Below are 144,179 nucleotides of genomic sequence, written 5' to 3' on the forward strand. Positions count from 1 at the left end.
CACCTCCCTGGACTCCACCGGGTGCATAGTTTTCAGAAATGTCTGTGTTTGGTAGGTTTCCCTAGATGCCCGTCAAGCCAGGCACCAAAAACGTTGATGATTCCCTTGCAAAATCAGGTTGTTTCTGTATAAAAAATTGTGTGTCTCCACAATCAGTTTTGGGCCATTTCCTGTTGCAGGCACTAGGCCTACCCACATAAGGGAGATATCTTTTTTATCGGCAGACTTGGGAGAATGCTGGGTGTGTGGAAGTTTGTGGCTCTCCGCAGATTCCAGAACTTTCCATCACAGAAATGTGAGGAAAATGTGTTTTTTGGGACAAAGTTTGAGGTTTGCAAGACATTCTGGTAACAGAACCTGGTGAGAGTCACACAAGCCACCCCATCCTTGATTCCCCTGGGTGTCTAGTTTTCAAAAATGTACAGTCTTGCTAGGTTTCTCTGGATGCCGGCTGAGCCACGGCCCAAAAAATACAGCTATGCCTTTGCAAAAAGGGGTCAGTTTTCACTGGAAAAATGTGGTGTCCCTATTGCACTGTGGGCTGTTTCCTGTCATGGGCACTTAGCCTATCCACACAAGTGAGATACCACTTTTATCGGAAGATTTGGGGGAATGCTGCGTGTGTAGAGGTTTGCGTCCCCCTGCAGATTCCAGAACTTTCCATCACAGAAATATGAGGAAAATAGTTTTTGGGGACAAAGTTTGAGGTTTGCAAGTGATTTTGGGAAACAGAACCTGGTCAAAGCCACACAAGTCACCCCATCCTGGATTACCCTGGGTGTCTAGTTTTTAAAAATGTGCAGGTTTGCTAGGTTTCCATAGGTGCCAGCTGAGCTAGGTCCCAAAATCCACAGCTAGGCACATTGCAAAAACAAGGGGCAGATTTCACTGAAAAAAGGTGATGAGTCCACGTTGTGTTTTGGGCCGTTTTCTGTCACGGGCACTAAGCCTACCCACACAAGTGAAGTACTATTTTTATCGGGAGATTTGGGAGAGTGCTGGGGACTTAGGGAAACACAGAATAGTATAACAAGTGGTATTACTATTTGCCTTTCTATGCATTTCTGCCCATGGCGGTCACTGCATTTGTCGCCCACAGCAGCTGCGTGAAAGAGCTGGGGATGCTTTCGGTTTCTGTGCTGGCGGACGCATGAAAGAGTGGGTTTTGGAGGCCGCCACCCCCAAAACTCATGACACCTGGTGCGAACCGCCCCCCTTGCCTCCCCCCATACTACGCCACTGATTTCTGCCTTCCAAATGTAAGACCGCTTGTAAAAAATAAGTCATTTTGAACAATAGCCTCTAATTTACATGGTAGTATGGGAACCCACACATTCAGGGATGCAAAAATAACCACTGCTTCTAAACTCCATATCTTGATTCAAATTCAGAAATACATAGTTTTCCTTGATACCAATTTTTCTCTCTTTATATTTTACCAAATGAATTAATGTATACCCGTATACAATGAAAAAACATTGCAAGGTACAACTCAGTTATTGGCTCTGGGTACCTTGGGTTCTTAGCGAACCTACAGGCTTCATATAACCCCACAACCAGAAGGACGGATGTATAGTTATATAGCTTTCAAAAATCTACTATAGTTAGAAGAAGTTACAGGTAAAAATGTATGCACAAATGGCTGTTTTTTTTTCAACTAAATTTCAATATTCTTTTATTTCTACTGTCACATTCCATATGAAAAGCTTAAAGGATCTACACAAATGACCCCTTGATGAATTCAGAGTTTTGTCTGCTTTTCGGAAATGTATAGCTTTCTCGGACCCATTATTGGTTTTACACCCATTTCCACCACTAACTGGAAGGATGTTGAAAGCACAAAATATAGGAAACATAGGCTATGTCCCAGTAAAATGCCACAACTGGGTAGAACATTTTGGTTTTCTAAAAAATTTATGACTGTTCCTGAAAGCTGGGAAGATGGTGATTTTAGCACCATAAACAATTCATTTATATCATTTGCAGGGTAGAAATCAGGCATTTCCCCCCAAAAAAACGAATTTAGCTATATTTTCCCTAATTTCTCACTCCCCTCTGGAGGAATCCACAAACCCCTGATACCTTTAGAATTCTCAGAATGTTGGAAGAAAATGACGTAAATTTGGAGTGGACACCTTATGTGGACAAAAGGTTATGGAGGTCTAAGTGCAAACTACTACAAATAGTCAAAAGATGGTATGGCACGGGGGGCCCTGGCAGCAAAGGGGTTAATTGATCCTAGTCCACTATGGCTATGAATAATCCTCACCCTGAATGAATTTGTGTGCATATATCAATATCAAGGACCAGTCCTATTCCTGCACTCAATCACCTGTCTAAAAATGTCAGATTGGTTGCAATCTAAGGGCCTGATTCAAAAAGGTAAACTCACACTTTTTTGCACGTTTGCAATGTTTTTGATTTTGACGAACTGCTAGTTAATAGTATGTGTAAGACATCGGAGACTCTGCAGTTGGGGCAGAGAATTCTGCACATATAAATATAGGAAAGGCCTATCCGTAAGCAATATTATTTATCCAGACCACCCGACTAGTTCTATTGCAAGTGTTTCAGACATTTGACATTTATTCATATTCGGCTCAGGCTCTTGTAAGGATATATGTGCCCCAAGCTCCTGTAAGGATGTAATGCATTTGCGAAGCTACTATCTCTGTTCAACAGAAGAGTTGCAAAGATCTGATCTAAGAGATAATTTGATGTTCCCTAATGAGATTCTGGCTGAGGGTTTGGCTTTAACTAAGGGACATATTTACAAGGGCCTTATCTCCGCTTTTTTGGCTTTTAAAGCCAAAAAAGCGGAGATAAAAATATCGCCCTATTTACAAGAGGGTGATAACATGCATTAGCGCATGTTAGCACCCTTTTACCTGACGCCTCCCTTTGCATCTCTAATGAGATGCAAAGTGGGCGTCACTGGGCAGTACAACCTTGTAAATACCGCTGATGTACACATCGCGATATTTACAAGACTGCCCACGCATTTTAGCAGACGTTAGTTTTTGGAGAAAACAGCTGTTTTCTCCAAAAACTAACGCCTGCTAAAATGCAGGCTTAGCTATACTTACCATTGGGGGTGGATTATGCTGATACGACCACAGGGTCGTATCAGCAAGGTTATTGCCGTTTTCCATGGAACATCGCTGGAAAACCAGCGATGTTCCATGGAAACAACGCTATCGCTGGGAAATTATCGCCATTGTGCTATGCGTTGTTAATACAACGCTAGCATGGCGATAATTTCCTGCGATAGCCAGCGATAACATTTTTCTCGCTAAGAGCGGCCAGCGATAATTATGCCCCTAATATCTTGTGATAACGGTTAAAATTGCCTAGGTATATAAAGCTATTGTGGCATCCTCCATTTGCTAAATCTTTAACCCCTTTGCTGCGGCGGGAATTCCGCCGCAGCGCTGGGGGGTGCGGGGGGGCAGCGCGGTGGCGCTGTGCTCATGACGGAGCCACTCCGTCATGAGCCACGGTTGAGCTGTGCTCATGACGGAGCGGTTCCGTCATGACTCCGCCCAGTTGCGTTGTCCCCCCGCACAGGCGGGGAAACAGCGCCGCGTAGGCGGAGCGGCCGCCAACGGCCGTGACATGATGGAACCGCTCCGTCATGAGCACACGGCAACCGTGGCTCATGACGAAGCGGCTCCGTCATGAGCGGGGAAGGGGTTAAGTTCAGATCAGACTCAATTGGCTTTGTTCGTCAATGCTGTTTTGGATTCTAGTAACTGTTACTTCATTCTTTGCCCCAGCTCTTCAGTACAATAGGCAATAGCTCCTACGTCACCAGCGATTGAGTTTATAATTTTCTGAGTCTTCGCATGGTCGAGTTTAACCTCAATATATTTAGACTGTATTTTTCTCTATGAGTTTGCATTAGATGGTTCATTTCTGAAACAGTGGGCTCTTAATTCACTGTTGCAGGCACCGCATGTTGATTTGATGCAAGAGCACAAGTCGAAGAAATCCAATTCCCAAGGGTGTGTGCAATCACGTCATTAGGCTTAGATGTTATGTTCTTGTTAGGGGGGATTACTGTTGAAGAAGACTCATTCTGATTGTATTAACCTACATTATTCAGTGGTAATTAGTTTGCACCCTCAACTGAATCAGTTGACTGCAGGTCTCAGTGGCAGGGCACAGAATTCTAACATTTTATACATCACAGGCCCAAAGCTTCTTTCTTTCTGCCTGCTTTAGCGCATGTTGATTGTCTAACCTGAGTCAGGTAGGACAAGGGAGCCTGAGTTTGACTTCAGGTTACTCTCAAACTTAGGTCTTTTGAAGTTAATGTTTCCATGAAACCTACTTGTTTCATCACCACTAGGATTCAAGCCATGCCATTTGGAAATTATTTTACTGAGATTAGCACCACTGCTACAGGGCATAAAGGCTGTCTCAGCTAAGCATGTAGGCTGTTCGCGTAGAAATGCTTCATTGCCATGGGTTTTAGTCTTATGCGTCGAGTTTGCTTCACTAATATTTGAGGCTGTTTTGTTTGTGCTCACTCTGCTCGCTGTCAGGCAATAATCGCTTGTAACACCTACACCTACCCCGCTGCGAAGATCTGGAACTCCCCACCTCAGGCAGTCCCAATCGCTGCCGCTATTCAAGTAGGGCCTCAAGACCAGGCTCTTTGACTGAACCACAGATTCACTGCCGCCACCCCCCTCAGTGCCTTGAGACCCTCACGGTAGGGTAGCCGCTCTTTATTAGATTACTCATTGAAGGATTGAACTGTAGCAATTGTTTCTGTCTTTACTATATCTGTGGTGTCTGTCTCTGAAGTTTCAATAATCTGGCAACAAACATTATTAGTCCATCTTGCTATAATAGCCAACTTATTTGGAGTCAAATACTATATTACTTTAGCGTTTAGTACAAAGTCTCTCATGCTAACCCTGTTTGATGTATAGTTTGATGTACTGTGGGCACTTACTGCACCACACTTGGATGGGAAAACACACCTTGCCGGTTCAAGAGCAGAAGAGGAGCTGTCTCTCCCATGGTGGAGGAGCCGGGGTCAGATTGCCGGGAGAGCTTATTATCGAGCTCTTCTCACTCGATGGGGAGTCCGCGACTACCTCTGAATGCATTTCTCTGCTTGTCGCTAGCAGCCCAGACCACCGATCCAGAGTCGATCATCGCTGTCAAGGAATCAACTTCCATCACCTGTCGCTGCGTGGCCTCCGCTGGCCATCTAGCGAGGTATGCCAATCCTGTTGTAAGCAGTCCAACAGCCATTTAAAACCAGCTTATTGATGAGGAGAAAAGAGACAGGAAGCTATGATCAGACTAACCCCAACAGCAGCTAGTGTTTGGCCACCATCTTGTTCCCCATTATCCGCTTCCCATCCCTAAACTTCAAAGGGGACTCTATCTGCCTACTTCATTACACAGAATACTGATCCAGTTCAAAGGACCTCAGGGATATTGCTTCAATCCATGTCTATGTCTGGCAGGCCCATCTTCCATCTTGTGTAGCATTAATGCACAGGGGATGCAAAATGGATCCCTGTCCCCATACAGTAGAATACTAAAGATACACTCCATACTCGCCATAAAACACAGACAAAATACAGTATGTGCAGTGCAAACTCTTCATACACGTCCCCAGTTCCAGCCTGGATTCCCTATTATTGCTGTCCGTTTCCATATGTTTCTTATTTTAAAAGGCAGGTACTACAAGTTGCAGCTAATAATCCAATTAGAAACAATGTACATCATGAGTGACTCAATTAGAGTGACTTACCATATAGAAAAAGTCAAAATATCAGTGGTGAGAAAGGGAAAAACTGGGAGTTTTCATCTGTTAGAACACCATTCCCTAACGTTCTCATTTCCTTTGGATTTATAGATATGTAGGTTTGGAGTCTTTCGGAAACACTAATCAGTGAGAAACTTTGAAGCATTTATTGTATCATGGCATGAGTAGAAATAAACTCACTACATTTTTGAATGAATGAATGAATGAATAATTTTATTTGCATAAATTAACTAAAACCATTGCATTACAAAGAAATAAAAAACATTTTTGTGCAATATATAAGGGTAAAAAGTTAGCAAAATGCCATTATTAGGTGCCATTGTCTTGGGTCTTGTTTACAAGATTGTGTTTGACCGTTGCACTATAGCCAATCCCGCAAAATCCAGGACTACTTTTAGTACCATTCCTCTCCTTTAGAGCTGTTTCTTATGTAAAGTGCAACTACGTTGCTAATTATGAGCTGGTGTGCTAGATTTGTATCACCACCCAGGATGTTTGGTGTTCCAGGACTACTTTTGTTACTATTCCTCTCATTCAGAGCTGTTTCTCATGTAAGGTGCTAGTGCTTTGCTAATTCATGAGATGGTATGACAGATCTGTATTACAACACTTGCAACTGTTGTGTGCCGTCTGAGGACACAGGGCATAATCTAGTAGTTTCTTTTGTCCGATGGCTGCGACCGGTCCCTGGAGGGGGACGCCCATCTCATTCTTCAATTAGTCACTACACGTATTCCCCAAAGCATGGAGATCTGAGGTGTAATTTCTCATGTGGGTGTAATTTTAGTGATCCTTGCATTTACTTTGGCAGTACTTATCCGGTGTGGTAGCGCTGGCCGCAGTACGTAAGATCACTGTGTCACCTGTAATAGGCGAGCTAGGTCAGAATCAGTCCTATATAGTGTCTAGCATTCTAAAGGGCAATATACTTGCAGCAGAGTTAGTCGCAGACAAGGACATCTCGTGCACCCTCTTGTATCTGAATGCGCACCGGCACCACTATATAACCAGATTAAAACTAAGTCAACAGAATAATACAGGCATATTTGTAGACAACACACTCATTCCAAGGGTTTGTCACTCTTGACAAATAATACATGTTTCTTGTCACCCAATTATATGGAAATTATTTCTCAAACATTGGATGATGTAAGGTACAGCTGATTCATTGGCATATGAACATTTGACCAAGAGGTCAAAACACAACCATGCAATAGATATGTTCTTTTGTTACTCCACTGAGCTACCACATCTGGATTAATGCAATCATTTTGACAAATTTAAGCACAAATAACTCTTCTTAAATATATATTTAACACTTACTTTAAGTAAACAAGGTTGACTTGAATGGACTGGGTGGATGGGGGGCCTGGTGGGTCAACTAGATCAGAGTTTGCAAAGTTGACCCTTCGTACAGAAGTGTCAATGCTTCATGGCTACACTGACTACACCTACCAGCCCTGTGACACTGTGTTGGGGCACACGTGCCATGGCTCGTCTCCATGGAGCCTTAAGCTACATGATGATGATGTTACCTGTCCAGGTCACTATGATCACACCATGTAGATTTCCCTTGGTCCTAAGGCAGACACTGGTATACCAGCTCACCATTCAGAGAAGAGGCAGGTAATGTCCCGTTAGAAGGTTCACGTGTGGAACTAATAGGAATGTACTTGCCAGAGACAAAGAAAGCAGGCTCCCTTCACCCTTCCCCCTACTGATCCCAAACGGAAAATCTGAAGCATTATATTAGAAGACTGAAAGATTTGATATCATAAGAGGTGCACAGTATATGTTGCATACCTGAGGCTGAAGTGAAATCCCCAGGAGCAGCCTGCAAGGAAACATTTATATTTCTGAGAAGCCAGTGTGTTCTGTAGCCTTTACAGAAAGTCTACAAGCATCCCGGAAGTAGAAATATTCATCTTTCCCGAACGTGCTGCAAACACTGCTTTTACATTGATTCTCAAAACTACTGTAAAAAAATATGCTTATAATTTGTGATGTAATGTGAGCAGTGCTTAATTTGTACATAATTAAGTACCTGGAGCCTTCTCTGGAAGCCACTGCAGCCTGCACCACCCAGAGCCCCTGCCAACTCTGCCAATGACAGTACCAACATAACACCTGAACATCCCACTCCTACAAATGTGACAATTCAGACTATTTCAGACAACACAAAGGTATAATGGCGCGAGAGGCTGGTATTATTAATTATTTTCAATGTGAATTGATATAATAAACGTTATTCTGCTCCTTTCCAAGTTAAACAGACAGCGCCACCATGTGGTGGACTGTCACTAATGCGAGTGCTGATAATCAAGTGCCGGTGCTGAGCACCAGAAACCACCGACTCAGATTAAGCACTGTGAGTAAAAACTCCGACTGCTCTAAAACAGCAGGACTTCGATGTGAAAGAAAAGTGAAGTACTTAAATGAAAGTAGGAGCACAACGGGACAACAGCAACAAACCATTCCTGAATCCCTGACCTCAGCCTCGTCACCGATCCTGGAAAGGTCCAGATGAACATCCTGCCAGAGTGCACAACAAAACAGAAGACATAACAAAAACGGATGAGAACTTTTTCACCATTTTGTAGATAAAAAGCATTGTATGAAAACTGATTATGAATTTAAAACATATAACAATCATAAGTGCAAAGAAACAGGCATGATTGAAAAAAACATGTAAGGCTCTTATGTCCTAAAGGAATGATGGGTAGGCGCAGGATATGATATTAGAGCAATCAATACAGAATACACAACAGTGAGCCATCAAGCTGCAGGGACTTATTTGCCTGGAAACCCACAGCTGGTATTAGCTCCTCAGTATTTGCAGGGAAACACTTCTGCCACCAGCACAAGTGCAGCAGACATTGCACCCTCACAACCTGCAGCCAGACACTCTACATCAAGATGAGAAGTGCAGGTATGCAGGTCTGTCGAACAATTGTGTAGGGCATGGGGGAATACTGACACCAACACTACCTCATTTTCTGTTTTATAAATCTTTGCTGGCTTTGCAATACTGTGAAGCTAGTAAAAGTATGACAAATTGATGAAGTTGTCAAGCGCATGGTTTAGCAACTTCACATATTGCCAACATGACAGTAGCATTCTGCAAAGATACAGTGAAAGCTATCATATTGATTACTAAGAACAATCAATGATGAATTAAGATGGACTTTGTGGTTGGTGGGTTAAGATGGCAGCTGGGAGCTAAAAAAAGCTCCTTTCCTGACAGCGTTAATCCTTTGAAATCCTGGCCCTCCGTGAAGCCGAGCCTCGGCTCAAAGATTGTGCGCGTTGCCGCAAGATCACCGGGGACCCAAATCCTGCCATAAATGGATACGGGCAGGGCTTTAAGTGGGGCGGGTCCTGTCGGTGCTCAGCACTGGCAGGTCTAAAAAGCAGGTGCCTAGACGGGTCCCTATCGGGCTCTCCATTTCTGCCCTCACCTTCAGGATGAACAAAATACATCTTAACTCTGCAGCAGTGCCACCCTTCACTGCCTTTGTTGTAATTTCAACGAGACTCGTCATGGTTCTCTCTCAGTCTCATCAATTCAGAACTGAAGCATTTTCAATATGCTATACTATGAAGCCATGGTTGTTGCTTTTTTATCTTATGCAACTAACACCCATTGACAAAGGCAATAGTGCTGGCGTGTTGTAAGTGTAATGTTGCTTGCTGTATTATATATCTGGATCTAATGACAGAAGTAGCAAATAACCAGTCGGGCGGCACACTAAGCTGAGCAAAGACTTACAGCTGAGACCTAGCCATTTTGACTGATGCCCTGTGGAGCTACCTCCGCGAGCTAAAGGGAAGATGGGCTATGGATTCCCTCCTTGACCATCACCTACCCAGCCAGTCTTTGGGCAAACTCTCCTGCGTCTCTCCTGACCTTATCTCCCTCCTCCCCCTTCACCCTAGCCCCTACCCCTCTCCGCTCTACTCTTTCCTCTTTCCTGCTATTGACCTTTGCCCTCACCCATCCTTGCTCATAGTTCCCACCCATTTTACCCACTGGACTTTCTTCTGTGAACTTTCCCTCGTCAGTTGAGACCTAGCTATTTGACTAATGCCCTATGGAGCTACCTTGTTTAGCTATAGGGGAGACAGGCTGTGGATTCCCTCGTCGGACATTACCTACCCAGTCGGTCTTTGGGCAGACTTCCTTTCATCTCTCCTGCTGTCTTTTCCCTCATCCTCCCTCTTCACACTTTGCCCTTCCTCCCCTCCGCTCTATTTGTCTCACCTTTCTTTCCTCTCTCAATGTGTTGCTTATTTCTGATGTAATGTGTAATTGTTATCATTTTCTGTAACATTGTGTAACCTAATGTAAAGCGCTCTGATACCTACGGGTCTAGCCAGCGCTATATAAAACTCATTAAATAAAAATAAAAATCAATAAAAAAATACAGCTAAGGTTCTTTTAAGCCATGCCGTTAATTACATTGGTCACGCCCCTTTGAGTGACCCTCAGTTTTTTCATCCCACTTAAAGCCGTGGGTACAGGAGACGTCATTTACAACGCATGTGTTACAACGCGTGTCATTACGACACAATTTTGACAACAAAAAATCCATTACAACGCATGTCTTTACAACGCATGCTATTACAATGCATTCCCCAAAGTAACGCCCCGCCAGAGTTAGAATAGTAATTTGCGTTGTAATGGATTATGCTTTGTAATGGCTTGTGTTGTAATGACATGCGTTGTAATGGATTATGCGTTGTAAAAAATGTGTTGCAATGGCACATGTTGTAAATGTGTGCATTGTAAAGTGTCCTATTCCCTGGGTACACGTTTAATTGTTAGCGAGGACCAGATCCAAGGCTCGAGCATGGCACCCTGATGATGCGACCCACCCAATGGGCAAAGACACGCTCTCATGACTGAGCGGACTGAATAGCAGAATAGTGGAGCCTCCACACTCACTCTCCATGACCCGGCTGCAGAGTGTGACTGCCGCTGCCGCTCTGCTCTTAGGTTGCCAGCCCATGGCTGTGGTGCGGGGAGACACTCATCCACAGGCTTCGGGCTGGATTTGGTGGCAGCTCCCTGTTCGCGCCTTCTCTTACAAGCTGGTAGACTTCAGCTGGCCTTCCGGGAGATGAGTGTGTCCCTGTTGTGGCAGTGGATGTAGGGGAGAATGGAGTGGCTAGACAGGGGTGTTTGTGTGTACCAAAAGACTGAATACTGTTCTCCTAAGGGGACTGTGGTTCCTCTCCCGATGACTTATCCTAGAAGTGGGGGGGTTCTTTTTTCTTTTTCATCTCTGGGTGCTGATCTTCAAGAAATGTGGGAATACCATAACTACATCAGAAGGGGGGCAGCCCTGACTCCTCGTTGAGACCATGAATGGGGGTCGCATGATGAGCTACTGTGGCCATCACAATGCCTCTCACGAACCTTGGCACTGTGTTTGATACAGGGTACTGGCCACTCCGAAACATTTAATCTGGAGGGGCCGGTCCCGGAGGTCATGGTGGTGCTTTTTGGCTGTAGTCATGAAAGCAATGGTGGTTTTTAGATATTCGAGACAACACTCAGTGCCTCCTTGGTAAATCAGGACCGCCAATTCCTTCCTTTCACTCATTAAGCACTGCTACTCAAGCATTTCAATGTTTAAAGACAACACTTTGGGCCCTGGACAACAGGATTGGATTGACAATGCACCGACAATGCACCTCCCTAACAAAGGTGGAATACCAGAACGAGCCCTTGAAGGGTTCACAGGTATCTGCTTTGGATTCTGTATCTCAAGAAATGATCCTGAAGGTAATTCAAACACCCAAAAGACTTAGAGGACACAATTGGTGGGGTTGGCACAGAGGTCTGCCGATTATCCAACCAAAGAGGCAGCGAATTGGATGCCAGCAGCTGAGGACAAGCCCCGAACACTCACCACAAATTTCAAGAAACGAAAAGCCATTACACTGCAGCTTGACTGCAATGTGGCAGATGCAGAAGCTAGGCAACTGAAGGTGTTTCCTGCAGTTGGTGAGGATTCAAGGGGGATTTGAAGGGCTTCCTTTTGGACTGGCTGATATCTTGGAGCTCAGAAAAGGATCTCTCTCAATGTTTTATCCTCGATCGGGCTCATAGGGCGCTGGTACCCAGGCATGACCCAGGGAATAGGCCTCCAGCTAGTGTTCCACTCAATGAATGATAGTCAATAATACATGACCCAACTAAGGGATTCATAACTACCACTGAATATACTGCAAAGACCTTTGCCTATTATAGAAAATTATATCAAAGATTACCTATTTCTAAAGCCAGCAATGAACATCCAAGAATCTTCCAGTAGCTACACTTAAGATGGCAGACACAAAAGACTTAGACTGTCAGATATCTGAAGATGAAATATTGGAAGCAATAAAAACCAATGCCATCTGAGAAAAACCATGGCACAAATGGCTGTCCTTCAGAATTCTGTAAAAGATAAGCTAGTACAGTTTCAGGCACTAGAAGCTATGTTTAATGAAGCCCTGCATTACTATGAATGGACCTATGCTGTACCATTATAGAGGGAATTCTCAAACCTGGTGAAGCAATAAGTGGGTGTGCCTTTTATAGGCCGTGATCTTTGATCAAAACTGAGGACAAGGGTATGGATACATTTGTGGCCACCAGACTGTCAAAAGCAATATGGTCTTTAGTAGGACTTGACCAAAACGGCTTTAATCGCGGTAACAAGCACTGTCTGCAGTGATTACAGGTTGCCCTAGCAAATCTCAACAAACTAAAACAGTCTACCATGTTGATTTCTGTAGATTTCAAAAAGGCCTTTGACTTGATCTCATGGTCATTTCTCCACAATGTACTGTGTAAAATTAGCTACTTACGTGTATTTACTCTACTCCTCTCCCGCATTAATAGACTACTAGCTAGGCTATTCCCAATAGTACGGGGGACTAGGCTTGGAGATATATGGTCGTCTACACATGTGAAATCTTAAACAGACCTAAGTGTTGAATATGACTACGCAAGTCACAATTGTTTCACTTTTCACAACTACAATACGAACTTGCGGGCTCTAAAGATGTACTGAATCCTATCCCTGATTTTAATACGATTGAATCTCGGCTAGTCATTGATAAAATAGATAAAATGGGAATCGCTAGGCTATATCGTGCACAAATTGTCAGTACACCATACTCTTTAAAACCCTTAGGGACAGATGGACCATAGATTTAGGGGGTACTGAATGACTGGCTGGAAGCCAAGATGGCCTCAAACATGTCGGTCATTTTGGTTAAATGGTATTCCATTCAGATAAAAGATTTTCGGATGGTGTATTACCCTTCTGACAAACTGCATACAATGAAAAGATGTACTAACCCCTTGTGCGCAATGTGTCATATGATGTGGGAAAATGTCTACTCCTGATACGGGATAGCCCTGTGATTCAGACATGCTGGTCTCAGATGCATTCTACACAGCAGAAGGTGATTGGTATCTCGTTGGGTCATAGCTCCAAATGTGCCATCTTTGGTGTACAATCTTACTTGGATGGATCTCGATGGGATAAAATATTATTGACAATTGGCTATCTATGGCAAAGAGTTATGTCGCCCGACATTGGTGGGGGACTAGCTCCCCCAAGCAGTGCCAGAATGGCTTTGAGGTATGGATCAATGTGCCCTCGCAGAAGAATCAGTTTATTACAGCCAGGATGGCCCATGGAAACATGAGAAAATATAGGGGAATGTTGGGAAGACTTCCAATCTATATTACCCACTTGAAGTTTTATTTGTACTTTTTTGTGGAAGCGTAAAAAGGTGAGCTGATGGAGTTATTCAACAAGGTGATGCATAAAACTGCGAAATTATACGTGTCACTGAACTATGCTTGCTCAGCAAAGTTCTGATGGTTTTTCTATAAAATCAATAACAAGTTTGAAAAAAAAAAAAATGACATGCCTATGTCGGTGTCTCCTCCATGCCCGGCTATAGCACCAGGTTTTCCCTTCGATAGTCAGTGGTCATCATAAATGTTGGGGGAAAAACTCATTAGTACTGAACTCGTACATGTAGAAAAGGTTAAATCAGTTACCCTTGCTCATAAAAAACTTCAGACCATACAGTACCCTATCTAGTAAGTAACCTAGCTCCTATTTATTCAACCAATTAATCCTTGGTCTACAAATATTACTCCCTACTCCCCTTCTTCAAACATTTACACCTTCAAACAAGGAGTTCACAAATGTCATGAAAGTTACCCCTTCACAAGCAAGGTCAAAGTTCCTGACTAGTACACCTGAGACAATAGTTTGCCAGCTGCACACTGCAAAGCTAGCAAGCATTACAAAAATAGGTTAAGTTGTAAATCACATCTTAACAAGTTCATACACAGACGTTATCAATTTTAAATTATTGAGGATTATAAGTGACTCAACATCTCACTCCTGAACCTCCCGGGCTTCTTGATGCTGGAGGTACTCCTTCCAGTCAACTATGTCAGCCAAACGATGAACGGCTTGCCAGAAGGAGATGCACCTCAGGTTTGACGATGCCACATGCAGTGGTGAACACTCTCCCAAGATGTAGCATTTCCTGGCCAGCTACCTACTGCTAAAATGTAAGAGAGGTTCTGTGGTAAGCTGGTTGAAATGACAGGGTGGAATGCTGTCTGGCTGGCTGGTAGAGGATTTCAGGTGGAATGGAATGATGGTTAGAATTATGGGAGCGTGCCCCATGCAAATGAAGGAGTCCCTTTGCCTCTGCGCCCATGCCGTATTATAGACACGGGTGCAAAGGTAAAGAAGCTGTCAGGAGGTGCTCTGACAGTGCGTCACCTAAAAAGTGGCACATTGTCAGTGTGCCTCCTGAGAGCAGCACTCTGGAGAGGGGAGAGGGGGTCCCATGGATCCCCCAGACGTCCCCTTGCAGGCAGATGAAGTCACTCACTGCACCCACCTGCAAGGGGATCTCTAATCCCCTTTAAAAGTGCAGGTGGGTTGCCTCCTGCACTGTGAAAAATGAAGTGGCCATATTAAATCTGCTCCGTATTTCACTTGAATGAGGTGTCCCCTGGGCAGCACCAGTTCATGGTTGCTCTTGGGGCAGAATATTCCATGTAATAGGGCACACTTTCCCTGTTTGAGCCCCCGGCGCACCTGTTTTAAGGTGCGCTGGGCGCAAACAGGGAAAGAGCGCCCTATACATAATACATAATAGGGCCCCAGGGGGCATAAATGTGTTTTTGTATACCACAATACAAATGGAGATATGGGAAGGAAAGAAATTCAATTCTGTCATGGAAAAGTCTACATTTTATTCGCAAAGAAGTGTGATGATGAATCCACAGAATGTTCTGCCTCGGCTTTGAGGTCACTTGCAGAAACGTTTGGTGCATATATTAACTACATGCAAGTACTACATGGCCAAATTCTCATGAGGATGAATACTAAGAAGGTACAAGATTGATTGTAGGTTTGTGAAGATTTATCTTTGAGGGAAGAAAATAATATTGCTAAAGTGATCAAACAATCCGAGTGAGATATAAGGGAGACCAGGGGTGAGTCTAAGTATGAAATCAATGTGGTATTTATGAAGTGATCCAGGTCTTGGCGAATCCTCTTACCATTGTTATTCGGTGGACCTTTTCTCACCGACAGAGAGGTAAAGGGAGTTACCATTATCTCAATCAAATTTAATTACCAGTGTAACCCATTTGGATACACAATAAGGACCAGGAATCAGTGACTATAGTTAAGAAGGCTTATTACAAGTTAGCAGTTAGGTTAAAATAAGCAAATCTTAGTACCATACTGTAAAGATATAGAATAACAACAAGGTTACCCAAACTTCTTAAGAAGTGTAGGCATACCAATATAAGGCAGATAAGAAGTTCAGTCACAGCAGTACAAAAGATCAATAACAAATTTGATGCTCAGAGAAGAGTTTCTTATTCTGTCTCCTATACATGAGTGAAGTCTAAAATTATCTAAATTAAAGTCGGACTAAGGAGAATGGTTTGATAACCTAAAAGGATCACAAAAATCAGGGAAATGCAGAAAAATAGAAACATTTAGGGAAGTGCAGGAAAATGCGAGAAGGTGTCAGCATTTCAGAAGCTCGGACAAGAGTCTTCTTGGGACAGGGAAATGAGCGTTAACCTCAGATTGTGTGAACAACAGTAATTTCCACCAGAATCTCCAAAGTAACACCCCTCTGTTCACCTCATCAGGGGCTCCATTGTCCTTTCCATTCTCATGTTGTGAGCTAAACATTTACAAATTCTCCAAGGACAGACCTGAGAACGACATCGTCCTTGGTCAACTGTGATTCTCTGCAACAGTGCTGAATGGAACCCTTCAGTTAATGCTCTGGCTCTCCATGTTCCTTTCAAGGTCCCTTTCTCAGGCTTTCTCTGCCTATCACTAGTACAGTGTTGTATCTATTCTCAAACCAACAAACCATGTGAATGTCCATGCAAGAAAAAGACATGCAAGCAGAAAGTGGAAGACAGAGTTTCATACAGAAAGAAATATAGGCCTAGTCAAGACAAGTTAGCGTAGTAAATCAAAGCACATTTAATATACGTGTGCACATTCATCTTACAAATATAGGTAAAACTTCACTACATGAGATTCATGTTATGCATTGCATACAGATCGAATAATCTTGAGTACATTGTGTAATTGTGACAAAGAAGTACATTTAAATGCAAATATGAAACATTAGTGCATACATTACATAAGTCATTTCCATTTCTAAAGTAAATACAATTTAATAGTGTAAGTATGGTTTATTCAATCACCTAAACAGTAAATGTTGTTTCATGATCTATAATATAACCACAATAGGGTAACCCTGTGTCCCTCAGAACCTGGGTACGTACAAAAGAAGCTACAATGATTCTGTCAGGAAGAATCAATTTATTTACAAGTAATAGATAAATCAAGGTATAGCATCAATTGTTTTACAAGTAATGAATAAATCAAAAATTAGCACACATATTCAATGCTGTTGGAACACAAAGACAATGGCAAGCGAATACTTGCAAAAGTATTATTTTATATAAGTAAGAGCGTTCATGTATATTTACAAATGTTTAAAAGGCTCTCAATATAAGCAAAATCAAGACGTGACATGTATTAAAGTGACATTGAGTGCTCAGTGATTGTGGTGCAGTACATATATTACAAGGTGAAGTCAAGGAAATTAAAGATAAAGTTGGTCAGAACAAAAAGGAAAAACAATATATCTTGTAAACAGCACAATTGTTTATTTGTTTTGGACCAAGAGACTTGATTGATAAAGCTGAGCCATTTATTATCGTCGACGTTGCGACCCTCACAGGAGCGTTATTGGACTTATGTCATGGCGGGTCTTCTTCAGGACAAGGGGGAGGAGTAACAGGCCAGAATGGAGGTAAATTCCTTGGGCGTCCCTCGTTGAGTGAAGGCTGCCAGTGATCTGCACGTGTCAGTAAGGCTCTAGAATGCGGATGCGCTTTATGTAGTGTAGTCTTAGAAATCTAATTAAATGAAGTCGTAAGTGGGCTGTTAGAACAGTAGTCAGCCGGTGGTGGAGGTAAAATCAATTCCCAGAGGTTAGACAGTCATAAATCCTAGCCATACCCGTCCGATCCGCAACAGTCTGACTGGGATTTATGACTGGCTAACCTCTGTGAATTGAATATTTACAGCTTGCGTAATTACAAATACAAAGTTTCTAAAAGTTGCATTTTCAGAAGTGTGACATAAAATCCGACTTTACCTTTAAAGAGGGTTTTAAATTGCGAGTCCATAGACACCAATCTCGACATTCCTATCTACTCCCAAGTGAAAGCTCCCACTTATTAAATGTAATAAGGGAACCCACTGTTATTCTATGGTATAGGTAGGCCTTACAGTAGTGAAAAACAAATGTAAAGGTTTTTCACTACCAGGACATGTATAACTAAAAGAGGCATGTCCAACCTTTCACATACATTACACCCTGTCCGATGGGCTGTGTAGGAGCTATCCACGAGGTGAAAATGTATTAAAAGGGTGGTGTGGAATGTATGACGTTACAACGCATACATTTACATCGCGGTACATTACATCGCGGTTTTTACAACGCAAGTCGTTACAACGACTTGCGTTGGAGGGCGCTGGACTTAGGAGTAGTATAATTTACTATTCCAAGTCCAGTCTACGTACAGTAGGGAAGGTGTTGGATAGTAAATTATACTATTCCTTGTCGTAGAGCGCCATCTAGCGCAAGTCGTTGTAACGACTTGCGTTGTAAAAACCGCAATGTAATGGCATCGCGATGTAATCCCCGCGTTGTAAACGATGTTTCCCGTGTGGAACTGGCAAGTAGTTTAAATTGCCAGTTCAAAATGGCAATCTAAAACTGCATACACAGGCTGCAATGGCAGACCGGTGAGCTGTGACATGTTTAAAGGGCTACTTAAGTGGGCGGCAAAATAAGTGCAGCTGGTCCACTAGCAGTATTTAATTTACAGGCCCTGTGTACATGTAGTACCAGTTTATCACACTCCCCTCCAAAATCCACTGCAATCTATCAAGCTCCTCTCTAATCTACCCAACTCCACTCCAACCTACCCCAGTCCACCTCAATCTACCTCACTCCAATCTACAACAATCTACTCCACTCCACTCCACTCAAATCTACCACACTCTACTTCCATCTACCCCACTCTTACCCAACCTACCCCACTCCATTACAATATACCCCAATCTACTCCACTATGATCCAATCTACCCCACTCAACTACCATCTACCCCACTCCAATCTACCCCTCTCTACTCTATCCAATCTACCCCACTCTACTCCAGTCTACTCCACTCCACCCTAATCTAATTCACTCCACTTACATCTACCCCACTCTGCTCCACTCCACTCCAGTCCACTTTGATTTACACCTTTCCAATGTACCTTAATGTAACCCACTCCAATCCACTCCAGTCCACTCTACTCTGCTCCACTCCAATGTACCCAAGGCCAATTTACACTACTCCAATTCAATCTAACCCACTCCATACAATCTAACCCACTCAAACCTACTCCACTCCAACTACCCCACTCCAATCATCCTGTTTCAATCTACACCACTTGAATATACCCCACTCCATTCCAATCTATCCTACTCTAATCCATCCAATCTTCCCCACTCCCCTCCACCCTAATCTACCCCATTTAACTCCAATCTTGCCCACTTCACTCTTCCCTAGTTTCTCACTCTAATCTCGACTCCACTCCAATCTATCCAACTCCTCTTCACGCTAATCTACCCCACTCCACTCTACCTCACTTCAATCTACCCATTCCAATACACCCAATCTACCCCACTCCACTCTACCCCAATTTACTACATTCCATTCCACTCTAACCAATCGACCCCACTCCACTTCACTGCAATTTACCACATGCCACCCAAATCTACTCCACTCCAGTCCAATCTAACCCACTCCACCCTAAACCAACCCACTCAATCCCACTGTATTCTACACCTGGCCCCTGCCAAACTACCCCATCCAATCCACCCCATTCCAATCTACCCTATTTACTCCACTACAATTTATCCCACTACAATCTATCCCACTGTAACACAATGTACACTACTCCAATTTACCCCCACCCCATCCCAATATAACCCACACCACTCTATCCAACTCCACTCCAATCTACCCCAAACCACTCCAATCTACCCCACTCCAATTTACCCCAATCCACTCCAATGTATTCCTCTCCACTCCTATCTACCAAACTCCACTACAATATACCCCTCTCTAATCTACCCCATTCCACTCCAATCTACCCCAATCCAATACACTCCACTCTTCTCCCAACCTACTCCACTCCACCTAATCTACCCCACTCCACTCCAATCTATCCCACTCCACTCTACCACACTACACTGAACCCAAATCTACCTCACTCTACTTCACTCCAATCTACCCCACTCCAATCTACCACACTCCACTCAAAACTATCCCACTCCACTCCAATATAACCCACTCCATCCCAATTCAGCCCACTCCATCTACCCCACCCTACTCCACCTCAATCTACCCTACTTCAATCCACCTCTCCCAAATCTACTTCTCCCCAATCTACCTCACCTGAATATAACCCACTCCATTCTAACCCTATCTACTCCACCTCAATTTAGTTCACTCCACCCCAATATACCCCACGCCACCCCACCCCACTGCAAGTTACCCCATCCCACTCTACCCCACTCCAACCTACCCCACTCCACCTGCCGCACTCCAATCATCCCTCTTCAATCTACTCCACTCCAATCTACCCTACTCCATTCCTATCTACCCATCTAAAATAACCCAATCTTCCACGCTCCCCTCCACCCTAATGTGCCACTTTCCACTCCGTTCCACTCCACTCCAATCTACCCTACTCTACTCTTCTGCAATATATCTCACTTCACTCCAATCTAAACTCTACTCTATCCAACTCTACTCCACCTCACTTCTCTTCAATCCACCCCACTCCACTCTACCCCAATCTACTCCACTTTAATTTACCCACTTCAATCCACCCAATTTACCACACCTCACTCTACCTCAATCTACCAAACTGCAGTCCACGCTACCCCACTCCACTTCACTCCAATCTACCACATGTCACCCAAATCTACCCCACTCCAGCCAAATTTAACCCACTCCACCCCAACCGTCTCACTCCATCCCACTCCAATCTACCCTGCCCCACTCTAATCTACCTCATCCAATCCAACCTACTCCAATCTACCTACTTCAATCCACCCAATCTACCCCAACCCACTCTACCTCAATCTGCCACAGTCCATTCCACCCTACTCCACTCCACTTCACTCCAATCTACCAAATGTCACCCAAATGTACCCCACTGCAGTCAAGATTAACCCACTCCACCCCAACTGTCCCACTCCCTTCTACTCCAATCTACCCCATCCAATCCAACCCATACCAATCTACCCTACTTCAATCTACCCTAACCTACTCCACTATAATCTATTCCACTCCAATGTACAACACCCTAACAGAATGTACCACACTCTCATCTACCCCACTCCAATTTTCCCCACCCCATTCCAATCTATCCCACACCACTCTATCCAACTCTACTCCAATCTATCCCAATCTACCCACTCCAATCTACCCCTCCAAACTACCCCACTCTTATCTATCTCACTCCAATCTACCCCACGCTGTCTAATCTACCCCACTCCACTCCAATCTACCCCACTCCAATGTAATCCTCTCCATTCCTATCTAACCCACTCTACTACAATCTACCTCACTACAATCTACCCTATTCCCCTCCAATCTACTTCAATACAATACACTCCACTCTTCCCCAATCTACATTACCCAACTCTAGTCTACCCATATATATCCCACTCCACTTTACCTTGACATACATCACTCCAATCTACCCCACTCCAATCTACTCCACTTCAATCTACCCCACTCCAATCTACCCCACTCCACTCCAATACACCACCCTCCACCCCAATCTACTCCACTTCATCTCAATCAACCCCAGTTCAATCGACCACACTCCAATCTATCCCAGTCAAATCTATACCACTGTACTCCACTCTAAGGTACCCCACTCTATTTCAAACTACCTCACTCCAACCTACCCCACTCCCCCAATATACCCACTCCACTCCACTCTACCCCAATCTACCACACTACATTCCATTCTACTCAAACTACCCCACTCCACTACACTCTTATCTACCACAAGCCACTCAAATCTACCTCACTCCAGCCCAATCTAACCCTCTCCACCCCAACCCATCCCACTCAACCCACTCCAATACACCCTACTCCACTCCACCCCAAACTACACTAGTCCAATCTACCCCATCTAATCCACCCCACTCCAATGATCCCCAATTTACTCCACTCCAATCTACTTCACTCCAATCTACCCCACAATAGCCCAATCTACCCCACTCAAATCTAACCAACCCCATACCAAGTTTACTCCACACCACTCTATGCAACTCCACTCCACCCCAATATACCCCACTCCAGTCCAATCTATGGTGCTCTACCCCACTCCAAACAATCCTTCTCCTATCTATCTCACTCCAATCCACCCCACTTCACTCCAATCTACGCCATTCCACTCCAATCTACTCTCCTTCACTCCTATGAACCCCACTCAACTCCAATATGCCACACTTCAATCTGCCCCACTCCATTCCAATCTAACCCAATCCACTGCACTCTACTCTTCCCCAAATTATCCCACTCCACTCCAGTTTACCCCAATTAATCCCACTCTACTCTACCCTGACCTACCCCAATTCAATCTACCTCACTCTCCCACTCCAATCTACCCCGATCTACTCCACGCTACTCCAATCCACTCCAATCTACCCCAATCTACCCCCACTCTACCCCTATCTACCCCACTCCATCCCACTCTTATCTACTCCACCCCATCCCAATCTACCCCACACCACTCTAATCTAGCCTACTGTCTAATAAACCCCCTCCAGTCCACTCTATCCCAATTTATCCCACTCCAAACACCCTCAAACTACCCCCACTCCATTCCATTCTACCCTACTATAATCCACCACAATCTATCCCACTCCAATCTACCACAATCTACCCCACTCCACTCCAATCTACCCCACTCCACTCAACTCAAATATACCCCACTCTACTTCACTCCAATCTACCTCACTCCAATCTACCACACTCCACCCCAAACTACCCCACTCTATTCCAATATAACCCATTCCACCTCACTCCACTTTACCCCATCCTACTCCACCTCAATCTATCCTAATTTAATCTACCCCTCCCCTATCTACCCCATCCCAATCTACCCCACTCCAAACTACCCTTATCATCTAACTCTAGTCTACCCCACTCCACTCCAATCTACCACCCTCCACCCCAATCAACTCCACTTCATCTCAATGAACCCCAATTCAATCTACTACACTCCAATCTATCCCAGTCAAATCTATTACTCTACTCCACTCCACTCCAATGTACCCCACTCTATCCCAATCTACTCCACTCCTCCCCACTCCAATGTACCCCACTCTCCCAATCTACCCACTCCACTCCACTCTACACCAATCTACCACACTGCATTCCATTCTACTCAATCTACCCCACTCCACTCCACTTTAATCTACCACATGCCACTCAAATCTACCCCACTCCAGTCCAATCTAACCCGCTCCACCCCAACACATTCCACTCAACCCACTCAAACATACCCTATTCCACTCTACCCTAAACTACCCTACTCCAATTTAGCCTGCTGTCTAATCAACCCCACTCCAGTCCAATCAATCCCAATTTACCCCACTCCAAACAACCCCAATCTACCCCAACTTCATTCCATTCTACCCTACTATAATACTCCCAATCCACCTCACTCCACCACAATCCACCCCTCTCCAATCTACCGTGATCTACCTCACTCCACTCCAATCTACCCCACTCTACTCAACCCAAATATACCCCACTCTGTTTCACTCCAATCTACCTCACTGCATTCCATCCCACTCCACTTTACCTCATCCTGCTCCACCTCAATCTATCCTACTTTAATCTACCCGTCCCCTATCTACCCCATGTCAATATACCCCACTCCAAACTACCCCTATCAACTTCACTCTAATCTACTCCACTCCACCCCACTGCAATCTATCCCACCCCACTCTACCCCACTCTATTCCAACCCACTTCAGTCCACCTCACTCAACTTCAATCTACCCAACTCTAAGCTACCCCACTCCAACCTATGCCACTCCAATTATCCCTCTTCAATATACCCCACTCTAATCTACCCCACTCCATTCCAATCTACCCTACTCTAATCCACCCAATCCCCCCCTCCCCTCCACCCTATTCTACCCTATTTCACTCCAATCCAATCTAACCCACTCCACTCTTCCCCAATCTATCTCACTCCACTTCAATCTTGACTCTGCTCCAATCTATTCAACTCCACTCCACCCACTCCACGCTAATCTCCACCCACTCCAGTCTTCTCACTTCAATCCACCCAATCTACCCCACTCCACTCTACCCCAATCTACCACACTCCTTTCCAGTCTACCCAATTTACCCCACTCCACTTCACTCCAATCTACTACATGGTACCCAAATTTACCCCACTCCAGTCCCCTCTAACCCACTCCACCCCAAACCATCCCACTCCAATCTACCCTGTCCCACCACCTACTCAAATCTGCCCATTCAATATACCTCACTTCAATCTACCCTAATCTACTCCAATCTAATCCCGCCCACCATAACCCAATGTACACCACTCTCATCTAACCCGCTCCAATTTACCCCATCCCATCCCAATCTACCCCACACCACTCTAGCCAACTCCAATCGACCCCACTCCAATCTACCCAGATCCAAACTTCCCCACTCCTATCCATCTTACTCCAATCTACCCCACTCAACTCCAGTTTACCCCACTCCACTCCAATCTACCCTACACCACGACAATCTATGCCACGCCAATCTACCCATTCCACTATGATTTACCCCACTCCAATCTACCCCATTCCATTTCAATCTACCCCAATCCATTGCACTCCACTCTTCCCTAACCTACTCCACTCAACTCCAGTCTACTCCAATATATTCCACTCCGCTGTACCCTGATATGCATAACTCCAATATTCTCCACCGCAATGTACCTCGCTCCAATCTGCTTAACTCCAATGTACCCCACTCCACTCCAGTCTACCCCACTCCACTCCATCCCAATCTACTGCACTTCACCCCAATCAACCCCAATTCAATCTACCCCACTCCCCCACTCCAATCTACCCCAATCTGCTCCACTCCATTCAAATCTACAACAATCTACCTCACTCTATCCCAATCTACCCCACTCCACCCCACTCCAATCTATCCCACCCCTTCTAAATTTACCACACACCACTCCAATCTATCCCACTCCCCCAATCTACCCCACTCCTCTCCACTCTGACCCACTTTACTACACTCCATACCACTCTACCCCACTCCATTGCACTCTCATCTTCCACATGCCACTCAAATCTATGCAACTCCAGTCCAATCTAACTCACTTCACCCCAATCCATCCAATTCCATCCCACTCTACCCAAACTACCCTACTCCACTCTACCCCATCTAATTGATCCCACTCCAATCGACCCCGATCTGCTCCACTCCAATCACCCCACCCTTACCCAATCTACACCACTTTAATCTACCTCACCCTATCCCAATTTACTCCACACCACTCTATCCAACTCTACTCTAATATAGCCCTCTCCACTCCAATCTACACCAATCTACCCCACTCAAAACTACCCCACTCCTATCTACCTCACTCCAATCTGCCCCACTCCACTCCAATCTACCCCACTCCACTCCAATCTACTCCTCTCCAATCCTATTTACCTAACTCCATCCCAGTCTACCTGACTCCAATTTGCCACACTCCACTCAGTCTGCCCCAAAATATCCCACTCTGCTCTACCCTGATCTACCCCACTCCACCCCACTCTACTCCACTCTAATCTACTTCACTCCAATCTACCTCCATCTACCCCACTGTACCTCAATCTACCCTACACCACCCCACTCCAATCTAGCCTACCCCATCCCAATCTACCACTCTGATATACCCTAATCACCACTCTGCCACACTCCATTCTACCCCAATACACCCCACTACAAACTACCCCACTCTATCTCACTCCATTCCATTCTACACTATTATGATCCACCAATCCACCCCGCTCCACTCTTCCTCAATCTTCCCCACTCCACTCCACTCCACTCCAATCTAACCCAATATGTCCTAATCCACTTTACCAAATATACCCAGATCTACCCTACTCGCATCTACCCCACTTCAAACTACCCCACTCTAATCTATCCCAACCTACTTTACTTCAGTCTACCGCACTCCACCCCAATTTACCTCACTCCATCCTAATCTACCCCACTTCAATCTACCATGCTAATCTACCCAGCTCCCCCACTCCAATCTACCCCACATCAATCTACCCCACTCCACTCTACCCTAATCTACCCCACTCTACCCCACTCCAATCTACCCCAATCTATACCAATACACCCCACTCCATTCTACCCCGCTCTACCCCCAATCCACTCTATGCCAATCTACCCCTCTAGACTCAACTCTACCCCACCTCAACCTACTCAACTCCAAGCCCCTAACTTTTAGCTATGCTGAACAGGAGCCATACTGCTGTGCATAATGACTAAAACACCTTGCCAAAGTCAAAGTCCAAGAACAGCTTTATTCGATTGTTGTACAATACAATCAGAAAAGCATTACAAAAACATAATTACAATAGACATCTCATAATTACAAATTTAGTTCATCATTAGGCCCATGCTTAAAATAAATTAATAATACCCATTAAAATTAAAAATTGGATAAAAACAGAATAAAATCGTAGCACATTGGGCGCATTTAAAATATGCCAAGAAGATGCTGCATAAATCAGTTGATTAACAATACATTTTCTGAAGCTAACCACTTTTTTAAAAAACATTGCTACTCTCCACATTACATGCACATTATCCAAAATGTGTAGAGCAATGAATACTGGGCGACACTGTCTAATCCCCATAGATTTCAAGATAGGGAGAATCCACACTTATGTGACAATAAAATCTACAGAAAAAAACGACATGGATGGTAGATTGTTTGGAGGAAGTGTCACAGGGACACGGAATCATTGTTCGTGACCAGTCATTCATAGTGCAAAAACTTACAATTCTATGCAATATTCCCAGCCTGAATCTTGTTAATAGAAATCTGTCATAACCTCCAAGTACAATTTCTAAACATGGTTGAATGCTAAAAACACTTAAAATAAGTTGATTTTCTTGTACAGTGGGTTTCAGAATCTCTGTAGTCAGCCGTGACAAATCCATCATCATTAGGCCTTCTGTTTTTAGATCTTTCCTACGTACCTCTCGCACAGTAGTTGGTTCAGTAAAATACTCTGGGTAGGCCTAGATTCTGCATAAAATCACGGACATATCTGACCCAAGGAATCATTAAAACCTTTTCCATCTTCAAAATATCAGTTAAAATATCCCTATTTAATTTAGTCTCCTCCTTGGTCCATACCCGCTGCCATAAGAGACCCGGCTCAAGTTTTATGAGATCTGACAAATGTGATAGGCCCAGTTCTGCATGGCAAAGAAATGATGAGGTACTTCTAGGTACTGATAAAATGTATCTCAAGAAATTGTTTTCCACGGTCTGAAGTGGTTAAGTATTAGCCAGACCCCACACCCCTCCTCCATACATTGCCGTAGGGATACTTTTGGCCTGATAAATCCGCAAAAGCTCCACAGGGGGTTTTGTCCCTAGTTTTTTCGAGAACTGGGCAAGCGCGGTAATGGTTCTTTGGAAGGCTAACTTTTTAGATAAGACGGCCTGGGTCCACAAGTCATCCTCATGGAATAATATTCCTAGATATGAAAATGTCTTAGTTGCCTCTATTTTTTGGCCATCCATGAACATATCACAACACTTTTGGCTCCCTCTGCCACATCTCATTATGATCATCTTAGAGGTATTCACCAGGAGTCCTAAATTACTCATGAAATCAGTAAAACAATTTAAACCTTCTGCAAACCTATTTGTGTCCGTGACATTAGCACCGCGTCATTGGCATAGAGAAGGGCCGGTATCGGGTGCCCATTTACCTGGGGGTAGTCGTTCTGTTCCTTAACCAATGCCACTTCCAGACCATTTATGTAAAGATTAAAAAGAAAGGGGGCCAAGACACAACCTTGCCTGACCCCCCTTCGAATTGGGATCGGAGCGGTACAACCACCGCTGATGCCAAATCGAACTCTCGTCTTAGCATTACAATAAAAACGTCTCAGAAAATGGATGATATGTGGATCTACGCCTATCTTATCTAAGATCTCCCAGAGTTTAGCTTGTCTAACTGAATCAAATGCAGCGGTGAGGTCTACAAAGGCTAAAAATAATCTTCCTTCTTTTACTTGGTGTATTTTCCAACCAATAGGGCTAAATTTAAGTCCTGTTCAGTGGTACCCACACCTTCTCGGAACCCAAATTGAAGATCTGAAAGAACATTATTGTCCTGTGCCCAAACATTTAAACGTGCTAAAATTATGCGACCCACTACTTTAGTCAGTGAATCCAACAGCGAAATTGGTCTATAGCAACCAGGATCCTGACGTTTACCCTTTTTAAAAATGGGGACAATAATTGACTCTACCCAGGTAGGCAAAAAAGATACAGAACAACTTGCATTAGCTACCTGTGTAACCACTGGTCCCCATAAATCCATATTTGATTTGAATAGATCTGCTGGAACACCGTCAGGTCCTGGGGCTTTTCCTCCTAATGTAACCGAAATGGCCCTTAGTAATCACCTCCTCCAATGTAAATTGAAGGTCGGAGTTTTGGGTATTATTGGCTGACAAAATTTCATCTAAGTTATTATTGGAGTTGCCTTCCCCATTAAAGACCTTAGTAAAGTGTTGTATCCACTGATCTTCTGTAATAGCAATCTCTAATGTCGGACCCCCTTCCGACTTTAGAAAAGGAGCTCTAACCGCTTTCTAAAAAGCACTGCTATCACGGTTTAAAGCAGCCATATGAAGCAAGTCCCACGCTTTGTTTCTCAGGATTATTTTCCTTTCCTTAATTGCTGATTTATACATTCCTCTAGCATGTCTTATAACATCCTGATTTTTAGGATTAGTGTAGAGGGCATTTTTTTAACTTTAAATAAGCTTTGGTAGACTTCGAGTTGAACCATCCAGATGAATTAACTTTACTTGATTTCTGTACATGCAATACCTCCCTCACCGATCTGGATATGAATGAAAAAGAATCCAGGATATTCGTGGGAGTTGATGTCTCACTCAAGCCGACTTTAAATGCATTTTTGCAGTTATCTACCACCTGTTTGATAACACATTCAGGATCAACCATGGACCATTTCAATGTGTAACCATTCTGCGTATCAAGAACAATTGAATCTAAAATCTGGTCACCTTTATTACTATTAATTGTGTGATTTAACCACAAAGTGACTATCAGACACAGTGGAAAATTATCATTCAAGGAAATATCATCAATGAGAAAAGAACGGATTCTCGAAGCATAATTATTTGACATAAGTATAAAATCTATAGTAGAGCACAAGCCCCAACCATTAAAAGTATAGCCCATGCAGCAGGATTTAGGCACATGTCATTTACAAAGCCTAAATCTAAAAGACATAACATCTCGTTAAATATCTCGCCCTGACTAGAATGACAAAAACGGGTACTACTAAACCCCTCTTCAGCTTCCACAGATATTACTTTCAGAATGCAAGCATAAAACACAATTAAAATCCCCGCCCAAAATAACAACTGTTTCTTTGACAGATTTTCCCCATAACGATTGTACATCACTCCATAACTTTTTAATAACATGATCAATGCTAAGTGCTGGAATATTATTGTAAAAGTAATTCAAAATCAAACGTTGCTTACTGTCTAGTTCAATCTTGATTAGCTGATAGTAGATGTCCTCTATATAAAGATCAGCCTGAACGTTTAAACTATTGGATATATAAGTACAGAGCCCACCTTTAGGTCTTCCTCTGTGTCCTTCAATTGCCGTAGTATGTAAGGTTTTAAACCCATTGATGTGAATCGCATCTCTAGCCCATGTCTCCTGGAGACAAAGGAGATCTTGATTTAATAGGAACTCACACCAAATGGGCTCACTCAACCTTGAGCGCAAGCCAGCAACATTCCAGGACACCAAATTACAAGGGACTTTCTTATTAGTAACGTTTGAACAATTGCACGCTGTGGATGTCATTTCCGGGATATCAGCAGTATCCGATACTTGTACTAAAATTAAGTTTGGAGTTTTCACTCTGGAGTCTTCCTGGTTCTTGATAGAGAATCTCATACAGTCTTTCTGTGGTGCTGGCGCGCTATTCGGCATTTCAGTGGTAGGATAAACTGGGATAACATTATCAGATAAGGACAACTTTGGGTCAAAAAGTCAATCGATATCTTCTAGGGAATTAAAGGATTTCATAACGATGGTTTATTGGTACCACATAGGCATTTCGCCTATTCTTTAGGGGTAACTTTCCTCCCTGATCGCAAAGTAAAATAGTGGCAGGTTGGTAAAAGAACCCCAGGGGTTAGATGTTAATACCAATTGGATCAACCTGCCAGTTCCCCGCCCTTTCAAAAATAAGCTGGACCAGTCTGGGAGACCCAAAAGTTAAAATCACGCAGTCCCCTTGTAGGTGCTTCATGAACCTTCCTATCCATGATACCCTACGGACCATTTTAAACTCTGAAAAGAGAATATTCTTTAGCCCAGTTCTAGAGCTCACTAAGTGGACTACTTTGTTACGTAGTGTAGACCAGTGTTAAGGATCATTTGAAACTAGAGGTGGAACATTCGCTAAAACAACAGTATATGGCGTAGCTTCTGGAGGGAGATTTAAACTCAAATTATTTGGAAGATCGTTAGCTACCCTTTGTTTCGCGCCCTGCACATGTGACTCTCCAGTGTTCCTTATCGCAGCCCCATATCTAGGACTTGGCCTATGATTTGTTGAAGATGGATACTGAATGTGTGATGTAGGACGAGGTCTCCCTTCCAAATGTAGGGAGCTGGTATATACTGAATCAATTGTAGTGAAAGGGGCAGGTTGAATATTAGGGCAAGGTTCATTAATTGTGAGACCGTCCCTTACGTTACTCAAAGTCCTCATCTGCGGAGGCATAGGCCCGGTGGCTGCGCCCCCGCAATTACATGTATCGGGATTCACTGACCGTACTTCAGAGCCAATTTTCAGTTACTTATTCATCCTGTCTTCTATTTGACACAATTTCTGCAGTAATGGGTCTAGTAGAGTAGATATCATTAATTCTAATATTTTACATATATCATCCTCACTTGACCATTGCGTGCTCGTATTAATATTGGTGGTAGTATCCGTGGGCAATGATATACTACTGGGTATGTCACAACTGCCGGGAGTACTAACATTGCCTTCTGGTTTACGACTTAGTCGTTTTGATTTCTGAGCCTGTGTTTTTTTCTTCCTGGTGACAGGGATTTGCCCTTTAATTAAACTTGCCTTCTGCCCTCTCGTGCTTACTCCATGCCTACATACTGTAAGCGGATGGTCATTAGTAGTCTTCACTATGGGGTTAGTTTAATCAATTTGCAAATCGTTAGGCATTACACCTGAGGCATTTAAGGCCCAATTTTCTACATCAATGACTGTGCCGGGGTGCTGTAAGAGCTGGGATTAAGGTTCCAGAGACAACCAACGTTCCGTGAGCTCTGCCTCATGTATAAGGGCAGATTCTGCTCGAACAAGAAAAGCATCAAGAGTCCCTACCACCCTGGTGCCCACCCCTGACTTACGCCTACTCATATCCAATTAATTATAAAACAACAAATAAAGGAACAAATATCTAATCACACAATACCTCCTAGCCCACACGTACAGGTGGACAGGTCAAACAGTTCGAAACCAGTCCAGAGATGTCCACAGTCTGCAGATGTCAATAACTTGGCCCAGCCCGGCCTCCTTCGGGCATTGACGGGCACGGACAGGCCCGTCCTTGGCCCGGGCTTCGCCCCCGGACACGGCCCGCGCCGCAGTGGTGACTAGCGCTTTTACCGCGCTCAAGCAGTCAAAGCTCCTCCCTCCAAGGAGGGCGCAGAAAGGCACAGGATTCTGGGACAGGTAGTCCCCAGCAGCCACAACAAACAAAGCATCCCGCGCTGCGGTGGTGACTAGCGCTTTTTAGCGTGCTCAAGCAGGCAAATCTCCTCCCTCCAGGGAGGACACAGAAAGGCACAGGATTCTGGGACAGGTAGTCCCCAGCAGCCACAACAAACAAAGCATTCCGCGCCGTGGTGGTGACTAGTGCTTTTTAGCGCGCTCAAGCAGGCAAAGCTCCTCCCTCCAGGGAGGGCACAGAAAGGCACAGGATTCTGGGACTGGTAGTCCCCAGCAGCCACAAAAAACAAAGCGTCCCGTGCCGCGGGGGTGACCAGCGCTTTTTAGCGCGCTCAAGCAGCCAAAGCTCCTCCCTCCAGGGAGGGCACAGAAAGGCACAGGATTCTGGGACAGGTAGTCTGCAGCAGCCACAACAAACATAGCGTCCCACGCAGCGGTGGTGACTAGCGCTTTTTAGCGCGCTCAAACAGGCAAAGCTCCTCCCTCCAGGGAGGGCACAGAAAGGCACAGGATTCTGGGACAGGTAGTCCCCAGCAGCCACAACAAACAAGGCGAGACCTATTAGCTTTACCTGTTTCCCTTTTTTTACAGCATAAACCTGTCTGGTAGCTATCCAGCGCCTAACAACTAGATGCCAATAAAATGGAGAGAAACAAAGGCATGCCAGCTTTTTACCACTTCACAAGTATTTAAGAGAAACTATGACTTAGAGATTGTTTTTCTTTGTTCAACTCTTGTATTCAAGAGATATGCATGCATTGTAAGAATGACAGATCTATCTTTCTGTATGGAGTAATTACACAAATAACAATTTAAATAGAACATATTAATTTATTGTTTATTCAATTCTCTTAAGCGATACCCATCCCAATGTAGGGTGACAGAATACTTTATTCACACATATACAAACACAAATTATAGAGAGACTGTGAATCATGTAAGTGTGCAAATAAATATGCAGAACATGTTACGTAAGACACTGAGGGCTACATGGTGCAGGAGTCACATATCGTCCATACTGGTAGACTTGCATCTTAAGAGTGCATGGTTGGCGGAAACACAAAGTCAGCATTTTCAATACTACTACCCAAGGAACCCTTTTTAGCAATCTTAGAATATTAAAAGATTGAGAAAAAACAAGAAAACTTGTGCAGAGTTCGCATGCAGCTCCTTGATATTGGTTCATAGCTCACTGTGCTATATTAGTAGGACTGCAACTTAGGAGCTGCGAGTATCAAAAGGATCGCTGTGTCATTTACCCATCTACATAAAATAAAAATTTGTGATCTGAAAGCTACACAATGTGCTTTGCAGCAGGCACGTTAACAGTCTAAGCTGCTTTATGAGTCAAAAATATGACTAGAAAAACACTATCTCTCAATTTAGTGCATTCACCATCAGATAACTTTGCATTATGATAATAATACCATGAAAATCGCTGGGCTCACAAATCTCTCTTCAGTGGGTGCCTTAAACCAATAAGAAATATTAAAACGTGGCTTCTTTGTGATCAAGTAAGTACGCCAGAACCGATTTACTGTCACATTTGTCCTTGTTGAAAATTTATAAGATGACTGTCAGACTTTGATTTTCATAGCTCTGCCCCTCGAGACTCCACCCCCATTTAGCTGCAACAAAATGAGGCATGCCTCTCTTTGGGAACACAGACAGTGCCTGGTGCAGGAGGTCTGCGCGTGCAGCCTGATAGCACTGGTAGGAAGCAATGGCGGCACAGAGATGGCTGATGCAGGAGACCTGACCCCTCATCCTCGACCGTGGCTGCGCAGACAACACGAGTGAATGAAGCCCGAAACGTTGCCGTCTCCTCACATGCACTCACAAAGCTGGTGCAGAAGGCCTGACCCCTGCCGCCCCCTCCCTGTGCGCACAGGCTGCTGGTGAATGAGGCTTCGGTCGTCTGCTTGGCATGCCCGCGAGCTGTGACTGCCTTCAGACGGTTTAACGTCTCATCAGATTGTGAGACTGATAAATGAAAATAATCCTGGCAGAGACATTAAAGGATAATGTGTGTTTTCTTCCTCAGCAGATGTTCTGCAGGTGGGGCACCGGCTGCCTGGATGCAGAGAGCTCTGTGGATGAGCGGAGGCAAAGTCTGGGGCCCAGAGATATTCAAACAGAGACCTCGAGGCATTTAAGTGCAGCTCACACCTGCTTTTAATGAAAGCACCTGTGCGTCATCTCTGAGGGTCTGTTGATGCTCCCTTCCCAAAATGCTTTGCAGCCACATTGTACTACAGCAAGTGTTTTAGATTACCCTCAAACATACCTGTGTTGTATAAATGAATGCAGCAAAACCAAAGGGATGATGGACGGAGTGTTGACCATTGCAAGCACTCACCCCCAGTCAACTGATCTGGGTTTAATCCATTATCATTCTTCAGCTCACTCCGCCACCCCAGTTCAGACATGGCCATATTCAAATCAGTCTGACCATGTGCCTCATGCGAACAGTCCAGCCCGAACTGCCAAGCCATGTCTTCCCCGGAGAGGAAACAAACATCCTGGGACCGGTTTCTGGCTAATCAGCCGTCATTAGTCAGGCTAGCTTGTATCCAGTGGTAAAGTGAGCAAGGGATCCACGTCTGGGCATACCCTGCCAATTTAGGGCAAGCAAAGTAAAACCAAAGGGGATGATGGACGGAGTGTTGAACATAGCAAACACTCACCCCCAGTCAACTGATCTGGGTTTAATCCATCATCATTCTTTAGCTCACTCCGCCACCCCAGTTCAGACATGGCCTTATGCAAATCAGTCTAATCCTGTGCCTCATGGGAGCAGTCTAGCCCGAACTGCCAAGCCATGTCTTCCCTGGACCTGAAACAAGTATCCTGGGACCGGTTTCTGGCTAATCAGCCGTCATCAGCCAGGCTAACTTGAATCCAATGGCAAAGTGAGTAAGGGAGCCACATCTGGGAATACCCTGCCACAAAGGGGATGATGGACGGAGTGTTGAACATTGCCAGCACTCACCCCCAGTCAACTGATCTGGGTTTAATCCATCATCATTCTTTAGCTCACTCCCCCACACCAGTTTGGACATAGCCATATGCAAATCAGTCTGACCCTGTGCCTCATGGGAACAGTCCAGCCCAAACTGCCAAGCCATGTCTTCCCCGGACCGGAAACAAGCATCCTGGGACCGGTTTCTGGCTAATCAGCCGTCATCAGTCAGGCTAGCTTGAATCCAGTGGCAAAGTGAGCAAGGGACCCACATCTGGGCATACCCTGCCAACTTAGGGCGAACAAAGCAAAACCAAAGGGGATGATGGACGGAGTGTTGAACATTGCAAGCACTCACCCCCAGTCAATTGATCTGGGTTTAATCCATCATTAATCTTTAGCTCACTCAGCCACCCCAGTTCAGACATGGCCATATGCAGATCAGTCTGACCCTGTGCCTCATGGGAACAGTTCATGCCACTGGAATCAACCTATCCTGGCTGAAGAGGGGTGAAACCCCGAAACCGGTCCTAGGATGCCTGTTTCATGTCCATGGAGGACCTGGCTTGGCAGGTCGGGCTGAACTGTTCCCATTGGGCGCAGGGTCAAGACTGATTTGCATATGGCTGGGTTCAAACTGGAATGGCATGGTGAGCAAAAAAACGATGGATTTATGCCCAGATGTCTGTACTGGGGTGAATGTATGACATTGTTCTGCTTTCTGTCCATCAACTGTTGTTTTTGTATAAATGAATGCAGCAAAAACTCACGCATAGTGGAATATCTACAATTTCGATCACCCTATTTATTAAAGTAAACCATATCTCCGAGCAGAAAGACGAGCTGGATCGTGCCTTTCTAAAGAAGAAATGGGTGCCACTGAAGAAACACTAGAAAATTAGCCAACTTTTGACCTAAGTAACTGCGAGAATTACACCCATTTCAAGGAACAGAGCATTGCTAAAACAAATGTTTTATTTTTTTATTTTTTTATAATTCATTAGATAATGTACTTTTCAATATTGTGCTGCTTCTTATGATATATCATGAATTGTACTGGTTTTATAAAGCTTCAAATGATACCCACAGAATGTATATCAAAAGGCAACTTGGCCCAGCAGTTATTAAAGGGCAAATCTCAAGTATGAAAGAAAAGTTATGCCAGTCTCCTTTCGTCTGAAAAAATACCAATACCTCTTCATATGATTAGTACGATAAGAGCCTTCTGGGGTTTATCATTAATTACTTGTATTTCTGCCTCAGTGTTCAAGAAGAAGGAAGTGACAATCTTAGGCAAGACAAAACTGAGAGGGACTTCGGGTGTAGGTCAAACTTTCATTATAGGAGACTGCTTGTTTTTAAACACAGGGACTGGGGGGAGGAGGGAGAAATCCTCAATTGTGCAGAAAGGTTGTACCCCAAAACTACCAGAATTTGTCTAGTTCGCTGCTCGTGCACATCAGAGTTGGCTCCATAGTACTCACTGGTGACCAATGACAGCAGGTAGAAAAAAACAAGACAGAAAAAATTACAACGGGTAAGGTTGACAACACAAACAGCTTTTAACTTCTATCCCTGTAGCTTTGAAGCACTGGTCCACTCCATCTCAAAGGCAATGAAGCAAACCTTTGACTCACTCCTTTATACTCTTGGGATCCAACCGCATGTCACTAGGCACCCTCCCCCCATTTCAAAGACAACAACCTCAATCTCATCCTACCAGCATCACATTAAACTGCTATGGTGACTGTTAGAAATGGGATTTCTGGTTGGCTGGGGCATGCGCCTAAGTCAGGCAGAAACCACCACTACGGTCAGGGCAAAGGAGTTATACACTGAAGATAACCCCTGCTCAACCCCTTTGTAGCTTGGCAGAGCAGTCAGGTTTATCCGAGAGGCAATGTGTAAAGCATTTGTGCAACACAATCACACAGCAGCGACACACTAGGCACACCTCAAAAGAAACTCCACACAAGGTTATGAAAAATAGCCTTTGTATTATCCAGAAAACGCATTAGAACATAATCACATATGTACACTATGCCAACTGGCACTTGGCAGGACTTTACAGGGATTATATACACCACAGGGCAATTTGGGCCACTGTCACAACATCACAACTCACAGTTAGTGAAGAAAACCAGTAACTACTGGTAAGGGTACACTTAGCATGAACACATTAGGCATAAACAATCAGTAGCAGTACTTAGCATATTATGCATTCAATCATCAGTAATGCAGTGCATCATTTCCCCAACACATCATGCCCCTCTTAGGCTTAAACATAATGCACCATATGCAACAATAACTCTGAGAACCCATTGGCCCCCATTCGGCAGTCCCAGCGCCTCTGCGCTCACCACCTGGACGGCGCGGTAGTCCTGTGTGGTTCCTTCCCACTTAGGGACTACTAATACTACTCCTCTTCCTTAGTGAGGAGTGGGGGCCTCCGTCGAGGTTTACCCCGGATGCCCAAAATACCACAATGCCCCCGGTAGGTCCACACTCAGTGAGGGAGGCACCCGCATCACCCAAAAATGGCAGGAGCCCCCTCACCGCCAAAGCCTGGGCGGCGCACTCCCATGTCGGCAGGCAGACTCCCTTTTGTCTCCCGCCTGCAGCTTCACTCTGGAAATGTAGCCAGCCAACTAACGATAAGGTCGTTGCACCTGGCTCACCTTTGTGCAGCAGAGCTCCTCATGTTGGACCTCACACCCGGCGGTATGCAGACTAACACCGCTAACAGGCAGTCTCCGCTAGTTCCTGCATCACCTGTGTCACTCCGTTCACTTTCCCGCAGCCTCAGGAGTCCAGGCACATCTCTGGAGTTTCAAAAACAGAGAGAGAGGGACCCCAAACCAAGAGAGAGGGGTGCCAGGCAAGACCGTAGTCAAAAAGAAAGATCTCCCTTGGATCTATAAATATCAATCGTCATTCAAACATACAAATATCACATTAACAGGATGAGATATGGCATCAACGAAGCAAACCAATTACTTGATAGCAAATTTATTTCAAAATAGACAAAAAATGTTGTACACATACATAAAATAGGTAAGCACTTTCCCAAATATTAAAACAAAAGTTAAAACTTTCTTAAAATTGATACGCAAGAAGTGAAATGAATCACCATCAATATACATACACAGACATAAAATTGGGAAAAGAAAGAGAACAGGACAAATAATCCTACTCTGACATAGGAAATCGTTAACTAACAAACAAATCAGTTCTGACCACAATATAATTCAACCACAATATATATGGCACAAAACCATTGTAGTTACAAATTTAGAGCGATTTCCTTATATTAGAGCATCGACGCGTTTTGGTAGGCCACAGTTAACAGCCAACACCTTCCTCAGGATTAGTTGCAGATCCCAATTGTAATAGATTAAAATAGTTTCTTTAAAAAAATGTCAATGAATCACGATCCTTCTTGTCCAGACAGAGTCCACTACTCAGCACCTACGTTTCATCAGGGATCTTATATATTCTTTAAGTTTGTTTATCGTGGTCATTTACACGTATATTGTTTCACAGGTATCCCCATAGGAGTAGAGATCGTGCGAGTACGTTACCAAATACATATGCTTAGTACAGACGGATCTTATATCATTTTCCGCTGTGTGTGTCTCAGTTTAGGGACATTTATTTTTCCAGAAGATCTCCGATATATTGCAGAAGTCTGAATAAGTCACCGTTTTTCCTTCAGCAAGGTTCCTATAGGTAGCTTGAAGTCGGTAGAAGTAAGACTGTCCCAAATCTGGGATCAGGTAACTCCCTTATTCGGGTCGGGTAGTTTCCGCAAGCTGGTTTCCTTAGATTCAAATGAACGTTCATTTGAATCTAAGGAAACCAGCTTGCGCGCACGATCTCTACTCCTATGGGGATACCTGTGAAACAATATACGTGTAAATGACCACGATAAACAGACTTAAAGAATATGCTGAATATGCTGAGTAGTGGACTCTGTCTGGACAAGAAGGATCGTGATTCATTGACATTTTTTTAAAGAAACTATTTTAATCTATTACAATTGGGATCTGCAACTAATCCTGAGGAAGGTGTTGGCTGTTAACTGTGGCCTACCGAAACGCGTCGATGCTCTAATATAAGGAAATCGCTCTAAATTTGTAACTACAATGGTTTTGTGCCATATATATTGTGGTTGAATTATATTGTGGTCAGAACTGATTTGTTTGTTAGTTAACGATTTCCTATGTCAGAGTAGGATTATTTGTCCTGTTCTCTTTCTTTTCCCAATTTTATGTCTGTGTATGAATATTGATGGTGATTCATTTCACTTCTTGCGTATCAATTTTAAGAAAGTTTTAACTTTTGTTTTAATATTTGGGAAAGTGCTTACCTATTTTATGTATGTGTACAACATTTTTTGTTTATTTTGAAATAAATTTGCTATCAAGTAATTGGTTTGCTTCGTTGATGCCATATCTCATCCTGTTAATGTGATATTTGTATGTTTGAATGACGATTGATATTTATAGATCCAAGGGAGATCTTTCTTTTTGACTACCATCTCTGGAGTCCTCCATGCCGGGGTTGGTTTCGGCTGTGCACGCTGCAGCCTCCCCGACTTCTCCTCTGGCACTGGTCGTGCCTTTCTCTTCCGGCTCTGAGGCCGTTGCCGGGCAACACCTGGGGCTCTTTGGAGCGATTTCCCCTCTGCTTGGCTTTCCACTTCAGTGGGCCCCACCCACAACCAGGCTCGGGAAGCAAGCATGGCTTCCGGTTCACAATGCAGCTGCTTTTGGAGTTGGAGTCCACTTCTTGGACTCAAACAACAAGATTGGGAAACGCCCACCATTCGCTTCAGGTAGCAGGGTGAGCCTCAAAATAACACAGGGAAGAGCTGGGCCCAGGCAGGCAGGCCAGCTCACAGTGCCCTCCAACAGATGGAATATCCTTCGTGGCAGTTCCTCCTGGCGCCCAGCAGTCCTCCAGTAAGCAGCAGTTCAGTGAGTTCAGCAGCCATGGGGTTCACAGCCCCAATATTTAAAACACCAAGTGTCTTTGTTCTGCCCCCTGGCACAGGGATCTGTGCCCAGTCCAAACCAGTTCTGGGGGCCACATACACACATCGTTTCAAGTGCACACCCAACTCTATTGTTAGTGTATGCCCTGGCCCCAGACACACCACAGGGGGGCGGACCACCATTGTGGAAGGCAGGCACAACCCTATTCAGGTTCAGGTGCTACTCTTCCCACTACTCCATATGCAGATCAGGCCTATTCAGCCTAGCGCTGACTCACCCAGACCCTGTAGAGCCACTGCACCTCCCCAGCCCCTGTCACTCCAAGGCCAGACAGCCAATACACAACAGGCAGGCACAAAGGCACATAGCACACAGAAATGCCTACTTCTAAAAGTGGTATTTCTAAATTAGTGATGATAAATCTGCAAACACCAGTATGCAGCATTTCTCACCACTTTTCCAAACATACCAAACTTGATCACACCACTCCTCTCATGTCAGGAATTACATCTAAAACACATATCAGGGAATCCCCAATGCATTCCTATGAGAGGGCAGCCTCACAGCAGTGAGAAACCAAATAGGCTGTTTGTCACTACCAGGACATGCCAAATGCACATGTCCTACCTTGTACCTACATCGCACCCTGCCCATAGGGCTAGCTAGGGCCTACCTTAGGAGTGACTGATGTGTAGTAAAAGGGGAGTCAAGGACGTGGCAACCATATTATGTGCCACGTCACAGTGACAGTAAACTGCGCACGCAGGCCCTGCAATGGCAGAGGCCTGAGACAGGTTTAAAAGGCCACTTTGGTGGGTGGTGCAAGCAGCGCTGCAAGACCACCGGTAGCATTTAACTTACTGGCTCTGGGTATATGAGATACCACTTTACAAGGGACTGATAGGTAAATTAAATACACCAAACAGGTGTAGACCAGTCTTACCAGGTTTAACATAAAGAGCACATGCACTTTAACGCTGAACAGCAGTGATAATGTGCCCAGAGTCCTAAAACCACCAACAAAAGGTCAGAAAAAATACTGGAGGACGACAAATAGTTCTGGGATGACCCTGCAAAAAGGGCCAAGTCCAACAGTGACTAATAATTATTCAATAGACAGACCATTTAACTGTCCTTTCCCAATGCACACACCTTTCCGTCAGACTCATAACACGGTCAATTAAAGAAAGAAAATGCGCAATTTTCCCTTCAAATACCTACCTATGAATGTCCTACAAGAGTATTTAATCAAACTGTGAAAAACCATCCAGATCGCAATAAAAGGTACAGTGCCTGCAGGGAACAGGCATGTGGCCACATTTTTTTGTGCCCCAAGGGAACTGATGTATTACAGAATGGGCCACAGATGCTTGTGCAGCCTCTTCTACAGTACGGATAGCATCAGCACACATGTATACGAAAGAGTGATCCCTCATTTGCATAGGGGCTTGACCACATGCAAACAAGTAAAAACACTTTGCCTCTGCACCTGCGACATATTATGAACACAGTGAAGAGGCAAATAGGCTAAAGGAAGTGCACTGACTGTGTGCCACAGAAAGGTGGCACACATTAAGTGCATCCCCAAAGGGCAGCCCCCTGTACACCCAAGATACTGCACTGCAGGCAGGAGCAGTCACTTACTACACCTGCCTGCAGCGGGAACTCTTCCATTAAAGTGCAGGAGGCTGCTTCAAACTGCTGTTCCGTCTTTCACAATTGTACTGCCCCCAACTGCCAACTACCTCACGTCAAGGTGACCCAGGAACAGCATGCAGGCCCAAAATAACTAGGACAGGAAAATGTGAGATTTTCAAAATTGTAACTTGAAATCTAACTTTACCATTAAAGAGAGGTTTAAATTACAATTTTTAGACACCAAACATCAATGTTCTACCTGTTCCCATTCAAATGTTAACACTTATTAAATCTAAAAAAAGCAGCCCAATGTTATCCTATGGGAGAGGCAGAACTCACAGTAGAGAAAAACAAATTTGTGAGTTTTTCATTACCATGACCAACACAACTTGAAAGTACATGTCCAACATTTTAACTACAATGCACCCAGCCCTAAGGGCTACACAGGGCCTACCCTAGGGGTGTCTAACAAGTAATAAAGGGGGAGTTTAAGGCTTGGCAAGGGTATTATTGTGCCTAGTCAAATTGACAGTATAAAACGCCATTCAGGCTGTAATGGCAGACCTGGGACATGTAAGGGGCTACTTAAATGGGTGGCACATTGTGTGCTGCAGGTCCAGAAACATTTAATTTCCAGGCTGTGGGTATATGGTTACCAATTTACTAGAGAGTTATAAGTAAAGGAACTATGTCAATCAGGTGTAAGCAAACTAGACCATGTTTTAGGGAGTGAGCACAAGCAATTTAGCTCTGGTTAGCAGTGGTGACGTACACAGAATCCTAAGGACAGAAAAAATTAATTCACAATAATAGGAAGGTGAAGGCAAAATGTTTGGGGGAGTAGCAACCTACGGCTGACAGGTCTAACATCAGTGCAGTCTGTGTGTGAATTCAAGAGCAAATGGCAACTTGGGTTTCAGTTATGGTTTGTGTTTCTTAACCTAACTTGACATTTACAGTAGTATTTTTAGGTTTTGCGTTGTAACCATGTTATGACTTTTACTACTGTTTTTTAGGTTGTGTTCCTGTTTCTTGTTAACTTTAAGAGAGTTTGAAAATGTATAAGGACACTGCATTTGAAAAAACATGACTTTTTAAATTTCAGTAATAATCAAAAGACATTTTCTCTCTACTTGATATGAGCTAAGCCCCGTAGCTCCAATGGGAAGAGAGACAGAATCACGTAAAGTGAAATAGTGCTCCTGTATGTGTCTGAGGCACATGCTGCGTCACAAACACAACACACACACCTGAAAATAAATGCAATGAGGTGCCTTTTACTCTGACACAAATCAGACACTGTTGTGCATAAACCCCGAAAGCTAGAGAGACCTGCTGAGACGTTACAGGCACATGAATGACTCAATCACCAGATTTATGCTTACAGAGAACGCCCGCTCTCTGGAGGCCCCACTAGTAGTGTTCTGGTAGGGCCATGCTCAGGGCCAGACTGGGGACCATAAGCAGAAGCAGCAAAGAGGCTCAGGCCGTGCAGCCTTTTTCTCCTCTCCTTTTGTTCTTCTCTGATCTCTCTCTATACCTTTCTCCCCTTCCTGTCTGTCTCTCTCTCTTGAAGCCTCCCGTGCCTGCTGCTGATAATGTCTGGGAGCTGAGGAAAGGGGCAGAGGCACCAGGAGCGGTCCTGCGCTTTCAAACCCACCCTCCAAGTGCCCCAGCTAACCAGGGAAATGCCCGGTGGAACAAAAGGCCTATCCGGTCCTGGCCATACTAAGAAAAGTCCAAAGGCAGCGATCATTGCCTCGTGCCGCACAGTGGCTGCAAGCCGCGAGGCTACTGCTGCGAAGGCCTCCACGGAGTCTGCCTTCGATCTCGCAAGAGGAGGAGGGCGCGAGACTCAAGGCAAACAGGCGCATTTGAGTGTAAAGTAAATGTACATGCTGTTACGGCACCATGGGGAGGATTTTAATGCAGGTAAACTGAGTTCCAGTAAATCAGGGCAGGTTCAGCCCTGGGCGCCGAAGCCTTGATCAAGCCTGCGAGAGCTCGGCCATCGATTCCCAGTCAGCCATGTCTATAGGATTTCCCTCCGCTCCTGGAGCTCTTTTAACATCGATTCGATCCTTCCAGCTTTCTAAAATGGAGAAACAAGAAGGCTCCCGCGTTATTGACAGGCTCCCATGAAGCACCGGGCTTGGGAAACAGACGTGACGTGACGCAGCGAGGCTGTCCCGGTTCATCGCCAACGCTGGATAAGTAGTGTGGCGACTAGATGGATTGGGGAGAGGGCGGGGAGCTGCGGATACTGCAAATTACGTCAGAGCAGAAGAGCAGGGTTTGTATGCAGCACAATATTTGCAAAACCCTCCCCGGAGATCTCGAGCCAGCTTTTAAAAAGAGCGAGCTCTTGTCCTCCGGTACGTTCTGTCATTCTTGTAAAATACCAACAGGAGAGCGGAAACAGGTCGACGTTAACAATCTGCGTGAAAGGGAAAAGAGGAGACGGCAGGCCGGAATCTTCAAGAAGCAGGTTTTCAGATGCTTAAGAAAGCGAATCCATGCAGGTGTATCTAAAAGGTCACATATCAAAGGATTTCGTAACAAAGAGAGCTGAGCCGGCAGCGCCCGAGCATCCCGGAGATCTTTAATATTGTTGACGGAGGAGGCAGCACCCAAGAGAGGGTCGCGCGCTGAAATCAGCCACCTGCCTCTTTAATTAACATATTTGAAGAGTGAGATTAAATTGAGGATACACCGACCAATTAAAAGTGAGATAGGGAGGCCGGAAAATAATGGGGCATATTTACAAGCCCCTGTCGCCACAGGAATGGCACTTTTAGTGACGTTCCTGTGGTGATATGTGCTTCGCCTTATTTATAAGGCAGCGTTAACCCACAATGCCTTGTAGATAAGGCCCCCTTTCTTGCTACACTCAGAGTAAAAGGGGCGGGCAATTGGTGGCGGGCGTTCCACCGCAACACCCATTTATTTTGACGCTGCTCCATATTTACAAGGGCAGCGTAAATATGGGGCAGGGCCAAAATTAAGAGCAGGGGAAACCTGGTCTTAAACAGGCGCAACAAGGAGAAATGTTTAATTTCTCCATGGTTTTCTTGTTTCCATGTGTGCTGCATTCTGCAGCACACATAGAAACAGCACAACGCCATTGATTGTTTATGTGCAGGAAGGGACACTTTCTTGCACATAAACAATCATTCCCCTCAACGCAGGCGCCCTTGCACAATGCTGCAAGGGTGCCTCCATTGGTGCTAGGCAGCAGATATTAGCGCTAGCGCAGGGGGAATTGCGGGGCTGCACCGTATTGTTGTAAATACGGTGCAGCTCTGCATTTCTAAAGTGACGGAGCATGGAGTTTGCCTTCTTGGCTTAAAGCCATGCTTCGCCACTTTAGTAGTAAATATGCCCCAGTGTTTGTTAAAAGTCATGTTTTATTTTGTCAAGAGTAGTCTTAGTGAATTTCCGTGAATGCGGGATAGGGTGGAACGTTCCTTAGTGTGAGGAATTATGATTGCAACGACGATGAGCTTGAAATGTGAGCATTATTTTTCCATTTTTTTTGTCTTTCAATGAAAGTTTAAGGAAAAGTGGTGGCAAAACTGATAGGTCTCACCTAATTAACTGTTAAGTTTTCTCAGTATATTTTTTTTGCTGATGCTGTGCATCATCAGCATAAAGCAAAATGCTTTTTGTAGATGTCGTGTAGCATCGGCCAAAAAAAATTGATAAAAGCGGTGGGGCCGGGTGGAGAGGGGATTTCGATGGATGATGACTCTCGAAAATTAAATAAATAATGAATTTTCCCTCATCACAAGAAAAGGGCAGGAATGCGCTGTATCTATGAGATACAGCCCATTCCTGTCCTCTTACCCAGTGCTGGCGCACAGTTAGCTGCCATGCACTAATGCAGGTACCCTTGCACCATGGTTCAAGATTGTCTGCGTTGTGGGAATGATTGTTTTTGTCCAGGAAGGAGTACCTTCCTGCACAAAAATAATCAATGGAGGCGATTTCCTCCTTTTATGTGTGCTGCTGATAGAAAGAGGAGAAATAAAGTTACTTCTCCTCATTGTGCTGCCCCTACACCTCCTCTGGGGGGGACGTAGGCTTTGAACACATTCCCAGTTTCATAGAATGTTGTAAATCTGGGAATGTGTCAAATGCCATGTGTGTTACAGAACACCCACAATAATGCCCGTGGCATACCTCCCCTTCGCAGTGTGAGGCAAAGTAGCAACTTGTGCTGCATCACCTCACACCATATCTACAAGGCCAAGAAAAGCCATTCAGGGTGGCTTTACGTGGCCTTGTGGATATGGCAATGCACTGTGCACCACTGGAACATCAATAGAAGTGACGTTACAGCGGCGCACAGGGGCTTGTAAATGAGGACCTCAGTGCTTTGAATGTGATTGGTATAGTGATTTGGGCCATGAAGGTTATTGGTGTTAAAATGGAGAGTTGTTGGACATTCAAAACAATGAATTACAATTCAAAGTATACAAAAAATTACAATAATAAACTATTCTGCTTAACTAACGTCAATTGTGTCTTTTATTAATACAGTAGGGGGGAGGTGGAGGCTTCTTTACCTTGAAAGCTACTTCTGACAACTGCATCACCCAGATAAATGGATTGAACATTTATTTGAAAATGAGTTTTGGAACGCCTGCAGATATGTGGAGGAAAGGGAATGAGAGTAGGGGAGGGACCCAATGAATGGAAGTGATTTGTCACTAGGGGAGGCCGATAAATTCTGCTTCGCCAGCAGAGTTCGTGGAGTTTTGCCCACTCTGCGTTACCCATGTAATGCGGAGTTCTTTCAAAACTCCGCCAACCGCCACATGGCCGAGTTTTTTCTTGCATGCCGCTTGTCAACATTGGTGAGTGCGAGCGAGAATTTGCATCTCTTAGCACGCTTTTCGGTGCTAGAATGACAACCAGCGGTCTTGGGTGGTCACGACAGTTCAAGCTGAGAGAGCTGCCACTCGAGTAGAAAATCTACTCGAGCAGCAGCAAAGAAGAAGCACCCCCTGCATGCCATTAGTGCCATTCGCGATGATTTTGCAGTGTGGAACAAGCTTCTGGCGCTAAAAATCAGCAAGACCTGCACCAAGCACTGATTTCCGCCTGCTTGCGGGACAGAGTCAAATTCCGTAATTCTGCCCCCCCCCCCCTCTTCTATTTGTCACATCCATACCAATTGGTAGAATGTTGGTGCCATTGAACAGGCAACTGTTTGCTGAACCTGGAAAAGATGTCAAGACAGCACTTTGTCCTATTTGTGTGTGTTTGGGGAGGGGTGGTGAACCTGTTTTGAGGTTCATATGCAGCAGTATGAGGTACATGATCAAAAAGAGGGTAGACAATGATACACCTATGTGAAACAACTCTTGTGTCTTTGGAAGCTCCAAATTTGAATGGGTTAACATCGAAATTGCAGATAACTCGGTAATTCTGCAGATTCCTTGCCAATCCTGGCACATTTACCTATATTTTGCTTTTCCTCTCCTTCACCAATGCTGCTAGCCCATTTTCCTTCATTTGACACACTCCAAACTTTCTTTTCAGAATTTAAAACAAGGTTTATCGTGGGATCCTCTCAAGCATAGGCTAATTACAAGTGATGCCAGAATGTGGTGGTTCCATTGATCCATCTTCTCATTTTGGGCGTCACAGAAAAACAAGCTCAAATTCCTGTCTAAAAGATAAAACTATTCAACTGTGCAACTTAGATTAAAGGAACCACAAATTATCAGGGTGGGGACATTGTCATAGCAGACCCAAAGACCACACAACAAGCCAATGTGAGGGAACAGGCTCAGTGGGTCACAGGGCAATCAGGGGTTACTTGGTTCCAATTATGACAGTTAAGGGTATTATTCTTTAATGTCCTGGTGCCACTTTACTCTTAGACATAAACATGAGCACCAGCTATGCTTTTTTAGCACTTCATCTGAAAGGTAGCCAGGCAAAGTTATGCATGAGTTACTCATGGGGATGATGTGGGCTAGGCATTCAAAACTAAGTGCAAAACATTAGAATTTACCGATTGAATGTCAGGGCAATGATTTAAAAAAAAAAGAAAAAGTGCTTTATTCTACATCTAGCTAAATACTACATATAAGAAAGGATAATAGCATACGGGAAACAACAAGAGGCAACCATTGGAAAATTCCATCATTCTTGCCAATTGGCTTTGCTAATGGCTATGCTACTGGTTTTTGTCAATTTTATTTAGCATCAGCACAACCAAAGGGAAGAATGGTGTTCTTCATCACGGGCAACTTAAAAAAAAGTGTGCAGGTGTCTATGCCTATTTATCATGACATTGTAGTGCCCCCCAGCAGGAGGTATATATGTGCTCCTTCGTCACCAAACATGCACGCATACATCATGACACAGTAGCCATTTTAATGTATTTAATATACTTTTTCAAGATAGTGGAGTCGTCTTGGAGCAGTACATAAAAAAAAATACAAGGTGCACAAAATGGCAGTCACAAAAAGAAGCAGCTTAGTAGCAAACTGAAGCAGTCGAATGTTTCTATTAATGGAAAAAAATAAGTTAAAAAATGCTCGGTGCTAGGAATTTTGTGGATCCCTGCAGACACTTTAATGTTCCCTCATAGAAATGTGAGGAAAATGCATAATTTTTAGCCAAAGCTTGGCGTTTGCAAGGTACACTACTTAAGAAAACATAATGGGATCCACATTATCCTAGAATCTCCTGGGTGTCTAGGTTTCAGAGATGCCCAGAGTTGGTAGGGTTCCCTGGTTGCCATCTCACTCATAGATTGAATATTATGACCATTGAGTATGGCAAATGAGAATTTATTTTTATATGACCCATCTTTGCCCGCCTATATGTCAAAACTATGCCTAAAAGAATCCACATTTCCTCTTGATAATGTGAGTGTTCTAGGCCCCAGTGGCTTTAGGGGTAGGATTGCCTTCTGGCGTCTGAATGGGCCCATTTCACATGATTTTGTTCTACAGGAGACTGGTTCAAACATAAAGTGTCTGACAGGAACAGAAAATGACTCCAGGGAGTCATGTTTTCCTCAAGTCAGTCCCTTTGCCAGTATTTCACATTAATTTTGAGGGTGGCAATTTTCACACAAGATACCGCCAAGTTAATTTCATGAGATTTTGAAAAATTTTGAATAATTTTCATACATTTCAGAAAGAATTGTGTTTTCACACACCACAGTGATGTTATCCTGTGCAAATTTTAAACTAGGGTTGTTAATTAGCATACGGCCTACCACCGTGCCCCGATTGTGGAGGCCCTCCCAACACTGCTCCACTGACTAACCGCCCTTAATATTCAGAGATCCCTGCAGGCTTGACTGGGATTTTTTCACGTCTTGTAGCGAGTATCCTTTTTTTCGTAAAGAAAAAAATCTTTACAGGGAATCGGTGCTGTCCTGCAAAGCAAAAAATCTGTAATCTTGGTGTCCTAGGGTTTGGGGGTCATTAAGACACTTAAAGATTGTATCTATGAATTCACACATTCATTCAAATCCCGCCTCTCCTTCCTAGAAACCAGACAAGCCACCCTCCTCATTGTCTTGAGAATACATTAAATACTATATCAGTCCTTTCTAGTGGGAGTAAGCACACGTCACAAAGAGGGTAATCCAGCGATTTTCTGGAATCTAGAGAAGAAAGTGAAGAGGTGTGGCCAGGGCAGCGGAGCGCTGTGCTCACGATTTGATCCCCGGCTCAAGTGGCAGCTCTATAAACCAAAACTGGGTCCTGGCTCAAAAAACTCAGCTGGACTGAGCCCAATTAAGAAAAATGAGAAATAAACAATAAATGTTTTTCTGAGTAAAAGGCAATTCTTAAAGCCCTCCTTTCACGTTTTACCTCTCATGATAGGAGTTATAAAAGGGATTGTGTTTAGTGATTCTCAGTATGGACAATATGTTTCGTTGTTTTTGTCAAGTGGCAGCTCAGCACCATGTGACTCTGGGCAAAAGCTCACTTAATTTCCACAACAGCCCCCAGCGCCTTGAGACCCGTAAGGGTGAGTAGTTCGTGCTTTACAAATACGGATTTGCATTTTATTTACAGGAAAGCTGCACTCCACAGAGCTCTGTAAAACATCTTCCATCTTGAAACTGATGTGGAATGTCACGTAACAAGCAATTACTACAATAATTCATTGTACCATATTGAAGCACCACCGTCTGTAGTTATAAACTCGGAACTGTCTCCCACCCTGGTCTTTTGGCTACGCCCACATGGCCGGCATGTTTAGATCGGAGAGTTTAGTATCACACATATTCCTTACCACTAAAGGTTTGCTAATACTGCATGGTGGGATCTTGGGTTCCCTCTCCCTTTCTCTTTGGAAACTGAGGGCCTCATTTATGAGGTTTTGGCGTAGCGCAGCGCCACAAGGATTCTTGTTGTGTTGCCCTACATCAAAACAAAGGGCCAGGAATGCGCTGTATCCATGTGATACAATGCATTCCTGTCCTTTCCTCCAGAGCACAATGGGTTGCTGTGCGCCAACGCAGACACCCTTGCACCATGGTGCAAGGGTGTCTGCGTTGTGGGGCCGATTGATTTTGTGCACAAAATCAATCACAAGATGTCCATTTTCAGAATGCAGCACACATAGAAATGGAAGACAGAAAATGTAGCTGCGTTCATTATTTGATAGGGTTGGCAATGTGTGATCTGCTCTTGGAATCCCCGTTGCTTTTCCCTTTCCTGTCCCCTACCCCCTGCTTTTTCTTCTTTACACGTCTTTCAAGCTTTTTGCCATGCAGCAGACATCCCCTGGTCCATCACCGCTGCTAAACACCAGGTGTCAGATGTAAACTAGTCCTGGCTGGCACTCTCTATGCTCTGTGAGCAAAGTCCACTGTCAGACAGCTCTCCGAGGACACTTCCATCGAGCCTCCTGTGGAGAGGGAGGCAGCGACATGCTTGGCAGTGCCCCGACTGCTCCAGACTTCAGGTGTATGACCGCCTTCATATTGCCCATGTTTGATCCTCCTACCCCAGCAGAAGATGGACTGTCAGGCGCTGTAATACCAGCCGCGTGCAATTAACTGCTCAGCCAAGAATACCCCAGAGTGGAGGTGCTGTCAAGATATTACCTGGGCTTGAAAAGGTCAGGCTGCTGGGAAATTGTAAGAACATGCATGAAACCCTTTGCTTTCCTGTTCCGGCTGCTCACCCTGTCACTACTTAAATGGTTTCTACTGAAGAAGCGAGGTCTGGCTGTTGCTCTGTGCTTAGCAGGAGCACAATTCTTTCCCGAGCTATCCTCCCCATTACTTTAATCCCTCCTTACCCCCATCTCACCACCGTCTGAAATTAGTTGGTGTTCTTTTACTCTCAGTCTCAAAATGTTATCTGACTGCTCACCAGTGTTCTTGTGTTCCTGTGAGTTTTTTAGGTTTCACCAGTACAGCACTTGCACTGTGCTTGAGAAATCTATTGTTTTTGATATAAACTAAAAAGGGACTTCCATCGTGCCTCCTCTCATTCCTGGCTTCTCATTGGTTGCTGTGCGTGCCACTAACTATTCCTCCTTTTCTATTGGCTGTAGAATATTTTCCTGCATTTACCAATGTTTGTTGCTCGCCTGCTTCTCTTATCAGGGTCCCACCACCGAAATACTGTTAACATCCGCTTTGGTGGAACTATATTTTCATAATTTGTTTCCTTTTACTCTTGCAGCATATTTATATAACAATTTATTACCCGGAGAGATTAAGTGATTTGCCTAGAATCACAGGATGTTGTGCAGCACGGTCGAGACTCGAACAGTAGGATCCCCAGTCCTCGAGTCAGCAGCTCTGGCCACTGCTGCACATCCTCTTCACTCCAGTGGTATCTGCCATGGAGTTCTTTCCTTTTGCCGGACAATGATTGATGAAAGCAGCTCTTTATTCATTACATAGGTGAAACCGATGCATTACCAATGCTTGTTTTTTATCTCACCCATGGTCCTCATGAAAGCCTATTGCCTCTTGTTGTTCTATCTTGATGGCATTTGGCTTACTTGTGCCTGCAGACCTTCGGGTACACCTGCTCTCACTTGTAATGTTTGATCGGTAGCGCTGCCTGATTGGGTAGGAAAGGGGTGTGTTTTTGGACAGATGGTGACAAAATCACATATTTGTTTTTTGTTCTATAAAGTTTTATTGGCATTTAGAAAGATCGTACATTCAAATAGACAAATATTGCAGAGGCTGCACACCCCAAAAAACAGAAAGAAACCATAGAAAATTGGCAATGAAGAAATACGTACACGAGTACATTCGATCAATAGCAAACCATTGAACAATTAAGATACAGTAATACAAAAAATGGCAAATGATGTGAATGTAAACACTGGAAAGATGATAAGATAGGACTCAATGGGCTTGAAAGAGCTAGGGTATCATGAAAATTGTGTCTTATAATTGCTGAGTGTGTTAGAGCCCTAAGGTATGTCAGTATCTCTGAGCAACATGGAATATATACAAACTCACGTATGCTGATGTACCAGCAGGATACCTGTAAACCCAATTAGAGAGGGTGATCAGAGGCCAATATCCCCAGATTTTAGGCACTTCCTGTTATTTAATTCGATTTCAGTTCAAAGATCAAAGGGGCATATTAACAATGCGGCGATAAAAAATTATCGCCGTTTTGCAGCCTTTTTCAGCCGAAAAGCAGCGATAATTTTATCGCCTTATCAGCAAAGACACGCTATCACGTGTTTTGCTGATTTTGCTCCCGTTTCCAGCACGCCTAGCTTCGCCTCGCTAATGAGATGCAAAGTAGGCGTGTCTGTGGAAACAACATGGGTAAATATCGCGAAGGCAGCTTCGTGATATTTACAATGCGGGGAAGCGATTATTTTAATCGCGCCAAGTATGCCTTAATGCAGGAATTTAACGTCTGTTAAATTCCTGACTAAGGCATACCTAACATGAGAGGTGGATTCATGTGATACGACCACAGGGTCGTATCATTAAGCATATCGCCGTTTTACATGGAACATCGCTGGAAAACCAGCGATGTTCCATGGAAAAGGGCGCTATCGCTGGAATATACATCGCCATGGCGCTAAGCATTGTTAATACAATGCTAGCCTGGCGAAATATTCCAGCGATAGAAAAAAATGCGGTATTCAAGGTCAGCGATAATTGTCGCTGCCTGTTGCAAATATGCCCCCAACTCTTTATATTGAGGTTTTGCAAGTTACTGATGACCAAACAGCTCCAACAGGACGAAGATCAGTGGCCCTCTGCAGAAGCTAGTACAAATATTCATATTTTCTTAATCATAACCTGCCATGGGTAGTCAAGATGTGCAAGAAATGCGCTACATTTTTGGGCTTATTTTTATGCAATGAAATACTATACAAGGGAGATAAAGGCAAGCCGCAGAGGGGTGTCTGATCACAACAAAGACAATTCTGCATTTGACCAGTGTCAAAGCAGCTTTACTGTGCGCCTGTCTGTGCCTGCAGGAGTATGCCTCCAGCCTTTCTCTCTCGCTTAGCCTAACTCCTTTTCTCGAAGTAAAGCAATTTGTAAATATTTTATTACACTTTTCTTGTCATCTCTTGTTTTTAATGTGCTGACACCTTTTGTTTGATGCCCAGTTGTTCGTATGTTCTCATATCACAGAGGAGAGGGCTCTGCCTCCACTCCCCCATACACACACTAAGGCCTTGTAAGCACTCTGTAAAACCACAAAAACAAATACATGGCACATAAATAACATTTTCTGTATTTCGAAATCTAAACCTGGAGTGAAAGAGTAGAATGCTGATCATTGGTGAGAGAGGATTATAGATGGCAGGACTGACCGTAGTGGCAGAGCCGGACTGGCCGTAGCAGGCACCAGGCATTTCCCCGGTGGGCCGGATGGGTGGGGGCCGGTTTTGTGCCCGCGGGGAGCGCTTTTCTTACTGGGGGCCCATTTTGCAGCAGAGCTGCTATATCAGCCCCCTGTAGGAAAAGCGGGAGCGGGGCCTTTTACTAACACCCCTCCCCCTTCTCCCAGGGCCAGTCGAGCAGCAACCTGCTAGGGGTGGTTGCTGCGTAGCGAGGACCATGGTGTTTTTCCAGTGGACCAGACGGGTGGGGGCCAGTTTTGGTACTGGGTGCTGGTTTTGCAGCAGTGCTACAATATCGGACCCCTGTAACAGATGCAGGAGCAGTGATTCTCACTGGCCCCTCCCCCTGCTCCTGGGGCCGGTCGTGCACATTCCCAGGTCTGGTTGTTGTTCCCAGTCTGGTCAAGGCATTATTGAGGCACTGTTAATAGCTAATTACTGAAAAGATCAGAAAACAAAAGTCCTTATGGAAGTTGGGTTATACTATTTTGGTAACAGTGGGGCATGTAGGAGTTTTTGCTTCTGGTAAGGGAATTTGGAATGCGTCGTTTAGCATTTTAGAGGAATTTCTGGAAGGGGCAGCGGTAAATGCCAGAACATGGAAACACGAGTCAGGGAAAGGGTTTATGAACAAAACACATATATTTGTATTTAGGATACCAAATATTTTGAAAAACATGTATTGACAAAGACAAACAATGCACATTTATTTTTATTTTTTTATTACCTGGCTTTGCTGATGTGCATCTCTGAATATCCTGTCTATATAATTTGTATTTCTATTTCTCTCTGGTAACGTTTTCAGGATACTCAATACACCCAAAGCAAAGTTCCCACCTGCTGTATTTGCAAAACACCTACTTTGCAGTTCACAGTTATTTTCTTCCTAGCTATCACCGTGAATTTGTAAAGCTATGTTTTTGTGTTTAACCAGCACCTGCTGAGTGTGGAGCACTTGCCATAAATGCCAAAAATAAAGCAGCAGTTGCAGTCTCTGAAACTATCTCACCACTGATGCGCACTGCTGGGAAGTCTGGAACAGGGCCGGACTGGGAACCACAACCGGCCCTGGCAAAGTGCTCGAGGTGATGTAGAGAGAGAGATCGCCTTCCCAAGAAGGCACTTTAAGGATGGGGGCCGTGGACAATTACTTGCCCTGCCGGTGCCTTAAAACGTCTCTGGTCGGGGGGGGGCACCCCTGCACAAGTTACGCCCCTTGTTGGTAGGAGCTCTGATCCTATGACACCAGGAACCCTTTAAAGACCCTTATTTAAGGATGCTTGTAATTCCTTGACAGGATTATTCATCACTAATGTTCATCGAGCGGAAGCCGGAAAGCGGCGCGCGGGCACTGAAAGGAAGGAGTTCATGAACAGCTATTGATTAAAACAGATCGGTACCTGAGCTCTACCGGGCCGCGTTGGATATCTGAATTACTCCCTCACCCTTTTCACGTGTTTTCACCGAGCGATGCTGGTTTGAAGTTAGTCACTGTCAAATCGTAAGTAAGCATCATCTATCGCACCTGCATACACCATCAACCAGAGGCGAGACTAGAGCCAAATTATCGCCGCATTTCGCCCGAAAATGGACGCTAAAGCGGCAATAATTTTATAGCGGCCCCTTGATAATATGCCCCTTTGAATTTTATCACCCATTTTTTGTTAATTCAAGCTAGTATAATGCCACAAAATATTAAGTCATGCTAAATTTCGAAGAACTGGATCATACAAAAACACCTAATATAGTTAGCGAGGCTTTAAAATCCTTGGATGGGGGCCGTGGACAATTACTTGCCCTGCCGGTGCCTTAAAACGTCTCTGGTGGGGGGGGCACCCCTGCACAAGTTACGCCCCTTGTTGGTAGGAGCTCTGAAGTAGCTCTGATCCTACAACACCAGGAACCCTTTAAAGACCCTTATTTAAGGATGCTTGTAATTCCTAGACAGGATTATTCATCACTAATGTTCATCGAGCGGAAGCCGGAAAGCAGTGCGCAGGCACTGAAAGGAAGGAGTTCATGAACAGCTATTGATTAAAACAGATCGGTACCTGAGCTCTACCGGGCCGCGTTGGATATCTGAATTACTCGCTCACCCTTTTCACGCGTTTTCACCGAGCGATGCTGGTTTGAAGTTAGTCACTGTCAAATCATAAGTAAGCATCATCTATCGCACCTGCATACACCACCAGCCAGAGGCGCAACTAGAGCCAACTTTCGGGGGGGGGGCTAATTAAAATTTCGAGGGGTGGGGGCTAATTCTTCCAGCTACAGGCAGAGTGGAGATGCAGGGACTCCAAGAAGGGGTGAAAACACAACAAAGCCTCGTTAACACCAACTGAGTTAACTTAGAACATTTAAAAACTGGATGGGAAAGGCCCCATCCATGGCTCTGGAGAGCATGCATTCCATTGTGTTTTTGCTGCATTTTTATTTTTGCATAAGGCACAGATAACAGTCAAGCTTGCATGCGGAGGGCTCCCCTGTGAAGCATATTGTGACCCAGAGTGGGCTTCATTGGACTAGAGTGGAGAGGCACCCATACACATGCTCTCTTTTGTCAGTGTGACACCCGTCAGCTGGCCAGGCTGTGGAGGACTAACAGTGAAGGCAGCAGAACATTTTTAATGCAGGATAGGCCTATTTTTCTTATAGATGGGCAGGTAGTGTTTAATTTATGTCATTGCTTGTAGGTGGGACCCACAAGCACTCTTTTTAGGTTTCGCCAGAGAAATCTATTGTTTTTAATACAAATTTAATAGGGACGTACATCAAGCCTTCTTTCTTTCCTGGCTTCTCTTTGGTTCCTGTGCACGCCACTTACCTTTCCTCCATTTCTTTTGCCTGTGGTCTATTTTCCTGCACTTACCAATGCTTGCTCCTTGTCTGCTTCTCATATCAGTTTCCCACCGCCGAGATACTGTTATAATCTGCTTTGGTGGAACTATATTTTCATAAAGTTTTGCCTTTTACTCTTGCCTCACATTTATATAGCAATTTATCACCTAGAGAGATTATGTGATTTGCAGAGAATCACAGGATGTTTTGCACAGCGCCGCCGAGACTTGACCCAAGAAACCCAGCTCTCGAGTCAGCAGCTCTGGCTGCTGCGCCACATCCCCTCAGCTTCTGTGTTATCTGTCAGGAAGCTCTTTCCTTCTGCCGGACGGTGATGGATGAAAATAGCTCTTTATTCTTTACATAGGCAAAACCGATGTATTTGGGAACTGGGGCTTATTTTTCCATATTCAAACTTTGACCCGGAACAAAAGAGAGAAAGGCCAAAAAGAGTGAAAGAGGGAGAAAGACAATTATTTAAAAACAGTGACATAGGTAGAAAGCAGGGATGAGAAATTGCCTGTAAAAGTGAGATAAAAGGACAGGGAGTTCATGGTGGTGAACGAACGAGGCATGAGCTGGAATTAAGACTAGACAGCCTTGGTATTCCATAGCCCCAACATTTGGCAGCTCCGACCCATAGTTCTCAGAAAAGCATTGTGTCTTCAAACTTATTCTTTGACAAAGTAGACACAGGGTGCACAGAGAGTGTGTACTGGCCTTTCCTGTTCAAAGTGGCCTGCCAGTCCCCAGAAAACGCATTACTTCATTTAATCTGTGAGCCATATGGATGCCACTTGTCTGCATACATGATGTACATAAAGTAGGATGCATAAGAGGCATGTGTGGTACAGTAAGCAAACTGAAATTCATTTCCAGCATGGTAGTGGAACCTAAGATGGAGATTTGTAGGGAGCCTGCCATACAGCAGAAATAGATTGTAGGGCTTTCCCTTTGCATTCTACATGAAGCTTTCATAGTATACCACACTATGAGGAGTCGAGGTTTGGAGAAAGAGGGTTCACTTTAAAATATAGGGTAAGAACATGTTCTTTTTTTGAGGAGGAGCCTAGCGCGTGATCAAGATGGCCGCGTGAGCTCAGAGCTCCCGAGACCCTCGCTCCCTCCGGCAAATATCCTGTGAAGCATCCAGTTTTTAACACCTGGAATATTGGAGGCGAGCCGTTGCTGAGGTGATCGTCGCTGTCCGGACTGAAATCACTCACCGGAGGCCGAAGTTGTGCCACATGGAAGTTTGCGGCCTACTCCCCGGAAGATGCCCGGGGCTTGCGCTGGCACAGTGCTGAGCACTAATTGAACAACAGCGGCTGTGTGAGGGGCGAGCCATCGGGAGGACGGTGTCATCACTTTCGCTTTCGCTTTCGCTTTCCTGTTTTCATCGCGCCCTGGCCTGGGAGTGAGTCGCGCCGGTCACTTGTTGCATGGTCGTCTTCTCTGGAAGGGCAAGGGGATTGTTTCCGCAGCAGATCACAATGTCGGCCAAATCGGAAGCCGAAAAACAGAAGCCCAAGAATACCAGGCGGGGAGGATACACCCAAACCAACAACATGGATCGTTATGCCCAGCAGAAGGGGTCACCGGGCGGATCGGGACGGCCACTGGAAGCCTTGAAAGATGGTTTGCCCCCCGCCACGGAACCAACCCTGCAGGATATCATGGGGGCCATCGAGGGGATGCAGTCCTCTATCGGGCAGCAATTCGAGACCCTGGCACATAAAGTGGACACAATCTCGATCGACGTCAACTTGATTCGGGCAGACCTGGGGAAAACTAATGAGCGGGTTCAATCCTTGGACCTTAAAACCTCTGGCCTCATGGGAGATGTCTCGGATCTGCAGCTGGAAGTCCGTAACTTGAGGACCGCAAACGACCTCTTTGCCCGACGGCTGGAGGACTTTGAAGGCCGGGCACGGCGCAATAACGTGCGCATTATTGGGGTCCCGGAAAACTCGGAGGAACAGTCGGTGGACCTGTTCGTGGAGGACTTGGTGGTAAACCATCTGGCGCCCAAAGGCCTCAGTAAGTTCTTTACTGTTGAACGGGCCCACAGAGTCCCTGGTGGGAGGCCCAAGGTGGGGGCCCCTCCGAGACCGATTGTCGCCAGGATCTTTAATTTCAGGGACCGCGACGCCATTCTACAAGCATCACGAGTGTCCGGCCCGATGACTTTCCAGAACACCACAGTGAGTTTTTACCCGGACTTTACCCAGGTGGTGCAGAAGCAAAGGCAGAGCTTCCTGGCGGTTAAGAGAAGGCTAAGAGAGATGGGACTGAAGTACGCCATGCTCTTCCCGGCCAGGTTGCGTGTGGTGTATGAAGAGCGGACTTTCTTTTTTGAATCACCGGACATGGTCGGAGACTGGCTGGACACATTGCCCCAACGACGGACTAGCGGGGAACATGCCGGTGGAGCAGAAGGTGGCCGTGATGAACAAGAGTGAGGACTCGGGTGCTAGATCATTTTGATTTTGCCCAGGACAGTGACTCACAGTTTTCGGTTCCTCCGGGAGGGTGGTAGCCCGGGGGGCGGCGGGGGTATGAAGGGAGCTTTTTCCTCCTCTGGGGTTCTTTTTGTAGATTAGTCTTTGAATAGGGCGACAGGCACACTGCAAGTTGGGGGGGCTTTTTAAGCTTACGCAGGGGTGCAGGGTGGGGGGTGGAATGGGGTTGTTGAAGTGGTTGTTGTTGGTTTTTTGTTTTGCAAGGCGTAGTGATGCAAGCTTCTGTAGCTCGAGTGCGGTTCTACGGGGGGGGTGGAGGTCTCCTTACATTTCGAGATGGGGGTAGGGGCTTAAAGATACTCAGTTGGAATGTTAACGGCTTAGGGGATCGTATTAAGCGAGGGATTGTCCTGCAATTTCTGAAGCGATGCTCCCCTTACATAGTTTTATTGCAAGAGACGCACTTGATAGGTAACACGTGCTACGCAATCAACAGGAAGGGCTACAAATTCGTTGCACACTCGGGGTTTTCCTCGGGCTCTAGAGGGGCTGGAATACTTGTCAGGGCCTCGCTGCCGTTTGAAGTTGACTCCACCACTGTTGATGATAGGGGGCAATTTGCGGCTGTGGCGGGGAGGTGGGAGGGCAGGACGCTGGTCCTGGTTTCGGTTTATGTCCCTACTGCGCTGCAGCCCTCCACATTTGCGGACCTGGGGAGGGCTCTGTTGGATCTCCCAGAGGGAATGTTGGTGGTGGGTGGTGACTTTAATGCGGTTGGCTCCGGATTGCTTGATAGACACCCGCCAAGAAGCTCTGGGGGGGCGCAGAAATGGCTTTCAGACTTTGTGGATACCCTTGGTCTGGTTGACTGTTGGAGACTGCTGCATCCCACTAAGCGGCAGTACACTTTCCACTCCGGGGCGCATGGCAGTCTCTCTAGAATTGATTATGTGCTTACCTTGGCTGCACAAGCCTCCTTTGTGTCCGAGGCTAGGCACATGGCTAGGGGTATTTCTGACCATTCGCCGGTGTGGATCTGTATGGATGTTGGTAGAGGAGTGGGGGGCAGGGTGGCTCCGATTAACCCCTGGTATCTCCGTGACCCTAGGACTCGTAGCGCGGTGCTGAAGGCGGTCGATCTCTACTTCCAGGAAAATCTAGGCTCGGTCACGTCTGCGGTGTCTTTGTGGGAAGCGTTTAAAACTGTGCTGAGAGGAGAGGCCCTTTCCTTGATAGCGGCAGCCAAACGTCGGAGGGATGCGGAGGTCGCTCAGATCGAGGCGGAGATAGCGGCTCTAGAGTTGGTTTTGGAGGAGGAGGTTACGGCAGCAACGCTGCATAAATTGAGCCTTAAGCAATCGGAGTACAAGGCCCTGGTGACGAATGCGGCCAAAGCCCTGAGTAGGGAGCAGCAGGGGCGACTGTACGATGTTGGGGACAAGGCCGGGAAATTAATAGCGTGGCTGGATAAAAAAGAGCGGGTCAATCGTGTGGTGCCGGAACTAGTAACAGAGGGTGGCGTTATTGTCACTGAGCCGGATGGCATAGTCCAGTGCTTCGCAGATTATTTCCGCATGGTCTATACCTCTGTGTCGGACAGGCCGGTGGAGGACTCGTGTGAACTTCTGCGCGATCTGGCTCTACCTTGCCTCTCTGACATAGACAGGGAAGATCTAGACGGTGACATCACAGCTGATGAAGTCGCGGGTGCTATCCGTTCACTGCGCCCGGGCAAGGCCTCGGGCCCGAATGGCCTGCCAATTGAGTTCTATAAACTCCGGCCGGACAAGATCGCTCCACATCTGCGAGCTATGTTTGTAGAGGCGCGGGAGACGGGATGCCTTCCATTCGACCAACGCCTGGCGAAAAATGTGGTCATACACAAAGATGGCAAGCCCAGGAATAAATGCAGCTCATATAGGCTGATTTCGCTACTTAATGCTGAGCCGAAAATCCTCGCTAAAATACTGGCCAACCGTTTGATCAGGGTGATCGGGGACCTGATCCACCCGGACCAATCCGGTTTCATCCCGCACCGTAACACTGCGTTGAACCTTAGGCGCATCCACGGCGTGCTCGCAAGGACGGGGACGCTGCGGGAGTCGACCATTGGGGCTGCACTTGACGCCACGATGGCTTTTGACACGGTAGAGTGGGCATATCTGTGGGCTGCACTTGCAAAATTCGGCTTTGGACCTGGCTTTGTTGGCTGGGTGAGACTACTGTATGAAGGACCCTTGGCTAAAGTCGCGGTCAATGGTGGGGCGTCCTGTACGTTCGAGCTGGGGAGGGGCACCAGGCAGGGTTGTCCCCTGTCGCCGTTGTTGTTTGCTCTCGCTCTTGAACCGCTGGCGGCATGGATACGATGGCACCCGGACATAAGGGGGATCCGATGGTCACTAGATCATGAGGACCGCATTTCTCTTTATGCCGACGACATTTTGCTATACCTCACTTCACCCAGGAAGTCTCTCATAGTAGTCTGTGACATTTTGACTTCTTTTGGTAGGAACTCGGGTCTCACCATTAACTGGGGGAAGTCGTATCTGTATGCCCTGAGTGGAGACGTCCCTGTTCTCCCGCGGAATTGCTCGATCCAGATCGCCCGGGAGGGCTTTTTGTATCTAGGGATCTATATCTCCACCGATCCAATTGTTCGATATGAGAGAAACCTGCTCCCTCCATTGACGCGCCTGCGGCGGGATGTGGCGGGCTGGCGGCGGTTGCCGCTTTCCCTCCTTGGCCGTGCCGCGTTGTTCAAAATGATGTCTCTTCCCCGTTTTCTCTATGCCCTGCAGAATACCCTGGAGCTGGTCCCGGCCAGCTATTTTCGGGAGGTCGAGAGCCTCCAGCGCTCGTTGCTGTGGGATGGCCGACCGCGTATAGCTATCGCAAAGCTGACCCTTCCGTGGTACGATGGGGGTATCGTGCTTCCTGACATTAGAAGATACTATTGGGCCTCTCAGTTGAGTGCGATCAACCATGGAGTCTACGGTCCGGCGCTGAGCCCCGGCTTCGCTATGGACCGGTGGTTGCTGCACGGGGGTAATTACTTTAGAGCACTCTACTCCAGGTCAACGGATGGGTCCCTCACGGGGCCAACCAAGGTGGCGGTGCACGTGTGGAAGGCTGTTACGAACTCGCTGGGTTGGAAGGATAGGCTTACCCTCGCTACTCCGCTGTTTGACTCCGATATGTTGGAGAAACTTTGGCACACGAAGGGATTCGAGAAATGGGACCTGATCGGGATATCCAGGGTGGGGGACCTGCTGGTTAAGGGACGAGTTAAATCGTTTGACGAGCTACGGACGGAGTACGATCTGGAGGGTACGGAATATTTCCGGTATGCACAGGTACGCCATGCTCTGCGGTCCGTCCACGTCGAGGGGGAGACTGTGCCTGAGTCCTCTCCCTTGGAGGATCGGATCCTGGATGGCCATATGCCGGAGAGTACAATCTCCTTAATTTACAAGAAGCTTGTTAATGTCCGGACTGACCTCCTCCTAGGGGTGCGTGATCAGTGGACTATGGACGGCCTTGAACTGGATGATGAGGACTGGCAGTATGCCATCTCCTCTCCTAAGGAGGTCGCGATTCCGGCACGACTAAGGCTGGTCCAGCTTAAGATACTTCATAGAGTCTATGTCACAGGGCCCCGACTGATTCATATGGGTTTCTCCGAGGATGGCTTATGTAAGAGGGGCTGTGGGATGGTGGGCACCTTCCTACATATCATATGGGAATGTGGTGTGATCGCGGAGTTCTGGAAGCAAATTCATGTTGTGATGCAGGAGGTCATGGGTATTGCACTGCTGCCAGAGGCACGGCGCTGTCTTTTGAATGTCTGGGGTCCTACTGACTATGATGCGGCGCAGACTCAATGGGTGACCCTAGGAAATATGGTGGCGAAGCGTAATATTGCGCGACTGTGGGGTTCTCAGAGACCTCCCGCTATGGAAGCATGGATGGAAAATATGGACTGGAGCATGTTTAGGGAGAAAACGGTGTATAGTGCCCGGGGGCGGCCTAAGAAATGGCATAAGATATGGGGACGATGGAACCAGTATAGGGGTGATATATGTCTGCCCCCGGCCACTGAACCGTTAGAGGAGCAACTTTCCCCCTAGCTTCACTTCCAACTTGGGATTTTCATGATGACTATATGCTAGAATGTTAGCGCCTCTGCTTCTCCCTCATCCACCCGACCGGTGGCTTTGTTCTGATTTTGGGAATGGGGCCGCGCCCCCATCGGGAACTGGCACGAGTTTATTGTGTATACTGCCTTGCTTGTGTTATTTACTTTAGGTTGTTTTAAAAAAAAGGAACCTTTGTTTTTTGTTCCTGTACCAGAGCTATGGACACTTCCATGTGTTGTACTTAATTGGCTGCCGAACCTCCGGGATGTCGGCTGAATAGCTGTGTTCCAGACTGACATAAATAAAGGTTTTTATTAAAAAAAAATAAAAATAAAAAAAAGAACATGTTCTTTCCTACTCTGTTGTTTCCTTAAAATGCTTCCCACCCAGGTTAACAGGTCACTAAGTAGTGAGATAACCTTCCACTTATTTGTGCCCTTGTTTAGGGTTTGCCTAACAGGAAACTACCCAAGACCACCACTCTTCCTACTAACAGCAGACAAAAACTCTGGCTGGACCAGTTTGGAAAATTAAGCAAAACGCAAGAAAAGCCTTAAACGGGTCCCAGAGCTGGTCCTTTTGTACATACCAACTCTGTAGTAGTGAAATAAGTGGATGGCAGAAACTACCAGTCTGTGCACAAGTCTTCTGTATACCACAATCCAGGGTCCCACATAAGTGGCTGACGTGGCTATGTACTTCCTTTATCCATCTCTGGGAACAGACACCTGGAAGTTCATCAACCTTCCAAGAGAAGAACTGTCTTGGGCCTGCTTTGAGGGAAGGAGCTTATTAACTGCTGGGGAGTGGTTCTGGAGGTCCCCTCCCATGAGGAAGATGCTACCTAGAAAAAGATGAGGACTGTGGGAAGTTGAGGCAGGAAAGAACAGAAAGCTTCCCATTTCAAGCCCAATAAAAGACTTACACTGCCAGGCCATGTGGTAAGGCTCTGAATCCCTGGTGCCTATGATACATGTTCAAGGAACCAGAGCATCTGAAATGACTAGGTGCTTATGAGGACTGCAATCACATCCCACAGACTCCCTGCAAGAGAGACATAGTGCATGAGATGACTTGGCACTGGAAAAGTCATGAACGAGGTCTACAATCACCCCACAAAGAGGCGACGTGTCTTGTGATGCTTTATGTAAAACAGATCAGTCACCCAGTGGGCTCTTCTCTTGTGTGGGGGATTTCGACCTGGGCACAAGACAGATCCATCCAGCTCGGACACTTCTGGCTGCTGCCAGATCCAGTTGTCCCTCTCTGCTCCAGTGGCTTCCGTGACAAACAAGGAGTCAAGATGGAAAGAAGATACAAACTCATGGGCATGTAAATAACAGAACTCAGTGTGTGAAAAAGTGTGTGTGTTTGTTTCTGTTTATATGTGCATGCATATTTGTATATATGTGCATGCGTATCAGGGTGTGCCTCTGTGTTTATGTGTGTGCGTGCTGCTGCATGTGTGTCAAAGCATAGCCATATTTTGTGCATGCATAATTGTGAATACATTTTCTATAAATATAGTTCCCTTTATCGAGTCGCCTTTCTTTAAACCTTTCCAGAAATGTTTTCCTTCAGTTCAGTTTGTTTGGAAACAGCTGCAGATGTAGAGGGAGGCTAGGTTTGAAATAGGTTCTTACTTCAATCAAGCTAAAAAATGTTCAATTTGGAACTAAAACAAACAGGAAAAGTGAAGGGAAAGAATAAACATTTAGAGAGAGAGTGAGCAGTAGGTGTTACACTGGTTCTACAGGATGTGTGTGTGGGTGGTGGGGGGAGGGGGGAGTACTTTGAAAGCTCTATGCATATTTAAAACCGGCCTTCTCGCTGGGGCATATCAGCAACAACCGGCGATAATTATCGCTAAGCGCACTTAGCGCCAGGATAATTATCGCCGGCTAGCGTGGATTTTTATCACAGAGCTAGCGTGCTATTAGCAACGCTTATTTCAAAAGCGATAAAAATCCTAGCGCTAGCTGCCTAACGTGAGATTATCGCTGGAAACCCAGCGATAATCTCACGAAGTTTGGCGTTAGCTTGATGATAGGGCTTCACATACTTAGCCATGATATCCACCTCCCATAGGATATCATGGCTAAGTCAGTTTTGAAGCAGGCATAAGGAAAGTAGCGATAACAGGTGTTATCGCTACTTTTCTTGCCGCAATGCTTCATAGCATGGGGCTTGATGATAGGAGAAATGTCGCTTAGCGACATTTCTCCAGTTATGTCAGGTCAGGAACGCCCACTTTGCATCTCATTAGAGAAGCAAAGCTGGGCGTTAATAATTTGTGCGCTAATGCAAGGTTTCACGCGATAGCGTGACCTTGCTAATTAGGCGATAAAATTATCACCGCTTTTCGGCCAAAAACGGCCACAAAAGCGGCGATAATTTTCTATCACCGCCTTGTAGATATGCCCCACTGTTCTTTCCGATGAACCATCTTTTATGCCATGAGAAGCGGTGTACCCAATTTTCGACAAAGTAACCAGCACAGTACCCAGCACTTGTACCAGTAACGATCAGACTAGATATTCAGTCGTGGATGTGTCGTTAGAAGCTCCAACTTTAGTGCTATCAAATCAGAGTTCCCACTGAGCGCCCCACACACACTGTTCTATTCCAGTTCAATGTTGACTTGACATTGTCACTTTACACAAAACTGTACAGGAATGACCTAAGTAGTGGTTTTTGCGCTTGAAAATTGTTTAAACATACATGCTCACAAAAAAACATCTTAAGTAAAAGTGCCACAGCACGCACCTTCAAAGGACAAAACCCTTTTATCTTAGTCGATGACTTTCAATTACCAGTTTAATCCCCAGTCCTATTGAGGGCAAACTATGGATTAACAAAATCCACCTTGCTCTTCTGAAGTAAGCCGTTTGTCACTCATGACAGGTATCAAGTAGGCCTAGGTGAGATTTTTATGTCGCCGGAGTAATTGGAGTAATTTCAGTATTTACGCATCATGATGTGAAATTACTGAAATTATGCGACTATGCCATCTTGAGAAATTACAAGTAATTTGGGGCAAAAATCCTATTGCAGGAGCACAGCAGCAACGAACTAAGGGCCTCATTACAATGGCGGTGAGACTGCCACCGTCAGCCCGTCTGTGGCGGTCCCACCACCATCGGACCCATCATTACCGCCTACCGCATTATGATAGCGGGCAGATGGTTGGCGGTGAGAGACCTACTGCCACGGACCTGATGGGCTCAAGGAGCCCGTCGGACCTTCCAAGGGTCCGCTATCCCTACAGATCTGTTGACTGGGTGTGAGTGTTTGATTGGTTCTGATGCTCCCTCCATCACCACCCTCTTTTGTACCGCTTTGTTCGCCATAAGTTGGCAGGGTATGCTCAGACGTGAGTCCCTTGCTCACTTTGCCACTGGATTCAAGCAAGCCTGGCTGAAGACGGCTGAAATGCCAGAAACCGGTCCTTGGAAGCTTGTTTCCGGTCCAGGGAAGGCATGGCTTGGCAGTTCGGGCTGGACTGTTCCCATGAGGCACAGGGTCAGACTGATTTGCATATGGCCATGTCTGAACTGGGGTGGCAGAGTGGGCTAAAGAACGGTGATGGATCAAACCCAGATCTGTTGACTGGGTGTGAGTGTTTGATTGGTTCTGATGCTCCGTCCATCACCACCCTCTTTTGTACCGCTTTGTTCGCCATAAGTTGGCAGGGTATGCTCAGACGTGAGTCCCTTGCTCACTTAGCCACTGGATTCAAGCAAGCCTGGCTGAAGACGGCTGAAATGCCAGAAACCGGTCCTTGGAAGCTTGTTTCCGGTCCAGGGAAGGCATGGCTTGGCAGTTCGGGCTGGACTGTTCCCATGAGGCACAGGGTCAGACTGATTTGCATATGGCCATGTCTGAACTGGGGTGGCAGAGTGGGCTAAAGAACGGTGATGGATCAAACCCAGATCTGTTGACTGGGTATGAGTGTTTGATTGGTTCTGATGCTCCGTCCATCACCACCCTCTTTTGTACCGCTTTGTTCGCCATAAGTTGGCAGGGTATGCTCAGACGTGAGTCCCTTGCTCACTTTGCCACTGGATTCAAGCAAGCCTGGCTGAAGACGGCTGAAATGCCAGAAACCGGTCCTTGGAAGCTTGTTTCCGGTCCAGGGAAGGCATGGCTTGGCAGTTCGGGCTGGACTGTTCCCATGAGGCACAGGGTCAGACTGATTTGCATATGGCCATGTCTGAACTGGGGTGGCAGAGTGGGCTAAAGAACGGTGATGGATCAAACCCAGATCTGTTGACTGGGTGTGAGTGTTTGATTGGTTCTGATGCTTCGTCCATCACCACCCTCTTTTGTACCGCTTTTTTCACCATAAGTTGGCAGGGTATGCTCAGACGTGAGTCCCTTGCTCACTTTGCCACTGGATTCAAGCAAGCCTGGCTGAAGACGGCTGAAATGCCAGAAACCGGTCCTTGGAAGCTTGTTTCCGGTCCAGGGAAGGCATGGCTTGGCAGTTCGGGCTGGACTGTTCCCATGAGGCACAGGGTCAGACTGATTTGCATATGGCCATGTCTGAACTGGGGTGGCAGAGTGGGCTAAAGAACGGTGATGGATCAAACCCAGATCTGTTGACTGGGTGTGAGTGTTTGATTGGTTCTGATGCTCCGTCCATCACCACCCTCTTTTGTACCGCTTTGTTCGCCATAAGTTGGCAGGGTATGCTCAGACGTGAGTCCCTTGCTCACTTTGCCACTGGATTCAAGCAAGCCTGGCTGAAGACGGCTGAAATGCCAGAAACCGGTCCTTGGAAGCTTGTTTCCGGTCCAGGGAAGGCATGGCTTGGCAGTTCGGGCTGGACTGTTCCCATGAGGCACAGGGTCAGACTGATTTGCATATGGCCATGTCTGAACTGGGGTGGCAGAGTGGGCTTAAGAACGGTGATGGATCAAACCCAGATCTGTTTACTGGGTGTGAGTGTTTGATTGGTTCTGATGCTCCGTCCATCACCACCCTCTTTTGTACCGATCCCTACAGTGGTGGCGGTGCCTGCTAGGCACCGCCGTAGGGATCACTATGTCCCTTGCTGCCGGCCATTTCATGGCAGTTTACCCGCCGTGAAAAGGCAGGCAGGAAGGGACTTTGGGGGCCCGTAGTGGACCCTCTTTCCCCTCTGGCACTCCAACATGGGCTCTAAGGGGCACTTACATATCCTAGCACCATGTGGCAGGCACCTCATGGTACCTGCCGCATAGTTCAGGGATATGTACAGAGAATATATTTTGTACTGCGGTGTGTGCTACAACCCGCAGCTCACACCACAATACAAAAGATACACATTGCGACCGCATTGAAGGCAGTCGCATCGTGATACTGGCTGCGGGACCGCCAACAGATAGTCGGGTGGTCCATCTCCTAATCAGGCCCTAAGGGAGAGCGAGCAGCTGATGTCTGCTACTGCTTGTGTCGTGCAACATTTAATACTATTTTCTTAGCACAAAATACATCCTCTGGCCCATTTTGGAAGTGAGGGTGCATTTTGCACTTAGAAAATAGCTCTAAATGCTGGATTATGCTTCTCACACAATTACTCATAATTACGAGAAATTTAGCAGTAATTACAAGGAATTATGCTAGACAGAATTATGCCAGTTACGGCCACCCCTAGTGTCAAGTGCAGAAAGGTCAGACCCAATCACACCAACATAGATCACACTGAAAAGGTTTCTTGTTGAAGGTAAGAGTCTATGTAAATTTGCTTGCTTAGGCCACAAAATATTTTTGGCTGGAACACTAAATTGTCTGTTGCAAGAGTTTTCCACCTCAGATGGTTGTCACCACTTACAGGGCTCTGATTCACTGCTCTTTAAAAGCTTAGCTTAAAAAAAAATATGAACTCTTCAGCAATCATTCTGCGGGAGCTGGGCAAAAGTATGGAACTTGATTACTCTCGCAATCAGGATAAGGCTTTACTTGAGCGCATTAAAAACAAAAGCACTGGCAAAGCCAGCGAGTCTGGCTTACTCTGTGTGAAGAACTCTATGGAGCGAAACCCAGGGACCGTGGTGTCCTGGAAGAGGTCATACGAGTGCAGCTAGAAGATGATGAAGCCCCCTGAGTAATGCTCCTGCTAGGAATGTAGAAGTTGCTTCTGTTGCTGCTGAGAGATCCGGGATCCCTGTGGGCAGCAAATAACTAGTTTGCCACATCACAAAAACCATAATGTAAAATAAATGGCACCATGTGTAACTCCTATATAATTCCTTGGTACTGTACTGCATATAATGACTCCCAGAACCAACCCCTAATGACCAATGCCAGACCGGGGTGCAACACGTAAACAAATAACTTTGCTGACAGGAACTTGTAGATATATTTTGGAGTGTTTCCTGGTTACTAAGATTCTGAGACATCCCATTGTATATATATGTATCATTTTAAATACTGCACACCACAGCACCTTTTGAGCACTGCACCATCTACACGTACATTTATTTTATTTACATGTATTTCATACATATGTTTCAAAATGAATGGGGCAATATATTTCATATACCGAGAGAGCGTTTTAGAGAATATAAGAAAAGAGTCCCATAGAACCAATGTTGTTTGGTACTAAATTGATCATATTAGTGTGTGCAACAGGCTGCAAAAGCTGCCTGTAGCCAGATGCTAAAAAGAGCAAATGAACTTACTTCTGCAATGGTACTTTACACTTTGAATGACTACCTGACCGTGCTTAATTTGCAAAAAATAAGTGCCCGGGCCCTCGTTAGGAGGCCACTGCAAGTTGCACCACCCACTACCCCTGTCAGCGCTATCAATGACAAGTACCAACACAACTATTGACCATCACACTCTTACAAGTGTGAGAACTCAGACTGTTGCAGGCCCCCAAAGCTATTCCAGGCTCCCAAAGCTATATGAATGGCTTGGGCGGCAGGTATGCGTCATATTTTATGTCTATTGAATTAATAAACAACTGTTGTGCTCATCTCTAAATTAGACCAACAGCACCACCATATGGCCGACTGTCATAAGTGCTGGTGTTGGCAATCAAGTGCCGGTGCCCAGCACCGGAAACCACCAGCTCAAATTAAGCGGTGCTACCTGATCTCTGATCATGATGTGGCTTCCTCAGTTCCTAATAATCCCAGCTAAGCATTGGTTTACATATAGTTTTTAGATAATCATTCCCATAATTTGTGTATGTATTTGGATATGTTATGTATATGAATTGGATATGCTTTATATTCCATCTTGTTCACATTGAATAAAACGTGTTGCGCAACAATTAGTGTACATCTAGGTAACCCCCTTGATTATTCACACTCTGTTTTTCATTGTAAAGGGTTTTGTTGCCCTTTGCATCTGTTCCTCACTATGGAAGATTACACTAACCCTAAAGATTTTGAGACATCAAGGTGCCAGGATTTACATGTGGTAGTGCTATCTATCCATGCCCACGGCTTTGGTGGACGCAGTCTCACTTCTTTTGTGGTTATTGAAAACTGCGAACCCTGAAAGAGAAAAGATGCATTCGCAGTGCTTAATTTGTGTCGGTGCTTTCTGGTGCTCAGCACCGGCACTTAATTGCCTGCACCAGGGCCTATGACTGTCTGCCACTTGGTAGAAGTGTCTGCCAATTTTGGTACAGGCACAAAAACTTCTATTTATTATTTAAATGTACATTTCCAATGAGTAGTATTTGCCTCTAAAGCCATTCTTATAGCTTTGGGGGGTGCTGTAATAGTATGAATGGTCACACCTTTAAGAGTATGATGATTAGTAATGTGTTGGTGCTGTCATTGTCAGTGCTGCCAGGGGCAACGGATGGTGCAAGCTCTAGTGTCCCCCATTCGAAAGCCCTGGCACTAAGTTTTTTACAAATTAAGCACTGACCACAGTACATCCTATCAAGATAACTGACTTGTACCCAAACTCACTAACGTGCGTGTTCCTTCTCCATAAGGAACACTCACTAGATCACTATTTATTTCACAAGAGAAATATTGGTGACGAACAACAACTGGTTTAAAGGAAATATTACGACTAGCCAATTGAATCCAGCATCAGTATTTCCTCTCACAACTATGGAGTGTAGTCCAATCCTCAGTACTTCAAGGGGGCATATGGCGCATCCACCACTGGTGCACTTCCAGTCCTCAAGATGGACACAACACGCTCATTGCGATGTCAATGGCTTCAACTCCTTCTAAGAGTCCTGTGTCTTCAATGGATGTCTCTTATAGTGCATTGTACTCAGTATAAAGACCCCCATAACCAACCACCAGAATAGTGGCGATCTGGTGCGTACCACTTGCGACCTGACTACCTTCTGCCTAGAAAGTGTGATCTACATGTTGCGCACGATACCTCACCATTTTCTGTTTCTAGCGCTTTCATATGATTTTGTACCAGAGGCCATCTCGTTGCAAGCCACTGGAAGGGATACTGCAGCAATCAGCACAAGAGGCCGCGAACTCCCCAGAAACGGCAAAGCCCTGGTTGTAATTAGCGTGGCCTCTCTCCGTGAAAGTCCATAATAAGGAAGGAGGCACTGGGGTTAATTAGGAGCTTTTTGTTCACATGTGTATTATTTGTTTTTCCATTAAAATTATTCAGTACACGCTTAATGCTTTGATTTCCAGATAGTCCCATTATTTACCGATAATTCCATTACTCTGGTTCTGCAAGCTCATCCCTGTCCTTATCCCATGTGGGCCGTAAGGTCTGGGGCGAGGAAGTGATGAGGCGGCAATGCTTCGATTACTTACCAGAAAGTTTGTTACTCGGATCTTACTTCCTTGTCCCAGTCCATGCTTCATAAGAGTGGTAGGGGGTGGGTCGAAGAAATGATGAGGAGAAAATGCTTCAAGTACTTACCAACAATTTCATTACTTACCAGCAATCCATTAGTCCAATTCTACCTCCTTGTCTCTGATCTGACCTCATGAAGGTCATTAGGAGTGGGACAGAGTAGTGATGAGCAGGTAATGCTTCAATTACTTACCGGTAATCCCTTGCCCCACACCTTACTTCATAATGTTGTTCGGACAGGGTTGAGCAAGTGGCGAGGAGGTAATGTGATAGTCCCATTAGTCTGATTTTACACACTCATTCCTGTCCTTACCTCAAAAGCAGTAGCGGGCAGTGTATAGATACAGCGGCAGAGTGGAGGGAGCAGGGATGGACAAGACAAAAAAAACACATCGCTGCATCGCGCCCCTCTCTTCGGCAGGCACTGGCTCCCAGAGTGCACTGCGGCCAATCCTGACACTGCTTTCATGCAGCTGAAAGCAGCATCAGGATTGCCGCTGCCCGCGTCCCACGCAGGAGGACATCAGCAGGGCAGCTCTCTAGTGGCCACTCATCAGAGCCTCCCCCCCCCACCCCCCCTGTTCCATCTCTCGAGAGAGAGAGACCGCGCCTTGGGGAGGGGAGGCCCCCAATGGGCATTGCTGGGGGAGGCGGACCACTGGGCTGGGCGGGGCGGTGTGTCGTCGTCGGGTCCGGCTTTATTTGCGACGGTGTTGTTGACGATCTGGGGCCGCCGATGGTCGTAGGACAGCTGGTCTGAATCGTGAGCTTTGCAGAGTGGAGAGAGCAGGGCCTCGGGAGTAGAGCATCTCGTGGTGATCTTTAGTTGCGGTGGGATTCCCCGCTCAGATGCTTTCGGTGGTGGTGCGTTGTAGCACATGGAGGTAAGGGTTGGGGGTCCTTGGTCTTTGTGGTGAGCAGGGGCGGGGGAGGTGTGTTTAAATAAATTAAGACAAAGGGGAGCTGTAACACGGTGCCCCCTTGCGCCTCCCCCCCCTCCCTGTTTCCCTGCGACGGCTCGTTTCGGAGAGCGGAATGACGTACCTTAGACGTGGTACACATTGGTAGTCTCTAGTTTCCCGGTAATCCTTTAACCTGTACATGATGAATAGCAGATCGTTGGGCGACAAGTAATCCTCAGTTAAAGTTAACGAAGCGTACCGCGAAGGGGTAGTGATGGTTGTGGTACCGGCACTCCCTGGGTTTTTTGGGGATAGATTTATCTCGCCGATTGCCGAGAGTGCGTTGGGGATTTAGGCACTGGATCTTGCAGATGTGCCCCTGATCCGATCAACAGGGGACGGCTCCGTTCGAGGTCTCATCATTTTGATTGAAAAGTAGCACAGATTCGAACCTATTGGAAATATCAATTGCAGTGGAGTGCTTATGTGTTTCTAAACTGGCATAGCCAAGAACGTCTTCTCCCTCCACGTGTCGGGGTCTCTGATAAATACCGGGCACCCTGTTTAGAGAATGTTGTTTACTTTATGGCAGACTTAGGGGCGATCGTTAAGTGCCTTATGTTTAGGATATATGTGATGCGTTGTACTCCTGGGCATTTGTAGGTCGGGATTTGTTAATGCCCTTGGGGGACTCTGGTCAGTTGTCTGCCCTGACTGTTTGAAACGCTGCGGGTTCTTTGAATGTTGCTGGTTGGACTTTAAGGTCATCGGGTGCTTTTTGCCAGTCATGGGCTGGACTTGGACTGTTAGATGTAATGTACGAGATGCTATCTGTCCCATTGCGTGTTGGTGGATGCTCTTTGCCATTTGGTAGCTGTTTTAGCGCGGGAAACTTCCGCGGCGCAGCAGGGTGGTTTGTCCCTCTCGCGAGCCATGTGGGCCCTGAAGCGAGATCGTTGGCACTTTGGTGTCGTGAAAGTGGCGGTGCGGGACTACAAGGCGGGGCGGACCGCCCACCGCAGTGTATTAGGAGACAAGATAGCTCAGCAGGCAGGGCGGGAGACACAGGGTATATTGGCACCGCTCATTAAGGAGTTGCTCCCAGTCCATGGAGGGGTGCCATACACGTTGCGGGGTGTTGCCGGTTCGGCAGCCTAGGACGGTATTTGTGGTGGCGCCAACGTGCGCAAGGAGGGGAACGTGCAGTTGGCCACCACTGTAATAGGGCGCTAGGGTCGCTCGGGTCGGTTGATAGTTATCTATCGGTGATACCGGGTAATGCGAGGCAGGTAGGGCCATTGACCCCGACACGCAATTTAGGGGCAGTTGTTTTGGCCGTGAGGTTGACGAGCGAGCTTAGGGCGTCGGTGGGATAGCGCGACATGTTGCGGTCATTGAAACCACGGTATTCCGCGTGTTGTGTCCTTCTGGGGTGCAGTTGGAGTTCACGGAGGGCGCTCAGGTGCGTACATGGTTAATCGTGTCGTTTGCGATACATTTTGGCAGGGTGTCCCGGGGTAGGAGGTTGGCATGGGACACCGAGGGGGTGTTGCTCGAGGAGCGGCGCACAGCATGTCGTATGGGCCAGGGTGGAGTGCAGGATGGTTCTGCCTGCAAGTTCAGTGGCTCGGGACTGGCCGGAGGGGCAGCGTATCACGGCCAGGGCGGCCTGGGGGCTCACGGCTCGATATGGGTAGCGCTAGCGTTGGGTATGGCTTAGCGCGTTATCAGCGATACGGCTGCCGCTCGGTGCGTACATTTCGGTCACAAGGGCTTTTACGGTGGTTGAGGTACAGGCTAAACAGTCAAAGAGTGTTGCTCGCTGGTTGGCGCAGCTCTGAGAATCGGATTTTGTATAGTTGAGGTTTTGACCTCGGTGCAGTTAGGGCAGAGGGTTAATAGGCCTGCTGCAAAGAACGTGTGCCAAGTAGATTACAGAGTGCGTATGATGTAAATGGACCAGCAGGTTACTGTGTTCAAAAGAGGCATCCTTTTGGGACTTGCAATGTAGATCTTAAAGCCCTAATAGTCAACAGTGAGCTACGAACGGTCATCCTAGAGCTGCATACACGCCGTTAAGCATACATTATTAGAACATTGATAATGTTGCACAACGGGTTAATTTGGCTAGAAATCGACTGAGCTTGTGCTTCTCCACACCAGGCAACCTTAAAATACACTGCCTGCCAGTAGGGATGACATGTGACTCCTACACTTTGAGTGCTTTGGCTCAGGTAACAGTCCTATACATTGCTTCCCATGCATATGATTGATTGGCTCGGCGAAGAGTGGCACTATATAACGAATTCAATGCATCTGAGAGTGTGGTTATGAAGACTTGGTCACTGTTAGAGGGGGACAGTGAGAGAATGTGTGGTGGAGGCGGCTTTGGGGGGGCGCCAACGAACATTGTTGCACAGGGCGCCAACTTCGCCAGGCCGGCATCACCGCTTACCGCGCGTGAGTCCTACAACACTTGAGTCATTCCACACACAGCAAGCACAATGCGCAGCGGAGTGTGTTTGATGCTGTTATGTTGTAACTATGTGGGGCGAATGATTGTTAGGGGCAATTATATTCCTCCTCGCCTATGAGTGTAAGTGCAAATGCGGCGATATGTAAAGCGCTTCGGGCCCATGGCGCACTGATTTCCTGTGCATTGTTTGCTTAGCCACAGATTGGGGGCTTGCTCCTGCTCGGGAAGCTCGCTCGCGTGCTTGATGGGGTGGGCCGCCGTCAGTGTCTTTCCACCTTCACATGATCAGTTTGTAGGAGATAGAGGTGGAAGTGAAGTGGTGCTTTACTGTTTTTTAAAACATGCCACGATTGTCTAATGATGCATCCCTGCTATGAAACTTGCCACACATAGAAATCTGTAACCTGAGCAGACACTTCACGTTTATACTGGTTTCCATTTTAATATGCGTTAACATTCACAATAGCGTAAGTTGTAAACATTCAAGCACTGCGTTTAGTGATTTGCAGCAAATACCCTTTCTACCTCGAATATTAAATACCATAAGCGAATTTCACACACACCCCCCCCCCCCATTACCACTCGGACACGTTTGAAGCAAATCAATTCATTATTTACCACTAGAACAAACTGACCTCGCCAGTACCTTCCCTGTTCTAGTTGCCAATGCCAGCAACTAAAGACGTCTTACCACTGCCGCCCAGTATTAGTTAGGAAGGATGAAACCAGGATGTGGGCACGTATTAGACTCACGCTTACTTCCTCGAATACACCCGGCCTTCTCGCACACTATATCGTTTGTAATGATGCAAATGATGAACCCTTCTTCCAAACTAAATACCGAAATGAAACGGTCTACCAGCGGGGCACACTTACTTGACTCTGTGATGGGAACACGATAAAACACTGTCCAATCTTCTCAGCACCAGATAAAGCATGAATACGAATTTATATGTGAGTTCCAAAATCCATCACTGGCTAACGTTTAGTCCGCTGATACCTGCAAGTGACAAACTTGCCTTTGGCTGCACGGTTTCCTTGGCAAATAATGCATCCTAAACCACGCGTCTTCATAGTAGTGTAGTCATTACCGTCCACGATAACAGCACTTACAGCTGTGAGCTCACATAGAAGGTGAAAGGGGCAGGGCAGCGTTCATTACAAAGAACGGAGCCAACATAACACGAGCCTTCCATCTTGGAGTGTGAGTATTTACGTCCGCTGCAAGACCAGGTTCCCTAGTGTGAGAGAGATTACGGAAAATCTAGTAAAACCATAACACACAATTTTGTGGCTATTGCAGCAGCCAAAATCAACAGTCTAAAACTCAACACCAGGGGTTGACACGCAGTGGGGGGGCCCTTGGCTGGGTGCACTGGCAAGCTTTTGCCTAGACAGTATTATGTAGTGGTTATACATGTACCAAAGTAGGGATACCTTTGGCAGTATTTACATGCCGGGAAGTACGTGGGAGGGAGCAATAGTTTCACTAGCTGCGCAACATGTATATACATTTGTAGAGGGTGCTTGTGAAAGCTTCCTTGGGTCCCACGAGTGCCAGGTAGAGCACCCACCACTATATGTGAGGGGCATGATAAAAATGCAAGTCATGTAGCTGCCAATTTTGCATCATGAAAACGTAAAACATTTCTAACAAATGTGTTGTGGCTAGAATTTGGGAACATAAAGTCGTTTTTGGAAAATGTCAGAGCAGTCCGTTAATTATAGTTGTAATCACCTGCCGCATCATTTGGACGATCAGAAAGAAATGGGCTGTTTATGAACTTTCTGCCCTTTGTAAGGAGCGGTGTAGTTGGGAAATAGTATTAATGTATTATGTGCACCTCGTGAATAGTCAAGTTGCCATAAGGAATGCTAAAGTATTGAGTGCAGCTTGTCATACCATAGTAGTGGGCAGCCGCGAAGAATGAATCATTGCACGTAGCTCTTCATACCACAGTAGGGGCTATTTCTGAGCGCAATGGTCAACCGTTATGGTTATTACTTAATGTCTGGTTCCCAGTTGCTAGCAGCTCATCTAGGTACATTGAAAGGTTAGTTTATCGCTTGGGGGGGGGGGGGTTGAATCCCAGATACGTGTAGACGCCTGCATTGCTGAAGAGAGGATTTCCACGTGGGGGTTACCGCGTAGGAAAAAAGAGGATTTCACCTGGTTTGTCACAAGAATTTTTATCTAGGGTTCATGGTTCCTCAAGTAGTTAGACTGGCTCTATGCTAAGCGCTCCCACTTTAAATACTGATCTCATTTGTGCAACGTGTACAGCAAAGGGTGCCATAAGTGTGCTAAATTGTAGAGTCGGGCCTGGTGGCCTAGGGGATTATAATGGCCTGGGTTTGACCTCATGGCCACAGTTTCTGATCCCTATGGGTCTTTCCAGCCTGGTATCATTCGGAGATGGATAAAATGAGTACCATTGAGTTGGAGAGCAATAACCATCTGTTATTCAGCACCAAGAGTACTTGGCCCCCTTTTTTGCTAATCCATGTTACAATTTATTGGTAATAACTGTGCGTGAAAGGTACATATTACACAGGCATAAATGTTTATGGTTGATCAAGCTTTTGATCAAACACCAGCCATCAGCACACTGAGCCGGGCACCAAAGCCAAGGGTTAGGCCTGCAAGAGTATCAGCTGAAGGCAACATATAGAAACAGGTCCAGATATACACTGGGGGGGCAAGCCCCTGCAACCAAAAGCAGGCCGGGTTGCCTCAATAAGACCTATCCCCCGCGCTTTAGCCAGGGCAGGTTGTGGGTATCGTTTTCAGGTGATAAACTTTAATTATAAGTAAATTAAAAAGTAGGAATGAACCGAAATATTTCAATAATATTTATCTTAGTTTGAGTTTATATGAACCATTGAACAACAAGGCTAGAATAAGACTTCATCACCTAATTTACTGTAACTTAATTTGGAAAAATATTCACTAAGCCTGTATTATCTGGTTAGTTACGATAGATCCCAAGAATGCTAGGTCATTATTGGCAGTAGAAAGGCTAAAACAAGGAGATGTTGATGAGATATTGGTCAATTTGCAGTAAACAATAGGATAGTAATACAATGTGAAGGGAAGCAAAAGTAGGGAGTCAATGGCCGGAAAGGCAAATACGGCAGAGTTAGCAGTTTTTATCGATTTTTCATTCATTTGTCTTGGCATGCTGTAGGAAGGTGAGATTGTCCCAACCAATCATTTGCCAATGATGCTGTCACCAGCTAAGGTCGTGGCATTAACCATTCAGAGACAGTGACATGCAGCGGCCGGGGACAGTGAGCATATGTTTTCCGTGTGCTGGGTGAGAGTACAAAGACAGAGGCTGTTGCCCCCATACTGTCTGTTGTTCATATTCATAATATTTATCGTAGTTTGATTTTATATGAACGATTGAAGAACAAGGCTGGAATAAGACTCCACCATCCAAGTAATGTAACTTAATTTGCAAGAATATGCAAAAGAACTCGTATTATCTGGTTAGTTAAGGTAGATCCGGAGAATGCCAGGTCATTATTGGCAGTAGGGAGGCCAAAACCAGGAGATGTTGCTGAGATATTGGTCATTGGAAGTAAACAATAGGATAATAATGAAATGTGAAAGGAAACAAAAATAGGGAGCGTTGGCCGAAAAGGTGAATACGGCAGAGTTAGCAGTTTTATCTATTTTATTGCAGGCTGTAGGAAGGTGAGATTGTCTCAATGAATCACTTGCCATGAATGCTGTCACTAGCCAAGGGTGGCATTAACTATTCAGAGGCAGTGTCATGAAGCAGCCAGGGACAGTGAGCATATATTGCCTGTGTGCCGGGTGAGAGTACAAAGACAGAGGCTGTTCCCCCCCCCCCCCTACTGTCTGATGTTCACAGTTTTTAAGCACCCATCCCATCATTAGATACCCGTGATGTCAGCTTGTGTTGATAAACGTAGGGAAGGCAGTAACTCACACGTTACCTTCATCTTGCTTTATTGTGCTGTAGCTGTTGGAAACACACTTCTAAGCGACAAAGGACCCTAATTAGATCGTCACACAATTACGTTAGGATGATCTGCAGTTGCATCGCAAAGAAGTTAGGAACATCTGTCACGTATAAGCAGAACAGCAGTGGGGCCAAGAGACATCCTTGCGTCAATTCGCTTTTGGTGGAAATCCCCGTTGTTAGTCTGCGCTGGTGTTCTGAGTAAAGTTGCAAATTATTGATGTTATTTGCGGGTCACAGAACAGGTTCCATAATCTAGCCCACTAAAGCTAGCTCGCAGGGGCAGGGCACCCATAACAGTGAAGGGAGGAAGGGGGGGCTCTGGCAGCGACGGGAGCCTCCCCAGAGCTGTGGCGGAGTTACAGGGCGATCTGGAGGCAGAAGGGTACAGTAAGGGTACCTCTGCGACAGTCGGTACAGTAAGGGTACCCCTGTCCGGCACAGTAAGGGTGCCCGAGCCAAGGTCCGGGAGCCGAAGGAGGTTCTGGGAAGACCGCGACGGCGCCCCGTTAGTCCTTCGGGCGGTTGGGGGGCCTGACCAACCGGGGGTGTGCCATAACACGCTCCGCCCCCGTTAAAAGGGGGCGGGAGTATTAGTTAGATCACGTGATCCAAAGGAGGATCTGAAAAAAATGTGCCGCACTGCCGGGCATCTACCCACCGTGCGTGCTGGCTCGCAAGGCGGGCGGAGCAGCGAGGGGCTGCTTGCCCTGGATCGCCCGTAAGATAACCCACTCTATCGTCATACTTATGTTGTATGAAATAAACCTGCAGCAGTTCTTCACCCATAATAAATGTGTCAGTGTAATCTTTGGGTGACGTCTGTGCATACATGTTGAGTGGAGCGGATGACGGTGTGGTCACTATGCCGCTGCCCGCGTCCCACGCAGGCGGACATCAGCAGGGCTGCTCTCTAGTGGCCACTCGTCGGAGCCTCCCCCCCGCCCCTGTTCCATCTCTCGAGAGAGAGACCGCGCCTTGGGGAGGGGAGGCCCCCAATGAGCATTGCTGGGGGAGGCGGGCCACTGGGCTGGGCGGGGCCAGGCCCTATTTAAGCCTCCTGTCCCCGCAGATCGCCCTCTGCTTCCTGTGTCCACTCCTGGCCGCGCGAGATCCCACCCTTTCCGCTTACCCTGCGCGGCGTAGGCAGCGCGCAACTGGAATGTTATAATGTTTTTTCTTGTGTTGCAGGCGGAGTTACAGGGCGATCTGGAGGCAGAAGGGTACAGTAAGGGTACCTCTGCGACAGTCGGTACAGTAAGGGTACCCCTGTCCGGCACAGTAAGGGTGCCCGAGCCAAGGTCCGGGAGCCGAAGGAGGTTCTGGGAAGACCGCGACGGCGCCCCGTTAGTCCTTCGGGCGGTTGGGGGGCCTGACCAACCGGGGGTGTGCCATAACACGCTCCGCCCCCGTTAAAAGGGGGCGGGAGTATTAGTCAGATCACGTGATCCAAAGGAGGATCTGAAAAAAATGTGCCGCACTGCCGGGCATTGACCCACCGTGCATGCTGGCTCGCAAGACGGGCGGAGCAGCGAGGGGCTGCTTGCCCTGGATCGCCCGTAAGATAACCCACTCTATCGTCATACTTATGTTGTATGAAATAAACCTGCAGCAGTTCTTCACCCATAACGAATGTGTCAGTGTAATCTTTGGGTGACGTCTGTGCATACATGTTGAGTGGAGCGGATGACGGTGTGGTCACTATGGCCTGAGCTTCAAGGATTTGTTCTCCCAGTTAGACCGGGAACCTGTGCCTGCTCTCTACACAACCCGGCAACGCAACTTTGGTTGTAGAGAGCTTCAGTGCGCATGACGGTTCATGTGCATTGAATAGCAGTGCCTAACACTACCCCTTCAGCCTGTCATCACCCTGGCCCCAACCCCATGACTCCATGGTAGGGGAAAAATAAAACGATATGAAACATGGTTTATTATTGTTTTATTTTTCATGTTTTGCAGCTGCTGCTGCAGAGGGAAAGAGGGGGTGATGCTCCTCCGCCATAGCGGAGAAGCCCCCCGATGCGATGCTGAAAAGGTTCTTAGGCTGGGTTGAGGAAGTGATGAGGCAGCAATACTCAATTACCTACAGATCATTTAATTTCTCCCAATCTAATTGATCGTCTGCCTTTATGACCCTCAGGATGTTATTAAAATCCTCAGACATGTCATTGTATACATGTATCATTGTAAATACCACACACCACTGCACTTTTTGAGCACAGTTCCATCTGCACTTTGCCATCTGGACTTAAGTTGATTTTGTTGATATTCATTTCATTCATATGTTTGAAAATAAATTGAGCAATATATTTCATATACCAAGAGAAGATAAGAAAATGAAGAGAAAGTCAGCTCATCTTTGTAACTCTAATATTTCTTTTCACTAATCATCATCAAGAGACCAGTATTACTATGAATTCAAGTCTGACGCAGCAGCACACAATGATGAGAGTAGCTGAGGCCAGCCAGGCTAGGCAATGCCTCCTACCAGGAAGTCCCTTTGTGGCCCATTTCCACCCTAGTTCTGTATGAAGCTTCACTCGCCCCTTCTATGAGGCCACTCAGCTGCCCTGGTCAAATTCAGCAGCCGAAACTGTGAGCCCCCCCACCCCCCCCCCCTTCCACAGCCTTCTCTCTGATCTTCCAAAGAGAGGCTCTGATCGGAATACCCTTCCTTGCCACTTTAAAATCATGCATGTATTACAATTATCTTCAAAATACGTGTTATCCTTTCAGCCACTTGAAACCCTGTCTGTCGCAGATGCTTGTCTAATTAAGGGGCGGGCTTTGTTTGTTGCACTTTCATGTCGAGTGTTTTCCTGCTTGTTTTTTTGACGTGTCGCACTTTTTGTAGAGTGTCACATTGCCCCCTTTCATCCGTTCTTTATTGAGACTCCTGATTTGTATAATCTTTGAACTGACACCTGCGGATTTTGCAATTATTGCAGATGGATGCAATCGTTTCTTTTCAAGGTAACTGAACTATCGCAGATGTAAATGGCTCACCGAACAGCAAGGGCTACACATTACATTTTCCTGAACAAAGATAATATGCATCGGACACAATCGTGAAATCTGTGTGTGTGTGTATATATATATATATATAAATATATATATATATATATATATATATATATATATATATATATATATATATATATATATATATATATATATATATATATATATATATATTAAATATATATTTTTAGATAGATAGATAGATAGATAGATAGATAGATAGATAGATAGATAGATAGATAGATAGATAGATAGATAGATAGATAGATAGATAGATAGATAGATAGATAGATAGATAGATAGATAGATAGATAGATAGATGGATAGATAGATATGGGAAACGCTTGGACAAAACTTTTTCGAGAGAAGTTCCTAAAAGAGAAATGGCTTTATGTTTCTTAAAACGTACCCAACCGAGATCTGATTTAGTTGTTTCTTTGTAACGTTGTGACTATTGGCCTTGACTGCCCTCTTTTTCCGCACAGTTCCCTTTTAGAAGATGGCCGCATGAGATTCTGGCCCCAGAGTTGCCAATTCCGGTCAAACCTTCAACCCGATTTATAGCCCATCACAAGTTTCTGGGGCCAGAATGGGGAAAGCATGTGAGTCCTGAAATTAGCGGGTCTATTACTGCACGTGCTCCCCAATTCTCAGCACTTGGTTTTACCATTCTTGCCCATAGTAAACATTGGAAAGGTGCTATACCACTTCGAAAGCCTTGGAAAGGAAATTTTTGCAATGGCAACATCACTTTAAAATGTTTTGTTTCTGCTATGTATTGGCAAAAGAAAAGCAGAGCATGTTGAGAACTTTGTAAGATAATGAACCAGTCATTGATCAATAATGAAATTCCCTTCTATAGGCGATGAAGTAGTGTAATGTAGCATGACACAGAGACAGTGGACAGCAGGCAGCCTTGCACCTTTACTCAAGTCCTGTTTTGGAACAGACTGTCACCACCAAAGGTTCCATCCACATTTTTTGTACTTGCATACCCCTGTAATAGATATACCCTGAGCATCACCCGCAAGATGCATTTCGGTGTGGTCCAACCATCTCTCTTCCAGCTGTACATATGAGCATCTTCTTGAAAACTTCAATCCACAGGAAAGGTACCTCTTCAACCTCACAGATGCTCAGGTTAGGGGTAAAAATAGGAAAATCCTCATATAAATGAGGACAAAAAAAATCACAGATGCTCAACATCAGAAGGCAAAGGCTTATTGCTCCATAAACAATAGAGGTGAATCACTTCTAGGCCACATAATCGCTGTCTTAGTTTGATGGAACATCTACTGCTCATTTGGCAGCGGATGAACATCACTGTGGGCTAAAAGTTCAATGTACGCTTGTTGCTCTTTTATGGAGTCTACTTCGGAAAGTCTCTAAAAAAATCTGAGGTGTTACATTGAACACATTATAACATGCTTGAGTGGGTGCAGGAGAGTGACTTCTGGTGACACCAAACTTCAGGACCTCCCAGTAGCTTCAATCAAAATAATGAAGAGTTTTAGGAATTTAAGTGTGAACACACCTGATATAGCACGTAAACGACAAGACCCTGTGAGCTAAGATTTTGGCAGAATGTGGTTGGTGTCACAATTTTATAGTTCTAGATGCTGAACCACATTCATTCCAATCTCCAGTTCAATGTTTGGCTGGGTATTTATTGTGTGTTGGGGGTGTAAAGCCTTATAGGTAAGATAAATATTTTGATTTTGATTCGGTTTTGAAGGAAAATCAATATCTATACTTAAACCTATATCCTTGAATATTCGTCTCTCTGTGTTCATCTATCTGTCTTCGTACTGCCTTACGCTTGCCGTATGAATGTCTGTCTCTCTTTCTACTGCGTGTTTTGCTTGCCTTTAAACGGGCAGGAATTTTTATGCGGGCTTCATCCCTCCCTGTTCACAGATCTGAAAAGCTCACATAGTCAATATCAATTTCTTCAAGACTTATCAAACTTTTTCATGATATGATTTTTTTTCTCTAACACTAATGTGAGGCCTGGCAGACAGCTGTCTCCATTAGTGCGGAGACCCCTAAAGACCCCCATGATTCTGATCCTGGTTAATTGTTTCATTATCTGCTGTCTCCTCTTCCCTCCCCATCGAGGCCACTCAGCTGAGGTGCTCGTTTACCTGGGCACACAGCTGTTGTCTGAAAGTTCTTTCAGCAGAGGATGGGGAGGCGGCGTCAAAGTGGAGAGGCCTCGCTGTACCAGTCTGACTTCTCCAGGAGATAATTTAATGCAGAGGACGAGAGAGGCAGACCAGGTGCATACTAATGGCAAGATCAATTTTAATTACGATTTTAATTAAACACCCAGTCCTGAAGGAAATATGACAACTCTCTGGAATGAGAAAAAAAAATGCAGGCAGAAATTAAAGAATAGGGAAACACTCAGATACTCAGCATGAAAACGTAGCAGCCTTACCAAATAAATTAGGATCGCTAGATTTGCAAATGGAAAGTCCATGGATTGACAAGGACTCAATAGCCCTTTCTTTTGACACATTTACACGAATCACTGAGGCAGCCAGATGTCGATGACTGCGAATTAGAGATTTGCTTCATCACCGGGCATTAAGAAATTTTGCTAAGAGGCCACTGATTTCACAATATTTTGGAGTGACTGAGGTAGAATGTAGTGTTAATGACCATCTAAAAGGCTTTGTGAGAAAATTGCCTCACTGAAGACGATGACGTATATTGAGGGTGCAGGGCAATCATCGAAGTCATACTGTGATCTAGTGCATTTGTGGTTTAGTAGCCTATTGAGCCCACGGGAGGATGGGCCACGGAACTGAATGGTCCTGAATAAAAGTGGCCTGTCCTATCGTAACTGATAAAATCCAACAACAAAGGTTTTGAATTTCTGGGATGCAGTAATTATCTCTTACTACAACCATTGGAGGCTGACACCCAGAGTTTGATGCTTACTGCACCAAAGTGTGCATGTTCTTCTAAATACCAACACATTTCCACCTCTTAGATTCAAATAGTTTGACCTACCAAAGTTTAAGAGTGTGATTTTTATCACACATAGCAATTTTATATTTACCATTAGTGCAGTGGTTAGTGTTAAGTAGTGAAAAAGAAGCATTCAAAACTAAACATTGTAAAATATTAATAATAAGAATGACAGCCAACATCATTTTCAACAATACGTTTGTACAGTCCACCGATAATGCACATGAAGATAAGTTAAGCTCCAGTGGATTCCTGTGTAGTGGACACTTTTTTCAGGCAAGATTATGATGCTGTCAGACTCTCACCTCTGACGTTTTTTATCTTTGATGGAGTAGTTCAAATTGTCAAACAAGTTTTGAGTATTGATCATTTTTATCTGTCGACTGGTGACTCGGTATAAGAACCTGTGTTTTTGTATAGCATAAAAAACATATGTTTTGCAGATCTCTATTGTCAAAAAAATGGTGCTGCATCCATTATATCATATCAGGAAAGATGATCAGGAAATTATATCAGGAAACATGCTTGAGCACCTACATTCCTAAAACAGAATCATCTCAAAACTCAACTTTACCACTAAATAGGGCTCTTCACCACAATTCCAAGGACACCAAACATGACATAGCTACCAGCTCCAAATTGGAAATTACAGCTTATGAAATGCAATAAGGAATCACCAATGATATGCTATGGGCGGGTACACAGTAGTGAAAAAACGATTTTAGGAGTTTTTCACTACCAGGACATGTAAAATGTAAAAGTACATGTCCAACTTTTTAATTATAGAGCAACCGAGGTTATGGGCTACCTAGGACATATCTTAGGGGTAACTAATATGGAATAAAAGGGGGGTTATTGGATTGGCAAAGGGGTTTTAATACCAAGTCAACATGGTAGTTTAAAATGGCATTCAGGCTGCAATAGCAGGCCTGAGACATACTTTATGATGCAACTTAAGTGGGTGGCACAATCAGTGCTGCAGGCCATCTAGTAACATTTAATTTAGTGCTCCTGGTACCACTCTTACATAGAGTACCACTCTACAAGGAACTTATAAGTGCATTACATAAGCCGATTAGGTGTGATCCAATTTACCCATGGTTTTGTGAAGTGAGCACAGGCAATTTAGCACTGGTTAGCAGTGGTAAAGTTAGCAGAGACCTAAGGCCAACAAAAAAAGGTCAGCAAAAATGGAGGAGGAGAGGCAAAAACTTTGGGGTAAAACCACCCGAAGGCTGACAGGTCTACTAGTAATGTTTTTGAAATGCTTCTTATGCCAAATAAATAAAAGGTTGCTCACTTTGGAAAATGAAAAGAAAACTGTAATAATTTTCTTCTTCCTATGCACTGAACCTTTAGAGATTTGTGCAAGGCGAATGAGTATAGCAGGCATTCAAAAATTTGAATATCAAAACTCGGGCATCAACATTTATGGCATGGTAATAAATGTGCAACTTTCAAGGGTTCATAGTACATAGATACCTTTGCACGTGCTCCATCTAGAGGTCTACAGTGACTATCTTACAGCAGCTCAGTAGTTTTATTGTCCAGTTTCTAAATCATGAGGCCGTTAACACATATAACTTGCCAAAATGAATGTTTAATCGCCTTTGCTTCCTGCACAATTACAATTCTGCAACCAATGTTTTAATTGGGCTCATCTATTGGAATATATGACATTACAATGCAAACATTTACAGTGCATGCTGTTACAACAAGGGTTTTTACATCGCAGCTACCATTACAACGCATGATTTTACAACGCATGCCATTACAACGCATTTGTAGAAACTACATTTACAACGCATTCCATTACAACACAGAACCTTACAATACATACCATTACAACACATAATACTTTAGGGCAACAGTAGGGTAGGTGTTGGATAGTGTAGGGGTAAAAATTACTATTCCCACTCCAGTGGGTGCAACAGTAGAGAAAGTGTTAGATAGTGTAGGGTTACAAATTACCATTCCCACTCCAGTGGGTGTAACAGTAGGGAAAGTGTTGGATAGTGTAGGGGTAAAAATTACTATTCCCACTAAAACTTAAAAAATCTCCATTACTTACCTTAGAATGCATTGTAATGGCATGCGTTGTAATGGTATACGTTGTAATGGCATGCGTTGTAGTGACATGTGTTGTAATGGCTGCATAGTAATGGCATGCGATGTGAAGGCAGTTGCGTTGTAACAGCTGCTTTGTAAAGGTAGTGCGTTGTAATGACTTTGTTCTAATATACGTTTCCCATCTATTGTATCTCTGAAGCGGATTCTCAACATGTGCTTGCTTATGGTGCACACAGGCCTCTATAGACAAAATCTTCATTGTGCTACAGTAGCTTTGAAACGGATCGCTTATTGATGCCTGATTATTGCACACACATACTAGTATGACGAAATGCTTAATTGCCTTGATTTATTGGGAATGTAAGATAAGGCAACTTTAGATGTCCTTGTGTTTGCGTATTACATTTATTCTTCGTGTCAGAATACTTAATCATGCGTGTTCATTGCACACATAAGGGGTTTGTTTACAAGCAGGAGAGGCCCATGCAGATAAGAGTGGTGGGCCGGGTTGTGGGGGGATTCGATAGACAACTACGTGGGAAAATTAAATAAATATTTAATTTTCCCACAGGGTCGTCTGTCCAATCCCCCCCAGCCCCCCAACCCGGCCTACCGCTCTTATCTGCACGGGCGCCCTGTTTACCAGCCCCTTGCGCTGCCGGTGCATCACCTTTAATATGTGAAAAAGTGATGCACCGGTTGTGCAACAGCCTTGTAAATAAGCCCCTAAGAAACCAAATGCTTAATTGTGCTGTCATAATGCACACATATAATTCAATAATTAAATGCTTAATTGTGCTCAACAATTGGACCCATAAACTATAACCTAATGATTACACGTGCTTGCATATTGCACACGTATATCTTGCACCCAAAACTGTTTTTTGCTGGTTGATCACACACTGATTCTTTTGCAACAGAATGGGTAATTGTGGTGCCTTAATGCACACATATTGGTATGTATGTTGGTATGGGTTATTTGTCCAGATGTGTAAACTGAATGTTGAATCGTGCATGGGTGGACAGATCCCTAAAATGGCCGTCAGATTATACACAGTGGCCCTGCATCAGAAATGGCCGCTGTTTGCTAATGAAGTGTATGGTCCTGCATCTAAAATGGCCGCTGTCTGCAAATGCCGTGTAATGAGGTGTGCTCCCTTCCTAGCCTCAGTCCTTCTCATACTGATGGGTCTGTCGGCTTTGCGCTGGATGGTATTCCCCAGGAGATATCGTCTACCTGAGGACTAAACTCAACGAGCAGTGACATTTCTAAGCCTGATAAGGCTGGAGACAAGCCTAATCTCTTAAGGCCAAACACGGGTCTCTATTAGGGTGAACAGCAGTCTGCCTCCAGATACGGATCGGCAGGAGGCTTGAGCCTGCCTGTCAGGTGTCAGCGGCTTGAAGTCAGGACCTGACTAGCCATTCTTTCACTCCTGCATTTCCCATGAAGGCTGCTGGCTAGCGGGCTGCTTTTACAGCAAGATGGGCTGCTACGATCCATCCTTGTCCTGGGAGTCATTCTAGTTGTTGTCTGGTGCGGTGTGGGGCTGGTTTCAATATTTGTGCGAGTGGTGATTTTGGTGTCCAGTGTGAACCTGCTTCAGCCAGATTTTTGGGGCTGTACCATTGTGGGTTTTTTTTACCAGACATCAATCTCTGCCAAAATAAGAGAAGCAGCCTAGGGTCTAGGAGGTGTGGTTCTGGTGGACCCAGGCTGTTCGAGCATTATTGGGTCTGAATTGTCACAGTTGCAGTTGCTTACCACTGGTGTCATTTTCCCACCATACTACAAGGATCAGAAGTAAATAAAATATCCTCCCCTACATCAGTTGTCCTTAAGGATAGCGAGACAGAGCATACCAGCGCTTTCTCTAGGTGTTGTTGTGGTTTAGTCTCAAACAACTGCAAAACACAGTAATCTAACCCACTAGGTCAACCCTGCAGTCAGTGCTCTTTAAAAACCCGATATAAAAACAAGCATTGGCAATTCAGTAGCCCTGACCTTGGGAAGAAAGAGCAATGTGTGCATATTTATATGTTATATTGAAAATGTATGTCTTACAAAAACAAAGAAGCAAGCGTATGCCTTACAAAAACAAAGAAGCAAAACAAAAACATCAACGAAACATGACAAAACAAAACAAAAACATAAACTCCATGACCATATACTTACAATAAAAAAAATTAAAAATAACTATTGCATAGAATTTTAATAAAAAATAGTAGCGATACTTACTAGCAAGCACAGTTACAATCCAATCCAAAACAGCTTTATTCGACAAAAGTCATAAAAGCAATACAAAACAAGTACAGGTACACAGTACATAGAGGATCAAAATAGAACAAGAGACTAGACACTTAAAAACGAATACCTTTTAAAATATATACAAGATTAAATACACGCAATCTGTACAATTTCAAGTAGAACGTAGGGGGAAGCATCTAGGGCAGCTGGCACTTTACTGGCAAATACTCTGGCTTCTTATAATTCAGGCCCACCCCAGGTATTTAGCAACAGCCACAACTATGGCCGGGTCAGTACTGGTACGAAGGATTCTTCCTGCTTCACCACTCAGTCTAGTACCCAGTAATTTGCAGATGGGTCGCAGCCAGACACGCCTCGGAACCAAATAGGCAGGGCATGCAAAAAACATATGGGCAATTGTTTCATCGTGAGATTTACACAAAGAACATAGATTATTACTATTGGTAACCCACCGAGCAGTAAATGATTTTAAAGGCAGCGATCCCACCCGCATCTGGAAATATAATTTCCTGTCTAACACTTTCGTGACAAGGTCCCAAAGGGGTTTTAGCCTTGGATCAGGTTTTATGCTAAAAAAACCATCAGATAGAGAGAGGGATTTGCTATCAGAAAGTACCTTGACGTTAACCAGCTCCCAATATTTCTCCTTCAGGAGTGCTTTGGATGGAAAAGAGGCACCCGGGGTGTTCTCCCATAGATCACTCATTCCCAGAGCCACAAGAGATCTTCTGAGTTCTTTAAACCAGCCAATATTACGGGAGCCAACCAAAGACATTACATCGAGGAAGCCCTCGGCATACTGGGCTAAGGCCGGGGTTGTCCACAATCTACGCCAATAAAGAATGGGGCGTAGTCTAGCTACATCTGCGATGGGATTCTTACCCAGATCATGCCTTAAGGGAACTATAGGTGTGCTCTGTGGGAGAGAAGTAATGCTACGGAGAAACTTATTTTCCGAGAGGGTTAAGGAAGACAAATTCTCGTGTCCCCACAGTTCAGCACCATAGAGGGCTACATTTACAGCTTTAGCACTATAGACCTGGAGCACGGGGCTGATCGGTTTAGTTAACGATTTTTTGAATTCACCAGATATTGCTCCTACAAGCTGCTTATGTTTTAAGTTAGACAATTCCTTCTGCTGTTTCCACTTAAAATTGTTTTGAATATTGACCCCTAAATAATTAAAAGCCTGTACTTGCTCCAGAGGATTGTTAAAAATACAAATTTATTTTTGAACAATCTGTGTGGCCTAAACACCATAAACTTAGTTTTTTTTATATTTACTTCGACTCCAAGTTCCACACAGAAATTCTCAAAAATATCTAACGAACGCTGGAGACCATAAGGTGTCTTGGCAATTAAAAGCGTATCATCCGCGAACATTAAAATTGGGATTTTTATGTCGCCGAGAATGGGTGCATCAACATTTGCTTTTAGGAGACGTTCAGCTATATCACTGATGTATAATGAAAATAAGGTTGGGCCATTGCACAGCCTTGTCTAACCCCCCTTTGCACCGGGAAGTCCTCTGTCATCATACCCTGACCTCCCCATCTAATTCTAGCAGAATTGTCATCATGAAGTCTCTGGATTAGGGACAACAAACCGCAATGAAGCCCCAAATCTTTCAGCGTCATCCAGAGTTTGGAACGGGGGACTAAATCAAAGGCGGCCCTTAAGTCCACAAACACAGCATACAGATTCCCCTTGCCCAGGACGACAGTCTTCCAATAAAGGAGAACAAAACGGAATACCTGGTCAATGGTACTAATATGCTGTCGAAATCCCGCCTGGAATGGGGACAAGATGTTATTTGATGCTATCCAGGAATGGACGCGGTTTAAAATCAGCCTGCCTATAATCTTCTGGATAGCGTCAATCAGGCTAATGGGCCTATAGTTCTCAGGGAGCGACCGGTCCCCCTTTTTGTAAAGCGGTATTATTTCCGCCGCTTTCCATGAGCTAGGGATTGGTGCACCCTGCGCCAGCGCATTAGCAATCAATTGGATGTATCTCCCCCATTTAACCTTATCATGTAGAAAGACATCCGCTGGTACCCATCCGGGCCAGGAGCCTTTCCAGACGCCACACCAGCAAGCGCTAATTCCACCTCAACTCTAGAAAAGTTATCATCCAACTTAAACATAGGAGACAACCCAAGACTTCCAGGGGGATCAGTAAGGGATGCGTACTGGGGTTTAAAGTACTCAACCCACCTCTCCTGGGAAACATTGTTTTGGGGACACTCTGGCTGCCCACCGGATCCCCACTTTACTATACTCCAAAATACTTTGCTATTGTTCTGGACACTTGCTTCGAGGAGGCCCTGCCACTTCTTTTCATCCCATTGACGTTTCGCCCTGGCGATACAGCTTTTGTAGTTATCTCTGCTGCGTCGCACCACGCCTACATCGCCTTCCTTCAAGGCTTTCCCGAGTAATAGCCTAGACTGCCTACATTCCCCGTTATACCAACTTGCTTGACGGTGAGTAGCTCTTAGACCAGGTTTCGATTTTTTAAGGAAATAAGATTTCAAACTGTCAAAAAAGCTGTTGTGGACTAATGTTACATCCCTCATTTCCCCATCGGAGGAAAAAATTTGCTCAATAGCATGTATGGAACCGTCAACCTCAGCTAAAATATTTAGCAGGGCAGTAGGATTCTCCCTTAGACCGGACCACCTCAGCCATCGCATGTCATTGGCTGGCACGACCTCGAGAGTACACAACACCCTTGCGTTTAATAGGCCACTATCTACCTTCCACCATCTGTGGGATAAACAAAAGGGGTTGTGATCACTCTCGGGGAGGGCTATTATCTTCATGTCAGCAAGAGAGTGCCATAGTTTCACATCAGCAAGAATGTAATCAATACGGCTCTTGCTCATGCCATTATTAAATGTATGGGCACCCTCACGATCACTGGGCATCCCACCATTTAAGGCCCTCAAGCCCTTTTCCATGCAAAGTGAGTTAATCTGGATGGCTACTTCTGGCCACCTTTTTATGGGAGGCAACTCCAGAGGGGGAATACCCCAATGAGAATCTTCATTATCCTGGCTATCCCACTCGGTTACTACGAGCGGTTCAAACGTTACATTAAGGTCACCTGCAACAATGATAAAGGTGTCAGCTGAATAGAGATCGAACAAACTCATGAGTTCGTCTAAAACAGGAGATTTTGCACCTCTAGCGCCCCTTACATACACATTGTATATATCAATTGTGCCCAATGATCCGAGAACTAACCTCAGCAGTTGAATGTCTCTATTCCCAGTATAAAGGTGCTTACTATTCAAACATAATTAACTTCTCAACCAAATGGTTAGGCCCCCGGATGGTCGCCCATGTGTCCCTTTAGTGGCCGGAATATGGAAATTTAAATAGCCCACGCAAAAACATGGTTCTAGGAGCCAAGTCTCCTGGAATAAACAAATATAATTTTTATTAATAAATGCAACCCAATCTATAATGGATAGTTTAGCATTTAAACCAGCAATATTCCATGAGCATAGGGAACCTCCGACCGAGGGGGGACAATCAGTGTCAGGGATAGTAAATTGGAAATCTGAGGATAGACTGTTATTAGATGAGGCAAACCTCGGGCTTGGCTCTGGGGCAATGATGGAATGATAACTTTTAGGATCTTTATCTACTTGATAGACAGGAGTAGAACAGGGGTCAATACAATGACCAGCCACCATGGGCACTTGGTTCTCAATGTCCATCACCCTCTCACCTTGGTCACAGAAACCAACACCCACCACACTATGTAGTCAATCAATACTTTCCAAGGATGAGCCATCCTCCTTTCTATCATTCAACTGATCATATTTCGTCCCCCCTAGATCATACGAGATATATCTTCTTAGTTGGATAGAAGAACCCTCCGGGGGGCTAGATCTATACTCCAAGGCAAGGAGATTTGGTGCAAGGGCATTACTTACTAGAGTTAATTCAATACAATCAACAGGTACCCTAGGTGAAGAAAGTCTAGTGGCTCTAATGATATCCTCTCTGATTACTGAGCGACATCCCCTAACATGTCTCAACCAGTGAATCGCCTTATTTGTCAACGACTCGGGAAACTCTTTGCCACAATTCGTTGGCAATTTAGGAACATTAGTCATGAAGATTGTGTTGGAACTGTTGGTGGCATAACTCTTAAAATGGTCTTTGTAAGCGCCCCGACCTTCCAGGGCACCTTGGGCATGAATTACGGAATCCCTTCCCACACCCACCCTCCTCTTACATTTCGATCTATCCTGCACAGTGCTCCCAGGGTTGACTATTGGACAATCCAAAGTATAACTAGTGCCAGCCTTTACCACGTCACTATAGGTAGCATTACATTTAGCACTAGAATTAGGGAGCCCCAAGAGATTAACCTGACTATCTGATAAATTTGCTGAGGCAGGAGAGGGAGTCATCTTAGGGTTACTAGGAGGAGGACAGAGGTCAGCAGAGCACTTCCCTACTTTAATAGACAGGACCTCTATCACTGCCTTTAGTGAGCCAATTTCCTCCCTCAGCAAATGAACCACTCTTATAAGATCTTGTAAGGGGCTATCAGAAAACTCAGCAGGACTACCTAGAGGGGCAATGGAAGAAGGCATCAAAGTTCCCGACAATCCCACACAATTATCACCCTGCTCATTCATCAAGGGGGAAAACCTGTTAGAACACAGAACAGCAGATACAATATCCCCAGTGGCTATTTCAGAGTTCAATAACGAATCATCCCCTCTAGCCAGGTCATCGGGCACAGCCGCTGTGTTAGCCCCCTTACGGGGTCTTGTTTTTAATTTATAGCGGAACATATCCGGAACAGTGGGGGATGAGATAGACTTGATATACCCCGTATCAACAGGAGGTGCAATAACAGCCTCTCCATCTCCCATCGGGAATTGATCAGACCCCAGAATAGCCTCGCACTCCCCAACCAATATGCCAATACGTGTCAAGGCCCCGTCCGGATCAGGCTGCTTAGCAGCTCGTCGAGTCTTCCTTTGTTTACGCGGTTTAGGCAGAGGGCTATTTTCCCCAGCTCCCCCAGAACTTTCGGTAAGCTTTCTCTTACCCATTTACTTGGGGGGTACAACAAAGCCGTAGCGAAACAGGGAAGACCGTGCAATAGGGAGAGTTGGCACACAGACAATAAAGGCACCCTGCCACAGAACCCCACTCCCCTCCCACCTCAATGGAGCAATCAAGGGGAGTGCCCCGGCCCGGCCTCCTCCGGCCCCTGAGGGCCACAGACGGCCCGCCCTTTTACCGGGCTTCGGCGTTGCGGCAAGACCGGATGTTTATATAACGCTGGGATGGAGGCTTTGACTGTCAGCAGGTGAGGCAGGCCCTCGGTCCTCTGGGGCTTGTAGTCCGGCAACCTTGCACTTTTCCTTGCTGCGACGCGTTTCCCGCGAAGCGGGAAGCGCTAGTTGTTTTTAAAGGCGCTGGGATGGAGGCTTTGACTGTCAGCAGGTGAGGCAGGCCCTAGGTCCTCTGGGGCTTGTAGTCCGGCAACCTTGCACTTTTCCTTGCTGCGACGCGTTTCCCGCGAAGCGGGAAGCGCTAGTTGTTTTTAAAGGCGCTGGGATGGAGGCTTTGACTGTCAACAGGTGAGGCAGGCCCTTGGTCCTCTGGGGCTTGTAGTCCGGCAACCTTGCACTTTTCCTTGCTGTGACGGGTTTCCCGCGAAGCGGGAAGCGCTAGTTGTTTTTAAAGGCGCTGGGATGGAGGCTTTGACTGTCAGCAGGTGAGGCAGGCCCTCGGTCCTCTGGGGCTTGTAGTACGGCAACCTTGGACTTTTCCTTGCTGCAACGCGTTTCCCGTGAAGCGGGAAGCGCTAGTTGTTTTTAAAGGCGCTGGGATGGAGGCTTTGACTGTCAGCAGGTGAGGCAGGCCCTCGGTCCTCTGGGGCTTGTAGTCCGGCAACCTTGCACTTTTCCTTGCTGCAACGTGTTTCCCGCGAAGCGGGAAGCGCTAGTTGTTTTTAAAGGCGCTGGGATGGAGGCTTTGACTGTCAGCAGGTGAGGCAGGCCTTCGGTCCTCTGGGGCTTGTAGTCCGGCAACCTTGCACTTTTCCCTGCTGCGACGCGATTCCCGCGAAGCGGGAAGCGCTAGTTGTTTTTAAAGGCTCTGGGATGGAGGCTTTGACTGTCAGCAGGTGAGGCAGGCCCTCTGTCCTCTGAGGCTTGTAGTCCGGCAACCTTGCACTTTTCCTTGCTGCGACGCGTTTCCCGCGAAGCGGGAAGCGCTAGTTATTTTTAAAGGCGCTGGGATGGAGGCTTTGACTGTCAGCAGGTGAGGCTGGCCCTTGGTCCTCTGTGGCTTGTAGTCCGGCAACCTTGCACTTTTCCTTGCTGCGACGCGTTTCCCGCGAAGCGGGAAGCGCTAGTTGTTTTTAAAGGCGCTAGGATGGAGGCTTTGACTGTCAGCAGGTGAGGCAGGCCCTCGGTCCTCTGGGGCTTGTAGTCCGGCAACCTTGCACTTTTCCTTGCTGCGACGTGTTTCCCGCGAAGCGGGAAGCGCTAGTTGTTTTTAAAGGCGCTGGGATGGAGGTTTTGACTGTCAGCAGGTGAGGCAGGCCCTCGGTCCTCTGGGGCTTGTAGTCCGGCAACCTTGCACTTTTCCTTGCGTATGTGTTTTGTAGCCCTGAAGAAGTCCCAGGCGGTTTGAAATGCATTGGCAACTGGCAGTGTGAAATGTACGTGCCTTCCTCTGTGTTTCAAAAGTCATTACCTTCCCTCCCACACACATCTACTCTTAAAGCACAGTTACTTGGAACAGCGAAAGAAACCCTTTTCAGTTTTAAATGCACATCCCAGGGAAATCAGATTGATTGTGCAAGCTAAAAGCACTATTGGCTTTTGACTTTTGTAACCTGAAGGCATAGTTTAAGCATTCACAAATGACTAAAAAAATAAAAAAGATAAAGGAGAGAATAAAAATCCTTGGCAAAATAAAGTCATTGTTGACTTGCCATGGCACTGAAATGCACTTCTTTTTAGGTGAATGCGCACATGAAATGAACCCACATGCTGTTAATGATAGCGCAAGAGAACAACTGGCTGAAGTTGGCTGACACATGCCCAAAGCTGTGGGCTGTGTTGGGTTTAAGCAAAATATGAATAAAAGTAAAACAGACCAGATTAAGGGGATTCACCCACAGCCCACTATATATTTTTATAAGTATTTTTATTATTTATGATCCTTTTGATTACATGAGCATGACGAGGTCTTTAGGCAAGACCTAAGAAGTTTATGTAATGAATACCTGAACTCTCTAGCTCCTACCTAGACAGAAATCTGATCCTAAAGGTTATCAGTCCCTACATGCTTTTGCTCCTGTAGTGGTGGATTCTACCAAAAGTGTAATTCCATTGATCCACTTCACGTTCCCCTGGTCTGTGGTTTAAGTGCAAAGTCTGCAGACAAAAGCGAACAGTTGACGGCAGCTTGTCACAGGTTACCTCTCGGTAGCTACATGCTCTGGTTGCCACACTTCAAATGTATCAGGTATCTTTGTGTTTGTATTTACTGCGATCTGTACTACAGTTCAAATTATTAACGAGTTAATGAGATTTCCACGCACTTTTCATGAAAATCAATCTACAATGAATGAAGGATTTACAGACCACTCAAACAAGAAGTGAAGCCCCCACCAAGACTCCTGATAAGCAGCTGGTTACTCAAAAGGGACTTGTAGGGACAGCATCTGGAACTGTTGATGGGGCACAAACCAGGAAGTCCACAAACCTGAATGGCTCCTTAACAGGAATAAATGTGATGGTGGTGCCTGTTCACCACATTTTGGACATTGGTTGAGATATGTATATTTATCTGGGTTCTGATCCTTTTTACAGGCTGTCCCTCTGACATTTGCAGCCTGCCTTAAAGCAGCCTGGAAGAAGCCTACACTTGTTGATTTTCATACTCTGAAGTTTTGCAATCTATTTTAGCGGTATTAGATATACCGTGAACAGGTCCTCACCCAGGTGCCAGTATTCAATAAAGCTTGGCGGTATTAGAGATACCGTGAACAGGTCCTCACCCAGGTGCCAGTATTCAATAAAGCTTGGCGGTATTAGAGATACCGTGAACAGGTCCTCACACAGGTGCCAGTATTCAATAAAGCTTGGCGGTATTAGATATACCGTGAACAGGTCCTCGCCCAGGTGCCAGTATTCAATAAAGCTTGGCGGTATTAGATATACCGTGAACAGGTCCTCGCCCAGGTGCCAGTATTCAATAAAGCTTGGGTTGACGCTACCCCTCACTTTCCCCTTTAGGACATTTAAATCCAGCATCTTACAACTACTTGGAAGCATAGTCATCATACATTCAAGAGATGTGTCATGAGGCGATAGTGATGTGGCCCTAACAATTTGATAGATACAGGTTTGACGCCCTGTAATGCTGTGGCGTAGGGAATGTTCACACTTTGGAGAATATTTGCATGCACCAGGGACATGGTCTGGCCCCTTTCTCTAAACCATCGCCCTCTTCATGCATTATTCGAGCGTGGTTACTTTTCCAGTACTTTCTCCCTTTTTAAAAATCTTTTAAATTCTTTTTTGACCAAAAAGAGTGGCGATATAAGGTATTGAATGTGGATATAGCATGCATGAAAACTCCCAGGACCTGTTGGCCTTAAGGAGCAATTATGGAACTGGCTCACGCAGTGGAAACCCAGTTGGTTTTTATTAAATTGAAGTTTTAAACTATTTTGGAAAAAAATATTCTTTTTGGCCCGACCTTATGCTGTCTATGTACTGACTAGCATATTACCCCATATTGGCCCCCACAGTATATAGTGCTTTTGTGTGGTCCTGAAGAAGGTGGATTGCCAACATCTTTCCCCACCGAAACTTATGCTGACGTTGTTTGAGACCCCAGTCCACAACCCAACAACGGAAGTAATTGGAAACCTTTCCCCGTTGCAACCTGTGGTGTATGTTATATGTGGCTGGGTTAGGAGTGAGTTGTAAATATGAGAGAATGAGTCTGTTTGGTGTATGAATGAGAGAGTGGAGTACGATATGGGGGTGTGTGGCCAATTCAATACTGGTGAATGCAATTGACATGCACATTGTTTAAACGTATGACAAGTTTTTATGTAAAATGTATGCAACAAATCTCTGTTTGTGTACAGATGCATTTTTTGATGATTAAATAATTAAAATGTATATGGTCAAAACAACTATAAATAATGTTTAGAATATACCAATTGCAAAGTATGGTAGGCCATCTACTATGGCTAAAATAATTGTAACTTAAAAAAATATATATCACATGTTGTGAAGTTGCTTTTGGTCAGGGCATCAGGCACTTAGAGCCCAAATAAAAGGTATACAGGTTATGTGGGATATAACATTTTCGTTGTGCCCCCCCCCCTTTTTCCCAGACCTAAAATGAATACATAAGGGGTACCTTTTCCCCTAGTTGCAAGTGGATTTTTGCAGCATCAGGGCAACGATGAATTATAGAGCACTGACTCCAGACGCCAAGAAAAACGCACAAGACTAAACAATAAGGGTAACTACTCATTAACTACTTGACAGATTTCCACAAGGTAAACAGCTCCTCCATCGGTGGAGCCATGCCTAGTTACCTTTCAGACCAGAGGGAGGAAGAGAGGTAGTCATTGAAATTCTTCTAACCGACTAAGGGTTTGCACATGTTTTTCCTGCAACACAGGGTCAGGGACAATGCAGGTTCACTAACCATGATGCTGCCAACACATCTTTTCCTCAACATTGTAGCAATGCAGAAAGATGTTGTCAGCTTCTCCTTCTTCAAAGTTCCAACTATTTCTTAAAACTTTGATGAGGTTACAAAAACACAACTTTGCACACTATGAGCTCCTCAAGCACCCCAAGCTCTATGGGGCATATCAGCAACAACCGGCGATAATTATCGCTAAGCGCATTTAGCGCTAGGATAATTATCGCCAGCTAGCGTGGATTTTTATCGCTGAGATAGCGTGCTATTAGCAAGGCTTATCTCAAAAGCGATAAAAAAATCCTAGCGCTAACTGCCAAACGTGAGATTATCGCTGGAAACCCAGCGATAATCGCACGAAGTTTGGTGATAGCTTGTTGATAGGGCCTCACATACTTAGCCATATTATCCACCTTACATAGGACATCATGGCTCAGTCAGTTTCAAAGCAGGCGTAAGGAAAGTAGCGATAACAGAGGTTATCGCTACTTTTCTTGTTGCTATGCTGCTTTGCGTGAGGCTTGATAATAGGAGAAATGTCGCTTAGCGACCTTTTTCCCGTTATCCTGGGGAGGAACGTTCACTTTGCATCTCATTAGAGATGCAAAGATGGGCATTAGGAATTCAGGCGCTAAGGCAAGGTTTCACGCGATAGCGTGACCTTGCTAATATAGGGATAAAATTATCGACACCTTTCAGCCGAAAACGCCCGCAAAAGCGGCGATAATTTTACATCGCCACCTTGTAGATATGCCCCTATGTTACCTAGATCAACTATGCCTGTATTTGGGATAGCTAAGATCCCAGAATTTAAATTTTTTAGGAATTGTGAAAATACTGAATGAGTGAATGAGTACAAATGAAAGACTGAGTGAGTCATGCAGTCAGTCTGGGAGTGAGGTAGTCAGCAGCTGTGTGAGTAAGTGTGGGAGAGTAGGCTGGTCATAACGTGCTGAATATAAATCTGCAATATTCCAGCAGGTATGCAAAGATGGATGGCCTGTGAGTGTGATGCCGGATATTGGGGTGCCCTAACATGCTGTGGCCTCTTGTAGTGAGTATGTATGAAGGTGTCTGTGATCCCTGATGTCATAATATGTGAGTGTGAGTTTGGTGTGTGTGTCTACACGCACATGGTCACAGTGTACCACTAGAATGTGCTCCACCCCTGTGACCAGACATTCAGCTGTCTGTGAGTAGCAATGCCCTAGTGGAGGGTCTGAACTGGATGCATCATGCCGATTTCTATCTGACTCTACTCAGTCCACTTGTAACAACATCTTGGAAGTGCAGTTGTGTAATGGGAGAAGCTGATTGGTTATTGGATTAATATATTAAATTATTATTATGATTTTATTAATATTATTGTTAGAAATAGTAGTATTGACATGCATTAATTGAAGTTTAATCGATTTTTGTTTAGTGCTCTTAAGATCTATTTATGTCTTATATCTAGGTTCTTGATACAGAGATTTAGTTTAAATTGGTTAGTTAAGGGATTAAAGTGTAGGTGGTAATTTTTTTAATTCAGAGGAATTTTAAAAGTTGATGCAACTTGAAATTGTGTGCGAACATGTGAATGCATAGTGAGGAGAGCAGAGAAATATTATGTGGTTAGTAAATATTATGTTCTAGGGAAGAGTGGGGACTAGAAAGGCATTTGATTTAGCCATCAGTGGTTAATGAGAGATAATGATTGAGGGCCACCTTCGAAACCGTATTTCACCGCACCCTAATCACAAGACTCCACGATACCGGCATCCACAACAAGAACTTGGACTGGCTCCAACCCGCCCTCACCAGTCGAACACAGCGAGTCAGACTACCACCGTTCCTCCCAGAACCCTCAGAGATCATCTGCGGAGTAGCCCAGGGCTTCTCCCTGAACCCCACCCTCTTCAACATTTACATGTCCCCACTCGCAGTCATCATCTGGAACAGTGTACTCAACATTGTTCCTACGCTGACGCCACTCAGCTGATCCTCTCTCTTACCACTGAGCCCACAGCCGCCAGAAACAACTTCCACGATGGGATGAAGGCCGTTGTCACCTGAATGAGAGACAGTTGCATAAAACTCAACTCAGACAAGACCAAAGTCCTCAACCTAGGACCCACCCCCTCAGGTTGGGATGACTCCTGGTGGCCCGCTGCACTAGGAACCTCCCCACACCCACGGACCATGCACAAAACCTTGGCATCATACTAGACTCTTGGCTCACAATGAACCGCCAGATCAACGCTGTTTCCTCATCATGCTTCCACATGCTTTGCCTGCTTTGAAAAACCTTCAGATGGATCCCCACCGAATCTAGGACGACGGTCACCCATGCACTCATCAGCAGCACACTCGACTACAGCAACGCACTCTATGCCTGCGCCACCCAGAAACTCCTCTGGAAACGACAGAACATTCAAAATACTGCAGCCAGACTGGTCTTTAACATACTCTGACGCAGCCACATCACCGAACACCTGCGTGACCTCCACTGGCACCCAGTCAACAAAGGAATCACTTTCAAGCTCATCACACATGCCTACAAAGCCCTCCACAATGAAGCACCAGCATATATGAACCACCGTCTCTCATTCCATGTACCTACCAGACACCTCCGCTCCGCCCAACAGGCCCTGGCCACCATCCCATGGATCTGTAAGACCAGGACCGGAAAAAGATGCTTCTCTACCTCACCGCCAAACCCTTGAACACCCTGCCTCCCCACCTCAGGCAATCCCCATTGCTGACCCAATTCAGGAAGGACCTCAAGACCTGGCTCTTTGAATGAACCCCAGTGCCCAGATGGATCAGCAGCCTCCCCATTGCCCCTCAGCGCCTTGAGACCCTCACGGGTGGGTAGCCGCACTATACAAACCCTTATTGATTGATTGAGGGAGAAGTGGATAGTAGCTGGAGAAACATTTAAAAGGTGAGTGTAAGAGTCATAGGAAGAATTGAGTGTTTTTATATGCAGGGAAATTCTATATGTTGTAGCATCTTTGGCATTCCATTTGACCATTCATTATGTGGGATATGTACTTTGGTGACATTAACAGAGAGGATTAGCACAATTCATTTTGACTACATACTTTGTACTCAGCTGTTTGTATTGTGAGGTACTTTGTTATGCCGAATGTAAGAATAGCTGACCCCTTGGGTCTGACAAGTAAGACTTAGAGCAGTGGGCCATTCTGGTAATTTGCATTGATCATTATGTTATGTTCTTGTTTGAAGCACTGGCTTGGGAGGCATTTTTGTAGTGGATTGGTCCAGGGGTGTAAAGGAGGGTCCGAATCCCCTGCAGTGCAGGGCCCCCCACACCTTCCACGTCAGAGGGGCCCCCACTGCTCCAGTTTCCTTCTGCAAAGGAACAAAAAGAGCAATTCAGAAGTTGCAGGGAGGCTAGCTTATGTCTCTGATGTGGCAATAGCAAGACCATAAAATACACAGTGCTGAGGGAAGAGGACACATTTTAAGCTCACAAAGCAGGACTCGATTGCACTTGTTCAGCTAGACAGGTGAAAGAAGCAGAGCTACATGGGCCCTTCCTTGCAACTACTATGGGAAAGGTGGAGGTCTCTCTGGAGTAGGCGTAGACCAATCAGCCCAGCTGCACACAGAGTGTGATGTTGTAGGAAAGTAGAGTATTATGTAGTGAGGCTGATTAGGTTTCACAGCCCAATACCCTCATAATACCCCGAAACAGGTTCTTTGGATTTACACTAATAAATCACTAGCTCAGTCCTGGTAATGTGACACAGAGCAGTCAGGCTTTACTTAGAGGAACACGTGTTAAGCATTTCAGAATACCAACATCGAGGATAAGTAATTGACATGACTTGAAAGAAATCTGACACCAATTGAATAATATGAAGCAGATTTTGATATAAATTTAGACACAAAAATGAAGACAATCAGATGAGTATAACAAGCAAAAATAAATCAGTGCATTACACTATTGCAAAACTTTAATGGTGTGGTCAAAGGGGAAAAACTCTAGTGACAATCGGTCACTTGCAGGTCGAGTTCAATAGAAACCACTAGGGAGTATGACGATGCAGGTGCCAGGACCAGGCCTTGACAGTCAGTGGAATTTTACCTGGCTTGTAGGGTTTGAGTGCAGAGTTGTCCTATCTGTCCCTGGTGCTGAAGCGGGAGCTGTGTTCTTGCTGGTTTTACCGCTTAGATGGTGCTGGTGAGGAAATGGATACGAAAACTTAACAACGGGGCCACTGAGGCAGTGAATTGAAGGTGCTGCGGGATTGCCTCCAGGCACAGTGTCAATCAAAGGTAGTGGTAGCTGGACTGGCCACCAACAAGCCTTGGCGATGACAAGCTCAGCCTTGGGGTACTTCGACATCCTGGAGCCCGGGAACTGGCTGGAGGTCAGGACTAAGTTTCCCACAATTCACTAGACCATTTACTTTTGGGCAATCCCTCTGTGGGACGATGGCTAGTGATTGTTGGGTTCCGGGAGCATGGTTTACCTGCAGAATGCAGTTGACTAGTACCTCCAGTCCAAGGGAGTTCTGAAGATGCCTTTGGCTCTCATAGGGATTCCACTTTCCTTTGGAACCAGGATGAGTTGCAGTCATGCAGTTGCAGGGTGGTTGCCATAGGTGGGGGTTATTGCATCTTTGCTTTGTGCAGGTCCTTAAGTCACAGACTCAGGTCACTTCTTTGTCGTTGGTTGCAAGTCGATTCAGATCTGAGGTTTTGGTGCCAGGGGAGCCGCTTAAATCCTAGATTTAGGGGCGTTAGGGGTGTGGGAGCTGGTAACCAAAGGGCTACTAGCCCAAGCAGCTAATCTGCCCCTGAGGTGACCATTTCCTGTAGAGTGTGGCACCTTTTCTTCCCAGAAGCTTCTATTCTGCCACTTTTAAAAATGCCAATAATCATTCTTGTCTGTACAGACCAGATAGCTCACCTGAGGGGTGTGGGTAGCCTTTTGGGGGTGTACACCTTGAGGGCAGTAGCTGCAGGCTGTCAGCCAGCGCACAGGAAAGGCTTGGGTAACCAGGTGGGCAACCTCTAAGGTAGCCACCTGGGTGCATGTCACATTCAGTGTGACTTTGGGAAAAAGTCAGATTTGATTAAACAAGTTTGAAACCAAACATGACACTCTTCAGTGGGACCATAATCGAGCTGGAACCTCTGGGTGCCCGGGTGCCAGCTCATGTTATCCTATGGTCCTCTGATCACTTATAGCAGCCCCTAATTGAAGAGGGGTATACAGGGACATATAAGCTTGCAGTTCTATGTCCACACCTTTAATATAATGCACCCTGCCTCCTGGTCTCAGAAGGCCTACCATAGGGGTGACTGACATATATTAAAAATAGTGCTGTGACCTTGCTAATCATGGTGAGAGCAAAGTCGAGTTTGCACTGTTTGCACTGCTCATGCAGTATGCAATGACAGGACCGCTGTCATCTGTTTACTTGGGTCACTCAGGGTGGCACAATCAGTGCTTCCGGCCCTGGTGACCTCTTTAACTTCCATGCCCTGGGTACCACTGGTACCACTTACCAGGGCCTTCTAAGAGGGTTACTGGCACATGCATCAAGGAAGGCTTTTGCGATTCCTTAATTGCGATTATTAAGGAATCGCAATTAAGGAATTGCAAAAGCCTATGCATGTAGAAATCACAATTAAGGAATACCTCCCCATTCATTCCTATGGGCCTAGAGGCCCATAGGAATGAATGGGAAGACATTCTCAATTTGCCATTCTCAATTAGAGAATCGCAAATTGAGAATGCAATTTCAAGGGTGCCAGGGTGTCAAAAGGACATCCTGTTGCACCCCTGAAATCTGCATATGAGTACATCTTGCACACACACATGCCCCAAGGGCATGTGTGTGTAAAATGGAACAGTGCATTTGTCAAAGTTTTAGCAAATTACCATGAAGTTCAACTTCATGGTAATTTGCGCCCCCTATTAGCGAAATCGGTAATTTGTTTACTTAAATGCATTGCATTTAAGGAATCTCAAATTGCGATTCCTTAAATGCAATCGCAATTTAAGTATTCTCAATTTAGAGATTACTTAAATTGCGATTTTTGCATTTGGGATGATGCATTCCAAATGCAAAAATACCGGTCGCAAAGGGGCAGATTCTGAGAATTTGCCTGTTTGCGACCGGTTTTTCTTTTGATGCATGTGCCTGTTGATGTCCTTGCCATCTTAAGGGACAGAACACTGGCACTGGGGTCTGGTTAGCAGGCTCCAGTGCACTTTCAGAGTCAAGTCACATCAATCATTATTTCACATTTGGTTAAATTAATAAAATTACATGAATAAAACAGTGCATATAGTAAATACTGCGTACCACAAAGCACAGGTCCAATTACAAAGCAAGTCAGGCTAAAATACAAGGCGAGATTTTTTAAGGTAAATAAAACCATTAGCCAGAACTCCATGTACTGAATCAATAAAGGTAAAACACATATAAATGACATACATGAGGATAAGTGCAAAGTTAAAAACAAAACTTTCAGAGTCATAACCATCAGCATTGGGTAGAAAGGTGTGGGGTGGCAAAACAAAAAGGGCACTTTCCTATAGATGTGTAGCTGAAAGTTAGTATCTTTTTCATCACTGCTTCTTTAATTCACACATGCAGTGTCTCTGACCATAGCACTGGAGAAGAAGTGGTGAAATCAGAGGCTGGCACAGGATGTCTGTGGTGTACCCAATACATTCAACAGGCACCCCTCAGGGCTCCAGGCAGACCTCCATATTGTTATGACTGTGAAACTGCAAACCGAAGGGTTTTTTCATCTTTGACTTAAATGACCTGGAGCAAAAGACAATGCATTAAGGGCTTGTCATAGTCAGCCCTTGATTGCCCTGTGATGTGAATCACAAACATCATTAAAATAAAAACGATCTTTAAAAAGTATATTGGATCGATCCTGTAAACATCCCTGAAGCCTGTATGTAATACCTCTCAGATCAGTGCTGCAAGTATAAAAACATGCTTCTTAAAGTGGATAATTCAACTGTACCTGATGCCACTCTAGATCAATTGCTCATTGTAACATTTTAAAAACTCCTATGTTAAAATGATTTCCTTGTACATCTGACAGAGTTTTACAAACAAACAAGCACACACAGGTAATGACACACCCAATCTCATGTGGTGTGGCACTTAATTTCTAGATTTTTTAGCCAACATCACTGCGCATTCTGATATTTGTAGTTTTGTGTTGGCCTTTCCAAACATCCAATTAAAAATCCTGTTTGTACAGTGCTTTGGATAAAATGTTTGCTCGCTGAAGGTGTCACAAGTGTCATGGTGCCATTTTGGAGCTGTGCAAACCTATCCCTTGACACAGCTCATGCATCACGTGTATTGTGAGAGAAGCTTGCACAGCTGCTACTCATACGGCACTTCGCTTGCGAAGGAGGCTCTCATTGCTCTTTGTTTCCCTGGCTGAAAATGTGTGTGAAGGATGCTTGCACTGCTCCTTGTTTCATGTGCTGTGTCTGTTTCATAAAGGAGACTTCTTCAACTGCTGCCAGGGCTGGCCGTAGCGCTGGTGGCGCCCGGTGCGACAATCTTTTTTAGCACGACCCAGGGGCGTGACACAGGCCCCCGCATCCCCCGCACTGCGGGGAGGCCCCCGAGCTGCAGGGGGCCCCCTCAGCACTGTACTCACACCGGAGAGCTCCGGATTAAATCTGGAGCGGGGGCCCCTCTGTGTACCTTGCAGGGGGGCCCCTTCAACTTTCGTTACGCCACTGGCACCACTCCACGATCTCCTGCACAGATTCCCTCACTTCTTCACGCAAATCACCCCTCATCTCTCCATAGCCCGTCTCTTGCATACATTCATTTGTTATAAAGTGCTGGTATGTACTTTATGGCTAGTCAAAACTGCCACTAGACAAAACTCTGATCTCTCTCTCTAGCAGGAACATTAATCACAAGGGTTATCTTGACATTTTTATAACTGCCTGAAATCAGGACGCATAAGGAACTCTGCATCACCTGCTTTTAAATTGTACGTTATTGCTAAACACAGTGCCCCCACCTGAGGTCAACGCCCCCCTCCAGGTCAGTACCCAGTGCAGCAGCACCAGTCGTACTGCCCTAAAGCTGGCCCTGGCTGCTGCCCATAGTTTTCATTTTTTGTCTGAGTAGCCTGAACACCTCCTTCGCATGCTGGACCTGTTTTGTTGGGAAAGTTAACGCTGATGTCTACTGTAATGCACCTGTTTGAGAATGATTTTCACAGCTGCTGCCCATACTGTGCTCCTTTGTGTGATGGAAGCTTGCACTATTTTCGCTCCTGGAGTGTCTGTTCTTTGTGTGAAGGAAGCTTGCACTGCTCCTTGTGGTGGTGTGCATGTTCCCTTTGTGTTTCTTACTCGTTTGCAATTGTTGATGATGCATTCTGTTGCATGGGTTGAAGTAAATCCTTTATCCTCTCATCTGTGTCCTGTGAACTCAGCACTTTGGCAGATGGTCATTAATAACAGTGAAGTCACAGCTCTGATTTGGACTGAGTCTATAGCAGCTACAGGAAAAAAGCAAACAAGCATTGGCATAGCCAATAGGTCTCGCTTTTGGGACCTTATAAGTATTTAGTTATGCAGCACAATATCCTTGGTGCAACAACATCAACTGTTGCATGGCTAAACACTTATAAGGTCCCAAAGGCGAGACCTATTGGCAATGCCAATGCTTGTTTAGGAATACTGTGGAGGCTTTCCAAGATAGCAAGCAAAACTATGGAAAGAAGCAACCATATTTGCATGTGTTACACCCTCGCACACACCACCATCACTCAGGGGGTAAATAAAAGTAAAATAAATATGCCTTCATTATTCCATAAACTCCTATGGAAGGAAATTGCAAAAACAGGAATGCTGTAATTAAAATGTTTCTGCTAGAGCTGCTCTTCTCCCTTCCTTGTGATGATCAGGGTGGGATGAAGGAGAACATAGTTTGATTCAGTAAATGTGTGTAAAGTAATGCTTCCCAGGACATGTAGCACTAGGGCCACATCACTGCCATACCTTGACTTGCTATAAGTTAGGAATATATCAAAGTAACAACCATGTCAGTCATTTTATGTTATTTAAGACTTTTACATATAAATACCAGCAAAATAATCAACAAATCATGAAAAGACAGCAGTACTCAAAAAGACAAATTGTACAAGCGATAAATCACTTAACAAAACACACCAATAATAGTTGTGGAAAATAGCAAAAAGTTATATTCCTAAAGCTAATGCCTGCACACTGTGGTAAAGTATCTTGAGATGTGCTACTGAAGGGCTGTTAATTGTAATTTAAATTTCACACCCTCACACTGCTTGACGGATTTTCAATATTTTAATGAACACAATTTATTGTTTAGGTTGATTCATAAAAGCCCACGTTGCACAGTCGAGCCAACAATTTAAAGTTTTGATAACTAAAAAAAGTCAATAGAGTACAAGAGTGTCACACGTTCTACAAAAATATCATGAGACCAGCAAACAATCCCCCATAACAGTTGCACGGTGGGTTGTATCTCACCCACTGTCTCTGATTTCATGCTAAAGAAATTCATAGTAAAACAAGGTTTTAAAAGGATCAATAAACCCTCCACGTTAATATTCGTTTGCACTAATTGCACAGAAGCAAGCAAACATTTAACAGGTCCTAAGAAACCCTAGACGCAATCACGTTCCCATTTACTTGCCCATTCCTAACTAACACAGATGTCACACTGTCTCCAACTTTACCCTCATGTACTCAATATTTATGTTCCATGGAGCCTGCTTCTGGTCTTTCTCATGTAATTTACTCTTTTTCCCCAAAAGCAGCTTTCGACCCATCATTAAGTTTTACATATTTTGATAAAGTTGCTGTCCCTGGTTCACTTACATTGTCCTATACAGGCATTCTAAGGATGAAACATGCTGACTCCATCATCCCAGAGCCGTTTCAAATCCCATGAATGAATGCATTCTAGCGCACACTGTGGGCTGAAACACTTCCACACACTTGAGCAATAGTGCTCAGAAATGGGGTACGTACGAATACTGTAATGCAGCCCTAACAAAAAGTATAAGTACTGGACCACAAAATAGATACCAAACCTGGTGAGCAAAGCTAGTTCTGTGCCACTTGCTGTATAGAGAGCCCCGCTAAGATGGGTAGACACTTTCTCATAAAAATTATAACTTGTGAACTAACGGGAAAAAAGGTTGCTTATATGAAGGCGGTAATATTAACAACATATGACATTGCTCATAAGTGCTCCTACTAACTGGTTGATGTCATGGAAACTACGTGGAGAAGTGGTTATAATGTCACATTAAAATGACAATTATGTGGTGAAGTGTTAGTGAGGTCCCGCTGAAAGTGAAGCTACTCTGCTTAAAAGTGCTGGCAAAGCTGAGACGCATCAAAAAGGCAGCGGCAAAGCTCAGAAATGATGGTGAAATCGATTTAAACGTAACAACCCTGATGTAAGTGCTGGTGTGGGTCCCGTACAAAGTTACAATCTGTACCAGTAAGTACTGGCAAAGTTCAATTAGACGTGTAGTAACCCTGCCGAGAAGAGCTGATTAACTACCATACGTACACTAGCTGAAAAGTGGCGTTAAACTCCTATAACAGAATTAGGCCATGGTATGATGGGCCAGTTTAATTCCGAGGTCCCATCAACGTTGGGACAGGCAGCCCTGCCAATAAGGGCCATCTCATTGCCCAAGAGACTCTCCCAGTAACAGCCGCAGAAGCCTCCCGAGCCCCATCCCCTCCTCAGCTCCAGCTCGGGACAGCTCTCTCTAATGTTTATAGGTGCTGTCGTAAACTAAGGAAGACTCAGGTGATACCGGAAATGATGCAGTCTGGTGATACAGGAAGTGGGGTAGAATTTACAATTCCAGAAACACAGTAAACAAGCGGTTCAGGGAAAGGGGAGAGCGGGTATGATAGTTAGGCAGCACAGTACCGCTCCTGAAAGAAATGTCTACTGTGCGATACAGGTAGGTAATCACAGTGAGCAAAGCAAATCGACTATACTGAAATTTAGCTAGAGTAGGTGATACCGCAAAAGCTCAATCCGCCCCTCCCAGAAGGTATGAAAAGAAGCCCAACTTCTTGTCGATAATCGTTCGAAAGCAGCTTAGCACACACGCTGAAGTCTGAAGTAGACAGGCAACAAAACGATGAAAATGACGGGGTGAGGGGGGAGCTATCTAAGAAACTTGAATCAAATAATTAACAAGCAATGGCCGGTGCAGCCGTAAAAGTAACGCCACGCGGCCGTGAAAGCAAAAGTCATCGCGGTGAAAGCAAAAGTGATCGCAATGACGCGCTCTGTGCTAAGCACAAGAGGGATGCACACGCAGCATTGGAGAGGCGGAGCGAGGCGCGCCCGCTTGTACGCGTAACAGCAAGCTGGTAGCCGGAAAAAGCCTGTGGGTAGCACTTCGAAAACTCGCTTTCTAAATGTCTCGCCAGAGCAGCGCATGGATTCAAGCTAGCCTGGCTGATGAAGGGTAATACCCAGAAACCGGTCCCAGGATGCTTGTTTCCGGTCCAGGGAGGACCTGGCTTGGCAGTTCGGGCTGGACTGTTCCCATGAGGCACAGGGTCAAGGCTGATTTGCATATAGCTGGGTCCAAACTGGGTGGAGTAGAGAGCAGAAGAACAATGGATTTAACCCAGATCTTTTGACTGGGGGTGAATGTATAATTTATTCAGCATTCCGTCCATCATTTGTTTGCATATCACTTTTCGCCCTCAGTGGGATGGGTTTGCCCAGACGTGGGTCCCTTGCTCACTTTACCACTGGATTCAAGTTAGCCTGACTGATGAAAGGTAATACCCTGAAACCGGTCCCAGGATGCTTGTTTCCGGTCCAGGGAGGACCTGGCTTGGCTGTTCGGGCTGGACTGTTCTAATGAGGCACTGGGTCAAGACTGATTTGCGTATAGCTTGGTCCAAACTGGGGGGGCATATTGAGCAGAAGAACAATGGATTTAACCCAGATCTTTTGACTGGGGGTGAATGTTTGATTTATTCAGCATTCCTTCCATCATTTGTTTGTGTATCACTCTTTATTGTATTGGCAGCTCTGGTTCCATTTCTACAAACCATAATGGAAGTAAAAGACAGACTGTTATTCACACTCATGGACAGCGCCTTTCCCAAGTCATCAGGCTTGCAGCTATCAGTGGGGATCCGGGGTTCCGACCAGCAGAGGAAGGCATGGTCCACCTCCCTAATTCTGGGGACTGACATTACCGGTTGGAGGTAAGCAGCAAACTGGAAGCTGTAGGATGAACTAATAATGGATCTGGAGATGCAAAGAAACTCAAACGATTTAGAGACAACTGCAGGAATTGTTAGTTACAGAAGTGTGTGACTGAGAAGAGGTGTGAGTGAGAACAGTAGAAGCTTGGGAATTAGAGATGAACATTTCAGTGTGAAGGGGAATAGAAAGAGATCGATGTAATAAGAGAACGTAGATGGGGTAAGGAGGGAAACTGAAAGAGGGAGGAGGGAGGAGAAGTGGATGGGGAGGAAGGAAAACTGGAAATGAAAGAAAAATGAATGATAGAGGCAGATGTCTACAATGCAGGTGTAAGTGGGCCTTAACTGTGTTGGTGAGAGAAGAAAAATGTGGTGAAAGAATGAGTGAATAGGTGATAGAATCAGATGAAGGAAAGAGAGCTAAAGATGAGTGTTCGACTTGGAAAGGTGGAAGAGAGAAATGTGAGAAGAGGACCAGTCACAAGCTGCATTGGTGCATTGCAAAATGCACTTTTCAACAGCAGAAAGATGGCACGTTTGCTCACTGTCATATTTGATATTCTTACCGACTTATGTCTGTGCCCTGGGAGTCTCCAAATATTTCTCATTTTCAAGCGTTTGTAAGCATGTACTTCAACACTGAGCTTGGTTCCACCGCTGCCACGTACAGTGGCAGCTTGCATGTAAGGAGAGTGATGGGGCGGGAGGGAAAAAATATAAAACTTATAAAAATTTTTTTTTTTTAAATTACACTTACCTGCAATCCTGGTGCAACATCCTCCTCACTCAGGACCACAGGCAGGCAGGGAGTAGGAAGCTGCAGTAACCAATTCTAGCACTGCTGTCATGCAGCATGAAAGCAGCGGCAGTATTGGAGGGAGCGGCCTCTCTCACCGTTCCTGAGGGCACTGGAGCCTTAGTCTGTCTCTAACCCAGCTGTTTAAGAGAGCTGAGTTAGAGAGGTTTAAATTGCTCATGTCTTGCTGGCCATCGCTAGATGGACTGCCAAAAACACATTCACACTTTAAATCTAAGTGCCCTGCTCGTCCATCACTGCTTTCTGCTGCTGCCTGATTGGCAGCAGCAGAAACCAGAAAACCCCGCCCAGTCCTGACGCTCGGCTAGGGACGGGGTTTCAAAAACTAAAATGGTAATTCATTACCATTTTATTTTCCTAACCCTGGGGGCCTTTATTTAGTGGGGCGATGCTCCTCCGCTTTAACGGAGGAGCCTTCCCTGGTCAAGAAGGAATATTAAACATGGTTGCCCTTCACAGGCAGGTACGCCCTTTATCTCTTCAAAGTGACATACGGTCCTTTTCCAAAGTGTACAAATAAATGTAAGTGACGTGTATATAGTAGTTAATTGCAAATATTCATAGATTGGTTATGTGTTTTGCTATAAGTTATTTGCAGGTGTTACCCTGCCTTAGATTTGATACAGTTTTGCATCATGCAGCAACAGGTAGTTAGACAGAAATTTGTGCCGTGGTAAGGCAATGCGCAGAATGGCATCATCGTAATAGCTGCAACCCAGGGATGAAACTGCCATAGACCTGGCAAGATCTGTAGCTCTCAGGGAATATATTACAGTCCATATCTATGGAACCCTGAGCAAACCCAGGCACCACAAGCAGTCAAAACATATTTCACTTCTACCACTGCTAAATTGACCACCACTTTGGTAATTGAGCTGGGCCCTTGACAGACTGTTGGACACATTGACCATTATTGTAAGAAATTGGGTTGTTGGTTGACTGGGTTGTAAACCTTGGTCAAACAACAACCACATTCCTAATCAGGGAAAGGGTCAGGCAAAATTAATCTTTGCTCACCCTCTGGTAGCTTGGCACCGAGTAGTCAGGCTCAGAGGCAGTGTGTAAAACCCTCCAAACAGTAAAACAGTAAAAACACCACACAAAAAGATACCACACCAAGTTACAAAAAATAGCTCTGACTTTAATAAATTAAATTACACAAAACCAAAACAGCAAAAATCCAAAAAGGAGAACTTGAGATATTGATTTTGAAAGGTTTTCAGCTAAAATAATGCTAAGAAGCGTCAAGTGCTACAATGGAATATCTGGTCGTGCAGGACCGGGATAAATTCAAAAGTTCAGACCGACCGCGAAGGTAAGCATCCAGATACAGGGGCCCAGTTAGGCCCACTAAACAAAAGTACCTTAATCCGGGGTTGCAAAGTGTTGCATGGGTTCAAGTTGAGGATGTGTCGCGCAGCAAGGGCGATATCCAGTTCCAAGATGCAGAGAGGTTGCAGTGCCAGATCCTGATGCGTCAACGTCAAGGATCCTGTTGATGGGTCTCGCAATGCAAAGCCTGGTGTCGAGGATGCGTTACACAGTCAAGGCGATGAGTCTGCTCCAGTGCGCAGGGAAGCTGCGATGCCAAGTGTTGTGCAGTGGTGGTTCGAAGGTGATGCGACTAGCCCGATCCACGCTGCAGTGGTGATGCGAAGGCACCGATCCAGGCATCAGCAGCAATGTGTTGGGTCTGCAGAAGATATGTCGATTCAGAAGGAGCAAGCACCTTAGAACCACTTCCAAGTGTCCTGGCCTGGGGTGGTACCATTTGGCAGGGCAGACTCACATATGGCAGAGTCCAGGTGCAGAGGCAGGGGGCCCGATTCACAGAACTAACTTAAGACAAAATCCTAAACTTACTACCATTTTGGTATTCACAGAAGGCACTTACTCATTTTGGTATTCACAGAAGGCACTTACTCATTTCGGTATTCACAGAAGTTAGGAGTCCTAAGTTTAGGACTCCTAAATGCCTTCTGTGAATACCGAAAGTCTTAAAATTAGGATTTTTCGCAGTTTAGTAGTAGTATAGTTAGGACTCCTAACTTTAGGACTCCTAAATGCCTTCTGTGAATACCGAAAGTCTTAAAATTAGGATTTTTCTCAATTTAGTAGTCCTAAGTTTAGGACTCCTAACTTTAGGACTCCTAAATGCCTTCTGTGAATACCGAAAGCCTTAAAATTAGGATTTTTCTCAGTTTAGTAGTAGTATAGTTAGGACTCCTAACTTTAGGACTCCTAAATGCCTTCTGTGAATACCGAAAGTCTTAAAATTAGGATTTTTCTCAATTTAGTAGTCCTAAATTTAGATTTAGGACTACTAAATTGAGAAAAATCCTAATTCCAACCGTATCCGAAGACTTCATTACCACCTATTTAATGGAACCACCTCCTGCTTATACTAATCAAACAGCGGTCAGACGGATAGTTACCCAGACGGAACCCATCCCTGACACTTCGGATGGTGTTCTACCTATGTTAGAATGTGAATACGACCCGACTCCAGGGGAAGGTCCACAAGCAGATGTCTCCTATCGCTTACGGGAAGCTATAGAAGGCATACGGGAGGTACCAAATATCACAAATTGCCTAAATAAAATTTTTGAAGCTCTCCGAACAGGAGAAAATGTAGAAGTCCTACAAGAGGCTAATAAAAATAGACCTATCGCTCATAAAAAGTGTCTCTCACGATTTATGATTACCTGTTTTATCCGTATGATCTCAAGTGCTGGGAAAAAGGTCCCCGGCGACTTACTTCAGCTAGATCAAGCAGTGGTTGCGGGGAATTATAATAAAATAAAAGAAATAGATTTCTTCATCCCTCTCTTTTCCAGTAAGGTTTCCGACTCTCACCAGAAAAATGCCCCTACCCAAGAGAACGAGAATGGGGTTGCAGACGAAAACAGGGAAGAAGAAACTGCTTTTCGAGGAGCAGTACGTTCCCGTATCCCTCGTTCCCAAAGTAGCGGACAACTCAGGAATAAGACTAAAAAATTGTCAGCTTCTTCAGATAGATCGTTCCAACTAACACAAGAAGTTTTGGATGATTGGATGGACGACGAACCTCCACTCACCACACAAGAAAAAGAACTCGCTCGATCAAGCACCCATTGGGTGTCCCAATACTCTATATACGGCCCTGACATAGTCGCTCAAATGTTTTTATCGCTCCCCATGACATCTCAAAGACTAGCCAGTATCTATATGGTTCAACACCTCATTACATTGTATGAAGACACTAGCTACCCGCCCAAAATATTACATCCTCTCTTACGAGACTGTCTAGAAGGGAGGTGGGTGACAAGGGGACAAGAATTCCTAAACATGTTCCTAGATCAACGACAACGCTATGTCCAATACCTTTCTAATGTTTATGACTCAAACCCCCCCCCCCCCCAGTATGGCCAAGGTCAATTTCCTCTCCGAGAAGTACATCCCGTTGTAGATTCTGCAGGAAAGCTACAACAAACATTTGTCTACACTCCCCTAACAAAACTAGAGATATTAGAAATGAAGAAAATGGTCCCTTCTCATGAAAAAGATCCTACGGGTTTTCATAGGGAACTCAAAGATATTCTTCAAATGGGTTCCTTTACTTATAAGGACCTCAATATTCTCCTCTAAGTCCTACTGCCTCAAGGAACATACGACAAACTAAAGGGGAAAGATTGGGAGGTGGAAGGGAAAAAGATAGCATGGACAGCTTTAGAGACAGAAGAAACTATTCGTACTCCTGGACAAGGCCTGGGGCCTCTAGTCCTGGAACTCCCTCGCCTTCTCCCGAAAATACTCTCCCAGTTATTGGCCACCAAAAAGGAAGATTGGGATGCTATCTCTGCATGCAAACAAAAACCAGATGAGGATATAGGGGGCTATTATACAAGATTAGAGAAATATTTTCTTATCAATAGCGATCTCTCCTCAGGTGGAGACGCCTATAGTCGGTTGTTTGTCTCAAAATTTGTAGAAAATGCCTTACCTCAGATCAAAGATAGGGTATTAAAAGTTGAAAGCACTTGGCAAGCAAGTTCCCCTTCACAAGCACTTCAGATGCTCCAGTACCATCAGAACTAAATTAGAGATGAACAGGAACAGGAGAAAAAGAGGACAAAAGATACTAAAATGAAGCTACTGGTAGCACAGACCAATACAATTCCTCAGACTCATAAGCAACGTCCAGTAACACAAGAAAAGGTTACCTGTAATTATTGCAAAAAGCCTGGCCATTTTGTACGTGACTGTCCAGTCTTACAACACAATATTGCTACTGGAAAGACACAACCTCGCACCTATACCACTCGTCCCTCTACTCCAACATCAATCTCCCCAGCTGATACTAAATTAGCCACACAACTCTATCAGTATCCAGTGGCATCCTATCCTGAATTCCCTACAATTTCATGAGACAGCTGGGAGGAACACGATAGTCGTCCACTGATCCCGGTCCCGGTTGACCAAAAGGGTCCCTATGTACATGCTAAGCTCCTAGGTAAAGAAACAAAATTTCTGATTGACACCGGGGCCAGTAGGACGACAGTACAACACAACGAAGTTCCCAAGGTACCCCTCTTTGGCTCAAATAGTATTTCCTTGGGTTTTTCAGGTACACCAGTTATTAACAAAGTTTCTGAACCAGTATCACTTCAGGTTGGCCCTCTTACAGCTTCCACCGATTTGGTACTTACTAAGTCCTGTCCTGAAAATCTACTTGGCATCCAGACATTAAAGGAACTGGTTGCTGTGATATGCTGTTCCCCGGAAGGAATCCGACTATTCCTCCAAGATTTCAAAGGTCATTTCACGACACGAGAATTAGATGTCAGATTAAGGGACATTCCTACTACATTATGGGCTACGGATCCAACTGACGTAGGGTTCATGGATATTACGCCACACATAGTCACATTGAAGGAAGGTGTTGTCCTACCTCGTGTCCGCCAATACAAGTTACCTCCAGATGTGGAACAAGCCCTTATTCAGAATATAGATGACTTAATACAAAAAGGAGTAGTCAGAGAGATACCTTCCAACATGTGTAATTCACCAGTTTTACCAGTGCGAAAGAAGACAGATGACGGTGCACCACCAGTTTACAGACTTGTGATTGATTGACGTGAACTCAATAAATGTGTGGTACCACAGTACCCTGTGGTCTCAGACATCAGTACTCTGCTGACAGCTATAGATTCTGATGCCACACATTTTACAGTTATTGACCTTAAAAATGCTTTCTTCAGTATACCCATTCATCCAGACAGTCAATATCTATTCGGATTCTCACTACAAGGTCGTAGTTTTTGTTTCACAAGAGCTCCTCAAGGATACACAGAAAGTCCCAGTATCTACAGTCAGGCACTTAAAAGACAGTTGGATGACATTGTTACAATATGTCGATGACTTACTGATCACTGCACATTCCGAACAAGAATGCAAACAAGCCTCACAAACTGTCCTAATGTTTCTTGCACAACATGGCCACAAAGTATCACCCTCTAAATTGCAATTGTGTTTACAGCAGGTGGCATACTTAGGACACCTGCTGTCAAAGGAGGGTAGGGCACTCACACCTGAAAGAATCAAACTCCTTTTTAACATTCCTGTCCCTAAGACACAGAAAGAAGTCCGTGCCTTTATTGGCCTCACTTCCTATTGTAGGCAGTGGATTCCCCAGTTTGCCTATTTGGCCAAACCCCTGATACAATTAACGACCTCCAATTTTGCCACCTCTTCTCCATTACCATGGACACCTGAACATACCTTTGCTTTTGACACTCTCAAACAAGCATTATGCTCTGCACCTGTCCTAGCTACACCCGATTATGCCAAACCTTTTGTCCTCTTCGTCACGGAACGGGAAGGTACAGCCTTGTCAGTGCTCACACAAACACAGGCCAATAAACATCGTCCCTGTGCTTATTTCTCCAGTTCTCTTGACCCTGTTGCACAAGGTTTGCCTGCCTTTTAAAATCCGTTGCAGCTACGGCGCTGGCAATTCGACAAAGTGATTCCATAGTGCTAGGACATCCTCTTGAGGTACAAGTCCCACATGCGGTAGAATTACTCTTGAATAGGACACAGACACAACACTTGACCATAGCTCATCTCACAGGTTATGAAGTCACATTATTCCAACCCCACATTATCATCAAACGATGCAATATCCTCAACCCAGCTACACTGCTACCCACTGTTCCGGAAGACAACCAAACTCACGACTGCTTAGAGATAGTCGAACTAGTCACAAAGCCCCGGTCTGATTTTGTAGACGTACCTCTAAGTACACCCGAACACACACTGTTCGTAGATGGTTCCTGCATGCGCGTCCAAACAGGCGAACTTTCAGCAGCTTATGCTGTCACTACAGAAAATACGGTCCTCCTAGCAGCCAGAATACCCGTGCATTCAGCCCAAGCAGCGGAACTCATAGCCCTTACACAAGCATGCGAGTGGTCCAAAGGGAAACGGGTTAAAATCTACACCGATTCACAATATGCGTTCGGGGTAGTCCACAACTTTGGAATTTTGTGGAAGGAGAGAGGTTTTCTGACCTCTCATGGAACTAAAATACAACACGGGGATTTTATTCTTCAGCTACTAGAATCAATACACAAACCCACAGAAGTAGCTATACTGAAATGCAAGGCACACACAAAAGTCATGGACTCCATCACCCGAGGTAATGCTCTGGCGGATGCCACAGCTAAACACGCTGCTCAGACAGGAACACTGGATACTGAAACCACCATTAAGACTGTTTATCCAGTTATCGATCCTACCAAAGATGTAGTAGACATCCAAAACCAAGCTACAGAGACCGAAAAGAGAAAATGGGAAGAAGAGGGAGGTTCTCACACAGATCAGGGCTGGGTAACAAAAGATGAATCCAAATGGTTTCTCCCTGACATAATGGTTCCTGTAATCATAGAAACTGCCCATGGTCCTCCACATCTAGGAGAAAAAGGAATGTTGGACAGCCTAAATTTGGTATGGCATAACAAGCATCTGCGTTCAGCAGCCAAACAAAAAGTACGAACCTGTATGATTTGCTGTCAGTTCAATCCAGGGAAAAGTGTCTCGGTTGAACAAGGAGGGTTCCATCCCCCAAATCACCCCTTTGAAGTCCTCCAAATGGACTACATACAAATGGATAGATGTCGGGGACATAAGTATGTCCTCGTAGTAGTCTGTACCTTGACCCGATGGACTGAAGCATACCCCGTCCCAGACTACGGTGCCCAAACGACAGCTAAACAATTAGTGAGGGAATTTTTCCCCCGATATGGGTTGCCGAGAGTCATATACTCCGACAACGGACAACCATTTTCCTCTAAACTAATGGAGGCTGTTTCCTTACTGTTAGGATATACCTGGAAATTCCACTGTGTTCGACACCCCCAAGCAGCAGGCTTAGTCGAACAACATAATCAGACTCTATAGACCAAATTAGCTAAAATATGTGCTGACAAACAATTAGACTGGGTTACAGCTCTTCCGGTTGCTCTCTTCTACATGCGAATGGTGGCACATTCCCGGACGGGTCTGTCCCCCTTCGAAGTCACATATGGGAGACCTCCAAATATCTGGGGCGTCCCATCCCCTAGAAAGTTAACTGATATTGATTCAAATGTTTTGATGGATTACCTAGCTTCCTTGATGTCTGCACTACGTACTTGTCGTTCACAGGTGGCCTCAGCTTTTCTAGCCAAAACAACGCCCAAGGAACACGCCATCCAACCCGGGGACTGGATCCTCATAAGGAATTTTGACCGTGCCAGCCCCCTGGAAAGAAGGTGGACGTCTCCCAAGTTGGTGCTACTCACGACGAGGACTGCAGTCAAGGTCGAAGGAAGAAAAGGATGGCTCCACGCTAGCCACTGCAAGAAATTCTTCGGACCAACTCCTACTGACATTTTTTCTAACCCCGAGAAAATAGACACTGAAGCGACAGACTTTATTTCACCCCTTCCTGAACTTTCCCCTCAAAAAGAGTACCGATCACGGCTGCGATCCCATCAGAAACAAGCTAGAGTCATTGCATCTGACCTCGACCTACCAGTGGCTGATTAAGTCCAAGACGTAGTTTTGGTGAAGCGGTTGCTAGGAAGTGTCCGGTCACGTATGCATAATTGACTCAGACTAGCAACAAAATCATGGAAAATATGTTTAAATACGTAAAATTATTGCATAACAAAGTTTCAATTTTCCTCTCTATCATGATTCTTATTTTTTGTATCATGGCTTGCCTAGGTTGGTTCCTTCATCTAGCTTTCTCACCTTCTTCCCCCACGCTTTTGAATAACACAACTTTGCATTCACATGTAGATCTCACTCCACATCTTGAAAATAGAAGAAAATATTTTTTTAATAACACATTCATCTCCACACTCCACCAACACCAAATGGTTATTAACAGAACCAACTGTTGGGTCTGTGGTTTAATGCCATATTCCGTACAGGGAGGAATGCCTTTTATTCCTCTCCCTTTCGGCTATGCTGGATCTACCTATGCATTCTCTATGATATTCTCCGCTTCTGTTAGAAACATTCCTGAGATCAAGGCCAAGAACACTAGTACCTGGAACAAGATAAAAACAAAGACAGTACGAGCCGTTCAAAAGATGGTAAATTTCACCGCGACATGGGGACGAGCAGATAATAATGAAAATACCAGTTATTCCCTTTTTAACGACACTACCTCCTTTAGGGAAAGGTTTTCCGTCCAAAAAAGACAGACAGAACAGGGAGGATGGGCTGTGCCCCATAAGGGCCTATTTTGTGTAAGAGGAAAGGGCAAGGGTCAGAAAATGGGAGACAGCGAGTGTAATAAGACATACACCCTACCTGACCTAAATTTTCCAACGATGACCACTGCCCCAACACCTATTTTATCTGTGGACCTCACGCACGTACTTGGCTACCTCAAGGCTGGTCCGGGAAGTGCTACATTGCATTCCTCCTCCCCCCTACCTACACCGCCCCAGCAGATTACCATTTAAGTGACCCTGGCGATTTCTTTAAAGGAATCATCCCTTTCTGGGGGCCTATGATCAACAGCCGCCACATAAGACACCTGACTTGTGTAGTCCAGGGAGCCATAAACGAAACCGCCGGTGCATTAAGCAACATCACGGCTGAGATGGCTGCCGACAGACTCATGACGTTGCAGAACCGTATGGTTCTAGACATTATATTGGCCGACCGTGGTGGCGTATGCGAACTGATTGGGTCCAGCTGCTGTATATATATTCCGGATAATGCACCCTCGGTGTATTCTGCTATTTCCCGCCTTCATGTACTTTCCAGAAAACTAGATGCAGACACTGATGGTGTTACCTGTACTGAAAATATACAAAACTCAGTGTTTACCTACCGCAACATATGGAGCAGAAATCTGGGGCCACGCAAACTGCAACAGCATCCAGGTAGAAGAAAATATATTCTGTCGGAGAGTTTTGGGGGCACCGATCTGTTCTTCTTTTGTCTGCCATCATGAGTTAAAATTACCCTTTATTGAGGACTATATTAGGACACGTCCAGTTATTTTCTGGATAAAAGTATGGCAAAATCCAGCAGCCACGTTAACTAGAGATATCATAGTTGACTGTCTTAATTGCAATAAGGTTGATGATATACCATGGTTGGCGGCTGTTAAGGCTAGTCTGACCATTGTAAACCTGCCACACATTTTTACAGACCCCAGCAATATGGCAGGCATTAATAAAAAGATTATCCAGGGGGCCTTGTACGAATACTATGGCAACTTGAGACGTAAGCAAGAAACCTCGAAACACTCAGTCGCCCGGTATATAACTATGGTGGATGCCGATGGCCCCCCCTACAAAACTTCAATCCAGTTATCTTTTAAAGGTGACTAATCACTGGGAACGAAGTTTGCTCTTTCGTCTTAGGACTGGCACTCTAAAATATTTACTTTGCTTCCCCTTAGGCTTCAATACTAATCTTGAGAAAATGCCTTGCCCTTGTGGAAATCATGGAAGCCTATCCATGTTACATTTTTCATTTTTCTGCAATTTTTATCAAATCTATAGTAAGCAGCTGCTGATTACTTTCTTTAAGGCCTCTGACATTACTGATTTTATGGAGGCATACAGGGAGATTTTTATGCTCAATGGGGAAAATTTAACTCTTCATGTTAGTACCTTTCTGAGACTGGCCGTTTGCTCCTGTGCCTCTATGAGTACAGTTTAAACAGTTTTGATTGTATGCCGGACATCTGACTTAATTTATATGTGGGCCGCATAATTTTATTGTATGCATTTTTACTGTATTTTATTACGTGTCAAATATCTACATTTTAATATTTTATGTTACTATATTCTAAGTACTATATTGTTATTACCTCTGAATTGATGACTTAAATTATAGGCCCATGATGAATTTGCTGCACTGACTTTCTGCACTATGTATATAACTTTGTGTATTTATAGCTATGCGTTTATTGCACTCATTGTTTTTAACTTCTTATTGAAGTATGTATTGATTTAATGTTGTGCTGATATTTTTATTCTCTACTTTTATGGATATTTCTGTATCCGAATAAAGAATGAATACGATACGACAAACTATCTATCAGATAAGTTGAAGACGTAGGAGCAAGGAGACCTAGTCAGAACTCCTAGCATAACCATTTGATCAAATTGTTCGATCTTGGGGAAATGGCTTTGTGGCTGTGCATCTGTGTTTTTATGCATTAAATATTTGAGAATGCCTTGAAGCAATTCAGTTTTCGGTGTGTGCTATAAAGAAAACAGGTATTCCTCTGCATTGATGAACAGTAAGCCTCCCAAAAGATCTCAAATTATCCTATTCTACACAGGGATAGTACATCCTGTGCCGCTTGTACTTCTTTCATTCTGGTACTCCTAGTTTTGTTCTTCTCTGCTTTAAGTATAGGAGCAGGGGGATCAGAATCCAAAGAATGAACCAGGGCTGGATGTCCAACTCACACCTCGCATGTGACAGCTTAAGAGCAGCTAGCTTCCTACTCCTTGGCTGAGAGAATCTGTCTCTTTTTGCAACTGGCAGCCAATGCGCCCACATTTTCATAGCTGCAGTTAAAGGTTTTTCACATGTACAATGTTGGTAAAAAAATAATATGTGTATATTAATTTTGTATTCTTTATCATGTGCTGCTTATATTGCTATTTTTAAACAGGATGCATTTCTTTCTCTAAACATGGCTGTTTTTAATGTGTCTTTGCAAATTTGCCTTTTAGTGATGATAACAGAGAAGTTAAATATGGTACGTTTTTGAGAGTGATTGCACCAAACAAATATGATACTATCCCGATTAAAGGTTATGTGTGCCTTTTGAATAGAGAGGCGTTACAACAAACAAATGATGGACGGAATGCTGACAATGCAGACATTCTCCCCCAGTCAAGAGATCTGGGTTAAATCCATTGTTCTTTTGCCCACTACGCCACCCCAGTTTAGACATGGCCATATGCAAATCAGTCTTGACCCTGTGCCTCATGGGAACAGTCCAGCCCGAACTGCCAAGCCCTGTCTTCCCTGGACCGGAATCAAGCATCCTAGGACCGGTTTCTGGCTATCAGCCGTCATCAGCCAGGATAGCTTGACTCCAGTGGCGTAGTGAGCACGGGTCCCACGTCTGGGAATACCCATCCCACTTAGGGCGAAAAGCGTTACAACAAACAAATGATGGACGGAATGCTGACAATGCAGACATTCTCCCACAGTCAAGAGATCTGGGTTAAATCCATCGTTCTTTTGCCCACTACGCCACCCCAGTTTAGACATGGCCATATGCAAATCAGTCTTGACCCTGTGCCTCATGGGAACAGTCCAGCCCGAACTGCCAAGCCATGTCTTCCCTGGACCGGAATCAAGCATCCTAGGACCGGTTTCTGGCTATCAGCCGTCATCAGCCAGGATAGCTTGACTCCAGTGGCGTAGTGAGCACGGGTCCCACGTCTGGGAATACCCATCCCACTTAGGGCGAAAAGCGTTACAACAAACAAATGATGGACGGAATGCTGACAATGCAGACATTCTCCCCCAGTCAAGAGATCTGGGTTAAATCCATCGTTCTTTTGCCCACTACGCCACCCCAGTTTAGACATGGCCGTATGCAAATCAGTCTTGACCCTGTGCCTCATGGGAACAGTCCAGCCCGAACTGCCAAGCCATGTCTTCCCTGGACCGGAATCAAGCATCCTAGGACCGGTTTCTGGCTATCAGCCGTCATCAGCCAGGATAGCTTGACTCCAGTGGCGTAGTGAGCACGGGTCCCACGTCTGGGAATACCCATCCCACTTAGGGCGAAAAGCGTTACAACAAACAAATGATGGACGGAATGCTGACAATGCAGACATTCTCCCCCAGTCAAGAGATCTGGGTTAAATCCATCGTTCTTTTGCCCACTACGCCACCCCAGTTTAGACATGGACATATGCAAATCAGTCTTGACCCTGTGCCTCATGGGAACAGTCCAGCCCGAACTGCCAAGCCATGTCTTCCCTGGACCGGAATCAAGCATCCTAGGACCGGTTTCTGGCTATCAGCCGTCATCAGCCAGGATAGCTTGGCTCCAGTGGCATAGTGAGCACGGGTCCCACGTCTGGGAATACCCCTCCCACTTAGGGCGAAAAGCGTTACAACAAACAAATGATGGACAGAATGCTGACAATGCAGACATTCTCCCCCAGTCAAGAGATCTGGGTTAACTCCATCGTTCTTTTGCCCACTACGCCACCCCAGTTTAGACATGGCCATATGCAAATCAGTCTTGACCCTGTGCCTCATGGGAACAGTCCAGCCCGAACTGCCAAGCCATGTCTTCCCTGGACCGGAATCAAGCATCCTAGGACCGGTTTCTGGCTATCAGCCGTCATCAGCCAGGATAGCTTGACTGCAATGGCGTAGTGAGCACGGGTCCCACGTCTGGGAATACCCATCCCACTTAGGGCAAAAAGCGTTACAACAAACAAATGATGGACGGAATGCTGACAATGCAGACATTCTCCCCCAGTCAAGAGATATGGGTTAAATCCATCGTTCTTTTGCCCACTTCGCCACCCCAGTTTAGAAATAGCCATATGCAAATCAGTCTTGACCCTGTGCCTCATGGGAACAGTCCAGCCCGAACTGCCAAGCCATGTCTTCCCTGGACCGGAATCAAGCATCCTAGGACCGGTTTCAGGCTATCCGCCGTCATCAGCCAGGAGAGCTTGACTCCAGTGGCGTAGTGAGCACGGGTCCCACGTCTGGGAATACCCATCCCACTTAGGGCGAAAAGCGTTACAACAAACAAATGATGGACGGAATGCTGACAATGCAGACATTCTCCCCCAGTCAAGAGATCTGGGTTAAATCCATCGTTCTTTTGCCCACTACGCCACCCCAGTTTAGACATGGCCATATGCAAATCAGTCTTGACCCTGTGCCTCATGGGAACAGTCCAGCCCGAACTGCCAAGCCATGTCTTCCCTGGACCGGAATCAAGCATCCTAGGACCGGTTTCTGGCTATCAGCCGTCATCAGCCAGGATAGCTTGACTCCAGTGGCGTAGTTAGCACGGGTCCCACGTCTGGGAATACCCATCCCACTTAGGGCGAAAAGCGTTACAACAAACAAATGATGGACGGAATGCTGACAATGCAGACATTCTCCCCCGGTCAAGAGATCTTGGTTAAATCCATCGTTCTTTTGCCCACTACGCCACCCCAGTTTAGACATGGCCATATGCAAATCAGTCTTGACCCTGTGCCTCATGGGAACAGTCCAGCCCGAACTGCCAAGCCATGTCTTCCCTGGACCGGAATCAAGCATCCTAGTACCGGTTTCTGGCTATCAGCCGTCATCAGCCAGGATAGCTTGGCTCCAGTGGCGTAGTGAGCACGGGTCCCACGTCTGGGAATGCCCATCCCACTTAGGGCGAAAAGCGTTACAACAAACAAATGATGGACGGAATGCTGACAATCCAGACATTCTCCCCCAGTCTAGAGATCGGGGTTAAATCCATCGTTCTTTTGCCCACTACGCCACCCCAGTTTAGAGATGGCCATATGCAAATCAGTCTTGACCCTGTGCCTCATGGGAACAGTCCAGCCCGAACTGCCAAGCCATGTCTTCCCTGGACCGGAATCAAGCATCCTAGGACCGGTTTCTGGCTATCAGCCGTCATCAGCCAGGATAGCTTGGCTCCAGTGGCGTAGTGAGCACGGGTCCCACATCTGGGAATACCCATCCCACTTAGGGCGAAAAGCGTTACAACAAACAAATGATGGACGGAATGCTGACAATCCAGACATTCTCCCCCAGTCTAGAGATCGGGGTTAAATCCATCGTTCTTTTGCCCACTACGCCACCCCAGTTTAGAGATGGCCATATGCAAATCAGTCTTGACCCTGTGCCTCATGGGAACAGTCCAGCCCGAACTGCCAAGCCATGTCTTCCCTGGACCGGAATCAAGCATCCTAGGACCGGTTTCTGGCTATCAGCCGTCATCAGCCAGGATAGCTTGACTCCAGTGGCGTAGTGAGCACGGGTCCCACATCTGGGAATACCCATCCCACTTAGGGCGAAAAGCGTTACAACAAACAAATGATGGACGGAATGCTGACAATGCAGACATTCTCCCCCAGTCAAGAGATCTGGGTTAAATCCATCGTTCTTTTGCCCACTACGCCACCCGAGTTTAGACATGGCCATATGCAAATCAGTCTTGACCCTGTGCCTCATGGGAACAGTCCAGCCCGAACTGCCAAGCCATGTCTTCCCTGGACCGGAATCAAGCATCCTAGGACCGGTTTCTGGCTATCAGCCGTCATCAGCCAGGATAGCTTGTCTCCAGTGGCGTAGTGAGCACGGGTCCCACGTCTGGGAATACCCATCCCACTTAGGGCGAAAAGCGTTACAACAAACAAATGATGGACGGAATGCTGACAATGCAGACATTCTCCCCCAGTCAAGAGATCTGGGTTAAATCCATCGTTCTTTTGCCCACTACGCCACCCCAGTTTAGACATGGCCATATGCAAATCAGTCTTGACCCTGTGCCTCATGGGAACAGTCCAGCCCAAACTGCCAAGCCATGTCTTCCCTGGACCGGAATCAAGCATCCTAGGACCGGTTTCTGGCTATCAGCCGTCATCAGCCAGGATAGCTTGACTCCAGTGGCGTAGTGAGCACGGGTCCCACGTCTGGGAATACCCATCCCACTTAGGGCGAAAAGCGTGACAACAAACAAATGATGGACGGAATGCTGACAATGCAGACATTCTCCCCCAGTCAAGAGATCTGGGTTAAATCCATTGTTCTTTTGCCCACTACGCCACCCCAGTTTAGACATGGCCATATGCAAATCAGTCTTGACCCTGTGCCTCATGGGAACAGTCCAGCCCGAACTGCCAAGCCATGTCTTCCCTGGACCGGAATCAAGCATCCTAGGACCGGTTTCTGACTATCAGCCGTCATCAGCCAGGATAGCTTGACTCCAGTGGCGTAGTGAGCACGGGTCCCACGTCTGGGAATACCCATCCCACTTAGGGCGAAAAGCGTTACAACAAACAAATGATGGACGGAATGCTGACAATGCAGACATTCTCCCCCAGTCAAGAGATCTGGGTTAAATCCATCATTCTTTTGCCCACTACGCCACCCCAGTTTAGACATGGCCATATGCAAATCAGTCTTGACCCTGTGCCTCATGGGAACAGTCCAGCCCGAACTGCCAAGCCATGTCTTCCCTGGACCGGAATCAAGCATCCTAGGACCGGTTTCTGGCTATCAGCCGTCATCAGCCAGGATAGCTTGACTCCAGTGGCGTAGTGAGCACGGGTCCCACGTCTGGGAATACCCATCCCACTTAGGGCGAAAAGCGTTACAACAAACAAATGATGGACGGAATGCTGACAATGCACACATTCTCCCCCAGTCAAGAGATCTGAGTTAAATCCATCGTTCTTTTGCCCACTACGCCACCCCAGTTTAGACGTGGCCATATGCAAATCAGTCTTGACCCTGTGCCTCATGGGAACAGTCCAGCCCGAACTGCCAAGCCATGTCTTCCCTGGACCGGAATCAAGCATCCTAGGACCGGTTTCTGGCTATCAGCCGTCATCTGCCAGGATAGCTTGACTCCAGTGGCATAGTGAGCACGGGTCCCACGTCTGGGAATACCCATCCCACTTAGGGCGAAAAGCGTTACAACAAACAAATGATGGACGGAATGCTGACAATGCAGACATTCTCCCCCAGTCAAGAGATCTGGGTTAAATCCATCGTTCTTTTGCCCACTACGCCACCCCAGTTTAGACATGGCCATATGCAAATCAGTCTTGACCCTGTGCCTCATGGGAACAATCCAGCCCGAACTGCCAAGCCATGTCTTCCCTGGACCGGAATCAAGCATCCTAGGACCGGTTTCTGGCTATCAGCCTTCATCAGCCAGGATAGCTTGACTCCAGTGGCGTAGTGAGCACGGGTCCCACGTCTGGGAATACCCATCCCACTTAGGGCGAAATGCATTACAACAAACAAATGATGGACGGAATGCTGACAATGCAGACATTCTCCCCCAGTCAAGAGATCTGGTTAAATCCATCGTTCTTTTGCCCACTACGCCACCCCAGTTTAGACATGGCCATATGCAAATCAGTCTTGACCCTGTGCCTCATGGGAACAGTCCAGCCCGAACTGCCAAGCCATGTCTTCCCTGGACCGGAATCAAGCATCCTAGGACCGGTTTCTGGCTATCAGCCGTCATCAGCCAGGATAGCTTGACTCCAGTGGCGTAGTGAGCACAGGTCCCACGTCTGGGAATACCCATCCCACTTAGAGCGAAAAGCGTTACAACAAACAAATGATGGACGGAATGCTGACAATGCAGACATTCTCCCCCAGTCAAGAGATCTGGGTTAAATCCATCGTTCTTTTGCCCACTACGCCACCCCAGTTTAGACATGGCCATATGCAAATCAGTCTTGACCCTGTGCCTCATGGGAACAGTCCAGCCCGAACTGCCAAGCCATGTCTTCCCTGGACCGGAATCAAGCATCCTAGGACCGGTTTCTGGCTATCAGCCGTCATCAGCCAGGATAGCTTGACTCCAGTGGCGTAGTGAGCACGGGTCCCACGTCTGGGAATACCCATCCCACTTAGGGCGAAAAGCGTTACAACAAACAAATGATGGACGGAATGCTGACAATGCAGACATTCTCCCCAGTCAAGAGATCTGGGTTAACTCCATCGTTCTTTTGCCCACTACGCCACCCCAGTTTAGACATGGCCATATGCAAATCAGTCTTGACCCAGTGCCTCATGGGAACAGTCCAGCCCGAACTGCCAAGCCATGTTTTCCCTGGACCGGAATCAAGCATCCTAGGACCGGTTTCTGGCTATCAGCCGTCATCAGCCAGGATAGCTTGACTGCAGTGGCGTAGTGAGCACGGGTCCCACGTCTGGGAATACCCATCCCACTTAGGGCAAAAAGCGTTACAACAAACAAATGATGGACGGAATGCTGACAATGCAGACATTCTCCCCCAGTCAAGAGATATGGGTTAAATCCATCGTTCTTTTGCCCACTTCGCCACCCCAGTTTAGAAATGGCCATATGCAAATCAGTCTTGACCCTGTGCCTCATGGGAACAGTCCAGCCCGAACTGCCAAGCCATGTCTTCCCTGGACCGGAATCAAGCATCCTAAGACCGGTTTCTGGTTATCCGCCGTCATCAGCCAGGATAGCTTGACTCCAGTGGTGTAGTGAGCACGGGTCCCACGTCTGGGAATACCCATCCCACTTAGGGCGAAAAGCGTTACAACAAACAAATGATGGACGGAATGCTGACAATGCAGACATTCTCCCCCAGTCAAGAGATCTGGGTTAAATCCATCGTTCTTTTGCCCACTACGCCACCCCAGTTTAGACATGGCCATATGCAAATCAGTCTTGACCCTGTGCCTCATGGGAACAGTCCAGCCCGAACTGCCAAGCCATGTCTTCCCTGGACCGGAATCAAGCATCCTAGGACCGGTTTCTGGCTATCAGCCGTCATCAGCCAGGATAGCTTGACTCCAGTGGCGTAGTTAGCACGGGTCCCACGTCTGGGAATACCCATCCCACTTAGGGCGAAAAGCGTTACAACAAACAAATGATGGACGGAATGCTGACAATGCAGACATTCTCCCCCAGTCAAGAGATATGGGTTAAATCCATCGTTCTTTTGCCCACTTCGCCACCCCAGTTTAGAAATGGCCATATGCAAATCAGTCTTGACCCTGTGCCTCATGGGAACAGTCCAGCCCGAACTGCCAAGCCATGTCTTCCCTGGACCGGAATCAAGCATCCTAAGACCGGTTTCTGGTTATCCGCCGTCATCAGCCAGGATAGCTTGACTCCAGTGGTGTAGTGAGCACGGGTCCCACGTCTGGGAATACCCATCCCACTTAGGGCGAAAAGCGTTACAACAAAATAAATGATGGACGGAATGCTGGCAATGCAGACATTCTCCCCCAGTCAAGAGATCTGGGTTAAATCCATCGTTCTTTTGCCCACTACGCCACCCCAGTTTAGACATGGCCATATGCAAATCAGTCTTGACCCTGTGCCTCATGGGAACAGTCCAGCCCGAACTGCCAAGCCATGTCTTCCCTGGACCGGAATCAAGCATGCTAGGACCGGTTTCTGGCTATCAGCCGTCATCAGCCAGGATAGCTTGACTCCAGTGGCGTAGTTAGCACGGGTCCCACGTCTGGGAATACCCATCCCACTTAGGGCGAAAAGCGTTACAACAAACAAATGATGGACGGAATGCTGACAATGCAGACATTCTCCCCCGGTCAAGAGATCTTGGTTAAATCCATCGTTCTTTTGCCCACTACGCCACCCCAGTTTAGACATGGCCATATGCAAATCAGTCTTGACCCTGTGCCTCATGGGAACAGTCCAGCCCGAACTGCCAAGCCATATCTTCCCTGGACCAGAATCAAGCATCCTAGGACCGGTTTCTGGCTATCAGCCGTCATCAGCCAGGATAGCTTGGCTCCAGTGGCGTAGTGAGCACGGGTCCCACGTCTGGGAATGCCCATCCCACTTAGGGCGAAAAGCAATACAACAAACAAATGATGGACGGAATGCTGACAATGCAGACATTCTCCCCCAGTCTAGAGATCTGGGTTAAATCCATCGTTCTTTTGCCCACTACGCCACCCCAGTTTAGACATGGCCATATGCAAATCAGTCTTGACCCTGTGCCTCATGGGAACAGTCCAGCCCAAACTGCCAAGCCATGTCTTCCCTGGACCAGAATCAAGCATCCTAGGACCAGTTTCTGGCTATCAGCCGTCATCAGCCAGGATAGCTTGACTCCAGTGGCGTAGTGAGCACGGGTCCCACATCTGGGAATACCCATCCCACTTAGGGCGAAAAGCGTTACAACAAACAAATGATGGACGGAATGCTGACAATGCAGACATTCTCCCCCAGTCAAGAGATCTGGGTTAAATCTATCGTTCTTTTGCCCACTACGCCACCCCAGTTTAGACATGGCCATATGCAAATCAGTCTTGACCCTGTGCCTCATGGGAACAGTCCAGCCCGAACTGCCAAGCCATGTCTTCCCTGGACCGGAATCAAGCATCCTAGGACCGGTTTCTGGCTATCAGCCGTCATCAGCCAGGATAGCTTGTCTCCAGTGGCGTAGTGAGCACGGGTCCCACGTCTGGGAATACCCATCCCACTTAGGGCGAAAAGCGTTACAACAAACAAATGATGGACGTTATGCTGACAATGCAGACATTCTCCCCCAGTCAAGAGATCTGGGTTAAATCCATCGTTCTTTTGCCCACTACGCCACCCCAGTTTAGACATGGCCATATGCAAATCAGTCTTGACCCTGTGCCTCATGGGAACAGTCCAGCCCAAACTGCCAAGCCATGTCTTCCCTGGACCGGAATCAAGCATCCTAGGACCGGTTTCTGGCTATCAGCCGTCATCAGCCAGGATAGCTTGACTCCAGTGGCGTAGTGAGCACGGGTCCCACGTCTGGGAATACCCATCCCACTTAGGGCGAAAAGCGTGACAACAAACAAATGATGGACGGAATGCTGACAATGCAGACATTCTCCCCCAGTCAAGAGATCTGGGTTAAATCCATCGTTCTTTTGCCCACAACGCCACCCCAGTTTAGACATGGCCATATGCAAATCAGTCTTGACCCTGTGCCTCATGGGAACAGTCCAGCCCGAACTGCCAAGCCATGTCTTCCCTGGACCGGAATCAAGCATCCTAGGACCGGTTTCTGGCTATCAGCCGTCATCAGCCAGGATAGCTTGACTCCAGTGGCGTAGTGAGCACGGGTCCCACGTCTGGGAATACCCATCCCACTTAGGGCGAAAAGCGTTACAACAAACAAATGATGGACGGAATGCTGACAATGCAGACATTCTCCCACAGTCAAGAGATCTGGGTTAAATCCATCGTTCTTTTGCCCACTACGCCACCCCAGTTTAGACATGGCCGTATGCAAATCAGTCTTGACCCTGTGCCTCATGGGAACAGTCCAGCCCGAACTGCCAAGCCATGTCTTCCCTGGACCGGAATCAAGCATCCTAGGACCGGTTTCTGGCTATCAGCCGTCATCAGCCAGGATAGCTTGACTCCAGTGGCGTAGTGAGCACGGGTCCCACGTCTGGAAATACCCATCCCACTTAGGGCGAAAAGCGTTACAACAAACAAATGATGGACGGAATGCTGACAATGCAGACATTCTCCCCCAGTCAAGAGATCTGGGTTAAATCCATCGTTCTTTTGCCCACTACGCCACCCCAGTTTAGACATGGACATATGCAAATCAGTCTTGACCCTGTGCCTCATGGGAACAGTCCAGCCCGAACTGCCAAGCCATGTCTTCCCTGGACCGGAATCAAGCATCCTAGGACCGGTTTCTGGCTATCAGCCGTCATCAGCCAGGATAGCTTGACTCCAGTGGCATAGTGAGCACGGGTCCCACGTCTGGGAATACCCCTCCCACTTAGGGCGAAAAGCGTTACAACAAACAAATGATGGACGGAATGCTGACAATGCAGACATTCTCCCCCAGTCAAGAGATCTGGGTTAACTCCATCGTTCTTTTGCCCACTACGCCACCCCAGTTTAGACATGGCCATATGCAAATCAGTCTTGACCCTGTGCCTCATGGGAACACTCCAGCCCGAACTGCCAAGCCATGTCTTCCCTGGACCGGAATCAAGCATCCTAGGACCGGTTTCTGGCTATCAGCCCTCATCAGCCAGGATAGCTTGACTGCAGTGGTGTAGTGAGCACGGGTCCCACGTCTGGGAATACCCATCCCACTTAGGGCAAAAAGCGTTACAACAAACAAATGATGGACGGAATGCTGACAATGCAGACATTCTCCCCCAGTCAAGAGATATGGGTTAAATCCATCGTTCTTTTGCCCACTTCGCCACCCCAGTTTAGAAATGGCCATATGCAAATCAGTCTTGACCCTGTGCCTCATGGGAACAGTCCAGCCCGAACTGCCAAGCCATGTCTTCCCTGGACCGGAATCAAGCATCCTAGGACCGGTTTCAGGCTATCCGCCGTCATCAGCCAGGATAGCTTGACTCCAGTGGCGTAGTGAGCACGGGTCCCACGTCTGGGAATACCCATCCCACTTAGGGCGAAAAGCGTTACAACAAACAAATGATGGACGGAATGCTGACAATGCAGACATTCTCCCCCAGTCAAGAGATCTGGGTTAAATCCATCGTTCTTTTGCCCACTACGCCACCCCAGTTTAGACATGGCCATATGCAAATCAGTCTTGACCCTGTGCCTCATCGGAACAGTCCAGCCCGAACTGCCAAGCCATGTCTTCCCTGGACCGGAATCAAGCATCCTAGGACCGGTTTCTGGCTATCAGCCGTCATCAGCCAGGATAGCTTGACTCCAGTGGCGTAGTTAGCACGGGTCCCACGTCTGGGAATACCCATCCCACTTAGGGCGAAAAGCGTTACAACAAACAAATGATGGACGGAATGCTGACAATGCAGACATTCTCCCCCGGTCAAGAGATCTTGGTTAAATCCATCGTTCTTTTGCCCACTACGCCACCCCAGTTTAGACATGGCCATATGCAAATCAGTCTTCACCCTGTGCCTCATGGGAACAGTCCAGCCCGAACTGCCAAGCCATGTCTTCCCTGGACCGGAATCAAGCATCCTAGGACCGGTTTCTGGCTATCAGCCGTCATCAGCCAGGATAGCTTGGCTCCAGTGGCGTAGTGAGCACGGGTCCCACGTCTGGGAATGCCCATCCCACTTACGGCGAAAAGCGTTACAACAAACAAATGATGGACGGAATGCTGACAATGCAGACATTCTCCCCCAGTCTAGAGATCTGGGTTAAATCCATCGTTCTTTTGCCCACTACGCCACCCCAGTTTAGACATGGCCATATGCAAATCAGTCTTGACCCTGTGCCTCATGGGAACAGTCCAGCCCGAACTGCCAAGCCATGTCTTCCCTGGACCGGAATCAAGCATCCTAGGACCGGTTTCTGGCTATCAGCCGTCATCAGCCAGGATAGCTTGACTCCAGTGGCGTAGTGAGCACGGGTCCCACATCTGGGAATACCCATCCCACTTAGGGCGAAAAGCGTTACAACAAACAAATGATGGACGGAATGCTGACAAAGCAGACATTCTCCCCCAGTCAAGAGATCTGGGTTAAATCCATCGTTCTTTTGCCCACTACGCCACCCGAGTTTAGACATGGCCATATGCAAATCAGTCTTGACCCTGTGCCTCATGGGAACAGTCCAGCCCGAACTGCCAAGCCATGTCTTCCCTGGACCGGAATCAAGCATCCTAGTACCGGTTTCTGGCTATCAGCCGTCATCAGCCAGGATAGCTTGTCTCCAGTGGCGTAGTGAGCACGGGTCCCACGTCTGGGAATACCCATCCCACTTAGGGCGAAAAGCGTTACAACAAACAAATGATGGACGGAATGCTGACAATGCAGACATTCTCCCCCAGTCAAGAGATCTGGGTTAAATCCATCGTTCTTTTGCCCACTACGCCACCCCAGTTTAGACATGGCCATATGCAAATCAGTCTTGACCCTGTGCCTCATGGGAACAGTCCAGCCCAAACTGCCAAGCCATGTATTCCCTGGACCGGAATCAAGCATCCTAGGACCGGTTTCTGGCTATCAGCCGTCATCAGCCAGGATAGCTTGACTCCAGTGGCATAGTGAGCACGGGTCCCACGTCTGGGAATACCCATCCCACTTAGGGCGAAAAGCGTGACAACAAACAAATGATGGACGGAATGCTGACAATGCAGACATTCTCCCCCAGTCAAGAGATCTGGGTTAAATCCATCGTTCTTTTGCCCACTACGCCACCCCAGTTTAGACATGGCCATATGCAAATCAGTCTTGACCCTGTGCCTCATGGGAACAGTCCAGCCCGAACTGCCAAGCCATGTCTTCCCTGGACCGGAATCAAGCATCCTAGGACCGGTTTCTGGCTATCAGCCGTCATCAGCCAGGACAGCTTGACTCCAGTGGCGTAGTGAGCACGGGTCCCACGTCTGGGAATACCCATCCCACTTAGGGCGAAAAGCGTTACAACAAACAAATGATGGACGGAATGCTGACAATGCAGACATTCTCCCCCAGTCAAGGGATCTGGGTTAAATCCATCGTTCTTTTGCCCACTACGCCACCCCAGTTTAGACATGGCCGTATGCAAATCAGTCTTGACCCTGTGCCTCATGGGAACAGTCCAGCCTGAACTGCCAAGCCATGTCTTCCCTGGACCGGAATCAAGCATCCTAGGACCGGTTTCTGGCTATCAGCCGTCATCAGCCAGGATAGCTTGACTCCAGTGGCGTAGTGAGCACGGGTCCCACGTCTGGGAATACCCATCCCACTTAGGGCGAAAAGCGTTACAACAAACAAATGATGGACGGAATGCTGACAATGCAGACATTCTCCCCCAGTCAAGAGATCTGGGTTAAATCCATCGTTCTTTTGCCCACTACGCCACCCCAGTTTAGACATGGCCATATGCAAATCAGTCTTGACCCTGTGCCTCATGGGAACAGTCCAGCCCGAACTGCCAAGCCATGTCTTCCCTGGACCGGAATCAAGCATCCTAGGACCGGTTTCTGGCTATCAGCCGTCATCAGCCAGGATAGCTTGACTCCAGTGGCGTAGTGAGCACGGGTCCCACGTCTGGGAATACCCATCCCACTTAGGGCGAAAAGCGTTACAACAGGGAGGAGCCAAGATGGCGACCGGGACGGCAGCGTAGACTCCCGGCTCCGTGAACCTCCGTATCCCGCACGGATATCCTGCATTAGATCCTCAGCCTGCGCTATGCGCCCGTGTTTGTGAATGAGAGCGGCAACCGATCGAGTGACTCCGAAGTTTCTGGCGGCTGTACCGCCGGAGAAACGGGTATTTGCAATTTGCGGCCTGTGCGGCCCTGGAGCCGGGACCTCGAGTGGACACCTTGGCCGCGTGGCAGTTTAACAACAGCGGCCTTTGGTGAATGAGTGGAGTCGGACTGCCGGATCGGTGCGACTATCGGCCTACATTTCGCCGTGGTCGCTTCCTACCACTAAGCGGAGCGGAACAAGTGCATGCCCGGGGTGGCAGTTCCACGACTCTCCGGTGATTGCCTCTGCCTTCGACGGTGAGCTGCCCGAACGCCGCCCGTAACTCGCCCTGATTTCTGCGGGCTGCTCCCGGACTTTCGCGGGCGCTGGTCCGCGGTGGGGACGACTGTTGCCTGTGACTACATAACGGATACATTTTTGTCTGCCTCCGGAACCCTGTTTGCCAGCGACATGGACCTCGATGCGCTTGCCCCTGTGTCCCGGTCCCAATACGGGTTGGACCTACCCGGCGGCCATCTTGTCACGATGAAGTCTACCATCCTGTCCACCAGGTCACAGCAGGATCGGGAGTGTGCGACTCTGGGGAGCGAAGCGGAGCGATCGCCGAGAGCTGTGCTGGGGTACTGTGACCTTCTCGAGGCTCTCGGTGCCCTCCATTCCACCTTGCTCCATGGCGTTTGGGTATTGGGGAGTAGGCTTGATGGTGTGGCATCAGCGTTGGGACAGTTGCGGCCTGCCTATCCTCAGATACACAGGGACTTCCTGCACTGCACTCAGGACGACAATGTCGTGGCCACCCCTGTGACTAGTGACCAGCTGGAACCTCCGGACAGTCTACTATCGTCTGATCGGCTGGCTGTGGGTCTGAGCTGTCCCGGAGGTATTGGACCTGAGTGGGGGGGGGGTGGCCTTGTCCGGTGCGCGGCCTTCGGCGACCCGGGGAAAACTCAAGCAACGGTTGTCTCCTCTGGCTGATTCCGCCTTCTTGGACCTTGTGTGCAGTGCAGATCCTGGGGCAGCACTGGGAAAGACGTTCCTCCATAATGCTGACTGGGTTGGTACTCAGAAACTTCCACCCCACCGGGGTGCGTCGCTTCCTGGTCGTTTTTGGACGCTCCTTTACCGTGTAGCATTGGACATGGCGTCGGGTCGAGGGGTATGCATGGGCGGATTTGCCAAGAGTGGCCAAGGTTAAGAATGATCTTTCAGGGGTGGTCGGCTAATAGGCGGGCAGGGCTCGGGGTTGCGTGCTCTCATGGTATAACTGTTGGTATAGTAGGTGCAAAATGCCCCCCATCTTTCTTTGACATGGTCGATTTTGTGTTGCGTACTGTTTGCTTTGGGGGAAGCATAATGTGCGGGAGGGAGAAGCCGGGGGCATGTTTTGAAGGCCCTCCTCCAGTTTATTAATACTCTCTCTACCCCCCGTCTGGTGGGGTTCTTTTCTTACTCCTTTTCCCTGTTTCTTCTATATTTCGGGTCTGGTTCCAGGGCGACAGGCACACTGCTGGGGGGGGGGGCCGTACTCATCTGCAGAGGTGCAGGGTGGGGGGTTGGGGGAGGGGATTCTTTAGTCTTTAATCTCTTTTTTCCATGGCCTCCTTTTTCTTCTCTGATTCTTCTTGCTTTTTCTTTTCTGGGATCAGCGTGGTACGCCTCCTTTCTTGTGAATCCTTGCCTTTTCATGTGTGCCACAATTTCCGGGGGGTTCTCTGAGCTTTCGGGCAGGGGACTGCAGGCGCAGCTGGGCATGATATTCTTCCCCGCCCTGAATTTCCTGTGTCTGCGCCATTGATCCAATAGATTGCTGTTTATTGCTTACGTTTATTATTCTGCCTGCCTTTTATCGCTGTTGGGAAATTGTTCGGCACCTGATCCTTCTGTCTTTTTCCATTATAAAATGAAAACCCTTTTTTATCCTGGTGTCCTACCTGCGCTGCTCACTGGCCAGACTATATCAGCATGATGATTCTGCTCCCCAAGGTGCTGCCTGTGTTAACATTTGATCTCTGTTGCTCTGACTGCTTAGCGGCCGGCCCCGAGGGGTTGTAGGCCCATACTTGTTATTGATTGAAATGTCAATAAAGGTTTTTCAAAAAAAAAAAAAAAAAGCGTTACAACAAACAAATGATGGACGGAATGCTGACAATGCAGACATTCTCCCCCAGTCAAGAGATCTGGGTTAAATCCATCGTTCTTTTCCCACTACGCCACCCCAGTTTAGACATGGCCATATGCAAATCAGTCTTGACCCTGTGCCTCATGGGAACAGTCCAGCCCGAACTGCCAAGCCATGTCTTCCCTGGACCGGAATCAAGCATCCTAGGACCGGTTTCTGGCTATCAGCCGTCATCAGCCAGGATAGCTTGACTCCAGTGGCGTAGTGAGCACGGGTCCCACGTCTGGGAATACCCATCCCACTTAGGGCGAAATGCATTACAACAAACAAATGATGGACGGAATGCTGACAATGCAGACATTCTCCCCCAGTCAAGAGATCTGGTTAAATCCATCGTTCTTTTGCCCACTACGCCACCCCAGTTTAGACATGGCCATATGCAAATCAGTCTTGACCCTGTGCCTCATGGGAACAGTCCAGCCCGAACTGCCAAGCCATGTCTTCCCTGGACCGGAATCAAGCATCCTAGGACCGGTTTCTGGCTATCAGCCGTCATCAGCCAGGATAGCTTGACTCCAGTGGCGTAGTGAGCACAGGTCCCACGTCTGGGAATACCTATCCCACTTAGAGCGAAAAGCGTTACAACAAACAAATGATGGACGGAATGCTGACAATGCAGACATTCTCCCCCAGTCAAGAGATATGGGTTAAATCCATTGTTCTTTTGCCCACTACGCCACCCCAGTTTAGACATGGCCATATGCAAATCAGTCTTGACCCTGTGCCTCATGGGAACAGTCCAGCCCGAACTGCCAAGCCATGTCTTCCCTGGACCGGAATCAAGCATCCTAGGACCGGTTTCTGGCTATCAGCCGTCATCAGCCAGGATAGCTTGACTCCAGTGGCATAGTGAGCACGGGTCCCACGTCTGGGAATACCCATCCCACTTAGGGCGAAAAGCGTTACAACAAACAAATGATGGACGGAATGCTGACAATGCAGACATTCTCCCCCAGTCAAGAGATCTGGGTTAAATCCATCGTTCTTTTGCCCACTACGCCACCCCAGTTTAGACGTGGCCATATGCAAATCAGTCTTGACCCTGTGCCTCATGGGAACAGTCCAGCCCGAACTGCCAAGCCATGTCTTCCCTGGACCGGAATCAAGCATCCTAGGACCGGTTTCTGGCTATCAGCCGTCATCAGCCAGGATAGCTTGACTCCAGTGGCATAGTGAGCACGGGTCCCACGTCTGGGAATACCCATCCCACTTAGGGCGAAAAGCGTTACAACAAACAAATGATGGACGGAATGCTGACAATGCAGACATTCTCCCCCAGTCAAGAGATCTGGGTTAAATCCATCGTTCTTTTGCCCACTACGCCACCCCAGTTTAGACATGGCCATATGCAAATCAGTCTTGACCCTGTGCCTCATGGGAACAGTCCAGCCCGAACTGCCAAGCCATGTCTTCCCTGGACCGGAATCAAGCATCCTAGGACCAGTTTCTGGCTCTCAGCCGTCATCAGCCAGGATAGCTTGACTCCAGTGGAGTAGTGAGCACGGGTCCCACGTCTGGGAATACCCATCCCACTTAGGGCGAAAAGCGTTACAACAAACAAATGATGGACGGAATGCTGACAATGCAGACATTCTCCCCCAGTCAAGAGATCTGGGTTAAATCCATCGTTCTTTTGCCCACTACGCCACCCCAGTTTAGACATGGCCATATGCAAATCAGTCTTGACCCTGTGCCTCATGGGAACAGTCCAGCCCGAACTGCCAAGCCATGTCTTCCCTGGACCGGAATCAAGCATCCTAGGACCGGTTTCTGGCTATCAGCCGTCATCAGCCAGGATAGCTTGACTCCGGTGGCGTAGTGAGCACGGGTCCCACGTCTGGGAATACCCATCCCACTTAGGGCGAAAAGCGTTACAACAAACAAATGATGGACGGAATGCTGACAATGCAGACATTCTCCCCCAGTCAAGAGATCTGGGTTAAATCCATCGTTCTTTTGCCCACTACGCCACCCCAGTTTAGACATGGCCATATGCAAATCAGTCTTCACCCTGTGCCTCATGGGAACAGTCCAGCCCAAACTGCCAAGCCATGTCTTCCCTGGACCGGAATCAAGCATCCTAGGACCGGTTTCTGGCTATCAGCCGTCATCAGCCAGGATAGCTTGACTCCAGTGGCGTAGTGAGCACAGGTCCCACGTCTGGGAATACCCATCCCACTTAGAGCGAAAAGCGTTACAACAAACAAATGATGGACGGAATGCTGACAATGCAGACATTCTCCCCCAGTCAAGAGATCTGGGTTAAATCCATCGTTCTTTTGCCCACTACGCCACCCCAGTTTAGACATGGCCATATGCAAATCAGTCTTGACCCTGTGCCTCATGGGAACAGTCCAGCCCGAACTGCCAAGCCATGTCTTCCCTGGACCGGAATCAAGCATCCTAGGACCGGTTTCTGGCTATCAGCCGTCATCAGCCAGGATAGCTTGACTCCAGTGGCGTAGTGAGCACGGGTCCCACGTCTGGGAATACCCATCCCACTTAGGGCGAAAAGCGTTACAACAAACAAATGATGGACGGAATGCTGACAATGCAGACATTCTCCCCCAGTCAAGAGATCTGGGTTAACTCCATCGTTCTTTTGCCCACTACGCCACCCCAGTTTAGACATGGCCATATGCAAATCAGTCTTGACCCTGTGCCTCATGGGAACAGTCCAGCCCGAACTGCCAAGCCATGTCTTCCCTGGACCGGAATCAAGCATCCTAGGACCGGTTTCTGGCTATCAGCCGTCATCAGCCAGGATAGCTTGACTGCAGTGGCGTAGTGAGCACGGGTCCCACGTCTGGGAATACCCATCCCACTTAGGGCAAAAAGCGTTACAACAAACAAATGATGGACGGAATGCTGACAATGCAGACATTCTCCCCCAGTCAAGAGATATGGGTTAAATCCATCGTTCTTTTGCCCACTTCGCCACCCCAGTTTAGAAATGGCCATATGCAAATCAGTCTTGACCCTGTGCCTCATGGGAACAGTCCAGCCCGAACTGCCAAGCCATGTCTTCCCTGGACCGGAATCAAGAATCCTAAGACCGGTTTCTGGTTATCCGCCGTCATCAGCCAGGATAGCTTGACTCCAGTGGTGTAGTGAGCACGGGTCCCACGTCTGGGAATACCCATCCCACTTAGGGCGAAAAGCGTTACAACAAACAAATGATGGACGGAATGCTGACAATGCAGACATTCTCCCCCAGTCAAGAGATCTGGGTTAAATCCATCGTTCTTTTGCCCACTACGCCACCCCAGTTTAGACATGGCCATATGCAAATCAGTCTTGACCCTGTGCCTCATGGGAACAGTCCAGCTTGAACTGCCAAGCCATGTCTTCCCTGGACCGGAATCAAGCATCCTAGGACCGGTTTCTGGCTATCAGCCGTCATCAGCCAGGATAGCTTGACTCCAGTGGCGTAGTTAGCACGGGTCCCACGTCTGGGAATACCCATCCCACTTAGGGCGAAAAGCGTTACAACAAACAAATGATGGACGGAATGCTGACAATGCAGACATTCTCCCCCGGTCAAGAGATCTTGGTTAAATCCATCGTTCTTTTGCCCACTACGCCACCCAAGTTTAGACATGGCCATATGCAAATCAGTCTTGACCCTGTGCCTCATGGGAACAGTCCAGCCCGAACTGCCAAGCCATATCTTCCCTGGACCAGAATCAAGCATCCTAGGACCGGTTTCTGGCTATCAGCCGTCATCAGCCAGGATAGCTTGGCTCCAGTGGCGTAGTGAGCACGGGTCCCACGTCTGGGAATGCCCATGCCACTTAGGGCGAAAAGCGTTACAACAAACAAATGATGGACGGAATGCTGACAATGCAGACATTCTCCCCCAGTTTAGAGATCTGGGTTAAATCCATCGTTCTTTTGCCCACTACGCCACCCCAGTTTAGACATGGCCATATGCAAATCAGTCTTGACCCTGTGCCTCATGGGAACAGTCCAGCCCGAACTGCCAAGCCATGTCTTCCCTGGACCGGAATCAAGCATCCTAGGACTGGTTTCTGGCTATCAGCCGTCATCAGCCAGGATAGCTTGACTCCAGTGGCGTAGTGAGCACGGGTCCCACATCTGGGAATACCCATCCCACTTAGGGCGAAAAGCGTTACAACAAACAAATGATGGACGGAATGCTGACAATGCAGACATTCTCCCCCAGTCAAGAGATCTGGGTTAAATCCATCGTTCTTTTGCCCACTACGCCACCCCAGTTTAGACATGGCCATATGCAAATCAGTCTTGACCCTGTGCCTCATGGGAACAGTCCAGCCCGAACTGCCAAGCCATGTCTACCCTGGACCGGAATCAAGCATCCTAGGACCGGTTTCTGGCTATCAGCCGTCATCAGCCAGGATAGCTTGTCTCCAGTGGCGTAGTGAGCACGGGTCCCACGTCTGGGAATACCCATCCCACTTAGGGCGAAAAGCGTTACAACAAACAAATGATGGACGGAATGCTGACAATGCAGACATTCTCCCCCAGTCAAGAGATCTGGGTTAAATCCATCGTTCTTTTGCCCACAACGCCACCCCAGTTTAGACATGGCCATATGCAAATCAGTCTTGACCCTGTGCCTCATGGGAAGAGTCCAGCCCGAACTGCCAAGCCATGTCTTCCCTGGACCGGAATCAAGCATCCTAGGACCGGTTTCTGGCTATCAGCCGTCATCAGCCAGGATAGCTTGACTCCAGTGGCGTAGTGAGCACGGGTCCCACGTCTGGGAATACCCATCCCACTTAGGGCGAAAAGCGTTACAACAAACAAATGATGGACGGAATGCTGACAATGCAGACATTCTCCCCCAGTCAAGAGATCTGGGTTAAATCCATCGTTCTTTTGCCCACTACGCCACCCCAGTTTAGACATGGCCATATGCAAATCAGTCTTGACCCTGTGCCTCATGGGAACAGTCCAGCCCGAACTGCCAAGCCATGTCTTCCCTGGACCGGAATCAAGCATCCTAGGACCGGTTTCTGGCTATCAGCCGTCATCAGCCAGGATAGCTTGACTCCAGTGGCGTAGTGAGCACGGGTCCCACGTCTGGGAATACCCATCCCACTTAGGGCGAAAAGCGTTACAACAAACAAATGATGGACGGAATGCTGACAATGCAGACATTCTCCCCCAGTCAAGAGATCTGGGTTAAATCCATCATTCTTTTGCCCACTACGCCACCCCAGTTTAGACGTGGCCATATGCAAATCAGTCTTGACCCTGTGCCTCATGGGAACAGTCCAGCCCGAACTGCCAAGCCATGTCTTCCCTGGACCGGAATCAAGCATCCTAGGACCGGTTTCTGGCTATCAGCCGTCATCAGCCAGGATAGCTTGACTCCAGTGGCATAGTGAGCACGGGTCCCACGTCTGGGAATACCCATCCCACTTAGGGCGAAAAGCGTTACAACAAACAAATGATGGACGGAATGCTGACAATGCAGACATTCTCCCCCAGTCAAGAGATCTGGGTTAAATCCATCGTTCTTTTGCCCACTACGCCACCCCAGTTTAGACATGGCCATATGCAAATCAGTCTTGACCCTGTGCCTCATGGGAACAGTCCAGCCCGAACTGCCAAGTCATGTCTTCCCTGGACCAGAATCAAGCATCCTAGGACCGGTTTCTGGCTATCAGCCGTCATCAGCCAGGATAGCTTGACTCCAGTGGCGTAGTGAGCACGGGTCCCACGTCTGGGAATACCCATCCCACTTAGGGCGAAAAGCGTTACAACAAACAAATGATGGACGGAATGCTGACAATGCAGACATTCTCCCCCAGTCAAGAGATCTGGGTTAAATCCATCGTTCTTTTCCCACTACGCCACCCCAGTTTAGACATGGCCATATGCAAATCAGTCTTGACCCTGT

Source organism: Triturus cristatus, chromosome 3_1 (genome assembly GCF_964204655.1).
Source record: "Triturus cristatus chromosome 3_1, aTriCri1.1, whole genome shotgun sequence".
Classification (NCBI taxonomy): domain Eukaryota; kingdom Metazoa; phylum Chordata; class Amphibia; order Caudata; family Salamandridae; genus Triturus; species Triturus cristatus.